The sequence below is a fragment of the Aricia agestis genome, chromosome 7, assembly GCF_905147365.1.
Source record: "Aricia agestis chromosome 7, ilAriAges1.1, whole genome shotgun sequence".
Taxonomy (NCBI): Eukaryota; Metazoa; Arthropoda; class Insecta; order Lepidoptera; family Lycaenidae; genus Aricia; species Aricia agestis.
The window spans coordinates 12,452,190-12,567,326 of NC_056412.1; the positions used below are offsets into that span (position 1 = coordinate 12,452,190).

The 115,137-nt window shown below is 37.4% G+C and overlaps 3 protein-coding genes across 6 annotated transcripts; 1 reads left to right on the forward strand and 2 right to left on the reverse strand.

Annotated features, from left to right (window-relative positions):
• Positions 1-14,274: 14,274 nt before the first annotated feature.
• LOC121729029 (cytoplasmic dynein 2 heavy chain 1) lies at positions 14,275-94,664 on the reverse strand. Of its 2 annotated transcripts, XM_042117412.1 has the most exons (70): positions 94,587-94,664; positions 94,260-94,396; positions 93,871-94,035; positions 93,662-93,761; positions 92,331-92,460; positions 89,706-89,839; positions 89,227-89,471; positions 89,043-89,142; positions 88,833-88,972; positions 88,385-88,594; positions 83,903-84,046; positions 83,156-83,368; positions 80,079-80,264; positions 78,263-78,391; positions 77,897-78,042; positions 77,524-77,667; positions 76,794-77,003; positions 76,382-76,628; positions 75,572-75,715; positions 75,014-75,210; positions 74,773-74,888; positions 74,431-74,576; positions 73,982-74,149; positions 72,195-72,353; positions 71,236-71,354; positions 43,348-43,561; positions 42,928-43,173; positions 42,312-42,682; positions 42,003-42,141; positions 41,233-41,352; positions 40,571-40,735; positions 40,027-40,256; positions 39,542-39,733; positions 39,246-39,369; positions 38,962-39,069; positions 38,483-38,639; positions 37,581-37,785; positions 36,679-36,853; positions 36,277-36,429; positions 34,763-34,929; positions 33,435-33,537; positions 33,190-33,330; positions 32,673-32,812; positions 32,430-32,553; positions 32,224-32,337; positions 29,684-29,891; positions 29,253-29,338; positions 28,886-29,038; positions 28,043-28,253; positions 27,665-27,824; positions 27,126-27,324; positions 25,402-25,616; positions 25,154-25,250; positions 24,721-24,857; positions 22,118-22,327; positions 21,687-21,900; positions 21,307-21,407; positions 21,075-21,231; positions 19,847-20,001; positions 19,158-19,324; positions 18,801-18,910; positions 18,321-18,458; positions 17,647-17,799; positions 17,285-17,434; positions 16,806-16,925; positions 16,288-16,480; positions 15,306-15,442; positions 14,983-15,123; positions 14,646-14,744; positions 14,275-14,335 (listed from the first exon to the last, which is right to left on the reverse strand). In XM_042117412.1, the coding sequence occupies exons 1-70, from the start codon at positions 94,630-94,632 to the stop codon at positions 14,327-14,329; spliced, it is 10,983 nt and encodes a 3,660-aa protein (XP_041973346.1). In that variant the 5' UTR covers positions 94,633-94,664; the 3' UTR covers positions 14,275-14,326. The 2 variants fall into 2 exon arrangements, with proteins under 2 accessions (XP_041973346.1, XP_041973347.1); XM_042117413.1 differs by lacking the exons at positions 14,275-14,335; positions 14,646-14,744; positions 15,306-15,442 and having other exon boundaries at positions 15,034-15,123.
• Positions 48,590-54,086, reverse strand: LOC121729030 (laminin subunit beta-1). Its single transcript, XM_042117414.1, has one exon. It carries the CDS (start codon positions 54,074-54,076, stop codon positions 48,728-48,730), a length of 5,349 nt encoding a protein of 1,782 aa, XP_041973348.1. The 5' UTR covers positions 54,077-54,086; the 3' UTR covers positions 48,590-48,727.
• A 296-nt stretch (positions 94,665-94,960) lies between the features above and the next one.
• On the forward strand, positions 94,961-97,523 carry LOC121728940. Of its 3 annotated transcripts, none has more exons than XM_042117280.1 (3): positions 94,961-95,007; positions 95,172-95,261; positions 95,647-97,523. In XM_042117280.1, exon 3 carries the CDS (start codon positions 95,651-95,653, stop codon positions 97,520-97,522), a length of 1,872 nt encoding a protein of 623 aa, XP_041973214.1. In that variant the 5' UTR covers positions 94,961-95,007; positions 95,172-95,261; positions 95,647-95,650; the 3' UTR covers position 97,523. The 3 variants fall into 3 exon arrangements, with proteins under 3 accessions (XP_041973214.1, XP_041973215.1, XP_041973212.1); XM_042117281.1 differs by lacking the exon at positions 94,961-95,007 and having other exon boundaries at positions 95,160-95,261; positions 95,647-97,051; positions 97,091-97,523; XM_042117278.1 differs by lacking the exon at positions 94,961-95,007 and having other exon boundaries at positions 95,160-95,261.
• The last annotated feature ends 17,614 nt before the right edge of the window (positions 97,524-115,137 follow it).

Sequence of the window (115,137 nt, forward strand, 5' to 3'; positions counted from 1 at the left end):
TTGTTTACTTACTTTTAGGATTGTGAAAATGTATGTTATGTAACCTATATAAAAAATTAAAACAAAAAAATATATAAAAAATATAAGACGGAAAATTTCTTCAGAAGTATTAAAAGGAGGAATTAAAATGAAAGTTGAATTGGCTGTTAACAGAATATCATTGGTGCTACGAAATAATATTTTATAATTCCTAACATAAGTATCTGCATTTTTGTAGAAATACTCTCGTTTTACTACTTATCACCTAAGAATATATTTTAAGTTATACGATGTAGCCTGGGAAAATTAAGGAATTCAGACCGAATAATTCGTGTAGTTCTGAAAGTTGGTACAGTTGTTCATAAAAGTCCAGATGAATATACTAAAAGTCCCCGAGGGTGGGACAAGAGCCGGCGGTGGGGGAGGGAGGGAAAGGTCTCTTTTTCAAGATTTTTGCATGTGACTCGAAAATTATTTATAATATCTCTTTAGTGACTACATTAATTATCTACATTAAATTTCTTATAAATTACGTCCAAACATTTTTACTGTACGATCATTACTTTAGGAAATACAGAGTAAGGGTACGCTCGCACTGTTTTTCCATACAAACGTATTCCCCAATTTTGCCGCAGTGCGAGCGTACCCTTTTAATGCTCTGTATTTCCTAAAGTAATGATCGTACAGTAAAAATGTTTGGACGTAATTTATAGGAAATTTATTGTAGATAATTAATGTAGAAGTCACTAAAGAGATATTATAAATAATTTTCGAGTCACAAGTAAAAACCTTGAAAAAGAGACCTTTCCCCCCCTTGGGCACTTTTAGCATATTCATCTGGACACCTGTACCTGTAGGAACAACTATACCAACTTTCAAAACTACACGTCGATTTTGAAACTAATTTTCTGAGACTAATAGTCTGTAGTTTTATAGCAATATTATTTTAAAAAAATATTAAAACTCGCCTTATTATGTGATTTTAAAATTGTGTATTAATATGAACATATTGTTAATGCTCTATAAAATAGAATGTCAGTGCTCTTAAGAGTCATATACGTTTTTGGAATGAACTACTGACAAAAAGCAACATATTGGCACCATAATATACTACTTATGAAAAGACGTTAAAACAAAAAAAAGTCAAAAACAAAATCTTTATACTATCCTCTATGGACCAGTTTGTGTTGAGTACACAACAAGAGATAATTTTTTAAGTGTTTAAAACTATTTTAATTTTTATAATTAAATCTATTTTACCTATACTTATATTACCCGTACCGTTGAATTTTTTCGTCAGTAGAAGTTCATCCAATTTAAAAGAATATTATTTTTAGTTGGTTTAAATAGTTCAAATATAATACATTTTTCATACACATAATATATAAGAAATTGTGCCTATAAAATGTTATAACACTGTCTTCCTTGATTTTAGAGTATTAATTGTAGAGAGAAAAATGTTTGTGCCTTTTTTATTGTACTCTTAACATAGCCTTACTATTGCTTTTCAGTATACTTTTTAAAGTGACTGTTAAAAATATTTTAAATCGTGCTACATAATAAATTAAAACACAGGTATTTTACCAGTCACAAAGCATAATACTAGTAAGCTAACTTGAAAATGTACACTAATATCCTACATGTTGTTGCTCAAAATTGTAGATTTTTAAGTGTCAGTGATAATATGTAGTCTATTATATTATGGGTATTTTTGTATATTTTTAAAGCAAATAATAATATTAGATTGAAGTACAGCATGTTAAATGTATAAGGCAATCGTGGCTACGAAGGTGCTATAAATGAGACAAAGTTGGCATTATAATAAATTAATAATAATTAATATGTCTATTGTATATAATATGCTCAAATATTTTTTGTAATACTTATTATATAATTTTTAAACTGTTTTATAGAAAATATTTCTAATTTATATATATGCCAAGTAAATCTTTTTAATTATAAGAAAGTTTCGTTAATAAGTGCTAATTAAGCTTCAAATATAATGCTTTAACGAAATTTTCTCTGTAATCCTACTAATTAATTTTTTAAAGTACTTATATAAAAATCTTTTAAAAATCTCTTATGTTGTTTCTCTGATTTGAAAAATTACTTAAAATTAAACATGTTCTAAATTCATTTAATAAGTATTTTGTTACAACTTTTTACCAAGACTAACAGTTCTCATTTTACATTTTACAAAATATTATGTATAGCCAAATCTTAAAATATATTCTAACATAACCATAGAGTATACATTATAGCAAGCTATAGAGTGCTTCTAACAAGGTATGAACTGTAAGCACGAGTGTGAACATATTTTCGTATAAGCGTCAAACGATGGCGCATGGAACATCACTAGACTTGCGTTATACGTTTGACAAGTATCTATAGAACTTCTGCTTACGATCGGCACAACGGGGAACAAGCGATGCGCGCGCTCTATAGCTTGCTAATGTATACTCTAAGTTACATAACTTGTTGAATTTAATTCGTTGTGCAAAGTCTCGAAACGGAATGAATATTCACTATGTCAAATCCCCAATAACTCATGATTACTATTTACTATGTTTGTAACATTTAGGGCTTCACAGAAGTATTGGTTTTTTGCTATACCATGTAGGTATTTGCTATTGAAATAAAATCACTTTTATAATGAACTTGGCTGTGATGCACTTTGTTTTTAATGATATTTAACGATATAAGTTTGTTTTACTCGGAACTGTAACGTTAGGCATAGTGTATTGTGTCTAGTCGCAGCCGTGGCTGCTACTCAAACGCCATTTTTATTATTGATTAAAATATTTTCAAAAATATTTTGCCCTTTTTATTTTACTTTTATGTTATTCGAAACAGTGTTTCGATATATTTTAATAAAATTTTTAGGTAAAAGTTAAACACATGTTCAAGCACAAAATACTATTTATTGATTTAAAATGTTTGAAGCTTAATGAATAAGAAAAAATATCCACATCCGAATATATAACCTCCTCGTTTTTTGGAAGTCGGTTAAAAAGGGAAACGACTAGTATCTATAACAAGTGACTAAACCGTTATGTGCGCGGGCGCGACGTATAACGCCAGGGCGTGCAGCTCGGCGACGTCGGGCGAGAGGGGCGGAGCGAGCGGCGCGCGCACACGCCACAGCGCCGAGCGCAGCGTTGAGTCGCTGTACACCTCCGCCCAGAAACCCGCATGCTCCTGTTTATAAAACAGAATATGATTATCATTTCCTTTTGCTAATAATTTAACGATTGCTCTATTTTTTTGTGGCAGTAACTTTCGGAAAAGTATATTATAATACTATGTATGTATATTTATTAAATCGCAAAGATTTTCAGAAGTTTTCCTAACATTTTATATTTCTCGCTGTTCGATCGTTTGACTTGTATATTGTATAAAGTAATTCAAGTCAAGCGATCATTCGACCTTTCTAATATTTTAAACCTGATGAGATATGAGATGTCCTGCGTACGTACGTTCGAATCGTCAGCAGGCGCGTACCGCAGACGCAGCGGCGGCGCGGGCGAGTGCGGCGCAGCGCGCTCGTCCGCCATCCGCACGCCGCCGCCCGCCCACTGCCCGCCGCTCAGTCGCAGACCCCGGACAACCACTCCCTCTGAGATTTCCGCTGCGATACGACCTTATAGTTAGTTACAATTTCACAATAGACGTCACTACCTCACTGGGGCATTTTACAAACGTTAATTATATGGAACGTGAAGTGTCGTGTCGTGACGCTTTAGTGCGATCTCGCCTTAGACAATTATTCTTGAACGTTAGTAATGTTATTATTTTTTGTAAATTGTCATTACAAAAATAAACACATATCTTCTTAACCGATTCAGTGCGGATGACACGGGAGCCGTGTCATACATGTTTTTAACGTGTGGCGTGTGACACGTGAGCCGTGTCATTTAAAAAACGCTTGTATCTCCCTCAAATTACACTTTAGAAGGTTCTACTCTGAACAAAATCATCTTAATTTTCCACGTAGAACAAGGCTATAGGCTTCGCCTCTGAATATTCTGTGAATTGAAAAAAAGTAGGGGCGTCAACCTTTTTTAAAAGGTGCATTCATTGCGGATTACACGGCAGCCGCGTCTTATGGGTTTTTAACGTGTGGCGTATGACACGTGAGCCGTGTCATTTAGAAAACGATTGTATCTCCCTCAAATTACACTTTAGAAGGTTCTACTCCGAACAAAACCTCTTAAATTTACACGCAATGAAACAAGCCTATAGACTTCGTTTCTGAATATTCTGTGAATTGAAAAAAGTAGGGGCTGTCTTCTTTTTTAACCCAGCCGTACGCCCGCCGGACCCCCGTTGGAACGCACTCTGTTCATACATTTTGTTGTGGACCCCGCATGCTATCAGAATTCTGACGTGTCAAAATATATTTTTCTGATCAGAAATTTGGATAATATTCGGCCGGGCTTTTTAGTAGTAAACTTTTAAGAAAATAAAGAAGTAATATTGGGAGCCCATATTATTCTATATTATTTTAGACTTTCAAGTTCTCGCAATTTTTTTTAAACAATAATGTAGCAAATACTTGCGTTGACATCAAATTATTACAAATCCACTATTTTTGAAAATCGGTTCACAAACAGCGGAGTAATCGTTGAACACACATAAAAAAATGTCCACAGCCGAACGTATAACATCCTTCTTTTTTATCTACGAACGTATAATTTACATTGGAAACACAGATCTATTTAATTTAATATACTCACTTTTCTAACTTTGAAACCTACAAAAGGTTTGCAACACCTAAAAATAAATAGCTTACCTGCCATTTTCAGGTTAAAACTTATTAAAACCACTCGAAATCAACTCCAAAGAACGTAGCCTTTCGTTAACAACAATGGTTTGGGTTCAATTAAATAAATTAAGTTAATAAACACGTAAAAACCAAGAAAAACAATTAACCTTTTTGAACGTGGCGGGTGACACGGTAGCCGTGTCATCTACTTCTATGGCGTATGACACGGCTCACGTGTCACGAGAAAATTGTATGCCGCCACGACTGAAAGTCTTCAAAAACTTCAAAAACATTAACCGATTCAATGCGCCGCATTGAATCGGTTAATATATAAAAACACGAACCGATTTCCACAGTTTTGCATTCGTTGGAAAGGTCTCGGGCTCCGTGAGGTCTATAGAAAAAAAAAATCAGAAAAAACTTCAAGAGAAAAGCAGGAAAACAGGGAAAATCATTTTATGGCAAAACAACGTTTGCCGGAACAGCCAGTATTTTATATAATATTTTTTATTACTATATCTGTTTACCACAAGAATACATTATGATTAGGACAATAGTTTCTTAGTGTGCAAGCTTTCAAAAGTAGTTTCCTATAAGTACGTATGCGTATGCCATTGCTACTCACATGTGGGTGCCCATGTGACGTCGAGAGCCAATAGATGCGGCGCGCGGCGCAGGCGCTCAGCCGCGCTCGCCCGCAGCGCGCTCAGTATGCGGGCGGGGTGCAAGAATGTACGCACGTCTATCTCTGTAACAGTACGTATACAGCTAAGTGGTCTTGCAAAAAATGCAAGACCAAGACCGACTATGCAAGAGTCTTGCCCCATGAAAGACTCTTGCTAAAATGTTTACTTAGTCGCAGTGACTATAATGACAGCATGACTGACTGACTGAATGACAGCATGAAAAATGACATTAATTTGATACAGCCTGAAAACAGACAGACGAAAAGGCAGCGATGTGTAAGTAATTGCAGGGTCCCGTTTTTACCCTTTTGATTATGTAACCATGCATTTGGGAATATATTATAGTATGTCAAAAAAGTGTATTAGCTCCGTGAGCGTGACTGATGAGTTCGTGAGACAAGTTCAATACTCGAGGGCGTTATATTTGGCTATTATATTAGATGAACAAAATATATAAATAATAATATCAATTGATCACTTAGTAAACGTAGCTTACAGTTAAATAATCATTAACCCAACGCATGAACACCGCGCACGGGAGGGGTAGCGCGCGGCGCGGGGCGCACGCAGCCGCGCTGGCAGCATAGTATGCACTATGTCTACTTGCCTAGCCGCATAATTTACTAAGGGCTTATTTCACCACTTCCTGATAAGTGCCGAATAGGCTATCCACCACAACTTGACAGCTAAAGTATGGAGAATCTGTCAAAAAAAGTTGTGAATAGAAAGTAAACTCATAATTTGAAAGCTACAAAGTTATAATAAAAATACTTTTTTTCAACTCTTGTATCTGTGACTCAGCTGATCTCAGACTAGCCGTGTAAACATTGTCTAATATTATCGAAGATTCAATAAGAAAACTATTATCCATTTTTAAAATTTGTCAACTTGTTGTCAATAGACTACAACCATAAGTAAAAGAGTATAATTCGTATGTATAGGCTTGTCACTCAAAAATCTCTCATCTTTCCTAGTGTGTTGTAGTGTGTGTAATGTTTTATTTGTAAAAAAAAATTATGATAAAAGCATAATTTCAAAATAATATTAGCTCGATGCACTCCTTCACCATATAATAAACTATAACTGTGCAAAATTTCATTCACCTACGTTTCCCCATTTTTCGTCAAAAGGGATACAAAGTTTTTCACTGATGTATTAATACCTATATAGATTCAAACATACATTTAGCATCTCCCTAATATTTACAAATTACGTTTATTTGAAACACGCGACAATAGATAGATAATTTCAATAACTACATATTGCCCGTTTAAATTTTTTTTAAATCAATTTTAATCTAAGATAAGTAAAAAAATAGGATTTTTGTGCGATCTCGGCAACGCGTCAAATGTATGGTCAAGGTCGTTTGCTCGGGGGATGGCCTTAAGTGTAAAAGTAAGGTTGTTAGATTTAGGGCTGCAAGGTTAGAAACTTGGTTCTACATGAGATTACTACCTTTTGACACCACGAACTATATGTACTCGTCTTGGCAACAATATAACAATAAGGTCTAGTTTTTTCTTTTTTCAAATAAGATTTGTTTGATAATATTTTCGTTTATGTATGCTTTTCTGCAAGAGACGTGTACGAGTAACTATTCTTTTTCGAGTACCTATAAGCTCTATTAATACGTCGTTTCTTTTTATGCTGCACTTTTTTATGTTTTCCACTCTTTTTTAGGGTTCCGTACCCAAATGGTAAAAACTGTCCGTGTGTCTGTCTCACTCAAGAACTGCTATAGCTAGACTTCTGAAATTTTCACAGAATACTGAATAGGTATGTATGTATATACGCTGTAATTATTACAGCAAATACTAATTTAAGCAAAATATTTAAGGGGGCAAAATATTTAACTGTATTAATTATTATACAAGAAACGTGATTTTTTTGGCTTTTTTGCTCGTAAGATTCAATTATGGCAAAATCCTTAACTATATTAATTATTGTACTTTAAAATTAAAATAAAATAAAAATGTAAGGAATCCCATACAAAAACACTATATGTATTTGCCAACTTTCGCTTCGTGCGCGGTACGACTCGCACTTGGCCGATTTTTGCTTTACTGTCACTTTCTAAGCCATTGAGATTTTTGTTGCACATAATACAACGTTCCATAACGAGCAATAGCCAGACGGTAACGTGTGTTAGTGTCAAACAAACAACCGCAGCGAAAAAAAAATCCTAAATCTATACTAACAACAAAAAGGCAACAGTTTAGTAATTACTAATTAGTATAAAGACTTGATTTCGTCCATATTTGAAGCTAAGAAACAAATTTTAATGTGTAAGAATAGTACCTTTAGGAATGTTTCCAGTTTGTTTACAATCTTGCATCCGTTCGACTGCGGCTCGGGCGCGGAAACAGAACTCCTTTATGTATTCCTCGGGGCTCTCCGGACCCGACCAGAGAAGGTGCCATTCGTCCGGAACCTGCCAACGGAATCATACTTATATAATTTTATTGGTCTGTGATATTAAATATACCTACGAGAAGTTACAACTGACAATATAATTATGACACTATAGTTTGTGCGTTTTATGATGATATGCGTGACACATTATAATTGACAAAAGTAGGTAAGTTACCTAACAAAAATTAATCGATAATTTAAAAATATCGAATCACTTCGTAAAGGAATTGCAATCGAAATTATCGATTTCGTACTGACATTTCAGTGGTGCCGGCGATTTAAGATGGCCGCCCATTTTATCGATTTGATTTCGATTCAACAGCGTCAATCTCTATTGACATAAGTTCCGTTTCATGCATCAGACATTTTTCAAATGTTTTCGTAACAATATTTTTATAATCCTATTTCACAAATTTTATATTAATAAGTTAGCATTTAGCAACTTTTCATTTTTATTCATTTACAATTATAGGAAACATTTGTTTTTGTAGATGGAATATAATTTATTACATTTTGTTTTTTATTGTTTTCTTGTGAAAAAACCCGTAGCAAGGAATATGAAAACTGTCACCCATATCATCTTAAAACGCAAAAACTATATGACTGGGTTGCACCAGAGGTGTGGGTAAAGTTAAAGTTAAATATGGCGTCCAAACACCCCATATTCTCATACGACATCTGTCAACTTTTCCGGTTATAGTTAAGGTTAAAGTTAAAGTTAGTTGGTGCAACCCAGTCTAAAAGTACAACTATATTATGAAAATGAAATAATAATTATGCATGAATAATGTCAATCCAAGCAGTTATAGTGTTTGTCAAGGTCTATCTGCTTTCAGCTATTTATGACTTTCTTAATAAGGCTTTAGGAAATTTCTTATTTTAATTAAATAAGCATAAAGTCAATGTATCATTTCTGTAAAATAGTGGATTATAGGATTTTAATATAATTTACCTTGTGCAGAGCGATGTGTGCGTGTAGGGGCTTGCGTGCGAGGTGCGACAGCGCGGTGTGCAGCGCGCGCGCGGCTGTGAGCGCGTCGCGCGCCTCGCCCGCGCACACGCCTCCCCACCACCCGCCGCCGCACGCCTGACAAATAACAATACCTCCCATTTCTGTTTCGATGACGGTGGTCGGTTTCAATGAAATCAGGCCAACAATATAAGTATATTTTATTTGTAACAACAATAATTTTATAAAGGATAAGTATATGGTTAAATTCAGTAGAATATGATGATATAAGATCAGTAAAAAGTTACATTTTATGATATAAGATTGGTGTTTGGTTACAGACAGAATGACAGACAAACACACTTTCTCATATTTTATAATATTAGTATGGATTGTTAGTGTTAGATAGCTAATTTATCGAGTAACGGCCGTTCCCAATATTTGATCTATCTCTGGTTTTGCCCTACTAGAGATAGTAATAGCTCACAATTGACATAAAATATATGTCTCTAATGTCTAATCTGAGCTATTCCTATCTCTAGTAGGGCCAAACCAGAGATAGATCAAATATTGGGAACCGCCGTAAGACTATAGACTATATATTATCACGCTAAGACTAATACGACCGAAGAAACTCAGGAAAATGTGGGAAAAACGGGGGAAATATTAGAAATTACGAACTACTGGAGCAATTTTTATGGCAATATTTGGCACAGTTATAGAGTAAAACAAGTGAAGGGAGTAGGGACATAAGAGCTATTTTTTATGGGAAAATGTACGGTTTCCGTAAAATTCCTAATTTACGCGGGCGAAGCCGCGCGGGACATCTAGTACATTTATATTTTGATACATCTAAATACATCTCAATACATCTATACTAATATTATAAAGAGGTAAACTTTGTTTGTATAATTGTAAAGAATAGGCTCAAAAACTACTAGACCGATATTTAAAATTTTTTCACCATTCGATAGCTACATTATCCACGAGTAACATAGGATAAATTTTTCGGAGACAAGGTGTAAAAAATCAACCAGAAAAGTTACTTATTTTGCGTACGCTGCATAAACTATAAAAGATAGAACCATAAAATGGTCTAATCAATTGTAGATCTTCAAAATATCTACAAAAAAGTCCGCGACACACTATACCTTTTTTACTACAGTTTTGCCACTTGCCACCTTAGCACAGCACTTCACAGCAGGAACTGCAGGCAGTCTGTTCCCCAGAGCCTACATTTTCAATCAAATATCTTCAAGCCACATCGTTCTGTTTTTGACACAATATGTAACAATGCGCGCATCAAAATTACAATCCGAATCATCCTCTGATGAACTATCTAGTAAATCTAATAGCAAGTAACTGGAAAGGCCATATTATTACAACATTAAAAATAAGAACAGCCTGTATAACACTTTAGCAGCTGAAATGTGCGTCAAGCGGGGCGTTTAGCATTGAAACTTAGGGAAAGATACATCACATTACCTGTTGTGTGTGTGATACATTAATATAATGTAAAGCTGTACATACCGGGATGTAATGTACGTTAATATACATTACCTGCTCTGTCTGTGACACCCCTAATATAAAATAATCAGGGCGAGCGAAGCGAGCCCTAGTATATCCCACAACCTGTGCACTTTTGTGGTAAGTGCACTTTACGGAAAAAACTATCACGCCTATTGGTTTGTTTTAACATAATAATTTTTATTTATATGTGTATTATCATCGGTCAGTTAAGGTTTGGTAACTAATAAAATAAAATAAAAACTGCCTTAAAGATTATTACCACGCAAAAAAAGGGCGGTTACAAAGCTCGGCTTTTAGCTATAGTCCGCGCGGAACTAGTTGGCCGCGCCTTAGGTAGGGACAGGGGTGAGGGTGAAGGGGTTGCTTGCTGCTAGCAACGCACATGAGATAAGACAGTGACGACCAGTCTCGCGATATCGTGAACAATAATATTATATAATTATTGCAAAGAATAAATTAAAGACAATTGATCAGTTTTATATTCTAAACTATTGACATCGGCTTTCCGTTTTTTAAAAAACTTAAAATATTATTTCCTTAGATTGTCTTTTTATCGGCGGACTCATCTGGCTATTGCAATCTCTTGTGCGTTTTGTCTAAACTAGCCAGAACTGTCAAAATCAAGCGCCCCCGCCTCTCCTCACACGCTCACACACACACAGAGCGGTGGGACACCGCTCTGTGTGTGTGTGTGTGTGTGTGCGGTGGGACCTAAGGCGCGGCCAACTAGTTCCACGCGGACTATAGTAATTAATAATTTGTCATACCTTTTCGATGTCAAAATCTCCTTTGATGAGTGGGCTTCCGGACATGTATTTCTTCCACATCCCCAAAATGATATTAATGGGCGTCGACTTATCCGCTTGTGAAGTACTCGTTGTTGTGTCATATTCTGAAAATGAATCCATAAAATTGAATATTACAACTACTTGACAGCGATGCAGTAATTAAACGAGGACGTTAAAGTCAATCCAACTTAGATATAAGACTAATCTGTAAAAACAGAGGGCGATTACATATATTCTCCTTGCCTAATACGTTGGAAAAGTAGGACTAAGAAATAAGTAAAAATCGGCCAAGTGCGAGTCGGACTCGCGCACGATGGGTTCCGTACTATTATAGAGCAAACATAACATACCGAAAATTGTGTTTTTGTATAGGAGCCGTGTATTTGTATTAATTTTTTATTTTATTTTAATATTATTCTTAAATATTGAAGTAAGCATATATATAATTAAGGTATTTGTGAAAATATCAAGTGCCTACCTGTTGCCATTATTGATAATTAATATCGAGCAAAAATGGCCAAAAAAATCACGTTTGTTGTATGGGAGCCCCCTTTAAATATAAATTTTATTTTGTTTTTAGTATATCTTATATCTTTCTCGGAATCGGCTCCAACGATTTTCATGAAATTTAGTATTTAGGGGGTTTCGGGGACGATAAATCGATCTAGCTAGGAATCATTTCTAGAAAATGTAATTTTCATCGGATACCGAGCAAAGCTCGGTCAAACAGCTAGTTTTGTTGTTATAGCGGCAACAGCTATACACAATCTATGAAAATTTCAGAACTCTAGCTATAGCGGTTCTTGAGATACAGCCTGGAGACAGACAGACATCGAAGTCTCATGAATAGGATCCCGTTTTCACCCTTTGGTTACGGAACCCTAAGAACTATTAAATATGTAATGTTTTAAAATTAAGGGCCTGTTTCACCACTTCCTGATAAAGTGCCGGACAGGCTATCCACAACTTTTTTGAGAGATTCTCCATACTCTATCTGGTGGTGGTGGTGGATAGCCTATCCAGCACTTATCAGGAAGTGGTGAAACAAGCCCTTATGTGTAACTTTTTTTATTAGTAAGAGGGTGTGTTCATAAGAAGCCATACCTCGAAGTCCGCTTATCATGTTATCGGCAGCATTCTTCTCCCAGGCGAGCCGATAGTTCGCCGGCAGAAACAGAAGCTCGGGCGGATCTGTCTCGGGCAAGGTGTTGAACGCCTCCAGGTATGTCTGCAATATATTTTTTGCATTATATATTATTTTAGTCATTTAATCATAAGTATCCATAATATTATTAATTATTATAGTTATTGGTCACTTACTTATGTATTTACACTGTACACATGACAACTATAATAATATATTATAATAATTGTACCGTTTTTTTTTTGAGAATGTTCATGACAGGAAGATGCAATTTTATCGGGCGGGTCCAGCCCGTCAAGCATGCGTAGGTACTACGAGATATCTCACTCTCGAGTGTAGTTATATTGTCGATATCGATATAATCTCTTTTTCCCTAACATGCGTACGTCGAGAGATAAATAATTTCCAGGGCCGTCTCTAGCCGATGTGGCGCCCGTGTGCAAACATTACCCTAGCACCCCCTAAAAAGCGCGCGCGCGGTCAAAATGAAATGGGTGCAAAGTAAAAGTACAGTTTGTCCGGCCGCTTAAGCCGACTGTATGTGCGTCGCAGACTCGATCACACAAAAAGTGTGCCATCTGCGATCTCCCTTAGGGTGAGAACTCTAAGCGGTGGCTTCTTTCGTTCCACCAGACGAACTATAACATCACATCAAGTTACCACATAGGTACTATAAATTTTTTCCAATATAAAATAGATAACAAACTCTATTGTTATTTGTTTGTAAATTCAAGTTTTTTCCGGTTTTGACCATAATGTGCTCTTGAGTCTTGACTGACTCTAACAAGCCTAACCCCTAAACGTAAATTTTATATGCTTAAGTTATTTACTTTAAATATTTCATGTTCTATACTTATTAAGCATCACATCATCACAACATCGGTATTAATTCGATTTCATTGAAGAACACTAATTTCTCTACATCCGAAGAGCCAGCATGGCACAGTTTGTTTTCTAATAATACGTTTTTAAACCACTATAATATTAAAATCTGGTAATTTAAAAAAAAAAAAATACGCTGTACGCTGTACACTTATTCAAATTCAAACTCCTTTTTATTCTGTTTTTCTAATAAATGGTAAATTATAAATTACTAGCTGTCCCGGTGAACTTCGTGTCACTTTAAAACCTTCCCTGGACTTCTACGAATATTTTAAGACTAAAATCAGCCCAATCCGTCCAGCCGTTTTCGAGTTTTAGCGCGACTAACATATTTGAAAATCCATTCATAGAGAATGAGAAAAGTATGAATTGTAGTAGGTAAAGTGGTAAAGTCAACTTGCCCCCCCCCCCCCCCCCCCCCCTGCGCCATCGGCTGGCGACGCCCTTGATGATACGCGTCGGCGATACGAATGCGATGATCAGATTTACTTCAATATATCTGGACCCGGCATGAAAGAGTTACCGTGAGGTTCGCAGCGAGCGGCAGCGGCGAGGGCAGCGCGGGCACGGTCCACGTCGGGTGCGGCGCGACGTCGATCAGCGTGCGGCGCAGCGCGCGCACCACACGGCGGTCACGTGACGCGTCCGCGCGACACGCGTACAGCGCGCCGCACAGCTCGCGGGCCGCACGCGTCGCGCCCGCCGACAGCACCGCGCGCCGCGCCGCCACCGCGTCGCCCCACTCCCAGTCGTACCACTTGCTCCAACCTGCGACGGAATATCGTGTAGTAGACTATGAATTATGATTTAAATATTTTTAACCAATTTCAAAAGAGGTGGTTTCTCAATTCCACCGTATATATATGCTTTTATTATGCTTATTCGCGGATAATATTTTTTTTGTCGAAAAGAAAACATTTAGAGGTCGTCCCAACTCCCATGAGAAGGAAATACTGTTTGTAATCGTTTTTTTAATCACAATTCAACGGTTAGACCTCCAGTCCCGCGTTGTTTGACTGCATATTACTTGCCTTGTGGTATGTAGGCGCGTCGCTCCTGCAGTACCGCGTGGAAGAGTGCAAGGCAGGCGAGGTGTCGCAGCACAGGCGGCGGCACGCGCCCTCCCCCCGCTGCGCTCCCCGCCCACGCCTGCAGCGTCCCGCACACGTTGTGCTTCACGCCCTCTGGCGCCTAAACATTCTGCATTTTACTTATTTCGATCTCTTATGTTACTGAAAGTTATTTGTCAGTACATAGTTACATACACATACACAGTGTTTTCAACATAAACGCATAACTACTTTACATATAAGTATTCACTACTCAGTACTCAGTATGTTATGAAAATATGAACCTGTGTTTTACGAATGTTTTAAGTTACATACAGTTAGAATAGCAAAATCCTTTTATGTTAGGCAGTATCCAACTCTTTTCATTATTTTTAACCAACTTACAAAATTATAGGATGTCATTGAGAATTAAATAATATACAGCAAAATTCGATGCACACCTCTAGTACAACGTTGACGCACATGCTGGCTATCATCGAAGGCACCTCACGGTCTTCTGTTATAATCCACAGGCGGAATTCTACATTCAACTCTTCCGCCTAAATAAACAACGAAAAATAAAAAGAAACCTTTTTTTAATATTGCAAGCGGAACAGATATAAAATAATAATCGAAGTTAAAATGTTGTACACTAACAATATTATGTTTATTAAAGAACTAAATTAGTCAATTGGATATTTCCACTAAATTGAACGAAGCTCTTATGTAGATGACACATTAGTTATTTTTAAGATTAAATCGCCAATTACTGAGACTATTAAGTAAAAGGTTACGTACAGATCGGTGGGAAAGCGACGCAATGAACGTTTGCAAGTCGCGCGAGAACGGAGACGCACCGACGACAATAGCAAGCCACGCCCCCTTCTGACTCGCTCTCAAGGCGGTTTCCCAAGCAGATATACCTTCATCTATTCCTACCTGCAAAAATAATTTTTGTCCGTCTAAATAAATGATTGTTGTTCCAAATAATTAGTGTCCGTTTAAATGAACGATTTAATAGGCACTTTCAAACATTGTAATCGTTGTTACTTTGTTCGGACGAAGGAAGGCAAGAATAAAACACATACAACAGGTAACACAACAAAAAGGGTAGAACATACTATATTGAGTGCGTGCGTGTGTGCCCGCGCATGCGCCGCGAGCTGTAATTGTGAGTGCGCGCCGAGCAACAGCACCGGCCGCGCGCGTGCGCCGTACCGCTCCGCGCGCTCCACGCTCGAACCACCCCGGGACAACCCTGTAGGAAAGCATCCATGTCTTAAGTACCGGCCTCTCCCGCATTCAGTGCTTTATCGCTTCCTAACGTTAAAACGTATTAAGAATAATTTGTTTTGTGTATAAAATATGTAGTCAACAATAAAATTAACTATATAATTTGAAATACTCAATAGCAAGTTTTGGAGGCGACTTCTTAGAATATAATGTTTTGTTAAACAAAAATCCCGGAACTCCGGGATTGGAGAAAATTCGGGAATGCAAAATAAGTCGGTGGTAATGGGAAAACATGGTTTATAAAAACGACTAATTTAGTATTTTGTATTTATTTTTTAAAATTTGCAGCAAAAAAATTTAATTTAAATAAAGATAAGGAAGTAGGTAAACAATGGGGACGCTAAAAAATAATTTGTTCTGAAAGTGGGCAGTAGACAAAATATATTTGGGAACCCCTGAGCTAACTGATAAAGATAATATCAAAGTCCGCTATATTATAGTGACTTTCCCAATGTGCTTGAGAATGAGAAACAGCCCTTGTTTATTCGCTCTCCTAATATTATTATTAGTATAGGGGCATATTAGTAAGGGAGCCCTAGAACAATTTTTTTTTTATATAAATAGAACAATCCATATTTTAGGACCATCAAAATATCAAAGTATAAAATCCTTTCTATCTCGGTTAGCTACCACTTTCGCAATATTATTCGCAGATAAAAAAATTGATTGTCTTTTCAAAATAAAGCTACTCACAATAAATCAGCTTGTTAGTAATAAAAAAAATGTTCTAGGCCTCCCTGACTATATTTGTATCAATATTTTACATAAAATCCACATACATAATAGATAGCAACTACATTAATATTTCACCTAGAATTTTATCAACGAACGCGACGACAGCGCGGTACGTGCTCTGCGGTCGGAGCGCCGCCACGGCCAATACTTGTTCGAAGGGATTGAGGTTCAAACGTCTTATTGTGGTTTCGTCCCCTGAAGATTGATAACCCCGCCACAGTTGTGAGTTGTCTAGGGACATTCGATTGTAGAGATCTTCATCTTGCATCTAAACGTGTATAACAGAGATAAATATAATGTAGTTATAAAGATGTAGGCAGAATGTTGCAAAACGCGATAGTTTAACTTAAGTAAAAGAAGAAGAAGAAAAGTTTTATTTTGTTAGTATTACATCCTGTAGAAAGAAAGCTTCAGTTAGGCAATATTTAGCACGAATATTTGCCAACAGGAATAAAGCAACTGTAAAAACTTTTGTCTTACGTCGATTGAAAATCTCGCTATCTATTTTTAAACGCCTTTACTCTTTAGCCTTAGCGGGTTTTGAAAAAGGTGTAAAGGTTGCTACAAAGATTTGAAAATAAGAAAAAAAATACCTTTATTTGGGCTAGTTTACTCAAGTATTCGTCACCAATCCAGTCATGTTGTCGTCTGATTTCTTCAACAATTTTTGCATCATCTTCGACGCTTATGTGGTTAATGAATATCTTCCATAGCTAGAAATATCATGTATTGACGATGTTATGAAGTATTAAATTATTTGCATATTATTAGGAACTACACTTAACGTAGGCATATAGGTAAAGGTTTAATTTACTTTTGAATCATACAGAATACAAAAACTATTATTTCGCAGTTTTGAAGGTAAAATACTGAAATAATTGCTTATCATTTTATTAAGGTTTTAAATGTTTTGGGCCTTATAAATTTTTAAATTACAAAATTTTATTAGTGATCAGAATCAGACAAATCTGCAGAGATTTTATGTCATACTTAGCAAAGTTTCTTAAAAGTTGAAAATGAAGGGAATAAAACGAGCTCATAATTCTTTATCTCTTGGCAATTTAACAGTTACCTTATCAGGCATCATATCGCCGTAAACTTGTTTCAGAAGATACATGAGCACCACGTATTTATCCTTTCTGTGTAGGCTTAGTTGTATGCGGTCGAACATCATCCTCATAAAATACCGCACCGCCTCATCTACGTCAGAATTCTCCATGTCCTAAAGCAAAATACTGGTATTTTTATTAAAAATGCCATTTAATGAAAAATATTATGTTATCTTTGACGATGCATATTATATTTTGCCTCTCTTTTATTCCCGTTAAATACAAAATTCATATCATTAATTAAAATTGCATATTAATTAATTGTCTATTTATAATTTTAATTATGCCTTATTGTAGATCACACTAAAATTTCACAAATATCGACCTGATATCGCTGCACAGTATCAAGGAATAGCGCCTGCACGCAGTCGAAGGGCAGGTGTAGCGTGGGTCGGCGCGGCTGTAGGCGCTTGACGGCGAGCGCGAGCGCGGCCGCGCGCGCCGCCAGCGGGGCGTACGCGGCGCTCGCCCGGGACACCTCCACCGAACAATTTATTTATTTATTTACAGTTAATTAAAACCAGTGACCCCAATTACACTAATTAACCTAGAACTAACATTTTATTAATACACAATTAATTGTGTTTTAATAATGACAATACAATATTGTAATATTGTCACACTAATATTATAAAGGCGACTGTTTGTGAATATTATGTTTGTTGAAAGTTTGTGAATGCGTATGTCTGTTACTTCTTCACGTCTAAACGGCTAGAGCGATTTTAATAGGCATGGAATTAGCTGATACCCTGTAAACACGTGGGTTTCGTTATACTGCGAGAAATATCACAATTTCTGCATTATTGCTAACATGGTAGTTTTTAAGTAAACGTAGCTGGAGACGTAAAATTCGTGACTTTATAAAAACGCCTGCAAAATCAAGCTGTATACATATTTTTACTAAACTATGAAAACATATAAATAGTGTTTATAAATTAATTCGTTTAAACTTTAATTTTTTATATATGAATATTTTTCGAATAATAAAAATAAGCTAACCTCAGCCTCTATTTGATCGCTGGCCGCGAGCGCCGCTGCGATGTGTTCGGCGGTCGCGCGCGTCTGCTGTAGCGTCCGCGACAGAGCATCGTCGTGTAGAATATCGCGCGCCTGCGACAGCTCGCGGAGAAGATTCTCCTGGTTTGTTCATATTTTGATTAGTAATTTTATAATATGCAGTCGAAAAACGACTAGACGATGATGTGAGATTATTATTAGCACTGGTTCGTGTTATTTTATTTCTAAGGGAAACTTACAGCTAGTTAAAGTTAAAGGTTTTCCACAATTATCAATAATCGGTATCTATTTGTATAAGTAATCAAGGTTGATATAGAATCGAAGCCCTGTTACTCAATATTATATATACTCAATAATATATTATATATATACCTCAATATTATATTTAAGTAACGCATTTTCCATGAAGTTTTTTTTTAATAAATCTAAATCTTTATAAACTAAATACTTAATATACGTTACCTGCAGCTCATATTGTTGCTTTTGTAAAGCTACTTTTTGTAACTTGACTTCTTTGTAACGTTCCATCATAGATGGATTCTGCTTCTGTATTGTGAAGTGCGAAAGTTGATCTGGAAAAATACGATACATCTGACAGTCAATAATAAAAAAATAACTTTCCTAGCTGAACTTCGCCGCTAACTGCAGAAAAACACGTTTGAAATATTTACTCAAATCTCGACAAAATGTGCTACTTAAAACAATATTTAGAAATATCTAAATATTGTTTTCATACGTGTTCGTAATAACGAACACGTGCATTAATTATTATTCTAAAGAAATAAATAATATAATTAAAATAGAGGGTAGTCTACTAACCTACAAGCGCATGTAGTCGCGGCGCAAAGTGCAGGACGCTGGTGCGTGCGGCACAGCGCGGGCGAGGCGCGGCGCGGGGCGGGGCGCGCGACAGTTGCAGCGTGCGCGCCGCACCACACCACCACCCGCACCCCTCTGCCTCCGTTATCACTAGGACGCGCGAGTGTCTGACAACAGATATTATACAAGTGATTATTTATACCATTTCGAGACTTTGCAGAATAAATATACTGTCGGATTGAAAGAAACTGGAAATACGGAAAAATATAATGGAATTTAAGTTTTTGGCTTCGCTGTTGTCAGGGACAGTTATGATACAAAACTTTTTTTTTATGAAATAAGGGGGCAAACGAGCAAACGGGTCACCTGATGGAAAGCAACTTCCGTCGCCCATGGACACTCGCAGCATCAGAAGAGTTGTATGTGCGTTGCCGGCCTTTTAAGAGGGAATAGGGTAATAGGGGAAGGTAGGGATGGGAAGGGAAGGGAATAGGGGAGGGTAGGAAAGGGAAGGGAAGGGAATAGGGGAGGGTAGGAAAGGGAATAGGGTAGGGGATTGGGCCTCCGGTAAACTCAGTCACTCGGCGAAACACAGCGCAAGCGCTGTTTCACGCCGGTTTTTTTACAGCCCATTCGTGCCAAAGCATGGCTCTCCCACGTATAAAAAAACGAAACTTTAGCAAAATTACCTGATAGCGTATTGCACAGCCGTCTTTAGTTTGTCGCTGTGCTGCGGTACGAAGTCGACGGGCGCGGCATGTAGGGCGGTACGCAGCCACGCCTCCGCCTCGCCATCCGGGTCTATGATCAGTGGCGAAAATCCACATCTAGCCTCGCTGAGATACTGTCGAAATTATAGGGAATATAATATTATAAATGCATAAGTGCTTATGTCTGTTGCCTCTTCACGCCCAAACCGCTGAACCGATTTTGACGAAAGTTGGTGTGCAGATACTTGCGAGTCAGAAGGACATAGGATAGATTCTATACCAGAAAAATGTACGGCTCTTGCGCGATAAACGATTTTAGGTGCAGCGGAGTCGGGGGCATCATCTATTATAGTAGGGGAGGGGAAGGTGCTATTTGTGTAGTCACTCGAGCGTCATGGAGACCTAGGAGGTTTTTTTACATTAGGTAAAGCTGATAAAGAATAATAAGAGCGTTTTTTATTTTAGCGATCGCGGTGGGTTCAGAAACTGCAGCCATTTTAAAGTTTTGAAAAAGAAAATATATTCAGAAAATTGCTTATTTAAGTAAATTATAAATGTATTTTAGACAAAAGGACTAAATCGTTTAGTTTTTTAATTTTTAAAATCGGTCCAGTAGTTTTTGAGCCTATTCATTACAATTAAACAAACAAACAAACAAAGTTTACCTCTTTATAATATTAGTATAGATTATATGGAAGCTTCTTTGGGGTATACTAAACATCTTCTATCTTAATCTGACAGATCCGATAACATTTCAATGATATTAAAAAAAAACTACCACGTGAGAAATGTGATTTCTATACTATCATAACTAGACACATGTTGGAAGCCTATACAAGCTTAATCTGACACGCTCGAGCTTGTCCCGAAATCCCCTCTTTCCCTCCCCAACTATTAGGGAATATCTCATCATCAATAGGTTAGTTCGACACTAAATAATATTATCTTAATTATGTATTTGTCCAAAACTCCGAATTGTGTAACAGTAACACTGTCTTATCCTTTTCAATAGGTGTATAAAATAAGTATTTATAGTGTTACCTATTATAAGCAAGACGATAATCCTCTTCCTAATAAAAATATGTACGTAGCAGATAACTCGTTCAGATTTTTGATACTGTGTAAACGTTATATGACAGACAATGACAGCATTCAGTAATGCTAAAAACATATCCACTGTGAAAATATTTTTGGGGTAATAGTTTACCTGATCAATCACTATAGCACTCTTCAACGCCGTTTGATCTGAAGGTAGACCATCTGAGATCCACTTGAACTGTTTATCAGGTGCTGACAAGAAATTTGACGGCGAAAAGTCTAAATCTTCGTGTCCCATTAGCGTGGCCCAATTTTTTATTACATCTCTGAAATTGCAAATAAAATTATATCAACAAAAATATAATAATTTTATAATTGATTATAATATTATGACAAATTACCTGGCCTGTTGTTCGGTCAACTCGGGCAGATATACAACGTATGCAGCGGCCAACAGCGAAAGCAAATTCAATTCGGATAATTCTTTGGTGATATCTTCCAACTGTAACATAACATTATTTAATTTTTTAAGCGTTAATTATAATAATAATTAATCTGTCATTATAAAAAATATAATATACTTACGTTAAAACTTGTATATTTAAGTTAACACTGCGTTAAGTGATACTACGCGGCAGCGACTCAACGCGACACGTCACGGCCAAATATTCTTTATATGAAACCGTAGGCGACACAAAACGTCAGTTCTATGAAACGTGAATGCCGCGTAGTGTCGCATTACGGCTGTCTTACCTTTAAGTGGGATATTTTTCGACCATACCTGAGTTTCCCAAGCGTTATACTCGTGCGCGAGATGGTCCAACAGCGCAGCGGCACGAGCGAGCGCCGCAGCCGCGTCGGCCAGCCGTAGCTCGAGCGTCGCGGCGGCGCGTGTGTGTTCACCGAGCGCGCGCGTCAACGCCGCCACACGCTCCTCCACGCTCGCAACGCCGCTAACTAGCGCCGCGAGCTGTGCCTCCGCCGAACGCACCGCACTATTGAGCGTACACACAGCACACAGTACAGTGTATAGTCCTTTACATATTTTAATACAAAACGATACAATAATTATTACTAAATTGTTTTTTTTTTTATATTGAGCAATTTAAGTCATAGACTGTCGATAATTCTAGGTTCTTATTTTTTTTAACTATATCGATTTCTGACCATACATACAAAACCCAACACGCTTAACAAGCACATATCACTAACCTTTCAAGTTCCTGCTGTTTGTCTCTAAGCGGGCGCACGTGTCTGAGCGCGGCGGCGTGCGCGAGCTGCGCGCGCACCCAGGCGGCGAGCGGCGCGCACGCGGCACTCGCGCGCCGCGCCGTAGCGTCCTCGAACGAGGCCGCGCGTCGCTCCACCAGCCGCGACACCGCCGCCACCGCCTCGCTGCTTATGTCAGCCGCGTCCAGCCGACTGTACGCAACCATTACTTATTCATTTTACTTTATTAGGAACTAGCTGTTGCCCGCGACTTCGTCCGCGTGGACTTCAGTTTATAGCGCGCGATGTCAACAAAATTGGTGTCAAAAGCTTTTATAAAAAAACCCTGGTACCCCTTAAATCAATACAGCTGTGCAGTGTGCACATAATAAGTATTTCATTTTTTTATATTAAACTATATTTTATGCCAAATTTTAAAGCTTATTTAGCCCTCCAATTACACAACTTTACCCATAAACTATTTATCATTGATAGATTTAAGGTTACGTCACTGCACAGATAAAGTACTGAGTTATTTAATACCGTAGAATAGATATAACAATCGAAAAAAATCGAAACTTAAATGTAAGATGATACCACGTCTTATAGGAAGACTTTTGAGCAAGCGTCAGCGCGATGTAGAAGACGCACGGCGCCATCTATTATGAATTGTTGGAACTAACTTAATTTGAACAAATTTACGCATTTTCACCCCTTACAACCCTTTTTTCCAGTAAAAAAGTAGCCTATGTCCTTTCTCAGGCTTTAGACTATCTGTATACAAAATTTCATTACAATCGGTTCGGTAGTTTTGGCGTTTGGCGTGAAAGCGAGACTGACAGACAGACAGAGATACTTTCGCATTTATAATATTAGTATAGATTACTTACTTAATATACTGCACAGCTGTTTTTGGGTATTTTGATTAATAAAGGGCCGCGCTACACCGGAATGGCAGCGGCGAGGCGAGCACTTTCAGCGCTGCCATTCCGGTGTAGCGCGGCCCTAAGAGGGGTACCACTCATCAGGGTTTTAAAAAGTTTTTAAATTTGACACAAATTTTGTTGACACCGCGCGCTATAAACTAAAGTCCACGCGGACGAAGTCGCGGGCAACAGCTAGTTATGTATAAAAACAATATTATATAGTAAAGTAGGTATGATTAGTTCTGTTACAATAATAAAGTATAAAATAAAACGCCATCTGTTTTCATATATTAGAATTAAATGTTGATTGCATTGATATATTTTCTGGATGGAATATAGGCCAACACGGTACACTCGAACTCCTTTATTTTAGAGCGCCTTCTGTTGTCAACTTGTCACATATATTAGAAATGCAGTAGGAGTTCTATAAGATAAGATAGATTGATTATTATTATACCAAGTGATTATATTATTAAACATAATATTCTAACGTATTAAAAACTATAAACAAAAACATACTAACTAATAAGTATGATTAGTTCTATGTTACAATAAAGTAAAAAATAAAACGCCATCTGTTGAATCGTATTAGAACTAAAATGTTCATTGCATCGATATATTTCTGGATTTTTTTATAATATTATACATAAATTAATACATTTAAGATTTTTGAAATATTATTTTAATACACATCCAAGACCCAGGAACATTGAAAACTTTTTGTTCCGCCTGCGGGACTCGAACCCAGGACCCCCGGGATGAGCGCTGCCCACGCGCAATGCGAATTAATTTTCATCGATATTTTCATGGAAATAAGATATTTTCCCACATCAAAATGTAGCCTATGTCCTTTCTCAGACTCTAGAATAACTGTGTACAAAATTTCATTGCAATCAGTTCAGTAGTTTTGGCGTGAAAGCGAGACAGACAGACAGACAGAGATACTTTCGCATTTATAATATTAGTATGGATAAATACAGTGTGTTCATGTGTTGTTACAAAATAGAATTATATATAATTTATAATCTTAACACTGTTGATACGTAATTAATAATTATTAATCCAGATTCAGAGACTAAGTAGAAACGAAAGTAATACTATTAGTTTTGAAGTAAGATATTGTATTAATTTAAGGCAAGTAAAATCTAACAACTGCTTGTTACTCACATAAAATAATAATAATTGTTAGCCTTTTTTGGCTTGTTTAAGTCACGCCATATTATTACCACTTTTGAGACTTTACTATATACTATACTATATACTTTACTATATACTTTACTATATACTATAAAACGGCCCATTTTATAAATCGCATGTAACACAAAGGAGATTACAACGACTTGCTGCAACTACATGGCGGAAAACTTTTATGAAATGATAGGATGCGGGTAACTTTCATGCCGATGCGGACCATCCGCACGTGGGCGATGACACGCATGATAGGAAAACCGCCCTACGGGCCTTTTCATACTAGCAGGTTGGGAGCGGTTGCGGAGCGGAGCGAGCGCGCGGCGAATGCGTTGCGAACACGCCGCGGTTGCGCAGAGAATGCGTCGCGGACGCGTGGCAGATTCGCAACGTTTTCATCGCGTAATTGTAGCGGGCTAACGACGTTCAATACAGCCAGTAACTAAATTGATTCCGACGAGGAAACTAGGTCAAGTTGACCTACATACACACCGTATATCCTCCTTGACCCCGCGCTTGGCGAGGAAGTTCTTCATGGAGTGCCAGGAGGTGTCGGCGATGCCCATCAGTCGCAGCACTCCCTCAAGCACGTCGCGCACCGCGTCCGGCGGCGCACGCAACGATCGCACCTATATCCAATAACCTTAATATTATTATATTTTATGCTAGATGACGCTTGCAACTTCGTTAGGCCAAAATTTGTTTATCGTGTGGATACGTTTTGCGACAAAATCCCATGTCCATTGCCGTCTCTCAAAGTACCATCATACCAAATTTCAACCGTACATATTATCGGGATAAAAACTATATATATGTCCTTTCCGGGGACGCAAAGTATCTGCATACGAAGTTCATCTAAATCGATTCGGTGATACACTTACTACATTACTTTAATAGAAACTGTAACGTAATACAAATTACAAACCTCGCTAAGGGCGTCCTGACGTATATCGCCGACGGCGGCGCGCGCGGCCGCTATCACTGGCTCTACCGCGGCCAGCTGATCTTCTATCTCCTTTTTCCTAAGCACATCATATTTTTATTCATATTACAGTTTTGTAATTTAAGTTATAGAATTTAATAAAAAAAACGATATCATTGAACTTTATTGGTATGGAAAACAACATTTTGAAAAGCGACCAAAAACTTCCCCATAAGTAACTAGGTACGTACCGTATCTGCAACTGTTCATTTTCCCTTTCGATATTCTTCTTCAACTCATTCATCTCCTCCTTCTTGTCGGAGTTGGCTCGGACGGTCGCGCTGATCTGTTCGAGCGCCGCGTTCGCTTTAGTCTGCTCCTCGGAGAGAGCCGCCTCCTGTGTCACCGCCTCCTTTTGCAGGGTCGCCACTTCTATTCTCGCACGTTTCAGAGCTTCAACACCCGCCTAGCAATAAACAATACAATACAATTACAATTTTTTATATGTAACTAGCTGTCCCGGTGAACTTCGTGTCACTTTTAAACCTTCCCTGGACTTCTACGAATATTTTAAGACTAAAATCAGCCCAATCCGTTCAGCCGTTTTCGAGTTTTAGCGTTACTATACTTTGTGCAATTTATGATGATATGCGTGACACATTATAATTGACAATAGTAGGGAAGTTACCTAACAAAAATTAATCGATAATTTAAAAATATCGAATCACTTCGTAAAGGAATTGCAATCGAAATTATAAAATAAAATAAATAAAAATTGTTTTATTTTCGAATAGATTTGTAACAAATACTTTCAGAACGTTGATGTTATTGGTGCCTACCACCGGTTCGGGAACTATCCCGGCGAGAAGAACCGGCGTAAGGAACTCGCACGGGGTCCCACTTTTTACCAAAAAAGTGAGAAAAAAATTAATCTTTTTAAAATTAAATTTACAATTGTAACTTAAAATTATACAATGTCAACATCCATACATAATTGTAAGTCATAATATAATAGTGTAGAAGTAGCCTTGCAAGGAGCCATCCTACTCCCAAGATGTGCCATCTTCTATGAAATCATTGACCTTATAATAGGCTTTGGCACACAAACGTTCGTGACTACTTTTTTAAATTTATTAATCGAAAAATTTTGAACGTTTTCTGGGATTTTATTGTACAGGCGTTTACATTGACCTTTAAACGATTTACTAACTTTGCTAAGTCTGATCATCGGCAAATCCAGCTTTTGCTTATTTCTGGTGTTCCTACAATGAATGTCACTTTTAGCTTTAAATTTACTTATATTTTTTCTAACATAATTATATTACATTATCCAAAATATATTGAGAAGCAACAGTTAGAATACCAATTTCTTTAAATTCATCTCTCAGAGATTCAAAAGAAGACATTTTATCAATAGAGCGTATGGCTCGCTTCGATATTCGATCTATATCGATTTCGTACTGACATTTCAGTGGTGCCGGCGATTTGAAATGGCCGCCTTTTTATCGATTTGATTTCGATTCAATAGCGTCAATCTCTATTGACATAAGTTCCGTTTCATGCATCTGACATTTTTCAAATGTTTTCGTAACAATAATTTTATACTCCTATTTCACAGTTAATATTTATAATTTTATATTAATAAGTTAGCATTTAGCAACATTTCATTTTTATTCATTTATAATTATAGGAAACATTTGTTTTTGTAGATGGAATATAATTTATTACATTTTGATTTTTTTGTTTTCTTGTAAAAGAAACCCGTAGCAAGGAATATGAAAACTGTCACGCATATCATCTTATAACGCACAAACTATAACACAATTGAAAATCCATTTTTATATTTATATATAGATAACATAGTAATGATGTTATGAAAAGGGAAATCATGACATTTGTGTAACGTAAATAACTTTTACAACTTTTCTTAAGATTTTAAAGTAAGCAATAACTATACTTATCATGTATTACTTACGGAGAGGACATTTTTTCTCTGGATCAGTGCTTCCTTCTTCTGAGTTAAGATATGGAAGTAGGAGCGTATGAGGTTGACGTATCTACATGGAGCCTGCATGCTCGGGGATTGTAAACTGCTGAAGACATTAACGAATCCTTCTACTGGGATAGAGTCAATATCATCTTTGGTAATTTCTTGGCCACTTTCTTTTATTAACCTAAAACAACATATAATTACAATAATAAAATAAATATGTGAAAGATCGAATAACCACAATTAGGTGCAGGAAAAGGTGTTTTCTAAAAAATACACACAGAAATTGCATAAAATATAAGTATACCTACGCCTTACATAACACAATTACATAGGTACTAGAATTACACAATAACAACCAATGAATATTATAATTACATTTATTTTATAACATTATAATAATTATGAACGTTAAATGATTTATTTCATATTTACAACATACTTAAATACATAACGAAAACGTGCATATTCTCTACCTGAATTAGTGCGTGCGCGTGTGCGTATACGTGTGCATGTGCGTATACCTCTGTATAATCAGTGCGGGCATGCGGCGCAACGTAGCGTCCGACCACCGCCCCGCCCACTGCGGCGCGCGACTCAACCACGGGAAGCGAGAAAATAGCTGCCACAGACTCTCTTCGTTCTTGTCTATGCATATCACGATGCCCACATTTTGTTTTATATCTAAGTTAAAACAATTTAAGAAAGTTTTATATTTTCATATAGGTATTTATAGTTTTTTTTTTATCTTGGAAACTTTCCATAAACTTAACATACATTTTGTGTGTCATAAAACAAAATTTTAAATGTAGTTTCTATAGAGGTTTATCAATACGTGTTACAAAAATACGTCGCAATTACGTTTAACACGTAAAAATAAACTATTACTAAGGTATTTTTACCATAAAGTGTTGTCTCAGTTGTGTTAGGTGCGGCGCGGGCGAGTGCAGCGGGCAAGGCGGACGCAGTACGGGCACGCACCAGCGCCTCTACATGAGATAGACACGCCGCCGCCGAGTCGTCATCATCATCATCATTATCATCGACCTTCTGACTACCTTCTGCATGTAATAAAATACAAATACGCATTCCGTCGCTTGCTGATGTGAGCGCCTGAAACAATAATTTGTATGACTAGGAATACAACGAAGATCTCCCTAATAACTTTATTTGTTGCAAAAAGTCCGAGTTTTTGTCATAGCTTTTGAGTAAAATTTCGTTCTCATACATTTCTCAATACACAACTACAAACAATTAAAAATTACTGCAGTTATAACAATGAGCATAGACTTTTATTCATTATACAGATATAACGATACTAAAATAAGTTTTTAATGAATATTAAAAATAATAAAAGCAAGACGATAATAATTTGCATTTAATTAGAAGTCTAAAAAAATAGGGAAGAAGAAGAAAAGCGAAACAATTATTGCTGAAAAATGTGATGAATCCACTTTGGACAGCAATGATGTATCAGAATTCAGAAGGCGTTGAAAGTTTACAAATCGAGGGGCATAATAATGTACACTCTGAACCAGAAAGTTACTCAGATGCGGTGGAAATAAACCTATTATATTCGATAGGTCGAACTGCTTGAATGTGAACCAACTTAGCCAGTTTTAGACTCACAGGCTGATACAAAACGGCAAACAAAGATAAAGAAAATCCAGAAAGCTGTTGACGACACATGGGTATTTGATAAATCATCTGTGAATACATTCATTCATGTGAAACTTCAAACTTACAGTTTTGAAAGTATTCGTCAGTCGTGCGGCGAGCGGTGCTGGCGCGGCGGGCGGCACGTGGCATGTCGCGGCTAGCGCGGCGCACACGAGCGTCGCGGCCGCAGACACGCCCCCACCCGAGGCACTCACGAACACTGCTACACCGCCGCGCATCTACAATTATTAAAATTTGATGACAAATCTTAGAAGTGAGTATTGCTTATACTTTATTATTGTATTATCATAATAATATTTATATCTGATATATTTATGATATATAATTCTATGTATTATAAATTGAAAACATATTCTTTTTTTTTTGGCAGAACAAGCATTTAAAATATTAAAAAATCTACAAGATGATCGTAAAGAAATTAAAAAAACATACTGCGGTAGTTATGGCTGGAAATAGAGATGCTAGCTCAGTACTGACTTCTACAGCAGAATCTCCAAAGACATTCTCATTGTCTGTCACTGTAATAATCAAACCAAATCTTTTGAACATTTTACCTATAAAATATCATACTGTCACTGTCACTTTCATTTTATCAATATACATTAACATAAACGTTATTTTCTCCTAGTGATTACGAATTCATGGACCTTGAAAACAAACTTGTGGATTAGCACTGACGAAGGCTGTCCTAGCCAGTAGCCAGTATAGGTGGGGATTTAAATGTATATCTTCAGAAATAAGAAGAATGAAGTTTTAGAAACCTCAGGTCTCTAGTGTGGATGCAACGCAAGTGTTTTAATTATCAATTAATATAAGTTTAAAGTTTTAAGCCAAGGAAGAAAGGTTTTGTAAACGATTCTTACGGCACTGGTTTATAAGCTTTCCCGCATTACGACACCATTCGTCGTAGTCCATAGCTTCCAAGTATACTCCATCGCTTCTCAGTTTAGGCATGAAATAAACTTCACTGCCACACTTTAGATATTTCTCAGCGATCGATTTGTACTGAATTTTTTCGTCATCAGTAATAAGTCTCTCCCGGAATATCATGTTTGCTTCTGCATTGAGAGCCTGAAAGTTTTTAAGTTCGACATGGTGACTTGTACTATATTAACGTAAAGAGACAATAGATCAATACTTTATCTTAATAAACGGTTAACCAATGATATTCTACTTATACAGATCTGTTACGTTCATACTATTTTCCGGTTTAAATCTCTTCCGTCCCACATTGACACAGGAGAATGCCCAAGGTCGGTACCATAAATTCTCATGCGTCAATATGAAACTCTTATAGTAATTTTTTTTTTAATTCTTTACGTAATTACACGCCAGGAATCCAATTTTTGAACCCGGAATTTAAATTAAAGAATAAAAGTTACTAAATGACTCCCTCCACATGGGTTTAGTGATGTAGTGCATTATTAGAAACCACAGATTACTCATCAAACAATATATTGTAACAATATCGATTCATTCGACTAAATCAGTTATTGCAATCGTTATTCCAATTTTTATAAATGTTACTTGCTTTAATAACAATTTCCAAATGATAATATTATTTATTGAAATAATTCATTAGCTTTTCTATATTATGTATGTTAAATAACAGTAAAATTAAGCTAATCCATTACACCTAATCGATTCAGTGCTGCTATTAAACGTAAAATCGATTTTTTTCATAGACTTCGATTTATCGATTGCATCCCTAACCGACGCATTTTTTTCTAACATCTGTCATTGTGCCATTTGCGAATACGTCTTATTTTTATGATTAATTTCACAAAATACGGATAACGGTAATAATAAATACTTTAGAACAAGTGTCTACTGCAACGTTTATCTTGGATAACTCCTAGTCCGGTAAGCACACCTTAATTTATATTCTGAATATGTAAAGTAAGTATAATAAATTCGATGTAAAAAGGCACAATATTCTATGTACCTATTTCCTGACAAATTATTTAGTCTTTGAATTCACAATAACCATTTAGACTTTAGAGTATACTTAGGTGTTAATTCTATGAATATATTACAAACACTTTTTAATTCATTGTTTTATTACAGCTGACTTCAGATTCTGGTCAGAGCAAACAGAACCAGCGAAGGCTTTTTACCAGCTTTTGGTCATAGAAGAGTATGTTTTTCTTGTCTTGTTGTTGAGTATGTCTATTATATAGTATAAATTCTATTTTCCACCATGTTGTATGATTTAGATGATTTTATTGCAGGAGTATGGTAAATGATTTAAATAGGTACTTTTCTTTTATGTTAATAAAAATGAATCTTATTTAAATGTTTGTGTGATCATTTTCACATTTAGCAGTAGAATATGTACTGAAAAATATAAATTACTTACTGAATTATGTGTATTAATTATTCGTACACTATATTAGACTTACTTTACATGTAATATTATTATGTTATTGATAAATTGTTATTGTTCTTAGAATAATTAAGCCCTTTGTGTTTGCCCTTTTTTCTTTTATTTATAATACAACTCTGTTCTTCGTTAATGTTATAATGCAGCCGCTGGACGTTTGATGCATATGTATTTGTTATGACAATGTTTGAATAAAATAAAAATACATTGTATGTTTTATTTTCGACTCCAGTCAAAATCATGAGCGTAAGCCCAATAGCGCATTAGATGCAGTGGCGGTGGCCATCGAGATAGATACCTTAGTATGAAACTGCCATAGACCACACGCGCACTTGGCCACCAAGCGGTCTGGATACCATACTTTCGATGGCCGCTAGTGCGCTATTGCCTATTGGGCTATGTGTCCATTGTGAAAAGTATTGTGACTAAGATGTTACTTACATTTTTGCTGCATCATCATCATAATATCAGCCTATAGTAGTCCACTGCTGGACATAGGCCATTTTTGCTTAAATTACCTAAATTGCTTATGAGAATGTATTCAATAATAATAAATACACACGTTTCGGTGATGATTTATTACTAATATCAGCGCCTTACTCTGTTTTTAGAGCAATAACATTCACTCGTGTATGACCTATCAATAAAATATGTGTTTTGACGATTTTGAGGTTATTTTCGATTTTATCAAATTACTCTGAAACCCCGGTTTTGTTTGCAAAGAAATTTTTATAGGAGCTAAAGTGATAATCATAGACTTTAAAAAACCAAGTTTCGTAATGACGCAAAATGGTACGGGATGCCATATATTTTTGGGCATTCTCCTTTGACAGATAAGTGAAACAAAAGAAACGAAATGCTATTTACATAAAAGAAACAGACTAAATAAAAGACGACCCAATTGGGTCGTATTTGAAGCTTCACAACGCGCGCGGTAGTAACATATCTGCTTTGAGTTTTTTATATAATAATATATCATTGCGGTTAACATAATTCTTTCTCTAGTATCTTTTACTTTACCATATGAACATCCTGTAGAGTGGATGGCGAATACCATTTTACATTCTCGCATATAGTATCAAGGTGCGAAGTATCCCATGAATAGTGCGGTTGAGATATAAATGTTTCGGTTATCTGAAAATTAACAAAAATTAGTTATAACAATTTTAGAAAAAAAATATAAATATAAAAAATATGAATAATCACAGCCACATTAGATTGCTTACTTCTTTATACAAAAGCACGATATTTCGAGCTAACTGTAAGACCTCTTCGTCAGACAACTCTTTAGTGCCGTTTTCTTTTAAACGCATTTTTGTGAGCTCCAATAATTCTTCCTCTTCCGTTTCACTAAAAGTGGAGTATCTTATAAATATTTTAATGCAAAAAAAAGTTAAGTGTTGACTTCACACTTTTTTTTTTATTTTAATTGATTTTATTCCAATGATTCTAATTAATAAAAAACTTACTCTACAATTATATGAGTGAGAATGGCGCGCAATCGCGGTGAGATGTCAGCTTGCGAGCGGGCGGTCGCGAGTACACGCACGTGCGCACGCAACCACTCCGGGCCGTCCCCGCCCACCTCCCAAGCACCACCCGCGCATAACTGTAAAAATTTGTTAGCCCCACGATATAGATACACTCAAGAGTACTTAAATTATATGAACTTTTCTTGTTGTGAGGAGAAAACAATACTTTCGTTTCTCTACTAACTGGCGAGAAACCAGGTAACGTGAGACTTATCTATCTTATCAGACAAATGGATTTGACAATGCAGGCTGATCACCTACTTATCATTTGCCTGCCTACCTGCATTTTCTATTACACTTGGAAACACGTCACGTTCAACGTGGAAACCACGCAAATCCCAACACACCTCTAAGTTAAGAATCTCTAAACGGATAATTGCAGGTGAATATCTAAACCACTTATTGCAATAAACAACCGCTTATTTGCAACAAAGGTTATACTGTAACAACATACCTGCATTAGAAAGGCGTGCACGGGTCGCGAGCCACAGCGGTCAGCGCGAGCGCGGTGCAAGCCCCGTACTAGTAGCGTCGCGTCCCCGCCCCCAGCTACCGCCCCGCCCTCGCCCGCCTCGCCCGAACGTAGGACGTTGCTCTGCCAAAGGTAAAAACAAAATATAAATAAAAACGGTAAAATTTAATGACGAATCATGAAATAAATCAATTTATACATAAAATCGATTAAAATATATTACTGACCCTTTTGAGTTCCATCAGTATGTCGGCGGGTTCTAACAGGGGTGTGCACTCGATTGTCACAACAGCGCCATTATAGTCTCTCAAAGCTTGTTCCAGCAACAAACTATACAAAATAACATCCAATCAATCAAATCAGCCTATATTCGTCCACTGCTGGACATAGGCCTCCTTCAATGAACGCCAAGATGGCCGATCTCCTGCTACTCACATCCAACATGGGCCCGTAACTAAACGGAGATTGTCGTCCCACCTAGTTGGAGGTCGACCCACACCCCGTTTACTCGAAAATAATATAAATAATATTAATATAATAAGCGAGTAGAAGCTACCACTGATTTTTTAAAATTCTGTATGTTATGTTTTCTTATAAATCAATAAAATATTTAAAATAAACTACGCTTTAACAAGGGGGAAGACAAATAAGCTGTTATTTATTATTTATTTAATACATATTTCTAGTAGAACTTGGCCTAGGAAACCGTAATTTACCCTTATCATCAAATAAAAGCTTATGATTGATAAATATAGTCGATTTGAAAATATGATTTTATGAAAATAAGATTTGTACTGACGAACGCATATGTATAAATTAATACGACGCTTTTGCGGTACTTCCGAATTGGATTCTATTCGTAATTTAATATCTTTTATTTATCGCGTTCGTTATATGTAAGTTTATTTGTACATAAATAATAAAAATAAGCCTAGAAAGATTTGTAAAATATATTTTCTTGAATAATTCAAATAAAACATCAGTTTTATAAATTATCTCCATTTATTAAAGACGGGAAATGAAATGGCCATAACTTTTCTCCAAAAGTTTTCAACATTACAAATGATTTCTTATTTAATTCTTTTATAATTTTTGGGCACTCTTAGACGCGTACATTTAGCATATAAAAAAATGTTTAATAAAGAGAGCTTAAAATACAAAACGTATGACGTCACACTATGACGGACAGTGTTTTCGGCGCCAGTTATAAGGCATATTTTTCAATTAACATTTTTATGGGTTTCTACTGTGTAAAATATTAAAATATTAGCTTTTTTTGTAATAATGAATGATTATGAAGCGATTAGCATGAAGAAAAAAATGAGGTCAAGTAGCCTATTATATCTTAAGTTAATTTTCTTTATACTGAATTCAAAGTCCAAAGAATAGAATAAAGACGTTATTAAAATAAAATAAAAATACATAACACATCCTTCAAAACAACTAATGCATGTAAAATTTGGACTATGCCACATTATATTAATTTTAAAATATGCAGTAAGTATACAAACAAAAATTCAGACGTACTGCAAATCCTAGAAGTCATTTGAGTTACCTTTTGCCATTCGCATCAGGTCCTGTGAGCAGGACGTTGTGAGTGGTACGCAAAAGTGCACGCAATGTGGCGGCGGCGCGGCGTATACGCGGCGACCACACCAAGCGGCTTGAATCTAGTTCTTCTGTTTCTAACTCCATATTATGTATACGCACACCACCCAATACCTATTTAAGATATTAGTAATACTAGCTATTTGACCGAGCTTTGCTCGGTATTCGATAAAACACGAATAACATTTTCTAAAAATGATTCCTAGCTAGATCGATTTATCGCCCCCGAAACCCCCTATATACTCCATATATATATATATATATATATATATATATATATATATATATATATATATATATATATATATATAGAATCGGCTCCAACGATTTTCATGAAATTTAGTATATAGGGGGTTTCGGGGGCGATAAATCGATCTAGCTAGGAATCATTCTCAGAAAATGTCTTTTTATTCGTGTTTTATCGATAATCGACTGAAAAATATGACTCTTCCTGACATCTATTGGCGAATAATAATACTATTATGTGAGCAACTAATTGTTTTAACGACCAGCAGATGGCGTTATTAAGTAACACGAAGTCAATGAATGTTAGCTATACCGAGCAAGAGCAAGAATTGCTCGTTTAAAGATATAAGATTGGACGAGGGATATAGAAATGTTAGATTAAGAGTACCATTGTAAAACAGGTTAAATTTTTAATATAGACAATGGACGTTGTAGACGGACTTTAACACTTTATTGAAAAAAGGAATATTATGCAAAGGTGCAGAGTACAGGGATGAGAAAATCCGACATGTTGCACACGTGATATCAGAATATTGACAGAAACGTTGTAAAACATGAAACATCTAACAAATCTTTTTGTTTTCTGTCTTTTCTGGAGCTACCGTCTAGCATGAAAACATAGTATAGTTTGTGCGTTTTATGATGATATGCGTGACACATTATAATTGACAATAGTAGGTTAAAAGTTACCTAACAAAAATTAATCGATAATTTAAAAATATCGAATCACTTCGTAAAGGAATTGCAATCGAAATTAACGATTTCGTACTGACATTTCAGTGGTGCCGGCGATTTAAGATGGCCTTTTTATCGATGTGTTGATGTCGATGGATTTTTTATCGATTTGTTTTCGATTCAACAGAGTCAATCTCTATTGACATAAGTTCCGTTTCATGCATCAGACATTTTTCTAATGTTTTCGTAACAATAATTTTATAATCCTATTTCACAAATTTTATATTAATAAGTTAGCATTTAGCAACTTTTCATTTTTATTCATTTACAATTATAGGAAACATTTGTTTTTGTAGATGGAATATCATTTATTACATTTTGTTTTTTATTGTTTTCTTGTAAAAAAAACCCGTAGCAAGGAATATGAAAACTGTCACCCATATCATCATAAAACGCACAAACTATAGTAATATAAAATAATTTACTACTATGTTTTCATGCTATCTAAAAATTAGGAATAAAAAATACAATTGAACGTACTTGTTCGTAGAATTTATCGACAGCGTTATCTTTAACAATCCCAGCGACGGCGCGCTCCACCGACAAGTATACAATGTCCTCCACACTCGTATACGTGTTACTCGACTTTGTGTTATGCACCAGATATTCAAACTGTGCTATAATTTGGTGCACCTAAAATTTTAACAAAAAAATTATAGTTTTCTGTAGTATCTACTTTCATTTTATTTACTTACAATAATGAGAATAAGCTTTAGTTACAGAAATAATTACAATAAGATAAGTTCATATAATTTTAAAAAATTATATGAACTTATGATGCCAGATTCATAAATATCATTCATAATGCAGCACGCCTGTCGGGTAATTTTTATAAAGTTACATTCTAAATCTAATTATAATTTAATCTAATTTAAAACTGACCACTGGTATATGATCCGGTTTGAAGTTGAGATCGTATCTGTTGGTGTTGAACCACTGTAAACACTTCGCGATCGCAGTCTGTAGCTGTGGCAACGCCATCTTAGCGAGCTCATCGTCATAATCTGCGGCGCGCATGAAGCTCTCTAGAACTTGTTGCGCGCAATTGTTATCCTCGCTGAAATTAAGTGCTTTGATATAGATATATACCCTTACTAATAAACGTTGTATAAGCTTTGAATAGTTATACAGTGTTTTGTTCCTGTCACACAAGTGACATTTTTAATTGGATTGAAGAAGACAAAACACTGTACAACTATTCAAAACTTATACAGCGGTTATTAGTAAGAAGGTTATTGTTTAAAACATAAACCATTAACTAATATAAGTATGTATACTGTCAACAGACGTTAAGTATACAATTTCCTGACTTTGTCTGACAAGACTTTCGGTACCTACAAACAAGGACATAACAGACTGTAGTCACAACTCGTATATTTATCAGTGGAAGGGTTACTTTAATATTTCTATTTTTGTTTTTTAAGGCATATTAAATATACTTACAATCATTTTATTTGTAATTTTTCCCCATCGGGGAAGGTGTAGTATAGTAGGTTAGTAATATAAGTAAACTTAATTTCAATAAATAGTCGTTAACGAGTCGTCAATTATTTAATTCCACCTATCAGTTCCAATCCTTATAAATGTGCAAGTGCGTCTGTCTGTTACTTCTTTACGCTTTAACCGCTGAACCGATTTGGAGAATATTTGGTATGCAGATACTTGGTGTCCCGGGACATAGGATAACTTTTGTTGTGGAAAAATGTGTGGTTCCCGGGCGATAAAGGCATTTTGGCGGAATGGAGTGGGCACCATCTAGTATTTTTATCATAATATAAGAATACTTTAGCAGTATGATGGCGAGTCGCGACACAGTAGCGGGAGAGGCGTCGTCTAGATGGTGCGTCTCGAATATAGCGTGCGCGTGTGCGGGCAGCTGTACGCGCGAGCCCGCCAGCGCCAGCAGCCGGTTGTCGTCCAACAGCGAGTTGAGCGCCTCCGCCCACCCCGCCTCCACGTCGCCGTCGAACACCATCCACCCGGATATGTCTGATCCCACATAAAAAAAATAGATAAAAAGAAAAAAAGATTTATAAAGACCAAAAAATACAGCCCTGATCATGTTTCTTTCCTTTTCTTTCTTTCTTCTTTCTTTCATCCCAGAGCCGATTATTATCAGCTATAAGAGGCGAATATGTCTGAACTCTGATAAGAGAGCCGAGTGTAAGCTATGAGAGCCGGATAGTGTGATCAGAGAACCGAGTGTCAGATATGTCTGGTCACAGAGCCGAGAGCTATCAGAGCCGGATATGTCTATTTGAAGAGCCGAGTGTCAACGCGACGTCTCAACATGGTTGACAATTTGTATGGCGTCGTATTAGTTACTATTATTCGCCACTAGGTGCGATCATATACAGTGTGTAACAAAAGTAAGTGATAATACTTTAGGGTGTGTACATGTTCCTTGTAGAGAGTTTACTATGAAAGTAGCTGCGTTAAGTCCTCAGTTCCTCACGTAGAGATGTGACAGTAATTTACATTCTGCCTTCGGAGTAATAAACAGGGAATAAAAGTAGGTAGATGATAATATCAAACCATGCAACTGTTTGTCTTTTTTTGTGTCGGTCCTGTCTGTCAATTGTTCAGATTCGAGAAAAATGTGAGGCGCAGCCGGATCTTATTGAAAGTGAAAATGACGGTTCACTCCTCCACAAAAATAGTCATCTTGGCATTTTGGAATCCTTACCTGCGGGCAGGGCGGCGGCGTGATGCGCGAGCACCGCGACGACGCCGTCGGTCCAGGCGCACGTGTCGCGGTCAGCGCGGCCCAGCAGCCACGCCCGACTCATGGCCTTGGGCATCACCGACCGCTCGCTCACGGTGTGGCCCAGCAACGATAACGCCTGTAATGAGTACATTATTTAAACTTAAAGCAGAGGTTTTGCTTATGTTTCATTGTTTCATAAACCAAGGAAACAATCGCTAAGTTTATTAACATATTATGCCCCCGCTCAGTACACTGGACCCCTGTGTTTTTTGTCATGCCCAACCCATGGGGTTCCGCCTGGAACACTTTGGGAATAACTGGTTTAAAGAAATAGTCAGGACAATGAAGAATTACTGTCTAAAATTAGATGGTGAAGTATGTAGAAATGTGTACCTACGCATATGAATGTAACATAATATTTCGCTTCGTTTGCGTACCACTCCAAAAGAGTTACTTACAGTTTTTAATATTTTTCTTATTGTGCTTTTCCCTGAGCCAGGTGGTCCCACAATGGCGACTCCCATGCGCTGTTGCATTTGCTCGTAGAGTTCTTTACATTTTTGTATCTGTAAATCAATTATTTTAAACATGTATATTGTATACAAGGTCGACTTTAACGCCAGTAGGGAGTTGAGTATGTATACTGTATATAGGTAATATTATGTTCATTTAATTTTTTTTTGTTTTTAAACGACTTTTGTTCTTTTAATAATAACAACAATAATTAATGAAGGAAACAAACCTGAAATTCATTGTGTACTAGTTTTAGTTGTTTCACAGCCGATTCTAAAGCGGACCTTATGCTACTATTCGTTTCTTCTTCTTCCAGTACACCAGCAAATACCATAGATAGAATGCTCTCAAATCTGAAATATTATAGAAGGCTATGGATTATATTATCTAATTTTATTTTAACATTATGAAAACTTAGTACCGAAAAGTCCAATCATAATATTAAATTGACACTTTCGGGGAGGCGTTAGCCTCAAAACCAATTCATGAGTTGGCTTTAAACAGAAGCGAATAGCCAATACAAACCTTTGTGCGTCGTATGCGTTGAGTTTGGAGCTGGTGAGTCGCAGTACGTCTCGCAGCGTGGCGAGCGCCCCGCCCCCGCTCCCATCTAGGGCCCCGCCCCCGCGCCGCTCCAGTGCCGCGCCGCACGCGCCCACCGCAGCCTTCAGCGCGCGCAGGCCCCAGTCGTAGTGACGTGCCCCGCTCAGCAGAGAGCTGCCGCCAGAAAACTCATCAAATAATTAATTTATTATACATTGCATAAGCATAAAGTTATGCTTATATTTTTACGTAGCTAGATTCGTTATGTCGGTAACTTGATTTCTCTATAGTATAGGGTTCTGTATCAAGTTAATCAGCTACATAATAATATACTAGAGCTAATTAATATAGAGTCCATATACTTTATTATCTTTGTGGCCAGAAGCAATGTTTTAATTCAGTTAAATGTATAGTTTTCGACGTATTGTTAGTTTGAATCGAGTAAAAGTTTGTGAAATATTTCGAACCTTGCAAAGGTGAACACGTCGTGTAGCGCAGCGGCGAGCGCACGTGCGTCCTGCGCGGACACGCGGCGGGCGACGAGTAGCCGCGTAGCTAACTCGCGTGCGTCGGGTGGGCGCAGTGCGAGCGGACGCAAGAGCGCACTCAGCGCGCTGGGCAACGCGCGCCGCCCGCCGTACCCGCGCCCGGTCGGGTTCATCGTCACCATCACGCCGCACCATGGTGACACACTCACCTAGTATGAGTTTTTAGCTTTTTTATAAAGGACGGGTAGCCTAATATAAATTATTGTCGCTCACCCATTAACAATAAATAAATTATTTATTACAATATTAGTAGGACTAGAAAAAGCATGTAACTCCGTTTCGCCAACATATGTTCGTCGCGCGGTAACCGTATATTTTTCCAGGATAAAAATTATTCATTCCCGGAACCCAAAGTATCTCTATACCAAATTTAATCAAAATCGGTTCAGCTATTTAAGCGTTAAGAGGTAACAGAGAGACACACACATTTCCGCATTTATAATATGAGTATGGGTGTACGGACCTCTTTACCGTCTATGGTCGGTCGTTGTGCTCGCAGCGCGGCGAGCTGGTGCGCAGCGGCGGCGAGCGCGGCGGCCGACAGTCGGTTGAACTCGTCGAGGCAGCCCCACGCGCCGCTCAGCGCGATGCCGCGGAGCACGCGACCGACGCATGCGCTGTCCATTGCCTATTGACGATTAATAATGCGCATGGAAATCTTCCCTAATTGTCGTAATCAAGAACACACCCGAATGTATGAAACGTAAGAGCCTCAAACAATGCACTTGCATTTTGCACCTTGTTCAAAGGAAATAGAAGGTAAATATCATTTAACTGTCCGCTGTCGCCGGTCGGTAAATAAGTGCTTACTCACCGGGAAGCCATTGCGGCGTTACCATGGTAACGTCCAAGCAACGCCAGGCACCTCTACGTAGCTGGAAAGCGCTGTTTTTCTTAAAGTTAAGTTTAAAACAGCGCTTGCAGCGACATCTTCCGACGCTCGGGATATATGACTGTTGCCGAAAAATTACGAAAATTTCTATGCGTATTATTACTTTGGGAGCACTGTACCTACAGTACTTCATAATCTGATTAACTTTGTAAGTATACAACAGTTACACAATAAACTTAACAATTTTAAGTAGGGGTTTTAAGTATACGATTTAATTGTGTGTGAACAGTGACCTCGTCGCAGTTGAAGACCAACACGAGGCGGCCGAACAAACCACCCAAGGCCTTGACCGACTCGGTCTTGCCCGTGCCGGCCGGACCGAAGGGGTTCCCCACGAGACCCAGGTGCAGAGACTGAAATTAATGAGTACAAATTAACATTGAAAAATTATATAGGAGATACCAAATAAACATCGAAAAGATGGACAAGGAAAAATAGTGTAGGAGATAGCAAATGAAGTCGAAAGCCAGTCTCCTTGTTATGTGACTTTGATGAACAATGAACATGAACTTCATGCTATAGTCATAATTATTTTGACATTTGAACATTTAAAAATTAAAAATTTTAACGAATATTCGTAAAAATATTTACAATACAACTTTTTAAATTCTGTTTTATAAAGCTCAAACGTCCTAATATCGACACTAATATAAATATAAAGTGTATCTGTCTGTCTGTTACCTCTTCACGTCCAAACCGCTACAACGATTTTCTTGGAATTTGGTATGGACATACTTTTGAGTCCCAGGAAAGGACATAGGATACTTTTAATTCCGAAAAAAATTACGGTTCCCGCGCGATGAACGAATTTTGGCGCAACCGAGTAGCGGGCGTCAACTAGTTGACTAGTAGTTAAGCAATGATCAAAGTTACATTATTAGGGGACAGAACCCCAACTGGAGTGAAGAGATAGATTTTCAGAGATAACGTTTAAAACTCATTTTTCGATAATCGGATTATCATCGTTTTTTATGCATATTTCCTGTGACATTTTTCATCTTACCTGAGTAAGAATTAGGAAGCATTCATCAGTTTCGCTGGTCCGGACAAACTGTCCCGTTTGGACGCCCAGGTATTCGTACGAGTACGGAATCGTCGCTAGCGCCATCTTTGCCACTACGTCGTTGTCTTGAAAATAAAATCTGAAATTGATGATTTAATGTGATTATTTTATTTATTACAAAAGCCAAATATTATTTTACAGTATAATTTAACTTTCATATTTAAAATGTTCCTTTAATAATACTTAATTACTTTTTACTTATGTTTCTGAAACTTACTCAATAAAATCAGAAAAATAAATTAGCCTCACCTAAGTTGTTTCTGCCAAAGCCAATCGCTCGTGGCTACGACGTTACCTTCTATCAAGCTCTGTACCGCTAGTATATGGAAGTCGCATTGCAAAATTAAAGCTTGTCTCCTATATTTCTCTCCTTCATCTTCGACCTCAGCTTCTGCATAGTATACGCTTTCTTTCTCCAAATTACTTTTCAATTCGTGCAGTTCTTTAGAATTAATAGCCTTTTCGACTTGCTGCGTGAATCTTATATTTTGAGTTAAGCATATAATTTGTGTCGGCAACGAGAATGGGTCCTGCTCCAAAACGCTACTCGTCTTTAAGCATTTCAAAGTAAGATTCTTCAAGGAGGACCGAATTTCATTTTCAAAGTTTTTCAGCCATACCTGTAAAAGTATTAATTAAACTTTCAAAAGAATATGATAAAATAATAACTTACCAATAATGCCAGGTTTTGTGACTTTTGTTTTTGTTTATCTATATTCATCAGCGCTTTTAATTGGCAAACATAAGCCAATAGCCTACTCTGTTAAACCTCAAAAATCGAGCAAAATGTTATGCGACTATTAATCTAATATTGAATATAAGAGCTAAGTAAACTACTAAAGCAAGCTGGAAATAAATAGCTCACCTCGACAGAGCAGTCAATATCAACAGACTGATCAAGTTGGAAGGTCTCGCCAAAGTGACTGCACAGAGCGGTTATAGACAGTCCACCCGGTCCTAACTTCACACCGGTAATACCAGGGAACAGTTTCTTCAGGTGCGTCTGCATCACGGCCTCCCTACCCTCGGCCCCCGCTCGCGCTTCACCGAGTAGCTCTAGCAAGTCATCATCACTAAGGAAATACAGCCTAGGAAAGATGGTACGTTTATCCTGAAATCATTTATGTTTATTTAGTTATTTTGTATATTCAAACTGTAATAGTTATTATAGATTATGTAAAGTGCATTTTAAATGCGGCGCGTTTCAATGTATAGATTTAAAGGGACAGGTCTCGAAAGCAGTTGTCTACTTACTAATGTCTCATTTCTTTATTTCCATACTTACGTCCATATACTGATTTAGCGCTGATTGGCAACTGTTTAGTTGCTCTGAAATAGAGTCCAGCATGGGTTGGAGCCTCGTGGACTGCATCAGGACCGATAGGCGCGGATCGGCTTCGAAGATCCGAGCGACCTGTTTGAATGCTTGGTCTACTTTGCGGAACTTGGCCCCCAAATCACCCTCATCGGTAGCTAATATGGGCTCCAAGTACAGCCACCTGAAAAAACCGAAATCAGAATTTAAAATGAATACCCGACTATTTCTATATGTTACAGGTACATTATTTCTAAAATCTATGATCATGAGTCATGAACCAGGGGTCATCATCTTAGATTTAAGAAAAAAGATTAGGAAGTGATTGGTTCTCATCAACTTTTCTGTTATAGTCCAGCACGTAAATTCATTAGTTCACAGGGATTATTTTTGTAACATAATTAAGCACTAGTAATATCACAGACATAGATCATGATAGATACCGCATGAAGTGTATGTACTTCGCGTGCCGTATCGCGTTTCCAAACGACGAGCAATGCTCGTCTTTCGAAAGTCTGTTCTTTAGTCTCCTATCGGAATCGGACGCCAATCGGAATTTTTAAAAAATGCCTAAATGCCTAAAAGTGTCGTATTGAGCTATAGAAATTCAAATAGAAACGTTGGCCTAGATAATGGTTTCTTATCATCGGTACGACACAGTAGCTATAAAAAAGTGGCACGCTCGTTTTCATACAAATGGAGCGACATGCAGTATCTATCTTGATATATGTCTGTGAGTAATATGGAGGACAAGGAACGGAATTATAATATGACGTCCGCAACTCCGTTGCGCCAAAATTCGTTTTTTTTTTATTAAATAAGGGGGCAAACGAGCAAACGGGTCACCTGATGGTAAGCAACTACCGTCGCCCATGGATACTCGCAACATTAGAAGAGCTGCAGATGCGTTGCCGGCAACGCATCTGCAGCTCTTCTAATGTTGCGCTTGCCTTTTAAGCTTACGCTCTTTTCTTGAAGGTTTGCAGGTCGTATCGGTCCGGAAATACTGTTGGTGACAGTTCATTCCAGAGTTTTACAGTGCGCGGCAGAAAGTTACGCGAAAACGCAATGTGGAAGACTGCCACTCATCAAGGTGATGAGGATGGTATATTTTTCGCGTGGGACGATAGCGAAAAGTTGCAGGTGGTATGATTCCGAACAATTCCTCAGAGCACTCCCCGTGATACAACCGATAGAGGATGCAGAGTGAAGATACATCTCGGCGTAATTCCAGGGGGTCCAAGCTGTTTGAAACACTATGGCAGTCAACAATTCGAGCAGCCCTTCGTTGGATACGATCCAGAGGGAGCAGTTGGTATTTTGGCGCCCCTGCCCAGAGATGAGAACAATATTCCATATGAGGCCGAACCTGCGCCTTGTAGAGTTGTAGGCGTTGGTCCGGACTGAAGTACTGTCTCGCTCTGTTAAGAACGCCAAGCTTCTTCGAGGCTAATTTGGCCTTACGGCTTACCCTCAAGATGATATCGGAACTGGACTTCGCTCGATATGTTGACGCCAAGTAACTCAATGCTAGGGGAGATGGTTAAAGATGTGCCCTCGAATTATTATGTTTATGGCACGGAACCGTACATTTTTCGGGATGAAAAGTATCTTATGTTCTTTCCCGGGATTCAAAGAATCTCTATACCAAATCCTATTAGCAGTTTTGGTGTGAAGAGGTAACAGACAGACAAGACAGACACACTTTCGATTTATAATATGAGTATGGAAGTATCGATTCTTTACTTGCTTTTAGTCCTTAATATGCTCTCATCTATTATGTCCCCTTGCGCTATTATGGGTTTAACGTTAATTCTCCGTTCTTAGGGTTCCGTACCCAAAGGATAAAAACGGGACCCTATTACTAAGACTTCGTTGTCTGTCCGTCTGTTTGCCCGTTTGTCTGTCTCCAGGCTGCAGGTATCTCAAGAACCGCTATAGCTATTTCTAAAATTTTCACAGATTGTGAACTAATACTAAAAACAAAATAAATTAATTAATTATTTTAATTTTAAGGATATAATCTTTCATGAAATTCCATCTATTAAAAAAGCAAAGCGTAGTTATAATATTAATCGTTTGAAATTTTTGTGTGAAAAATACATCAATGAAAATTATACTGAATTTAGACTTATATTTACTGATGGTTCGAAGCATGGAGACGGTATTGGAGCTGCGTTCTTAGATACCTACTCTGATTATTACAATAAATTTAAAATTAACGCGAATATCTCAATAATGCATACCGAACTCGTAGCTATTGCAAAAGCTTTGTTGTATGTTGCTACATTGGAAAATGTAAAATATTTTATTTTAACAGATTCCAAGAGTGCACTACAGCATCTGGCTCGATGTACCTCGGTGTCACGAGGTCTACCGATTGCCTATGATATTCTGAAAATAGTTTGTCAGTTATTAGGTACAAATAAAATCATTAAAATACAGTGGATTCCATCCCATGTCAGGCTTTCAGGCAACGAGGACGTAGATGCGTTGGCTAAGCAGGGATGCTCAGATGGGATGCCTTTGTCTATCGACCCCTATCACACGGAACATATTTCAGCTATTAAATTAAGATGCTACGAATTATGGCGCGAATATTTCGATAAGAGGTCATTAGACAAGGGTATCTGGTACAAAACCATACAGCCGCACCCGACACCGTCTCCGTGGATTGATTGCTCACTCAGTAGAAACGATATCATCCTGACTTTAAGACTTAGATCAGGTCATATTCCTCTCAACAATTTCGGATACATGATGAAGAAGGTCTCATCGCCTAACTGTCATACGTGTGGGGTTAAAGAGGACGTGTATCACGTCCTATCAGAGTGTGCACGGAACGAAGTTGCAAGAAAACATTATTTTAATTCGCGTCTTAATGATGTGGGCTATTGTAACACAATTCTGGCTTCGCCAAATACAGAAGTAGCTAATTAAATCTTAAAATCTTAAAAGTTGTCAAAATTATTTTGAAGGATCGAGGTCATAATAGTTATTGTTAATTATTATTTCTTTGTTTGTTGTTTTCTGATTTTGTAATTAGTCTTAAGAAATTGTTACTGAGTGGCATGTTCGTTATTGAATAAGCTCATTAAATAAAGATTAAAAAAAAAATGAAAAAAAATTAAATATTTAAGGGGGGCTCTCATACAACAAACATCATTTTTTTTGCTATTTTTTTGCTAGATATCAATAATGGCAATAGGTACGTACGTAAGTACTTGAAATGTTTACAAAATACTCAGTTGCAAATATACTTTAATAATAAAATAAAAATTAAATTAAAAGATGGACAGATGATATAAAACATGTAACAGGTAGCACCTGGACTAGACTGGGAAGGAACAGGGAAAGGTGGAAAGCCCTGGAGGAGGCCTTTTGCCAAAAGGGCAAACAAGCTTAACATAGAAGAGCAACAAAGAAACAAAAGAAAACTGCAGCTTAATAAAAAGGCTAAAATAAATAAATAAAATAAATTTATAATAAAATTTAAATAAAAGAAATAATTAAGGGGCTCCCATACAAAAAACACATTTTTTACCAATTTTTACTCTATATTCCTGCGAGAGGCCGATTATTTAAGGCATCATATTTCAACACATTAACGTTAATTAACACTCACGGAGATTTAATTATTACTGAACTTTAATTTTACAATTTTGACATCCATACTCCAAATTTTTTGTATCAAACTATTCATTAAATTAAAACTAGGTTTTAATTAAACATTTCTCGGTCGTTAATGAATTAAGTTGAGTAAATATTATGTTATATGTATCGTCGTTTCGCCTGCCAAATCCTGTAAGTGTTTTAGTCAAATTTTCAGGGGTAGACAATAAACTATTTTATTGAATGACTGATGGATATATCAATAATTTAAAGGTCTTAGTTCATTATCAATGAGTCCAATAATCATAAATCTATACGTGAGAGCCATGCTTCGGCACGAATGGGCCGGCTCGACCGGATAAATACCACGTTCTCACAGAAAACCGGCGTGTAACAGCGCTTGCGCTGTGTTTCGCCGAGTGAGTGAGTTTACCGGAGGCCCAATCCCCTAACCCCTACCCTATTCCCTTCCCTACCCTCAACTATTCCCTTCCCTTCCCTTCCCTACCCTCCCCTATTACCCTACTCCCTCTTAAAAGGCCGGCAACGCACTTGCAGCTCTTCTGATGCTGCGAGTGTCCATGGGCGACGGAAGTTGCTTTCCATCAGGTGATCCGTTTGCTAGTTTTCCCCCTTATTTCATAAAAAAAAAAATAGTTTATGTTTACCCCTGAATATTTGACTAAAACACATGATACAGGATTTAGCAGGCGCCACGACTGATTTTTTTTAATTATAAGAAGGATAGATAATAAAAGAGCCAATTTAACAAACATATTTATTAAGACGTACATTGTAAGTACAAATAATTATTTAAAGGAACATATAAATGCAACTAGGTATATTCTGCTTGTAGCTTACACAAAATCAAGAAGAAATGGCATTTATATCTTAGACTTTAATCAATACTCTAAAACAGTTAAAAGGAATTCAAGACATAAAGTGCGACAAGGCTCTAAAATTTAAATAAACGTGGGCGGGGGCGCTGCTGGTGAAGGAGAACTGTCAAAAATGACGTTTTTGTATCATGGCAGCGTTAGTTCCTTTTTTCGCCACGTTCATTTAAGCCTTGTCGAGCTATACATTCATATTTTGTTTTCAAAAACGTATCATTTTATTGGTGATATTGTAAAAACAAAACCACTATTACAAAACATGTAAGTATAATCAATAAATCTAAAGTTATGTACAAATCTTTGGGATAGAAACATTGATCGATTGATATAAAATCCTTAAAAATGTTATCCTTAAATGCTAAATATTTTTTAATTATACTTAATGGAAATAAAAATTAAAAATAGTATTTTACTATTTATCGTCTTAGTTATTATTAATGACATACGTAATATAATTCATAAACTAAAAATAAAATGTTCAGGAGGTACATTCATTGATTAAAAGCATGTTGGTACAGTCAAAACTGATTACTTGTTAGATATAGAATAATTATCTAATATATATTCATATAAGACTATTTGTTTACAGCAGGGAGACACACATTCATATAATCTATTGACAATTGACATTACTAGTTATATACATACATATTATAATATTTTAATTTACAAATATTCTTATTTTTTATAAATATATACCTTTTCATAGCCTACAAGTATTTAATTAAAATAACAATGTATATAAAATGTATGGCACCTAGGCATACGTTTTATTATGGCAATAATAATTTAAATTGAAGTATACCATTTGTATCATTTTGTTCACCAACTATGAGTATGCTTTACGTTGTACAAGAGCGATAGTTATCCGACCGTTTGGTTATTTCTGATAAATAGTAATTCATTTGTGTATTAAGTTCTCCTATTTCTTTTTCTAATTCATTCAGTTGCTCACTGTGGCCGTTATACAGTTCTTCCATGCTAGCTAACAGTTTGAGTTGTGTTTGAGTGTCACTTGCCAGTTTGGTTGCTCTGCTCAATAGCAGCTGAGCGCGCTCTCTTGAATTTGAAGTTTGGTTAGCCCTTTCAGCCAGAGATATGTTCGTTTGCTTGAAATCTTGTCTAAGTTGCCTAGCTTTTTGTTCCGCTACTTCAGCTCTATTCACAACATCATTGGCTTCCTGCTTTACTTGTTCAGCATCGCTCTCAATTTTCAAAATATCCTTCTGCAAATTGGATAAGTTCGTTTTAAGACCTTCGACATGATCAAGAGTTTCGTTAGCCTTTTTCTGTGCCTGTTCGGTTTCTAGTGCTATAGGTATTAAATCACCTTTTGCTGCATCGATATCACTATTAGCTTTTTCAATAGCATTTTCTGCTGCATCTTGAGCCGCTTGGGCTTCATCTAATGCATTGGATACTTTGTTGGCAATTTCAAGGGTTAGGTTGGCAGATTTATTTACAACTGTTGCATTTAATTTAAGAGCTTTTGCTCTATCTAAATCTGGAGCTGTTTCGGATATAATATTTTCAATGTCAGTAAGCTGCGAAACTGTTGAATTTATTTTATAGGAAAGTTCTGTTATTTCCTTCGGTTCTATACTTATTGACAAGTTTAATATTTCATTTGCTAATGTACGTATATCAGCAGGTGTATTTGTTGTATTCGACAAAAATTCTTTAAGCTCAGCTGTTAAATCATGGCTGGTGTTAGTTATAACTTCAGCTGCGGTTTTAAAGTCGTTTGCTTTATTAAACAAATCTTTAGCTCGTGACCGCACGGAAACTGTATCTTGTTTAACTTGTGAAACTTGTCGGTAAAGGAACTCTGCACTAAGTTCATGCTCCTTTATTCTGTGTTCTGTTTTATTTGCAAAATCTAATGCTTGCTCAGCTTTTGTAATTGCACCTTGATCACAAGATATACCACCACATTTTCCACAACCTGCGCCTCCACATATGTCACAGTTGTCACTTTCTTGTCCACACATTTTTCCGTTAATACTTGGTAATTGAGCATCTAGATTCGAAAGCTGTTCTCGTAATTCTTCTAATTTTTTGTCATTTTCATTTTGAGTATTATTAAAGTTAGCATATTGCAATTCAATAAGCCGATCAGTATTTTTTATCTGTCTGTCTGTATTAGCTATTATATTTTGCACACTTTCAGCCTCATCAGCAGCCTTAGAAGCCCTTTGTTTGGCCTCTCGCGTAAGGTTTAATGCTCCCTCTAAATTAGCTTCTTGTAGTTTGGTTGCGTTATTACCTAACTCTAATGTTTTTGATTTTAAATTGTTAATACTTGTTCTTAACGCTTCTAATGACACATTTCCAAGATTTATTTTCGATGTTATAGCATTTAAGTTATCATTGCTATCCCTAACTTTAGTCTCTGCTTCATTAAGTTTGTTTTGTAGGGCTGATACATTTGACATAAGTTCAACTACCGTATTCTGACCAAGATTAGCACTTTTGAGTCCAGCTTCAACATCTTGTAATTTTTTTGTCATTTCTTCAAAATCTCTTGTATAAGCACCTGTAGCGCCAACTACTTTTATTTTACTCGCATTTCCGATAGCATATTCTGTTTGTAGTTTAAGATCTCCAATAATTTTATCCCAACTGTCAAAACATTCTCCACATCCATAGCATTGAGGAGCTTTACCAAGATAGCCTCTAGCGCACATGTCACACTTATATCCACCTATGCCAGGTTTACAAACACACGCTCCAGTATCTCGCATACATTGCTGTGATACAGATCCTAGGAAGTCACATTCACAATGGAAACATTCAGTGTTTGGATCACCCCAATAGTTTTCTTGGCATTGGTCACATTGTCTTCCTCCGTGGCCAGGTTTGCAATCACATTTTCCTATATATGGATTGCACTGTGCTGAAATAGATCCAATAGGATCACATTCACACGGGTCACAGCCTTTTCCTAGTGCTATCCTCCAATGATTTTCTGTGCACTGATCGCAATTAATACCCATAACGTTATTGAAACAAGGACACTGTCCTGTGACCCCATCGCAGTTTCCTTTCGTAAAGTTTGTTCCTAATTCTGAACAGTTACATTTGTAACATGATTTTTCAAGTGCATCACCATAATAGCCTTCTTGGCAGACTTCACAGTGGTCTCCGGCTGTATTGTGAAGGCATCTTAAGCATTTTCCAGTATATGGATCGCAGTTACCTGGTTTTGTAATATCAATATTATCACTACAATCGCATTTTTCACAAGTGCCTTTAATCGGGTCTCCGTAATAATTATCGGCGCAAACATCGCAAAGTAATCCAGCGTAACCTTCTTTACAATCACATACTACATCCTTTGTTTCAGGATCTAATTCACACCGATCAGCGTGATTACTCTTGTTTGGATCACCCATTATTCCCGGACATGGGCAAAGTCTGCATGGGATATCAACGCCTAGTCGAGGATCCCCATAATATCCTTCAAGACACCTTTCACATCGATGTCCTTCTGTGTAATCTCTACACTCTCTACAAGCGCCCGTTTTGTCATCGCATTCAATAGCGTGCCCATTACAATCGCATTGTTGACAATTGGGGAAATTAAAATAGCCTGGTTGACATAGATCGCAAGCTCGACCGTAAGTGTTAGCTCTACACTTACATTGACCACTTGCAGCGTCACAGAAATTGTCAAGAGACCCTATACTATTACAGTCACAGCGTTTACAACCAAATTTGCTAAAACCGTATGTACCTGGAGCACAACGGTCACATCTAGAGCCAACGATATTTTCAACACACTGACAGTGGCCAGTGTAAGGATCACATTGATGACTTTTAGAACCTGTTGGATCACATTGACATGATTGAGATCCGTTTCTAATGAAGAAACCTATACTAGCGTGATATTTTTTACAAACATCTGGAATATTATCTCTACCAAGATCAAAATAATAGGGGTCATTGCAATTATTACGTGTATAATCATCTTTTACTATAGGATCATTCGATAAAAATGGTATGCTATCAATGGAGGGAACTAAAACAATTGAATCTATTAATACGGTGGCTCTACTATTTGGTGAACGGCGATCTTGTTTTCCTAAATAAATACGGATTTCTACTTCTTTGTCCTTTTCTAGGCAAACTGCAGGTTGAACAAGAACACTTCGACTATTAGCTGGAAGAGTCGTGTATATGGTATCATCCTCCGGACGTACGTTAGCACATGGTGAATCAGGATCTATTGGATACGGTCTTTTTACTATTATTGTAGCTTCTTCCCAATTTATATTGGATTGCGGCTCGTACCTTATTAGGACGTTGTAATCCATGCTTCTTTTCAAATCATTTATTCTAAATACAAGTGTACTGCTTTCGGGTACTTTCATGAAACCTGGACCCGTCCAAGTTTCTTTCCTACCATCGGGATAATTTTCCCTTATAACAACATGACATATCTGACTTAGGATAGCATTATCATCTATTTGAGAATCACATTGACTCGATTCAGCTTCTATTACAATAGAATCTAATGCACCAACAAAGAAGTTTTGTAGCGGCTGATCACAGCGTCGCCCAGTTACATTAGGACGACATTTACACTGACCCGTAATAACATCACAATCTCTGTCGATAGAACCACCAACATCACAATCACACGCTAAGCAACCATCGACACTATCTGATAATCCATAGAATTCTGGCAAACACTGATCACAGTTTCTTCCTGTCACATGTCGTTTACAAAAGCAATTTCCAGTTAGAGCGTCACATCCTCTTTCGTTGATCGTTCCTAGTTTATTACAGGTGCATGACTCGCACCCATCCGGATTTTGTGGGTCGAAATTCCAGTATCCATCCTTACACTTATCACATCTCGCACCATCAACATACAATTTACATAAGCAACGACCCGCTGTTTTGTTATTAGCTATGTCATCTTCGTCGTCACACAAAACCTCAGTGTCTGTAGTTCCTTCAGGGTCACAATCGCATGGCCTACATATATCGGGGCTCTGAATATCTAAACTCGGGTCCTTGTAGAACGTAGGTTTGCATCGTTCACAGTTAACACCCATAGTATTATGTTGACAATTATCACAAACACCGCCACTTATCTTGCCTGTTTTGTTGTATACGGCAGCATCAAAATGACATGTGGTCGCATGATTATTACACGTGCAGCGCTTGCAAGCGTTGGAAGTTTTACCCACCGCCGGCTGCCAAGGTAAGTCGTTGTAAAAATCTTCACAATATTCACAATTCAATCCTCTCGTATTATGGGTACATTCACAACGTCCATGAACCATATTATTTTTCGATTCCACTCCCGGCATCGGTAAACATCTCGAAGCGTGCCCGTAGCACGAGCAAGAGCCGCGAACGGTCATTTCGTATATGGAATAGTAGTATTTCTCTTGAATTTCTGCTCTATTATCTAGTAAGTCATCGCCCAGCGTATGAAGTTTAGTGAAGTTTATTCTTAAGTTGGTCATCCTCAACAGATTTTGGACCTCCTCCGAATAAGGATTCGTAACGTTTATCGTCGGCGGGAGCACTCTAAATATCACTTCACCCTCAGTGGACGGCGCGACACCCGAGTAGCGAGATTCACAGACGACTTCGGTCAGGCTCCGCTGATTGTGCTTCGGAACGGACGGGAAGGCTTCGTCGCAGTTGTGGGCGAAGTAGCGGTACACGCGCCAGGTTTTTCCGAAGTCGAAGGATCTCTCCACGAGCATAGCGGCCGGTCGGAACGTCTTGAAACGAATAATCAAGTGCGTAAAATGAAATTCGGCCTCCATGTTCAACTGTACGAAAACGTTCTCCTTGCCATTCTCGGACTGCCACCACGACTTGTCCCGCGTTCCCGGCTCGTACCTGTTGATTATCTTGTGTATCTGATGGTTCAGGTGGGCGTTCTTGACGGTGCTGTTGCTGGAGTCACACCAGAAGCACTTCTTTCTCTCCTCGAGATGGGACACGATGCAGTATCGCTCGCGGGTGCGCTCGCCGCAGGTGGAGGAGGCGAAGAGGCGAGCCTCGCGGCCGATGAGCAGGTTGCCGGTGGCGGGGTAGCAGGAGCTGAGCTCACAGGCGCGGTCCAGCAGGCGCGGGTCGGCGCGCTGGCGGTCGCGGTCGCGGTTGTACACGGCGGCGGCGCCCGCGGCCAGCGCGATCACAAGCAGACACGCACGCCAAGCCATGGCGCGATGTGCACTGGGCCCGGCTGCCCCGCGCCGCCCCGCGCCCGCGCTGCTCTCGCGCACGCCCCTCCCGCCCCCGTCCCTACCAGGGACGGACTCCGAGTCTTACGGAGCTTTTGAAAGCTTTAATTAAAGCAACTGTGCAACTTATGAATAACTAATAAACGCACAGCCAGCGTGAACTATGACTTATATCATAACTAGCGACCCGCCCCGGCTTCGCATCGGGTATAAAATATATAGCCACTGAAAAAATTATTAAAATCGATTCAGCAGTTTTGACTTGTATTTATTTAAACTACCCGTGGCCCGCATTGGTCGGTACCGCCGCAAAAGCTACTTCCCGCAATTTTTAAATCTGTATTATCTTCGAAAATATTCATTTAAATCATATACTGTAAAGGGTCATATAGATCTACATTAAATCAACAGTGTATTTAAGTTATTTAATTGGATAAGGATTCATGCTGTATTTATTAAAATTGCTTCGAAAATTAGCCATAGTTTGTCGTAAAAACAAAATGTCAAAAAAATGTTATTGTGGGATATTCATAAGAGATAGACATATACCATTGCGGAGTTTTCTGTAGACCTTTTCATTGTGTACAATACTTGCTGTAGCATTATTTTGATAAATCTCGTAGGGTTCAGCCTGCGTTTGCAATGTAAGCGGAAAAAAATTATATTAGAAACCTTAATATGATTTATGAAGACCTATTCATAGACATACCCCACACGCATAGGTTAGATGAAAAAAAGTTACACAATAAGGGCCCGTTTCACCACTTCCTGATAAGTGCTGGATAGGCTATCCACCACTTAACTTGACAGATAAAGTATGGAGAATCTGTCAAAAAAGTTGTGAATAGCCTGTCCGGCATTTTATCAGGAGAAAAGTGGCTGTGACATACGGACGGACAGACAGACAGACAGACAGACAGACATGACGAATATAGACAATACAAATAAGGGTTCCGGTTTTTGCCATTTGGCTACGGAACCCTAAAAAGCGACTTTGTTTTTTTTTATAGATTATTGTATTGTCAAGTTTCCGTAATCTTGTATTTTCTTCTACAAAAATCATTTAAAAAAAATATTTAAGTACATTGTACAGAATATGACATTCACCAACTTCTTGAAATAGATAAATAAATAATATTATGATTATATTTTATACTTAGTTCAGACTTCAGAATAGCTTTGTAATCGTTATTCAAGTTTTATTTCTACTTTATAACATAAAGCTTTGAACTTTTCTTATCTATAATATAAAAATGTGTCGCTGAATGTGTTACTAAGCACAAAACTCGAGAACGGTTGGACCGATTTCGCTAATTCTTTTTTTTAAATATTCCTTGAGGTACGAGGATGGTTCTTACGGAGAGAAAAATTATAAAAAAAACTGAAAAAGTCTAAAAACAACACTTTTCTATACTCCCATACAAAAGATTTGTGATGATACTTAAAAGTCAATTTGAACTTTAATACCACTAAACCTAAAAAACACAAATTTCTTTATATATATAAAAATGGATTTTCAATTGTGTTAGTAATGCTAAAACTCGAAAACGGCTGAACGGAAAAAGCCCAGGGAAGGTTTTAAAGTGACACGAATAATGAATATAAATCAAAACTGCTGAATCAATTTTAATAATTTTTTCAGTGGCTATATATTTTATACCCGTGCGAAGCCGGGGCGGGTCGCTAGTAAAAGATAAAAATGTACGTCTTGTTCTATACATTTATCAGATCGAAAGGGCCGCTTGTACACAAAGGCATAAAAACAAGTTGTAATCCGGCCCTTCGTGCGGCGTCGACCTCTCCCGCCCTCCCCGCGTGCCGTTCTCAGAAATGGTCAACATCCAACCGAAATAACAGACCATACGAGACGAGCTTTTTGTTCCACATTAGCGAAGGGATAGAAATGCACGATAACTCCAAATTCCACTATTTGCATTTTGAACACAGTAAAATGTTCACATAGAATTTTAAATTGTTACCTAAGCACCAGTTTATTACGCGTTTTACCAGCGAGTGAAGTCGGCACAATAAAATTTAGTGCATTAGTTTATTACCTACTTTTAGTCTATATTTAACGTCATTTCTACTTGCATATTTTGTTAAGCGGAATGTTATACGCCAATTAGGTCAACAGCTTTCTGTCTCCTCATAATAATATTAGACTTGTTGCAGTGGGAAAGCTCGACAAATCATAATTTCAACATTATAAACGCAATCCACAATATAATATAGAGTTAAAGAGGTTTATTAATGTTATTTTATGTTGAGGAGTAATGATTAATGATCTTATGTTTTTAATAAGTTCTCCATATAGAGAAGCCAGTTAGGTTACGTCATGTAGGTCGGTTTTCAATTACGCACGTTTTCTACTTTGCACATTTTTTGTAATGAGCTGCCGAGTTTATTGTTTTGTTTTCGTTCTGGTGTAACATAAATACATAATAAGTCTCTGTGTATTACAACTATTTATTTAAATTTCATTTTTTTGTGTAATATGTGTATGCGTTGTAAGTTGTTACTGAGGACTCTATAGTCTCTACATTATATGGGTTGAATGGCGGCCTTACAAATATAAAAAGAGCCGATGGTACATAGTTATGGGAACCTCGAGCAACTGTCATTTACTATTATTATGAAAAATGTAATGAGTTTTTGAGTAATAGTGTCAATCGTCCATACGGCGTGATACTGACGCCCTTCCGGCCGCGCATCCGCCGCTGATAAAACATTTCTGTCGCCATTATTTTGACTAATTATTATTTACTGCCCGTAGTCCGTACCAATATTTTTTTTTTTATAAGTAAGGGGGCAAACGAGTCACCTGATGGAAAGCTACTACCGTCGTTCATGACATTCGCAACATTAAAAGAGCTGCAGGTGCGTTACCGGCCTTTTAAAAGGGATTAATACGCTCTCTTCTTGAAAGTTTGCAGATCGTACTAGTCCGGAAATATTGCTGGTTCCTTTCAGACAGTTCACCAGAATTTTACATGTGCAGTGCAGACGTACTCGAATAATAATTAGGTATAAAGAATAATAATAATTCATTGGTTGGCAAGTGATTTTATTGGTTTTAATTTTAAATTTTAATGACAAATAAAATGTTAAGATTTATGTTGATTTATTTTATAGTGAATAGTCATTTATAGCTACTATTATATTGTCCCCATCAACAAGCATTTGTAGATAATAGTAGAACATTATTTTTGTTACTTATAGATAACCCGTTATCGCTATTAAAACTACCTATAAACGAGCGTATAAGGATGTATGTTAAATTATAACTACGATACAATTAGACGTTATAGTTTGTCTGCCAAATATGTAATATTTTTTGTGTAAATATTATTTAATAAAAAAATCACTATTGGATTTAGGTCAAATTATGCACTGTATATGCAAGAAGCGCCCTCTGATCCGACCTTTGCATAATTATTCCCTGTTTGCCCTACTTACGGAAGCGTGGCAATTTTTAATTGACTTTATTGATTTTGGTTTGGGATGGGTCCTTAGTTGTATTATGTATACGTCGAATGTATCTGACAAAGATACTCGTATTATCATGTAACAGAGATTTATTTAGCCCACAACGAGCAGAAAAGTTCGAATCGCTAGAGCTTTTTGTAAACTTTACTGGTGATGTAGTATAAATTTTAAAACGCGATAAGTTCGAATAAGGGTGTTTAATGAAGTAGGAAATCGTGTTTACACAGTCCAAGTGCGGGGTGCCGCCTTAGGGGGAGGGTGGCGACGCTGGGCGACCGCCTAGGACGCCAGAGAAAAAGGGACGCTGAAAACAAAGAAAGAAGGGCGCCTGGATCGCACTCTGGGCGCCAAAGAAATCTCGCTCAGGTCGCTGGTAGTGCTAAAACCGGCACTGTCTATAATACTCTATAGGAATACATTTTGGCTTCTAACTTCGCTAGCAAAACTATGACTAAAGCCTCCGGTACTGCGGAAGAGGCATATTTTATGTTCATGCTATAATTCCGCAAATAAATAAATAATTAGTATCTAACCGACAGCAGTGAATGAACGCTTTCGCCCTGATAAGCGTGAATTTTTTAAACGCGATTACAGAGTCAGAGTTCATACGAGATAAGATGAGGGGCCGGGCCATAGTTAAAATTTTTAAATATTTAAATAAGATGAGAAGTCTATGAACCCAATATACAAAGATTTCAAGAACAAGAATAAGATTCAATTGTAGTCATAAGTATAATAATTATCTTTGTTTTTAACCGACTTCAAAAAACATGGAGGTCCGACCGAATATAAGTATGTTTATTATGTTTGCGGATATTACAATCGTTTGTGAACCGAATTTGATGATTCTTTTTTAGGATTCCGTACCAAAAGGGTAAAAACGGGACCCTATTACTAAGACTTCGATGTCTGTCTGTCCAGCTGTCTGTCCGTCAGTCTGTCCGTCTGTCTGTCTCCATGCTGTACCTATCTCAAGAACCGCTATAGCTAGATTTCTGAAATTTTCACATATTGTGTATTATTACATCTGTTGCCGCGCGCTTGCCGCTTTAACAACAAAATATACTAAAAACAAAATAAATTAAATATAAGTATAATAAGGGGGGCTCCCAATTCCCATACAACAAGTGTAATTTTTTGCTATTTTTTGCTCGATATCAATAATGGCAATAGATAGGCACTTGAAAAGTATCAATACTTAATTGTATTGATACTTTAATAATAACTAGAGATCGCCTAATGGTCGAAATTCGACCTTAGTTTCAACGACATTAGGACTACTAAGCTACGTTTAATTTGTAAAAAAATATTAACTTTATCATATTTTTTTCAACTCTTGTCTCTGGGACTCAGCTGATATCAGACTGGCCGTGTAAGCCTTATCTAGTATTTAAGATTCAATAAAAAGAAAAAAACTATAATCCATTTTCAATTTGTCAACTTGTTGTCAACAGACTTTAACCATAAATAAAATAGTATAATTCGTATGTCTTGTCACTCAAAAATCTGTCATTTTTCCTAGTGTGTGTGTTGTAGTGTGTGTAATTTTTTTAACAAATAAATTATTAAAAAAATGTGTGATAAAAGTATAATTTCAAAATAATATTAGCTCGATGCACTCCTTCACCATCACCTACGTTTCCGCATTTTTCGTCAAAAGGGATACAAAGTTTTTCACTTGCGTATTAATAATTTTATAGATTAATCAAATTTAAATAAAATAAATAATTCAGGGGGCTCCCATACAAAAATATTCATTTTTTACCTATTTTTGCTCTATAATGGTACGGAAACCTTCGTGCGCGAGTCCAACTCGCACTTGGCCGATTATTTGTTACAAAGAGGATACTTCGAAGATTCATGTTAGGGAAATACTGTTTAAACTTTAAAGTACTGTTTTTTTTTTGTTAAATTATAAGTGTATCTAGTTGATGTAGAGTTCGTGTTGCCGATAATAACTTTTGAGTGTTATTTTAATTATGTGGAATGCATGTAAGTACCTAAGCATGCCGCGTCTATAATAAATAATAATACATAAACGAGTTTTTAATTATGTCAAGATACCAGCACAAATACTTTAATAAATATCTTTGCACGACGATGCAAGTTGCCACATACAGCATAACATTGACAACACTATGATATACTAACGCACTTCGTAAATTGCGCAAGTCAGCACTCAGCAGATTGATTCGTGCAGAATAACCGATATTAATATTATGTATAACTAGCTGTTGCCCGCGACTTCGTCCGCGTGGACTTTAGTTTATAGTTGTTACTTGCTCCCGTGCATGATGCATCGATTGAATCGTTTACGCGCAAATCAGAAAAGTATATTGTGTGGGAACCGCACATTTTTCCGGGACAAAAAACATTCCTTGTCCCAGATTCAAATTAGTATCTCCAATCTCCATGCCAAATTACATCAAAATAGATAAAATAGTTTAGGCGATAATCATAAAAGTTTATGTGCGGGAACCGTATATTTGTCGGGACAAAATTAGTATTCCTTGTCCTTTCCCGAGACAAACTAGTATATCCATACCAAATTCCATAAAATAGATTAACTAGTTTACGCGCAAATCATAAAAGGATATTGTGCAGTAACCGTACATTTTTCTGGGACAAAATGTATCCTATGTTCTTTTTCGGGACTCAAAGTATCTTTATACCAAACTAGCTGTTGCCCGCGACTTCGTCCGCGTGGACTTTAGTTTATAGCGCGCGGTGTCAACAAAATTTGTGTCAAATTTAAAAACTTTTTAAAACCCTGGTAAGTGGTACCCCTCTTAGGGCCGCGCTACACCGGAATGGCAGCGCTGAAAGTGCTCGCCTCGCCGCTGCCATTCCGGTGTAGCGCGGCCCTTAATTAATCAAAATACCCAAAAACAGCTGTGCAGTGTGCACATAATCTATACTAATATTATAAATGCGAAAGTATCTCTGTCTGTCTGTCTGTCTCGCTTTCACGCCAAACGCCAAAACTACCGAACCGATTGTAATGAAATTTTGTATACAGATAGTCTAAAGCCTGAGAAAGGACATAGGCTACTTTTAAACTGGAAAAAAGGGTTGTAAGGGGGTGAAAATGCGTAAATTTGTTCAAATTAAGTTAGTTCCAACAATTCATAATAGATGGCGCCGTGCGTCTTCTACGTCGCGCTGACGCTTGCTCAAAAGTCTTCCTATAAGACGTGGTATCATCTTTCATTTAAGTTTCGATTTTTTTCGATTGTTATATCTATTCTACGGTATTAAATAACTCAGTACTTTATCTGTGCAGTGACGTAACCTTAAATCTATCAATGATAAATAGTTTATGGGTAAAGTTGTGTAATTGGAGGGCTAAATAAGCTTTAAAATTTGGCATAAAATATAAAGTTTAATATAAAAAAATGAAATACTTATTGTGTGCATACTGCACAGCTCTATTGATTTAAGGGGTACCAGGGTTTTGTTATAAAAGCTTTTGACACCAATTTCGTTGACATCGCGCGCTATAAACTGAAGTCCACGCGGACGAAGTCGCGGGCAACAGCTAGTATTATACATAAAATATGTTTAAGATTTTTGAAATTTTATTTTAATACACATCCAAGACCCAGGAACATTGAAAACTTTTTGTTCCGCCTGCGGGACTCGAACCCAGGACCCCCGGGATGAGCGCTGGCCACGCGCAATGCGAATTCATTTTCATCGATATTTTCATGGAAATAAGATATTTTCCCACATCAAAATGTAGCCTATGTCCTTTCTCAGACTCTAGAATAACTGTATACAAAATTTCATTGCAATCGGTTCAGTAGTTTTGGCGTGAAAGCAAGACAGACAGACAGACAGACAGACAGAGATACTTTCGCATTTATAATATTAGTATGGATTTCAGCAAAATGGGTCCAGCTATTTACGCGTGATGTCGCACAGTGTACAGAGGAGACGAAAAATCGAAAATTTTCTATTTTCTTCATTTTTGAATAGGCATTACTATAATGAATGCGAGAGTAGAGTAGAACAACCGTTTGTCAATTCGAAATAGTTTTGATGCTACGAGCTACCAAAGTTAAGCGATTTTTTGCGGCCCGGAAGCGAATAATCCATATTTCTCCAAAATGTTTAACGTAATAAATAAAATTTTGTATTCCACCTGAAAGCCTATTAAATGAGGTATATTTCAAGCTTTTTTCCTTATGTGTCGATATTTAACCTACAATAAAATAATTTTCATTTTTAGGTTTTTTTTTATCCAAACCTGAACAAAATGCACAATCGGAAATATCAATAAATTAAAGGTATACAAGCATTCTATACACACAAAAAAAATCGCCCGTGTGATCCGTCTACTATTGGAGATATTTGATCGTGAAATCCTAAGCTGCCCTAGCTGCCACCATACGTCTTTCAATGGATGGCTGTCAATAATGCAATAGAAATATTATGTAGTTACATAATACATTAACATTTAAGTATAGTATGAAAGTTATATACGCTTTTATTGAGTATAATTTAAAATTATAAAAAAAGTAAAAAAAACATGTAACCTCCTCTTTTTTTAGAAGTCGGTAAAAAAATATACCTCATTTAATAGGCTTTCAGGTGGGATACAAAATTTTATTTATTATGTAAAAGTTTTGGAGAAATATGGATTTTTCCCTTCCGGGCCGCAAAAAAACGCTAAATATTGGTAGCTCGTAGCATTAAAACTATTGCGAATTGACACGCGGGTGTTCTACTCTCGCATTCATTTTACTAATGCCTATTCAAAATTGAAGACCGATTTTTGGTCTCCTCCGTACACTGTGTGTCGTGAGTCGTGACCGCGCGGCTTCGCCCGCGTAAATTAAATATTTCACAGACAATTAGTCCACAAGAAATAGCCTATGATCCTTCACGTGGTCTACTTCTTATCTGTGCCAAATAACAGAAAAATTGCTCCAGTAGTTCGTGAGATGATCCCTTTCAAATAATTTCCCCCGTTTTTTTCATATCTTCCTCTATTTCTTTGCTCCTATTACTCTTAGCTTGATAAAATATAGCCTATAGCCTTCCTCGATAAACGGGCTATCTGAAATTGAAAGAATTTTTTAAATTGGACCAGTAGTTTCTGAGATTAGCGCGTTCAAATAAGCCCTTTCAAATAATTCCCCCCGTTTTTTCCACATTTTCCTCTATTTCTTAGCCACTATTACTCTTAGCGTGATAAAATATAGCCTATAAGCCTTCCTCGATAAATGGGCTATCTAACACTGAAATAATTTTTCAAATTCAAATAAAATGCTACTTTATGACATAGAATATAAGTGTCATTTTCTACTGACATTTTGGTGGCGACCCACGCTGCCGCCGGCGGCGGCGTAAAAGCTAGTTGGTAGAGTAAAATGAAACCTATCGCCTATGTCATAAAGTGGCATTTCGTTTGAATTTTCGTCGGTCGCGGTCGCTCGCGGCAAAGATCCGAAAGCCACCTTTAGCGTGATAAAATATAGCCTATAGCCTTCCTCGATAGATGGACTATCTAACACTGAAAGATTTTTGCAAATCGGACCAGTAGTTCCTGAGATTAGCGCGTACAAACAAACAAACTAATAAACTCTTCCGCTTTATAATATTAAGAACTAGCTGTTGCCCGCGACTTCGTCCGCGTGGACTTTAGTTTATAGTTGTTCCCGTACATCAAAAGTATATTGTGTGGGAACCGCACATTTTTCCGGGGCAAAAAACATTGCTTGTCCCAGATTCAAATTAGTATCTCCAATCTCCATGCCAAATTTCATCAAAATAGATTAAATAGTTTAGACGAGAATCATAAAAGCCTTATAGCCTTTCTCGATAAATAGGCTATCTAACACTGAAATAATTTTTCAAATCGGACCAGTAGTTCCTGAGATTAACGCGTTCAAATAAGCCCTTTCAAATAATTTCCCCCCGTTTTTTCCACACTTTCCTCTATTTCTTCGCTCCTGTTAGTATTAGCGTGATAAAATATAGCATATAGCCTTCCTCGATAAATGATCTATCTAACACTGAAATAATTTTTCAAATAGAACCAGTAGTTCCTGAGATTAGCGCGTTCAAACAAACAAACTCTTCCCAATTATAATATTAATAATATAATAATATTAAGTATAGATATAGATTTTATGTAGCGTAGATATTATATCTATAGTGAATCTATATATATATATAAAACTCAAAGGTGACTGACTGATTGGCATAGTGATCTATCAACGCACAGCCCAAACCACTGGACGGATCGGGCTGAAATTTGGCATGCAGGTAGATGTTATGACGTAGGCATCCGCTAAAAAAGTATTTTGATAAATTCCTACCCCAAGGGGTTCAAATAGGGGATGAAAGTTTGTATATAATAATACTTTTTAACACGAGCGAAGCCGCGGGCAAAAGCTCGTAGTCTATAAAAGAATCAATATGTATAACTATTTTTTTTTTAATCTTTATTTTTTTAAAGGGATTTTTGTACAGAAAGACGATGTCAATCCCATTGTACCTTATACTAAATATAACAATTTATAAATACTATGCCGAATTATAGCTAAAATTATATAGCATTCTAGCAGTATCAGAAGAAGGCTCTGCTAAAATGCTATGGAATATGCCAATATTACATTTGATTAATTTAAAATCAAGAATCAGTTTTTCCCTTAAGTTTGCGTTCCGGGAACACTCCATCAAGCGGTGGTAGATATCATCCCGCACACCACATTCCTCACAGTTGGGCGACTCCACTTTCTTCATTAAAAATCCAAAACTGTTACAAGGGATGTGCCCGGATCGCAATCTACATGCAGATAACTATGTACTACCTGTTACGCTGGTCTAGACGGTAAACAAAAAGTTTTGTTCTACTTTTGACAACGTTTTTATCAATTTTACCTATTCCAAATTGTTTTTAATAAGATTTTATTAGCTTCAACTGTATGTAACTCTCCTTAGGACTATGTGTGGTATAAGTAGTTTTTTCTTACTCTATTTATTTACGAAATAACTTTAGTAATGTTAAAAATACTTATGCCTCCAAAGAGAAATACCTAGTTGTTGACTTTAGTCGCGCTATCTTTATAGGCTGTTACCTAATTTTAGATGTGGTACAGTAAAAGGTGAGGTCAGTGAACTCGGTTAATCCTGGAAGCTGCGTAAGCTTGTGTAAGATTAGCTAGCAAGCGACACGCTTATCAATGTGTTTGGCTACCGGTTTTACTTTTATGTTCAGAGATAAAACACAGGTTGTCACAAAACTAGATAAAAATTATTCCCGTCGTTTGGATGCTACGATCAACGATGCCACGGGCACACACAAAGAGAGACAGACAGAGAGACACGTCAAACTTATAACACTCTTTTTTAGTGAGGTCGAAAATTTTTTGGAAATAAATAAATTACATTCTATATTGTATTCTATGTTAGATTAATGAATGGTATTCGAATTGGACGTTTCTAATAGTATTTAGGTAATTTCGACGGCAAAGGCGCGCGACCGCAAGCGGACTGAGTGCGCCAGATTGAGCCTGGTGTACGATGACGTCACACCGTAACCGGGTGCCCGCGTCATACAGTTACAACTTGTTTTGCTTATCAATCGGAAACTAATTAACGTATCGAAGTAATTCTTTCACTAGTTTATTTTTTTATTTTTGACAGAGAATATGGATTTTTGACATTGCGAATTGTTTTACACACACTACTATATTGTGTGTTAAGTGGGGAATAGGCATGATGACTATTTTTTTTTCTTATCGGTAATTGAAAGACACTTAAAAAATAGAAACATTGTTGAAAGAATCACTCTGATAGCTTAAAAATTCACCAAGATATGACAATTCAAATATCTCATAAAAAAGACCTGCCCGAAACGCTCCATACAAAGTGCTACGAAAGTATGACGTCAGTCTTTCGTAGTTTGTACGCATCGGGAGACAACTTTGTTCGACAGGTATATTAAATATTGCGTTTATAAAAGTGGTTTCATAACAAAAGTTGCTTTTAATTGCATAAGTTATCGAATAGTATACAAATATTAAGAAATTTAATTGAAAATATTATAAATCTGTAACATCTTTTCACCTACTTATTCTGCAAATAAATGATTTGATTTGAAAAAAAAAAATTGGACTTGAATATCCAACTTTGAAGGCGCATTAACTAAATTTGCTAATCTTTGACCTTGTCATCATCCCTATTCACTACCGGGCTGCCCGCGGGCCGCCCGGTCTGGCACAAGTCTGCCGCTTGCCCCTATTGAACACACACAGACAGAACAGGCAAGTTAGTCGAATAGATAGGGGGCTGCAGAACGGCCGTGAACTCATGGACTCAATCTTCTTTGTAACAAATGATAGATCAGCATCGCCATTGATTTCTTTGGATTTTTCAATAAGTTCGCTGTATTAGCGGCATTACGTAGATCAGTGTTCATGTAATCCTTGCTTTTAACTTTCTACAAACAAGGATACGACCGGTAACTGGAAATAAACGAATGTCAAAATTGTTTTTGTTCCTTCATCCCTAAGTATTATATACTTAGTGTTTGTATTGTTTACAATAAAATGTTTTAAAATATTTTAATATTTTAATATTTTAAGTGCACTCCAGTCGCTCTCCAAGGCGCAAATAACGACGGGCTGCCCGTTGCGACCATTCATGTACAGACTTGCCCGTGCCCGCGCGGGAAAAATTCGATCTCGCGGGCAGGCTGCGGGCACGGGCCAACGGGCATGTCTGTGCCCGTACCTAGGAATTGACGAGCAGACATGCGACAGACCTGCCCGTGACGGGCGGCCCGGTAGTCAATTCCCCGCTTAAAGCTCGGTCAAATAGCTAGTTAGTTATTAAAGCATAACTAAGGCTTTTATGTAAATTTCAAGTGCCTAGTTGTTGTCATTATTGATTACGAGCAAAAAAGGCCAAAACATGACGTTTGTTGCATGGCCCCCTTAAATATTAATTCTTTTTGTTAGTAAGTATTTGTTGTTATAGCGGCAACAGATATACACAATCTGTGAAAATTTCAGAAGTCTAGCTATAGCGATTATTGAGTTACAGCCTGGAGACAGACAGACGGACAGACATCGCAGTCTCAGTAATAGGGTCCCGTTTTTATCCTTTGGATACGGAACCCTAAAAACTAATAAAAATATTAAGAAATAACTTGTAAGTATTTCAGAAATATGTACGTAATACAATATTGACATTTTCTAAAAAAGATATGTATATATATATATATATATATATATATATATATATATATATATATATATATATATATATATATATATATATATATATATATATATATATATATATATATATAGGCGAAATATTGTGGGTACCGCCACATGTTGAATACCGAGTGCCAAAACAAAGTTGAATGTCATAATCCGAACATCTGTGTAGCACATGCTCGAGAACCAAAAGAAACTTATTATTTTTGTGATCATCACTTATTATTTTTGTGATGATGTAAATGGGTGCGCTCGCCTCGTCTCGCCTGTCTCGGACTAGGGCATCGAAACCCGGACCCAATTTTCGAAAACGGGATTAAGATTTTCGGGCCAAGATAAAGTATTACAACAAGCTTCACCTCCAAATTACATAATTATATTTATATTATTAAATGTATTTGTATTTTATGAAATATACAGGGTGTAACAAAACAAAACTCGTGACGCTCGGTCCCTTGCCCATACAAAAGTGAAAAAAATTTTTGGTCTTTCAGAGCTGCTACTTTCACAGTAAACTCTCTACAAGGAACACGTACACACCCTAAAGTATTATCACTTATTTTTGGTACACACTGTATAAAAATCTATCAAGAATTTTTGAAGACAGTAAATGGAAGAATAACCTTAAATATAAAACGTATGCCCACAAATCTTTATTACATTTTTATTGCTTATTGTCACGTTATTAATAATTATTTGGTTCTAATTCATGATATACCTGTAATTAAATTTTTGTGCCTAGTTTTTACTTGAAATTGCCCTTTGTCTGCCTTGCTACGGTATGAAGCCGAATATTCTTTGCAATTTAAGGTAACTTTTCTCCAACGTCCAACAAACTGGAAAATCTTACATTACTGAAAAATCTTACATTACACTACACCTCAAAGATTTTTGTAGTCATTAGTTCTAGTCACAATAGACAAAATTCATGTCAGATTACCATATAATTGATCAGACCAGACCATAATATTATGGCAAATGCGGAACGTTGCTTTTAATGAATTTGGAAGATTAACCATGGTGGCATGCTGTTACACACAAGAAATTGTCTCTGGCGCTGGTGCTGATGAAAACTCTGCTTGTTATATTTCATCTCGATTCACTAAAATCACGTGTTTTAATAATTCCGCAGTGAGTATGACATCCACAGCCGGCTAAAGAAAGCCACCATTCGTCCTATTATGTGTTACCAACATCAGTCTCTCAACCAATAAAAAGCAATCTGCCGCATTTGTCAGACCGCAATACAAAAATATGGATTTAAAATATATTTGATGGAAACTCCTCGGCATGGTTTTGTCAGCTTCTAGGGGCTGGTTGCTCTCCTGGAACCTTTTTACTGATTGCATTGTCTAATATTGACGCTTTTTGTTATGCTGTGAATATCCTACTAATATTAAAAAGGCGAAAGTTCGTTTGGATGTATGGATGTCTGGATGTGTGGATGTGTGGATGTATGGATGTTTGTTACTCTTTCACGCAGAAACTACTGAACGGATTTTAATAAAACTTTACAATAATATAGCTTATACATCAGAATAACGCATAGGCTACAATTTTAACCGACTTTCAAAACGGGGGAGGTGTTATGTTCGCTTTCTTATATTCAACGATTACTCCGCCGTTTGTTAACCGATTTTCAAAATTTTTCTTTTGGTATATAGGGTATCGTCCCAATTTGGTATTATATTCACAAAAGTGGTGATCTGATGAAGGATCCATAAGTAATCGAGGGAACTCCTCAAAACTTATAGGGAAACATGTGGTGACTTCGGTTTCGTGAGAAGTATAATAAGTATATGCTACCAACAAGTAAGATTTTGCACCGAGATATACCTGGTATACCGTGGTTCGGAAGGTGCTGAGAGAACTCCTGATTCTTTATAGATACAAGTTTGGGAGTTTCGGCGTTGTTTTAAGAACAGAAAGCATAATATGCTACTATGCAAATTACATTCATCATCATCATCATCATCATCATCATCATCACTACCATAATATTATACCGTTTCATAGTCTTTTAGATCGAGACTCGAGTTTGTCAAGCGATAATTAAAAAAATCTATACCTACCTAATATTATAAACCTGAAGAGTATGTTTGCTTGAACGCGTCAATCTCAGGATCTACAGGTCCGATTTAAAAACTTAGCTCAGTGTTAGATAGATCATTTATCGAGTAAGACTATAGGCTATATTATTATATCATGCTAAGACTAATACGACCGAAGAAACTCAGGAAAATGTGGGAAAAACGGGGGAAATATTTTTTATGGGAAAATGTACGGTTTCTGTAAAACTCCTAATTTACGCGGGCGAAGCCGCGCGGGACATCTAGTAACAAATAATGACAAGAAGCATAACGACAAACAGAAACTTTTAAGTGTTTTTAGTAAGTTAGACGACTGAAAATAATGGCTTTAAATTGCAAAGAAGACTGGGTGTCATACCGCAGCAGGACACAAATATTTTTTTGTAAAAATACTGTATGCAGCCAAACATCGTTCAGTATAAATTATTACTATTAATTTGACAATCAGCAATAAAAATATCTCATTCGAATAAACTTTTCAGTTTATGAAACGAAATAAAGATTTGTTGACTTATCATTGATTTTTTGTGACTGTAGATACCTGTGATTGCTTTATAAACGATAAAATTCGGAAAAGTGTTTTAAAAATATGTTTTATTAAATATTAAAAAATAAGCTATCATTGTTTCATACACTGTCTTCAGAAATTCCTGACAGGTTTTTAGATATTCCAAAAATAAAAATATCCCGAAGACTTTGTTGATGGGTGTATTTTATCACCAACGGTCCATACAAGTCAACGTTTTGTCACCTAGTGGCTGACTTACCCATCATCAAAAGTCTACGGTACTTTCAGCAGACTTAGAAGTAAGAACCCTTTGAAGCTGTCCACACTTTATTTTGTAAGCCTTTGATCACATAATAAACAAAACTTTAGTCAATCACTGAATGTTGATTGAAAACTATAAAATAAGTTTAACAAGACTTGGCTTCTATGAAATTTGAAAACTTTTTGCGAAGGATAGATTGTTTGAAGAGACTTGACTTTTTTACATTGAATAGTTTTGGTAGGTTTTTTAAAATATGTATTATTAGATATTATTGATAAATATTTTTATGACAATTAGTCTTTAATGCTCCTAAAACGAAACTTTTCCTTAAAAATATTATATTTTGTTTAATTATGACCAATATAAATAATTAAACCTATACAATATGATATAAAAATGAACAATTTGTATGTTAGTTTGTTATAAATACCATTTAATCAGGACTGGCCTTTAATAATTATCAAAAAAACGAAAAACCCGATATGCTCGAAAAACCCGGGCTTCATTTTTGAAACCCGGGTTTTTTCATGACCTCCAAAACCCGGGTTTTCCCGTGTTTTCGGGTTTCGGGAAAACCCGGTCTCGATGCCCTATCTCGGACCCTCTCGGTCCCGTGTCGGTATTTTGCGCCCGAGACAAAGGGTCTCGCGAGGAAAGCGAGCGCACTAAGCTGTACACTCGCGTTTTTCTCTACTAGTCGCGCCGCTAGACAGTGCAGAACAGAAAAATAACAATAATAAACGTCATTATCAGTCATTATCTGTGAGAAATAAAATAGACTACTTGACCTATATTCAATTTCATTGAACAAATACATATTTCTAGTAGAACTTGGCCTAGAAAACCGTATTTCAACCTTATCATCAAATAAAAGCTTATGATTGATAAATAAAGTCGATTTGAAAATATAATTTTATGAAAATAGGATTTGTACTGACGAAAACGCTTTTGCGGTACTTCCGAATTGGATGTGACGTCATCTCATTCCTAATTTAATATCTTTTATTTATCGCGCTCGTTATATGTAAGTTTATTTGTACATAAATAATAAAAATAAGCCTAGAAAGATTTGTAAAATATATTTTCTAGAATAATTTAGGCATAAATTTAACAGTTCCCAATATTGTATAAAAAAATATATTTGTCTAGACGCATTGTCCAGGGAGTAAATTCAATACGTTTGTATGGAATAACAGTGTTACAGCGTACCCTCTTATGCGGCAACGTTTTTTGAGAACCAATAAAAAGAAACTAAGATAATTAATAAAAAGGACATCATGTAAAATTTTAATCAGTTTAGTTAGAAGACTTACAAACGCTTTGTCGGTTTTTGGTGAAACCTCATTGGCTATTTCTAACTAAGCTTTCTTTTGATTAATTTCGTTGCAAATCCCAAAAAAAGCTTAAGCTTGTCCCTTGGGCACCCCAGCACACCCCTTACGCATCACATCAAAGGATTTTCATGGTAGGTTACTGGTGATCCTGGCGACACAGGAGTTGCAGTGATGGGAATGTGCGGTGGGCCGATTGCCTGTCTTATGAATGCGTGCACGTACCTTCGCTGGGCGTGGTGTGCAGCGCGCGCGAGCGTCCCTGCGGCGTGCAGGCGGTCGAGCCAGCCGCGCGCCGCGCCGCCGCCGCCGCCGGCGCTGCCTGCCCACTGCAGCTCCGACACCTAGTTTTAGGTTAGGTTAGGTTAAATGATGATGATAGCATTTTAATCATATATATAAAATTCTCGTGTCACGGGGTGCGTTATTGAACTCCTCTGAAACGGCTGACCGATTTTCGTGAATCTTAGCGAGCATATCGGCTAGGGCTGAGAATCGGACAGCATCTACATTTTATATTGATAAGTGCATTTGTTGAATAAATAATAGTAAATTAATACAACTCGAGACTGATGGTGACCATTGTTTGTGTGACGGGATAGCGATGGACGTTGCCATGGTGACATACTTATTTAGTCACTTCACTTAGTTTGTTAATTAGTTTGTTTGTTTGAACGCGCTAATCTCAGGAACTATGGGTCCGATTTAAAAAAATATTTCAGTGTTAGATAGCCCAGTTATCGAGGAAGACTATAGGCTATATTTTATCACGCTAAGACTAATAAAAGCTAATAAATAGAGGGAAAATACATAATATTATTAAATAAAATTCTTGTATCACAGTCCGTGTTTGTGCGCGAACTCCTCCAAAACGGCTTAACCGATTTTAATAACCGATTCTGTATGATAAAAACTTATTCTCAGGCTTGAGAATAAGTTTTTATCTACTTTTTATATTGATACTAGAAATAATTTATATGGGAAAACAACGCTTGCCAATATGTGAGAACTGAGAAGTATTAGACTTCGGCATACAACATTTGTTATTAAAAAGTGGTAACTATGGCCGGCAACGCACCAGCAGCTCTTCTAATGTTGCGAGTATCCATGGGCGACGATAGTTGCTTTCCATCAGATGACTCGTTTGCTCGTTTGTCCCCTTATATTATAAAAAAAAATTATACCTTAGTGATGATATCCTTGTAATCCTTGACGATAGGTACTGTGCGCTTGGCGGAGTCGGTGTACCGCACGAGCGTGAACCGCGCGCCCGCATACCAAAGTTCTATCTCGTTCAGCGTGCTGCTAATGGCGGCCTCGCTCGACGCCGACCCGCTTATTTTCTGTTAAATATACAATAAGGTGTAACAGAACTAAGTGAGAATACTTTAGGGTGTGTATGAGACCCATAATATACAGCGTTCACCGTAAAAGTATCAGCGCTGAAATTTTATAATTTTATAATAGGTGGTAAATTAAACTCCCTCTGAATTTCATTTCGCGATTTTCCGGATTCAAACACATTCACTATTTTAAGTTTATCACTCAATGACAGTACTTTAATTTTTCGTTTTGACATGATACAGAACAGAACTTTCCTTCGCAATTGGGTAACCATAAACTGAGTAAGTCCGTTCGAAAAGAATGCGATAAAAACAACGTTTTTAAGCTCAACGAAATAGAATGGGTACAATAATGACGAGAAAACAATACAAAAACAATGGTAGGAAGTTTAACGAAAGTTAAGAATGAGTCATAAATTAACAGATGTTAAATTGTAGGAGCTGTTCCATTTGTAATTTTTTTTCTCATTTGTTACTATGTATGTAAATAAAAAATTTATCTCGACTGTCGCTTATAGAGGTATAGAAAAGAAGCAGTCTCGCTCACAGAGGTCCATGAGAGAATAACGACTCTCTCTAACAGAGGTTTCTGTTTCTCGCTAATAGAGGTTTTGGGCGCTTAAAATGACGGGTCCTAGCTATTACTCTCACTTATACAGTTTTCTAACTTATCCAGTTGTCACTTACCCAGGTTTAGCTGTACATATTCTTATTTATATTTTTTTAATATTTAGTCAAGTAAATTTACAGGGTTACAATAATAAATTGTCAATTTCTTAGTCAAACACTGTTTTAGTACATAATATAAATAATTTCAGGTTTATAGAAGTTCATTTATTGAATTTTTTTTTCTTATTTGTATGGGCAAGCGCCCCCGCGTTATGATTTTTTTCCATACAAAAGTTAAAAAAAGTTACTGTTTCAGCTCTGATACTTTCACATTGAACTCTATATAAGGGACACATACACATTACACACCCTAAAATATTATCACATAGTTTTGTTACACATTGTATGGGTATACAACACTAATAAAAATAACTATATGTATTTACACAGCGTTTTAACAATTAATGTCTATAATAATTAGTCTATGCCTGTCATATTATAACATTTAACAATTTATTTATTAGTAAAACTTTTTTTTTACTAAGGGTGATAAAGTTTAAACAGTCGGCTACTTAATACTCAGTGCCGTAAATAGGGCGGTGCCACCGGTGCCCAGGCACATGGCGTAGACTCTTGGACGCAAAAATGGCCAAACCAGGCAGGAGTATTATTTTTTCGGTTTGCTCCAGATAACAGTTCTCGCTGCGCCCCTAGAGCACGATTCCAACAGTAAAATAGACCTATACATTGCTTTGGGTAATATAATATCTAAAAAAGCAAGGGCGCAGTTGTCGAAGCCCGCACAGGGCGCAAAAAAGACTGTTTACGGCACTGTTAATACTTATCCGTAACTTTCCGGTATGAAAAATAATTATAGCGCCTACACAATATTTAATTGTTCCCTACGTTCTTGTCGATTGCTCTTGCTACTGTGCGCTTTTATAATTCTGAGCGTCACGTTATTGTGGAACAAGACAAAAAATACACGGAAACCAAATACTAAAGTCAAAATGACTCACTTGTATATCTTTAACGTGCCGCCTAATGTTAGGGGCGACATCTAGCAAGTCCTTCAGCGTCAAACTATCAGGGTTTTTGGGTTCCATCTCTAGGACGTTGAATATTTCTCGCCAGTGCTTCTCGGTGAAATCCGTTCCTCGGAGGTATTTGAGGGCCGGCGTAAGATCCTGGGAATATAAAATGTGTAGTAAGGATTTTTAAGAATTTCAAAAAGTAGCTTAGTTTGGATTTATGTCACAATAGAGAAATAATATGTTTAATTGTCGCATCAAACGAATCTTCCATGAATCCTCTTTACGTCCACGGGCTGACGTACGTTGAGTCTTGCATTTCAAGATAGGTATAATGCCTGTTATTATTATTCGTTCTTTTATTTAGTGAAACTTTACAATATGGCGGCGTTTTAGCTAGGTACACATCTACCCTGGTAGGACTGTGTCTGACTCACCGTGTATCTGTCGATTTCCCGTTTCAGTAGCAGCGTGACCGGTGTGTAGGGTTCGAGGCGCGCCGCCCAAGATGCCGCAAACTCGTCCAGTGCGTGCAGCTTACGTGCGAACACCACCCACTCCGTACCGCTTAGCGCTTCGTATTCTGTGAGTAGTATATCAAAGATATATCAACCTCGCATGACATAGGCTGACCAAATTATGTCAAACCTTTATCTGCAATATCCCTAAATTTAAAGTCATATTACCCAACCCAAGGTACCAAGACAAGTCAGTATTGTAATTTTAGATTCATTCATAAATTTTATAAGAAAATGTAATTTAGGTAAACGAAATAATACCTTGATTATAGTCTAGTAGAACGCTCCACACTCTGTTGAATTCTTTCACGATTTCCTCGGCATCGTCCCACGTGGAAGAGATATCTAGTTCAATATCGAATTTCTTGCATTCCGTTCTTAAAAATATAAAAATAATTAATTATTAGTGAAAAACTTACGTTAAAGTATGAAAAGCAACTTTTATAGTTAAGTCAGGGTTTTATGTTTTATTGCTTTATAGTAAAAAAATAATAAATCATACATAAGTTGATCTCTCTCGGTCCGCAATTCGTGTAGCAATTGCGTTGCGGCGCTCAGGTCTGCGGCGCGTGCGGTTAACTCGGCGAGCGTGTCCGCACGCACGTCGCTGACGCGCCCACTCCATCGCCCCGCCCACGCCTCCGTGCGCGCTTGTACGCTGTCCCACTCACTCAGCAGACCGGCTTTCACAGTCTCAGCCTAGGACGTCATATAGGTATTTGATTATGATTTATTTATTTCTTGAATTAAAAACATTATTAGTTATAACCATATCAAAATGAATAATAACAGTGTAATTATACAAAACAAACATGTCAAAGTCTATTTAAATGAGACAAGTACGCTCATTTTGGGTAACTTTGAATCGCGGTTTTAACTTTGAACAAATTAACTATACTTATACTCACAATTTATTTCAATTATTATGAGAGATATATTAGGTTTTTCTTGTCTATTTAATATTTTTATATTGTTAATTTATAAAATTATCTTTTTAACAGGAACTCAATAAGGTATAGACTTTATTTCGTAGAATTGTCTTTGTAATAATAGGTATAACCTGATGCTCAAACAACTCCTGCTGACTGTCTAGTTGGTCGCGCACGCGCTGCCACTCTTTGATGGCATCGTCGACGGTGGAGTCCCCGCCCCAGGTACGCAACATGTGACCTTTTTTCTTTAGATCTTCTACCAGTTCTTCCATCTTCAAAAATAAAGAATCGGTTCAAACTAAATTCTTTGTTGTCGTAGTTTTTTGCATTAGTTTCTTACAATGTAAACCTTACTAAAAAAACTAAAATATAAACTTTACAAACATGAACTTTTTATTGGCGATTGCTTTATAATAGGGATGATGACAAGGTCAAAGATTAGTGAATTTTGTTAATAAAATAAAGAAATCACGGTGAAAAATAAGTGTTCCCAAAATTACAGCTCGACAGCATTATTTCTTTTATTTGTTTTGTGCCTTCAAAGTTAAATAATAATCAAGTCGATTTTTTTTTCAATTACATTTCTTAATATTTGTATACCAATCGATAACTTATGCAATTAAAAGCAACTTTTGTTATGAAACCACTTTCATAAACGCAATATTTAATATACCTATCGAACAAAGTTTCCCGATGCGTACAAACTACGAAAGAGTGACGTCAGTCGTAGCACTTTGTATAGAGCGTTTCGGGAAGGTCTATTTATGAGATGTTTGAATTGTCATATCTTGGTGAATTTTTAAGCTATCAGAGTCATTCTTTCAGCGATGTTTCTATTTTTTAAAGGTCTTTCAATTACCAATAAGAAAAAAATAGTCATCAAGCCTATTATTACTTCATTATCAAGATACATTTTTGCAATAAACAACACAACAGACCTCCGGTATCTTACTCCGTACGGCGTGTCTCTCCGCACTCAGCTCCGCTAAGTCGCGGGGCGTGGCGGGCGCGCGAGCGGCGAGTGTCGCGGCCGTGGCCACGAATGCTGCGAGCGTGTCAGCGTGCGCGCGGCAGTTGGCCCGCAGCGCACTCACTAACGCGCCCCATAAACGATGCGCCGCGCTCTCTAGCTCGCGCCGCAGAGCCCACGGGCTGATCGTTATCCAGTACACCTTTTCGTCCTCGCTGTTATATATGAAAAATAAAAAAGTGCAATTCGGGGACATTAAATATGTTGTATGTCACAAATGTTATGGATTTTATGAAGCATTCCTTTTGTCGCGTGACACTGCATACGTTCAACTCACACTTAATGTTCTCAAAATTGAGAAACAAAATAATTGCACTCACAAAGTCATCTTTGCAACAGCCTGTCCGAATGATTTGCACGCTTTGAAGTTGTGTTCGAATTGTGAGTGCGTGATGAGATGTTCGGCACACAGCGCGCCGAGGTCCACAACGCACGCCGCGCTGCGCCGTGCCCAGCGTGCGCGCACGCGCTCAGTCGCTGCCAGCGCCGCTTCCAGCGCGCACACCGCCTTGTTGCCTATCCAACTGTGTCTGTAGTACAATATTATTTGATTAAGTACAAACACTTTAATTATTTAAAAAATATCAGTTTAAGCGTGAAAAGGTAACAGACAGACAGAAACTTTCGCATTAATAATATTAGTAGATATCGATAAATGCGAAAGTTAATCTATCTGTCCGTTACCACTTCACATTAAACCACTTAACCAATTTTGATAAAATTGATATGGAGATACTTAGAGCCCCGGGAAAGGACATAGGTTACTTTTTATCCCTAAAAATGTACGGTTCCCACGTGAAAACGATAAACTGCACAACGGAGTTGCCGGAATCAACTTACTATAATATACTTTACTAGTCCTACTAATATAAATAGGCAAAAGTTTGTGAGCATGGATGTTTGTTACTGCCATGGGAGAGCCATGCTTCGGCACGAATGGGACTTGGTTGCTTTCCACCAGGTGACCCGCTTCCTCGTTTGCCCCCTTATTTCATTAAAAAAAAAAACTACGAATGGATTTTCTAGTTAACTATAAATGAAATAACATACTTTTGAACAATGCCGGTGAAAAGCATGTCATTAGCGGCGGCGAGCGGCGGCATGTGCGACGGCAACGCCACCAATCGCCGTAGCTGAGCGTACAGCGTCGCTCGCAACTCCTCCGCGCGCGGCTGTAGACACACTGTATTGCCACTGTAAGGTGTAAACTCACTTTTATTGTTTAGTCCGTTAGTAGCACTCTCTATTTCATATTCTCTTTTAATATATATTTCTTTTAAGTTAGTTTTATAGATTAAAAAAAAACTTTTCAAATCTAAAAAAAATCACGCTCATTTTGCTAAACTTTATTTAGTTAAACATGATTAGGGTTCATTCACTAAATTCTTTACAGAAAAAGTTAGAAGAAAAGCAACATCCGTACCGCAACACTAGGTCTACTTTGACGGGCGGGAAGTGTGTTTCCAAGGACAGCATCGCCTTTATATACTGGCACTCTATTGCCTTATACAGCTGCATGTCCCAGTGAGAACGCCACATCTCTGTGTTTTTGTATCCATTTGATACAACCTATTGCCATACAAAAAATATGTTGATTTTTAGCACCACACAGTTATATAAAAAAAAATGTTTGTTACCAAACTTCTCCGAAAGGGCTGGATTGCCTTTTTTTTATTTTTTTATTAGTTCTAAATCTGAGAGTCAGCGAACATCTATTTTTCATTTCCGAAGTAACGTTGTAAACGGTATTATACAATGTAATGAAGTTTCAAATTTCAATACTACTTACCTTTTCTATAATATTCCTGATATCTTTGATCTGTTTCTTCCATTGCGTCTGTTGCGCCAGAAGCTCGGTGTCCATAAGCTGTTCCACTATGTTCCGTATAGCAATGTGTTGGCTGGTCAAGTATGTGTTCTAGGACAAACCACAGAAAGTCAAGAACTGAACAATGACGACCATATTCAGTATTCCTTTACATGGTTTGCAGCATGCAGCATGTAGCATAGTATGCTAACAGTTTTTACATTCACAATTATTAAGAGTTCTTCAAAACTTACTTTATACTAGCCTCATTTTATTTTATCTAAGGTGAATTCGATGTTTTGTTGAAATATCGTCCAGCATTTTAGCAAAACATTGAACTATTTTTTGCGGTTATAAAATCACATTTATCTTATATATGTCGCAGGGAAAAGAAGATATCAGGGATATCCCGAAATCCCTAGGGATATCACGAAATCGCGGTAGATACCGAATATTCTTGTTTCTTACGTCTTCTTACTAAACAAATCTAGTGATATGTCATTTCACTAAACTAAATCTAGTGAAATGTCAGAAAAGCGGATACCGCCGAATAAAAATTGAGCTACGCATTTCTCTCGTTCGCTCTAATACTCTATCACTATCTTATGGGGGCGACTAACCCTGAATTGACGATTTTATAATTCATTTTTATACTTGAAAATAAGCACCGAATTGTTTCATTTTGTAGACATAGATACTACATTATATTTCCGAGAATCAGACCTAGCAAAAACACGATATCTTAAAATATTCTCGATCAGAAAGATGCATCTAATTTTCACGAATTTTTAATATATTGCCTTAACCGTGCATTAAACTAAGTTAATATTTTAACACATTGTAATAAAATTCTATCATTGAGGAACTGACCTAGCGGATTTTTTAAATGTTACATATTTATCGAGTTATTAGGAAAAAAATAATTTTCTTTTTATTTAAATGAATCCGCGTCGTCCTTTTTCACCTGGCATATGAAAGACGGGCGTGAGTGTGAAGAGCGAAGGACGATTTTTTGCGTTAGTCGCCCTCTTAACGCGAATAGGGCATTATCAGCGTGAAGGGATCTTATTATCGGTTATTGAGTTATCAATATCCCCATAATATACATTTAACAGGCTATCGAACCATGCAAGAAACATGCGCGTAAGTCTGGAAAATATTAAAAAATGTTGAAACTCGAGAGTCGTAAAAGGTGATATTTAGAAAATCGCATTCAAACTTAACGTACACGTAATAATTTAACGACTAAAATCACACGAGCCGCGCCAGCTCGAGCGACGCATTTGTTTCACTCCCACTAGTGCCCGTGTGGGTATTAGAGCGAGCGAGAGAAATGCGTAGCTCGATTTTTATTCGGCGGTATCCGCTTTTCTGACATTTCACTAGATTTAGTTAAGTGAAATGACATATCACTATATTTGTTTAGTAAGAAGACGTAAGAAACAAGAATATTCGGTATCTACCGCGATTTCGTGATATCCCTAGGGATTTCGGGATATCCCTGATATCTTCTGTTCCCTGCGACGTATATAAAATTACAACTCGAGACCGACGACGACCATTGTTTGTGGCGACGGGATAGCGATTGACGTTGCCATGGTGCCATACTTATTTAGTCACTTCAATAAAATAATACGGGCGAAATACTTTATATGGCAAACAGCCGGCCGGGACAGCTAGTATTTTAATCTTATCTTGTACCTATACATTATTGAATCTCTATTAATAATACAGCTGCTCTGTTATATCATGCATGTGAATCTAGTATGTTTTCTTACTCCTTCTTCACGCTTGTTACCTCGGTCTCCAACTTGAGCACGGCTGTTTTGAGTCTGTCAATGTATTCAGTGAGCTGCTGTTCGTCGTTCCAATACACGGGTTTCTGGTCTTGTACCAGCGCGGACAGGTCTAAAGCTGCCTGCAACATCATAGGCCGAGTGGACGGAATCATGCGCTCGCCTAGCGTATTGTGAAATGATGCGATCTGAAAGCAGATTGTATTTGGAAAGAAGTTCCTTATCGCGCGTTGCGAAAGGAGGCTAGACGGAAAAAGTTGTAACGACACATTTTTCTTAGTTCCTGCGCTGTAGGGGCAGAGGGCGTTGATAGTATTCCTAGGCGTCAACTAGATGGCGTTTTTGAGAATAAACAGCGACATCTACCGGACGTTTGAATAAATTTAATACAATTCCACAAAAGTGTAGTTGTTAGTATTCCTGGGCGTCGATAAATGGCGTTTTTTTATAACTTCGTTCATCTGGGTGTCCCTTGACACCTCTCAAGTTTTATTATACATATTATTTCTCTTATGGTAATATGTAACTATTTATTTAATAATATCTAAGTATTTGTGAATTCTATGTCAAAACACTCCAAATGGCATCAGTAAGAAAGTGAAGAAAAACGTTAATTATATACTATTAATACTAATTAACTACATATATCATATATGTAGTTAATTAGTATTAATAGTATATATCATATATGTAGTTAATTAGTATTAATAGTATATAATAAAGTTGAAAACATAATAATATTTTTTATGATACTGACATCATGGTCGCCTTTCACAGCTACATCTCTGGACCTTCGTCAACGTCAAAAAAAGATAATCCCCATTGGAGAGAAACGCCGGAGAAAAACGTTAAGAGGAGTCCACGCCGCACTTTTTTCCATACAAACGTTGTCCCCTGTTTCCTCCCTGGATAATGCTAGTAGAGTTATAATTTTTTTCCTGATTATCTACGGCTACTAATACAATGTCCCTATGTTTTCTTTTTTTTTCATAATTTAATCTATATCTATACTAATATTATAAATGCGAAAGTATCTCTGTCTGTCTGTCTGTCTGTCTGTCTGTCTGTCTGTCTGTCTCGCTTTCACGCCAAAACTACTGAACCGATTGCAATGAAATTTTGTACACAGTTATTCTAGAGTCTGAGAAAGGACATAGGCTACATTTTGATGTGGGAAAATATCTTATTTCCATGAAAATATCGATGAAAATTACTTCGCATTGCGCGTGGCCAGCGCTCATCCCGGGGGTCCTGGGTTCGAGTCCCGCAGGCGGAACAAAAAGTTTTCAATGTTCCTGGGTCTTGGATGTGTATTAAAATAATATTTCAAAAATCTTAAATATATTTTATGTATAATATTATACAAAATCCAGAAATATATCGACGCGATGCAATGAACATTTTAGTTCTAATACGATTCAACAGATGGCGCTTTTTTTTTTTACTTCGTTGTAACATAGAACTAATCATACTTATTAGTTATTATGTTTTTGTTTATAGTTTTTAATACGTTAGAATATTATGTTTAATAATATTATCACTTGCTATAATAATAATCAATCTATCTTATCTTATAGAACTCCTACTGCATTTCTAAGGAGTTCGAGTGTGTTGTGTTGGCCTATATTCCATCCAGAAAATATATCAATGCAATCAACATTTTAATTCTAATATATGAAAACAGATGGCGCTTTATTTTTTACTTCATTATTATAACAGAACTAATCATACCTACTTTATTATATATTATTGTTTTTATTCATAACTAGCTGTTGCCCGCGACTTCGTCCGCGTGGACTTTAGTTTATAGCGCGCGGTGTCAACAAAATTTGTGTCAAATTTAAAAACTTTTTAAAACCCTGGTAAGTGGTACCCCTCTTAGGGCCGCGCAGCGCGCTACACCGGAATGGCAGCGCTGAAAGTGCTCGCCTCGCCGCTGCCATTCCGGTGTAGCGCGGCCCTTAATTAATCAAAATACCCAAAAACAGCTGTGCAGTGTGCACATAATCTGTACTAATATTATGAATGCGAAAGTATCTCTGTCTGTCTGTCTGTCTGTCAGTCTCGCTTTCACGCCAAACGCCAAAACTACCGAACCGATTGTAATGAAATTTTGTATACTGATAGTCTAAAGCCTGAGAAAGGACATAGGCTACTTTTTTACTGGAAAAAAGGGTTGTAAGGGTCGTAAATTTGTTCAAAAAATTCATAATAGATGGCGCCGTGCGTCTTCTACATCGCGCTGACGCTTGCTCAAAAGTCTTTCTATAAGAGGTGGTATCATCTTACATTTAAGTCTCGATTTTTTTCGATTGTTATATCTATTCTACGGTATTAAATAACTCAGTACTTTATCTGTGCAGGCAGTGACGTAACCTTAAGACCAAATTTCACCGACGACTGTTAAAGTTAATGCTCGAATTAGTATCACGTTAGCTGTTTTGTTTTTCATATGAATGAAAGAGAAGACGGGATATTTTAACAAGCTGTTAACACTAACAGACGTTGGTGAAATTGGGGCTAAACCTATCAATGATAAATAGTTTATGGGTAAAGTTGTGTAATTGGGGGGCTAAATAAGCTTTAAAATTTGGCATAATATATAAAGTTTAACATACAAAAATGAAGTACTTATTGTTTGCACACTGCACAGCTGTATTGATTTAAGGGGTACCAGGGTTTTTTTATAAAAGCTTTTGACACCAATTTTGTTGACATCGCGCGCTATAAACTGAAGTCCACGCGGACGAAGTCGCGGGCAACAGCTAGTTATTAAATAAGATATTATGAACGTTCAAAAACCCAAAAAAATAGCCAGATTTTCTGCTGTGTTCAAACATCCAGAAAATTTGGCTAGATTTTACAAAAAAAAATAAAACATAGGAACACAGCTCAAGTCTTTCTTTAATCTTTAATGAAAAAATTACTTAAATCGGTTAAGTTTTGGAGAAGGAATCAGGGGACAACGAATCGTTGATTTTCTGCAGTTGTCTCTGACAGGGGTCTCAGCTATAGATATTACACGTACTTTTTTTTCATTTCTCTAGCCCCTGGTGTATCCTCTTAAGTGAGTACTGACCTGATCTAGAGCACGCGCGTGCGGCAGCTTGTCTGCCAGCGCAGCCAACTCGCGCGCGGCTGCGGGCGGTAACGGCGCGTACGACGCGAGAGCGTGCGCCTCCCCCACCCACGTCGCCGCGCGCTCGCTCAGCGTCACAGTAAGTAACCCGCTACGGAACTCCAGCACCGGCCGCTCCTGGGACAAGCTTAGGGAACCCGACTTCACTTGTACCTAGAAAAAAAGTTGTATCCATAACTAGATATTACCCGGCGAACTTCGTATCACTTCCCTACTAATATAAACCTTCCCTGGACTTCCTCGAATATTTCAAGAATAAAATTTGGCAAATTACTACAAACATTGGCGAGTTTTAGCGAGACTTAGCAACATTGAAAATTATTACGAAATACGAATGAACTATTTACTTCAATTATAAGAAAATCTTGTCAAATTTAAAGAAAAAGAAGCCTAGATTGAACATTTATCTAATAAATAAATCTCAAGTCACGGGGTGCGTGGTTGAACTCCTCTGAAAGAGTTCGACCGATTTTCATAAATCTTAGCGAGCATATCTTCTAGAGCTGAGAATCGGACAACATCTACTTTTTATATTGATAAGTGCATTTGTTGAATAAATAATAGTAAATGATTACAACTCGAGACTGGCGGCGACCATTGTTTGTGTGACGGGATGGCGTTGGACGTTGCCATACTTATTTAGTCACTTCAATATGGGCGAAAATAGAAAAAGTACCGCTGCCATACCTGCAACTCCCTCGACCAGTCCTCCAAGCACTGGGTGTAAGTACTTTTCAAGTCTTTTAGCAGCGTGGTGCTTAGCGATATAACTTCCGAGCTTTTGTCAAACTCGCTCAAATACTTTTCAGTGCACGTCTTTATTTCATTAACCTGTAAGCACGGAGTTACGTTATATTATTTTTCAAAATGCATTTGCTATAGTTTGTGCGTTTTAAGATGATATGGTGACACTTCTCATATTCCTTGCTACGGGTTTTTTTTACAAGAAAACAAAAAAAAACGAAATGTAACAAATTATATTCCATCTACAAAAACAAATGTATCCTATAATAGGCTACTTGACCTCATTTTTTTCATGCTAATCGCTTCATAATCATTCATTATAACAAAAAAAACTAATATTTTAATATTTTACACAGTAAAAACCCATAAAAATGTTAATTGAAAAATATGCCTTACAAATGGCGCCGAAAACACTGTCCGCCATAGTGTGACGTCATACGTTTTGTATTTTAAGCTTTCTTTATTGAACATTTTTATATGCTAAATGTACGCGTCTAAAAGTGCCCAAAAATTATAAAAGAATTAAATAAGAAATTAGAAATCATTTGTAATGTTGAAAACTTTTGGAGAAAAGTTTTGGCCACTTCATTTCCCGTCTACAATAAATGGAGATAATTTATAAAACTGATGTTTTATTTGAATTATTCAAGAAAATATATTTTGAAAATCTTTCTAGGCTTATTTTTATTATTTATGTACAAATAAACTTACATATAACGAGCGCGATAAATAAAAGATATTAAATTACGAATAGAATGACGTCACATCCAATTCGGAAGTACCGCAAAAGCGTTTTCGTCAGTACAAATCCTGTTTTCATAAAATCATATTTTCAAATCGACTTTTTTATCAATCACTAGCGGCCCGCCCCGGCTTCGCACGGGTGAACATTGATTTTTAAATATTTTTTTTCAATCTTTTAGTCAATCTTTATGTTAAGCAGAACATAAAAATGGCTTACTCTATTTAGCCTGTAACTACTATATTATAATTATTATACACATTTTTATTGTATTTTTTTTATATTTTAAGTGTTATGTTTGATTATTTTATCCTTACCTACAGAAGATACTATTATTTATACTATTTTGCAATTTCTAAATGTATTTTTTTGTTTAAAGTATTTTATGTTTTTTTTTTTGTAGTTTTATGCTTTATTATTTTATGCTTACCTACATGCGTAAATTAATGTCCTCTATAACTTATAAGACTCTAGTACATCACTTTGAGTCTATAATTTATAAAGCTTACAATATATGGAATATTTTGGTAGTTTTTTTACACGATTAATGTTAATACGGTTCTCTTTTTTCTCTCATTAAATAATTATAGGCTAAAGCCTATGTTCAGCAGAAATAGTGTAGATTTTATAATATGCATTAATTATACTTCCATCGGTATCGTGGGTATCGCAGACATCGTGGGTATCGCAGACACAATAGATCTTCAATAATTGTTATGCTGGCAGCCGGCTGCCGCTATTGGAGATTTATAGTTATAGAAATTCATTATAATAGCAATCAAAAATAATAGTCATTCAAAACGTAATGAATTAATGAAGCACTATAATATTATCCCATCAATGAAGCGGCACCCGGCTGTCGCATAACTATTATATTATAAATCTATTGTGTCTGCGATTCCCATGATCGAGGTAATAATGATTAATATTTACGTGGACTCTCCGGGCGAACACACCCGCGCGGCGCGCCTTGACGACGCCCAATTCGCAACGTGCAGCAGAAATCGTAACATTTTAATTTCGCCATAACATTAAAACCAAACGTCCAATTTTAATCATTCAAAGACCAAATATTATCTACATTAAACTGTACTTAGTAATGAAATAATTTATTTTGATAGGAATTAATGCCATGAGTAAAATAAAGGCATTTAAATTTAGTCCAAAAACATTTCAAGATTTTTTAATAAAAAAATGGTTATTGTGCCTCACTCATCATAGATAGGTATAGTGTGTCAGAGTAGACAGAATGATACAGTATACCGACTTAGAACTGATGTTGAAATTTTTAAATTTGACGTATTATGACGAAAATCGTCGCTAGGGTTGTTAACTTGTTACCTACGAATTTAAAACTATGACATATTCGCTGGACGTGTTCCTCTTTGGTCGTATTGTTGTTTGTGTTTTGGCACATGTGATTAAAATTGTCAGAATCCAATTTTGAAATCTTTATTTTAAATATTTAAAAATAAATTATATCAGCCAGCGCGAGGCACATTCCGTTCATAGTCCTAGTGAAACCCGACGAATTTGATAGATATTGAAACATGTCCGTCTCTTTGCAGTCGAACTACTGGTCGTTATGTCTATTGTGAGTGTGTCGCGGTCCGCGGACTTTTTTGTAGATTGTTAGAACATTAGTGTAGATACTTAGAACATTTTATGGTTCTATCTTTTATAGTTTAGGCAGCGTACGCGAAAAAAGTAACATTTCTGGTTGATTTTTTACACCTTGCGTCTGAAAATCCCAAATATCTTACGGAACCCTTTTTTTTTTTCAAAATAATATAAACTTCCGTCGCCCATGGACACTCGCAGCATAAGAAGAGCTGCAAGTGCGTTGCCGGCCTTTTAAGAGGGAATAGGGTAATAGGGGAGGGCAGGGCAGGGAAGGGAAGGGAAAAGTTGAGGGTAGGGAAGGGAATAGGGTAGGGGTTAGGGGATTGGGCCTCCGGTAAACTCATTCACTCGGCGAAACACAGCGCAAGCGCTGTTTCACGCCGGTTTTCTGTGAAAACGTGGTATTTATCCGGTCGAGCCGGCCCATTCGTGCCGAAGCATGGCTCTCCCACGTATTAGGAATATGTATTTGTTCTACTAGAAATATGTATTTGTTCAATGAAATTGAATAAAATGAGCTTTTATTTGATGATTAGGTTGAAATACGGTTTCCTAGCCCAAGTTCTACTAGAAATATGCATTTGTTCAATGAAATTGAATATAGGTCAAGTAGCCTATTGTAAATGAATAAAAATGAAAAGTTGCTAAATGCTAACTTAATAATTGTACCTGGATGAACGAGCTCTGCTCGGTATAGCTAACACTCATTGACTTCGTGTTACTTAATAACGCCATCTGCTGGTCGTTAAAACAATTATTATTAGTTGCTCACATAATAGTTTTTTTTTTTCTATGGACGCTTCACACCACGTCAGTCTTGCCCCGTGCTAAGTACCTAAAGGACTTGTGTTACAGGTACCAGACAAAGGAAATATATTTAATACTTTTATACTATACATATATGTAACATTTTTATTATATCTATATATATATATATATATATATATATATATATATATATATATATATATATATATATATATATATATAGATATATATATATATCTATATATATATAATATATATATATATATATATATATATATATATATATATAATATATATATATATATATATATATAGATATATATATATATATTGAGGCCATTTTAAATCGCCGACGCCACTGAAACGTCAGTACGAAACCGATAATTTCGATTGCAATTCCTTCCCTTTACGAAGTGATTCAATATTTTTAAATTATCGATTAATTTTCTTAAGTTACTTCCCTACTATTGTCAATTATAATGTGTCACCCATATCATCTTAAAACGCACAAACTATAGTATGATAGCGAACTTAGATGTCAAAGGTGTATGGGATTTGACAGAACGTATCGCAAGCGCCATGGCACTTATAATAGCGGTGCGGTATGTCATATCAGTTATCACAATTCACCAATGAATAAGGAAACAGAGTCAATGCAGTTCCAAATACATTTATGTCATCTAACAACAGTTTGACTACAGGTACACGGACGTTGCGTCGACACAGCGCTGCCGTTTGACGCATAGCCGGCCACACGGGCGATAGGTCATCGCAGCGTTATTACGAAGCAGTCTTAGGGCCGCGCTAATAAACTTTATCTTCATTATTGTAATACATAGTATCGCTTTTGAGAAGTCTACGGGCATTCCGGTGTGGCGCGGCCCTTGACGTCAACACCCCCTTCCGCTTCGTCTCGGGGGCTGCTGTCCGTCATGTGAACACCTTGGTCATTTGTATGTAAAACAACGCAACGGCAGCGCTGCGTCGACGCAACGCTGACGCAACGCGCCGTGTGGACTGTGGACAGGCTCTCAGTTACCACTGCAACTTGACGCGTAATTTACGTGGCGTAAAGGCCATGAGATGCATTTCTAATTTATATATGGAATTAACAATTTCAATTTAACTTGCATAACGTCTCACCCAATTGAAGTCTGTCAATTCAATACAAATTCAGAAATGCATTTCACGCCATCTACGCATCACGTTGCAGTGGGAGCTGTCTCTAAGGCCTAAGGGGTCAAAGGAGTTCATCGCCGAGAAGCGATTTAGGGTCGACGCTAAAAGATTACCTTAGCCTCAGCGCGTTTCGCCCACTGCACGCGGCGCACGACGGGCGTCAGGTCTGGCGGGCACGCACGCTCGCCAGCGTCCAACTCTGCGTGCATGCTCGCCAGCCGCGCCGCTAAACCCGCCACTAGACGCTCTAGCTCAGACGACAGAGCGCTCTTGATGACAGCTCTAGACATAAGTGTTCTGTAACGCTGGAACTCGTAGAGCATCTGAAATTTTAACAGGTCAGTCAACGAGCTGTTAAAATAAGTTCAATCTTTAACTCATTTATAATGTACTTAAAAATATTTGTAGGGCTTTTCATAAGCATTCAGTAGATATATAATCTACAGTATTGTAAGATCTAACCACGTCATAAATTACACAATTTAGCACAAGATTTACCTACATATTATATATTGACAGGACAAGAAAGTATTACTATAACTAATCGAGCTTAGATCTTACCTGATGCACAGAGGTATTCTGGAATCGTGGTTTAAGTTTTTCTGCAACATTCATCTCAGCCTGTCTCAGATTAGCGGACAATTTAGAGAGTGCACTCTCCCATTGATGGTTTGGTCCGTTTATTATCCACATGTTAACATCTATATAACAACACAATTAGGGTCATATTATGTTATTATAAATATATAAGTACAATATAATTTTACTTACTTTGAAATGTACTCAATATGTTGTCAATTCCAAATTCCATTTTTTCAGTATTAGTCATTAACTTGTTTAGTTGATTAAATGTGGATCTAATGTCGTTAATCTGAAATTCGGAAATCACGATGTGAACATTAATAAGGTTGAATAGGCTTATCTTTATTTATATATTATTCAATTATGTATGTACCTGTTTTAGTCTTCCTTCAAAGTTGACACAAAACAACGGTACATAGGAATTGCCCTTCCAAGGATGCAGGGCGTAGTTTGGCCAATATGTCTCTGTTAAAGATTTGCAAGCACTGGTCCATGTTTGAATAGCATTCAGCCCGTGCGATAGCTCTGCTAAAATTTTATCATCTTCTGCGTTATGATGAATCGACCAAATGTTGAGATCCGATACACATTTCTGAATAATAGAGCATGTGGCATGACCTGAAAATAGAAAAAACAAAGAAGAAAATGTTGCCCGCAATTTCATTTAACACGAAATCATAAATCGCGTACGAGGCATACACCCCCAAGTCTCTTCACAACGCCGCGCCCCCATTTTTTTTGTGTCCCACATCGCCCACCTTCAGACCTTCACCGCACACAAGGGGGCGCTATCGTCCACTTTGGGAAAGACTGATAGAGACGTAGTACCTAAATATTTTAGTAAAAGCTCACCAACAACATCAAAAACATGCACCATCCTGTCCTGGGAGTACGTGGCGCCGACACACCGCCACACGTCGTCCAGTATACCCGCCACATTCTCCACACAGTCCTTCACCTCCTGCAGCGTACTAGATCGCATCAACCTGCAACAGCCTTCATACAGACGTCGGGTAGTATACAGAATGTAACAAAAAAATAAAGTGATAAACCTTTAAGGGAGTGTATGTGTTTTCTTTAGGTATATAGAGTAAAATGCACGATAAAAGAGTTACTTTTCATACTAGACTTCCACAAGAAACGTCTGAACGTCATGAATTTTGCCCATGCAAATTGCCGATTTTTAGCGCTGCTGCAGTAATTAAATTACTATTTAGCAGAAATAACAAATGCAACTAAAAGTGTTGTCACTTTGTCTTGTTCCACTGTGTATTTGGTACACAAGTAGAAAAGCTGTTACATAAAATATATTTGTCCTACGAAACAATGTAATAGAGACACCGGAGGCCCAAGTGAGAGTTTTTGTTTCACATTCGATCGTGAACGCGTTTGGCGTTTACTATTTTGTATGGGATTTGTACAGCGCCACCTAGCGATGCTCACGGGAGTGAGCCCAGCTCGCATCATGGCTCGCATACAAAATCTTATTAAATGCCAAACGAATTCACGATTGAATGTCAAACAAAAAACTCACACTCGGCACACGGACCTACCTATGGGTAGGGCTTGTCTAACTGAAAATGACGCGACCCTCCCTCGTATTCACAGTACAACATTTTTTATTTACTTATTTATTTTTATTTAGACATATTATTTTGTAAGTATGTTAATTATTAGTGTCTGACCGAAACTGGTTTTTCAGCCGAAACTGAAACCGAACTTTCGGCCTAGCTCTCAGTTTCCGCCGAAACCGAAACTTGATAAAACATTTAAAGTTACGATGATTTACTGAAGTTTTTAGCATGTATTAACACGTAATAAAAATGCATAATTGGATTTTTTCCCTTTTTTTAGATATTTCATTCATTTATTAAGATAAATATCATCAATATTAGACTCGAGCTCCCTAAAAACTTTTTAGTACCATATTCCGTTTTTTTAACCGATTCCAAGTTTTTTATGTATTACAACGAAGGTTTGCTCTAAAACATGAGCAAAAGTTATTTCCAGACATTTTATTTACATATTAAAGACGTACTACTTAAAACACAATCAATTGCAGTCATCTTCATTCTCATTCTTTGTATAGGAAAAATAGACATAGAATCTCAGGAAGTACTGGTCTGATTAGAAAAATTATTTCAGTGTTAGATAGCTTTGTTATTGAGAAAGGCTATAGGCTATATTTTATCATGCTAAGACTAATAGGAACGAAGAAATAGAGGAAAATGTGGATAAAACGGGGAAAATTATTTTAAAGGGCTTATTTGAACGCGCTAATCTCAGGAACTGCTGGTCCGATTTGAAAATTTCTTTCAATGTTAGATAGCCCAGTTACTGAGAAAGGCTGTAGGCTATATTTTATCAAGCTTAGACTAATAGGAGCGAAGAAGTAGAGGAAAATGTGGAAAAACGGCGGAAATTATTTGAAAGGGCTTATTTGAACGCGCTAATCTCACAGACTACAGCTGGTCCGATTTAAAAATATTTCAGTATTAGATAGCCCAGTTATCGAGGAAGGTTATAGGCTATATTTTATGACGCTCAGACTAATAGGAGCGAAGAAATAGAGGAAAATGTAAAAAAGGGGGGAAATTATTTGAAAGGGTTTATCTCACGAACTACTAGAGCATTTTTTCTGTTATTTGGATCAAATAAGAAGCAGACCACGTGGAGGATCATAGGCTTTTTGTATGGACAATTTTTTCAGTGAAATATCTTATTTACGCGGGCGAAGCCGCGCGGAACGTCTAGTAGTTACATATTACATCAAATAGGCGTGCGTTTGTCGTTTACAAAAATAAAATTCAACAATATACCTCTAATGTTTGATAAGAACAAGTTTAGACAATTTGATGAAAATAAAGGGAAGTACTAATAAAAACAAAATAAATACTTAGTAATTTGCCACTAATTTATAAAACATCACCTCAAAACACGATTAAATGGACGGTGGCAAATTGAGCCAGGACTTTTTGGTCTAAACTGGTAGAAATCGAAACTGAAACCGAAATTTCGGTCAGTCACTATTTTTTTTTATTACTATTTAATAAAGTATTTAAATACAATTAAGTATTTTGTGAACATTCCAGGTGCCTACCTGTTGCCATTATTGATATTGAGCAAAAAATGGCAAAAAAATCATGTTTGTTCAAGTATGGGAGCCCCCCTTAAATATTTATTGTTTTTAGTACTTATTTGTTGTTATAGCGGCAACAGAAATACATAATGTGTGAAAATTTCAACTCTCTAGCTATTACCATTATCGAGTTAGAGCCTGGAGACAGACAGATGGACAGACAGACATCAAAGTGCTAGTAATAGGGTACCGTTTTTACCCTTTGGGTATGGAACCCTAAAAACAGATGTAAAACATTTTCTCATTGGAACTTTTTCATTTATAGACATAACATTATGGGCTTAATTGACAAAAGAAAAAAATATAAGATCACAAAAATACTAAAAATATAAACATACTTGATTTCTTCTGAAATATCATCAAATAGTACACTGAACGAGGAAGCTGCCTCCCTTTCGGCTTTGTTGGTATCCGTCCTTTCTGCTATGGATTTCCAATATTCAGCTTCATCCTCAACACTCAATACAACTGGAAAAGGTAAATTGTGCCAACAATATAGTCTAATACAGTGGTTCCTTACCGGTGGTCCCTGGAAGCATTCCAAGTGGTTCGCGAAGTTATCCTAATAATATGTGAGAATTATTCAGAAGTTTGTAGAGTAACAGTCACATAAATCACACAAAATTAAAATCTGTTACTTTTAGATTTTTGGCAAATAAAAAATAAATGAGTGCTAAATGCTAATTATAAAGTTGTCCTTGTTTTTTATCAAACAACCCTTAATTTAGGTAAACCAACTGGGTGGTCCCCGGCAAGACAAACATTTGGTAAAAACTCAACTTTTTTAGTCATGAGGGACCATTTTACCAAATGTTAAGAACCACTGGTCTAATAGATGTAGCCCTTGATTTCATCCATTTACAAACTTATTTATTTATTAAACAAATAAATAAGTTTTTCACATATAAAAATTAGTTAATTTACCTATACATTATGTTTTTTTTTTTTTTTTTTTATGAAATAAGGGGGCAAACGAGCAAACGGGTCACCTGATGGCAAGCAACTTCCGTCGCCCATGGACACTCGCAGTATCAGAAGAGCCGCAAGTGCGTTGCCGACCTTTTAAGAGGGAATAGGGGGGAATAGGGAGGGAATAGGGGAGGGTAGGGAAGGGAAGGGAATAGTTGAGGGTAGGGAAGGGAATAGGGTAGGAGTTAGGGGATTGGGCCTCCGGTAAACTCACTCACTCGGCGAAACACAGCGCAAGCGCTGTTTCACGCCGGTTTTCTGTGAGAACGTGGTATTTATCCGGTCGAGCCGGCCCATTCGTGCCGAAGCATGGCTCTCCCACGTATAATGTTAGTCCACATTATAGAATATATCAAGCACATGAAATTTTAATAATAAAATAATATCACTTATATTTTTAAACAAGCAATTCTTGTATATATATATATAATAGTCTAAAATACAATAGAACAATCAGAGAAATAATTTCTAGGCAGATGGCAGACCTAAGTTATTTGGTCGCGTTTAAAGTTAGTTTCATTGAATACCGAGCAAAGCTTGGTCAAATAGCTAGTCTAGTTATTATATAAAAGAATAACAAAATAATAATTTCACCTTTATATTTTAACAATAGTAATCCCTCTCTTTAAATTTAGATGAAAAAATGATGTAAAGGGTATTTAGAACTATTAAACAATATTAGTAGTCAAATTAAACTTACAGTTGTTATGAATATCTTCTTTCCCATGAGCTATTACTCGTAAATTTGACTCTAAATCTGCTAGATTTTTCTGCAATTTCTTCGAATATAAATCATCCCCCTACAACATAAATTACTTTTTAATTTGATTTTGACATTGCAAGAACATAATATTACTAAGAATTTAGAAATGCATTGAAAATTTGAAATATAATTCAGATGATTCTCACATTGGTAAGAAGAGGGCTGTATATTTGCTTTAATATTTGGTACAGAGATAGAGCTGCATTGGTTGATAGCGTCAGCATATTCACATTGTTGAGTGAGCTATTTTCTTCCAAAGTACATGGCAAAGTTTTATAGAATATGATTGACTTATTCAGGTTGCATTGTAGCTGAAAGCAGAAGTAATTTAGAATAAAATAAAATAAAACTTAATTGTTAGCTATTTGTTACTAACACATCTCTATTTTAATTCATCAAGCCCCATACGGTCACCAGTGACTGAGACAAAATAGAAATTCTATTGTGTCTCGTTTCTCCACAATCAACGGGTTAAACCTATTTGCAGTAAATGATTATGTTGTTTGTAGCAGAAATGAAAAAAATCGGAACTTACATGTATTTGAAATTTTAAATTACTGTCTTGGTCTAAGAAGGCTTGTAGCAAAAGAGTTTGAGGACTGTGCAAAAAATCATGCAATAATTCTTCATTGATATCATTAACGTTTAAGTCCGATGTTTGAAGCAGTAATCCTGTAACAAGTTATAAGACCTATAATTTTACATGAGTAGCCAGTAGGATAACATGGTATGGGTAGATAGGTGTATACAATAGTTATTATCGTGGTTATTATCGACAAAATAAGGCCTAAGCATAAGTTATAACTTATACGGTATACCGTATTTATAGAAGTTTAAACAGCTTTTTTACCGTAGTACTTACCCAAAGCGTTTGTAATGAAATCACGGACACTAGAAATGCTTTTCATTTTTTTAGAAATAAGTTATGTAAGTAACTTAAATATTGAGTTCTATCTTAAGTAACTCAATTTGCTACAAAGAGAACGTCATGTTTGCTAAATTAAATTTTGTTATTAAAACAGTAACTATGGTTACGAGTGTGTTCCTTTATTGTACCAGTGTAAGTTGCAATTTGCCCGTACGATTTGATGAGATTTGAGGGGCTTGCGCGACGTCAGATAGTATTGACCAGGGTACTGAGAATCGTAATGAAACAAGCAAGCTGTCAACTGACAGTTGTAACGACATTAGCAAATCACAAATGACATTTGAAGCAGTCGCCATTTTAAGCTATCTAGGCTGTTTTCCAAGAGCTGTAATATTTTGTTGTTGTGTGTAATAGGGTAAAATATGAGTCATTAGAATTTTTAGTAACGGGACATTTTACACTTTAATTGTAATAAAAAATAAGATTAAAGAATTATAATAAAAATCAATATGTAATAATACCAATAACAATTATTTTATGGGACATTCGCTCGTCAAAGTACTTATAATATTTTGTTAGGTGGCGCTGTAACGATAACAAAAACAAAAGTATTTTGGCGCTATAGTCATAGCTCCCGTTCTTCATTCGAAAGTTTTAACAAAAATTAAGGTACGTACTAAAGTTTTAATTCTTTATTTGTGATTTAAACTAATTTAAATACGTTGCTATTAAAATACTAATGTATCAATAATATTTTTACAATTTGGAAACATTATATTATTTAAAATATTATGTTTTCGACCTGGCTGTCCCATTTCCCAAGTAATCACTAATCTGTAGGCTGTCCTCTTACTGATTAGTAAATGTGTGTAAATTACAGTAAGTTTTGTCCAATAACTTTTTTTGAATGCCAAGATCACAGATTAGCCAAGATGGTTCATCACCGTCGGCTAAGTCACTTGTAGATTCAAGGGACAATGGTTACTTATAATTTGGTTTTTGTTAACATATAACTTTATTAAATTTATAAATTATTAAGTATATGTATTTTCAGAGATATGGCTCCGACCAAGAAAAGAAAGTCACTCGTTACAGAAAACCTGAAATTAGCTGTAGAAGAAGCAAAAAAAACTCGCAAAATAAGGGAGGTGGCGCGCAAATATGGGATTCCTAAATCCACATTATATTTTAAATTAAAAAATCCTGGTCATAAAACGTCTCGTGGACCACCTCCCATTTTAACCAATGAGGAAGAAGAGACATTAGAGAAATGGATTTTAGAAACATCACGAAAAGGATTTCCTTTAAAAAAAGGTGATATTCAACGAAGTGTACAAATGTTTTTAAGAGATAACCCAAGGCCCAATTGTTTTAAAAATAACTATCCTGGTGATGGATGGTTTCGTAACTTTTCTAAAAGACATCCTGCAATTTCTCAGAGAACTAGCGAAGGTGTCAACTCATCAAGTGCTTGTGTTGCCGAAGCTGATATCCAAAAATGGTTTTCTGAAATTACTAAATATTTCCTAGAAAAAGATTTGTTAAAAGTTTTTAAGGAACCTAGTAGAATTTTTTATGGAGACGAAACTGGTTTCCAACTATGTCCTAAAACTGGAAAAGTCTTAGCAGCCAAAGGTTCTAAAAGTGTATATAAAATTCAGCCGCATAACTCCAATGAATGTATTACTGTGATGTTTTCATTTGCTGCTGATGGTCAATATTGTCCTCCAATGGTTATTTATAATTACCAAAAGATTCCACAGAAGGTGATGAATAAAATACCGGAAGGTTGGGGTGTTGGAAGAAGTGATGGTGGTTTGATGACCAGTGAACTTTTTTTTGAATATGTTGCTAACGTTTTTTATCCATACTTAATAGAAAAAAATATCAAATTTCCTGTCATATTTTTTGTTGACGGTCATAAGACACATTTAACATATGAAATTAGTAAGCTTTGCAAGGCATTAAATATCGAGCTTATTGCGCTTTATCCTAATGCCACTTGTATATTACAGCCCACTGATATTGCTGTATTTCGCCCTATTAAGTTGGCTTGGGAAGAGGCATGTCACTTTTGGCTTACGGAAAATTTAAATGAAACTATTACAAAAATTAACTTTGCTGAGGTGCTAGATACAGCTCTACGAAAGTCTCTAAAACCTCAAACTTTGATAAATGGTTTTGAGGCTTGCGGCTTAGTACCTTTCGATCCGAACGCTGTAGACTACAACAAATGTGTAAGAGTCAGTACAATAAATGGTAAAAAAAAGCCCGCCAACATCAACGACGAAAATATCACAAATATCATAACATATTCAAATTTCATCCACTTGATTGGTCCATCAAAAATAGAAGAAATGAAAAATTGCAACAATGTAGACGAACGCGACGAACATTTCCAGCTCCTTTACAAATTATATAAAGCATTCGGTTCACCTCGGCATTGCGATGAAGCTTTCGATGCTTTTGTTAATCAGGAATTGGGATGGCAACCTAATCAAACTGCAGAAGAAACTGAAAGCATCGAGTGGCTTGATTCACCACGAATTAGCCCGTTGGACACAGAGCTTGATGACATAATTATTATTGATGTGGACAGCTTTGATAATGACATTGTTGAAACATCAACATCAAAAGCTTATCAAGAGATGACCCCTGAAAATAGTATGCTATTACAAACAAACGATGATAAAAGTATAGCGTTTAAAACAATTTCAGACTCTCTGCTTGGAACTTATCTAACACTACCTAAAACACAAGAAAGAAAAGGGAAGCGAAATACTGTAAAAATGCCTTTCGCAATAACATCAGATAGTTACAGACCTGAGAAAAAAAGAAAGACAAAAAATTACATGGAGCTAAAAAAAAAGGAACATAGAAGAATGGCAAGGGAACTATATAATATAAATAAAAATAGCAAAAAAAAGTAAGAAATAAATTTTTATTCCACCCATATTGGAGTAGCTGACGATCAAAACTCTTATGTATTAATAGAATAGTAATTAGTATTACTGTCACGATTTTCGCTCGGAATGAAATGACTTTTTAAAATGAGCGCGACCTCCCCTACTAATAGTAATCGTGCGCACATCGTGCGACGGCCGACCCGCCTCAACGTAACCGCGAGTGGCCGCGCTGGGCACACGCTCAACGCAGCGAACGCCCTTAGTGTCTAAACACACTACGCCCGCAATGTCAAACGCATACTACCATTCCATGCATACTACAATACGAACGGAACGCGATGGAATAGTGTGTCATTGGCATGAAGGTACAGATTCATTGAGGTACTATAAACTGGAGAGAGCCTTATATCGGTGTATAAGCGTCAAAAGCGTGTAATGTTATGTCCTACTTACTAGGACATAACAAAGGAGTCGGTTGGCATATTTCATGTAATAAAAGTGTTAATAAAGGTTTTTAGTGAACATTTAATGCTAGATAGTGTTGAGTTTTGTGATTCCGCTAAATAATAAACCATAAGAATAGTCAAAGAATGCCTCAAACACATGGATTTAACATTAAATACGTAAGTTTTGAATAACGTTTTTTGGGCTTTTCAATCGGTATTTTTGTAAGGCATTAGTGCTAAAAATGTCACATCAATTAATAATTTGGCTATAAAAATTGCATAGCTTTTTACGTGTGTTTACGGATTTGACTTTCTTTCTTGTATCATAAAGTGCTTCGAAATAATCGACAAATAGAAATATTCAAGAAAATAAACGCACACTACTTGTATGAAAATAAGCACAAAATGGCCACGTGATGACGGGCTAAGACTACATCTACACTATAATACTTAATCTATGTATAGATCATTGGTAATTTAAAATACATTGCGAGCGTAATCATGCGGGATTTCCGCCGCGTAACTTCGGCCTAGTGTGTTTGAACACGTTTCAATAGAGCTTTGTTTGTCCAATTACTGGTTTTGGGTGTCCCATAAATGAAATTCTGTCCAACAAGTGTTATTTTCTTACCAATCGGTTTTTACCAAATAATCAAAATATCAATTGAAAAACAATCCCATTTGTATGTTTGCTCATCTAAAGCAGAGACCAGTATATATTTAATTCCTCTATGTCTAAAGTAAGATAATATTTTATAAACACAAATAAAATATCCATTTCTATTATATTTCATGCGAAGTATTATTTTCACCTCCGATTTCGTTGAACTTCCGTCGATTTTCATGAAAATTGGTGAGAAGTGGGGGATACCCTAAGAAACAAAAGTGACATAGTGCCAACTTGCGCTTTTGCCCTGGATTCTCAGGATTGAAATGAATAAGGGAACGTATAATACGCAATTTGGGGGCTTTGTAAAATGCTACGGTGCGTTGCACAAGGGTTGATACGAAGGACGCACGCGAACGCGTTCATTTATTTTTTTTCGTTTTTATAGAGGAATTAGAATTTTCAAAATCAGCTTTGTCTTTTTGTTTTTTGCTTATGTTTTATTAGGAAATCCCTGGATTGTGTAGTACGTTCCTATTATTTTTGTCGCCGAAATAGACAAAAGGCAAGCCTTTAGTTTATATTTCATGAAATCCCTCGACTTTGTGTATAATGATTTAAATTAAACAAACGCCATACAATATTTGCTACCCATCAGTATAATCCAGACTCAAGAACATGTGCAACCTGTGGGATCTATTTCACATACTAAAAGATAATATTGCTAGCGCACGTGCATGGCATGACAAGCCAAACTCCTCCTAAAAGTAGAGTGCTCTGCATTGTGCTGCATATTGAAATATTGTCTGAGTATGCCGATTGGCTCGATGAGGACAGTCTGAAATCTCTAAATATTTGAGTTACGTTTTACCTGCATATGGTAATTATTATACAGACATACAGATAAAGAAACAGACGGACATCCTTTCACATCTATAATATTAATAGATAACGGTCGTAAGTCCATTGCGTCAAAGTCCGTTTACCGAGTGCATGCCGTACATTTTCCCGGGATAAAAAGTACTATTTTTTCTTTAGCAGGTCTCAAAGTGTCTCCATATCAATTTTTTGCAAAATCCGTTCAGTGGTTAGGGCGTGAAAAAGTAATTGACAGACAGACAGACGAACACTTATAAAGTTATTATATTAGTATGGATATTTATACAATAATACTATGTAATATTGGTAAGAATTTTAATTTTTTCAAATCATTTTTTCTTAAATATTTAATTAAAATACCTTAATTTGCAATAAATAATAAAAATATAGAGTCTTGTGGGTCAAGTGTGCGCATTTAAACTTTGATGCTTTAAAAAACTTAAATGTTATTAGTACAATGAAACAAAACTGCGTTAATTTGTAAGCATGTTTATTTGTGACCAACTTAAACACAACAATTGTATTTTTCAGTAGCTTATATTTTAAGAAACTTTAGAAGACAATAACCCTTCCAATTGCGCACTTTTACCCCAGTGTCGGGGTATGTGTACGCAGCACTTTGGGTAAGTGTACGCAACAACAAAATATCGCACCTTTAAAGTAATACCGTTACTAAACGAAATTTTTCATAAATTGAGGTATCAATGCCATCTATCTAAAATAAACGTAAACTACAAGTTATATATATTTTAGAACATAAAGAATATTCTTTTATAATTTTTATTTGTAACTACTCATAGATACTTAAAGTAATCAACAAAATCGTGTTAATTCAAAATATTATGACAACAATTTTCACTTAGAAATATTTTGTTACTTCGTCATGCAGTATTTAATACAAAAGCTTTCTTTTGTATTAAATACCTACAGTATTTAATACAAAAGAAAGTCGTGTGCGGAGCTGGTGGACTGTTTTTGCCACCAGACTCCACAAAAGCTTCATTCAATCCAATCTTCAGTCGGTGGTTCAGAATACTGTTCGACACAGTATTGAGCGTGTAATGTGTCGAGCTATCAAACGGTCGTTCTCCACGTTACACACGCTGCAAATATTAATTAATTAATATTTCGTGAATCGCGCGGCACATTGTCGCTGCACGTGACCATGGCGCTCGTGGCCAACGAGTTGCTGGCGTTTATCCAGCACGCCATCGACACCATGGATGAGGTCAGCATCATGCAGATCTGCAAGTCTTCCTTCACCAGCGAGGAGATTTGCCAAGGGAAGCAGCTGCTGTATGAGACGCTCGGCCAGAGCGCGAACATGCCGTCGCGACGAAGAGACGGAACCGAAAGGAGGTTTTTGTGGCTAAACAGCTGCATAAGCTGCCGCCTGTCACGCTGGACCACGTTGACGTCGTCAGCCTACTGAAGGACATCAGGTTCCTGAAGGAAGAGCTGGCCGGAGTTCGGGGTAGATTGCAGGCGTCGGAATCTATCATCAGTGACCTACGTAGTGAATTATCACAATTGAAAAGTAATAATTCATTATGTGGGTCACCTGACGCTGCATACGTAACCCGACGCCGAGGCGCACAGGCGATCACGTTTAGCCCGTCAGCATATTTATCAGACGGGTCAACGAACACCGCCGCTGCCGCCCCCGCCCGCGTTCCCCTCCCGGTTGCGCCGACGCTAAGTCCACAGGCGACTCAGCAAAACTACGCGACTGTTGCTGGTCGCCCCGCACCTTCCCCGCGGGCGAACAAAAATGGGGAGAATGAGAGCCTTCGGAGAGAGAGAGGCTTCGGAGAGCCGTAAGTCCACGGAGAGCCGTAAGTCTACGGATAGCCGCATCGCTACGAAGAGCCGCAAGGCCAAGTCTTCTCGAACTGGCAAGGACGAGAGCAGGGGGTGCGATGAGGAGGGCTTTATACTGGTGGAGAGGAGGAAGAAGAAGCCCGCCGCCCGCAACCATCGCGGCACCGCGCCCTATGTACCTGAGCTGCGTCTGCGGAGCGAGGTCCCCGCGATGCCCCTGTCGCCTGCACTGGTCCATGGAGGTCGAGGACGTCGTCAACTACATCAGTAAGAAGACATCCCTCCACTTGAGGGTCGAACGTGTGCAGTGTCGCCACAAGGTCAACTTCAGTTCCTTTGTGGTGAGAGTACCGACGCATCTTCTGTCGACCTTTGAAGCGGAGGAATTCTGGCCGACTGATGTGGTCTACCGAAGGTTCCGGGGAAGACTCCGGAATGAAGCGCGCGTCACGTCGCCGATAACTCGTGATAAAGTGTAGTTATTAAGTGTATATAATTTATATGTATGTTAGTCATTAAGGTATATATTGTATGGGCCTATGTAGCCTGCTATAAATAAATAAAATATAAATAAATAAATAAGGGACAAGGCTTCTGCGCACACTTAACCCAAAGCATAGGAACAGGTTTATACGAATATCGTTCTTACACATCATCCTTAATACTTGCAAATAACAAACTTGATATTATGTTGCACTCGATAGCAAAAAGCTTATTTAGAAAAAAAATACATGACTTCAAAATATTACGCATTAAAAATTACAAACGTAAATATTTGAGCAAAAATCTTCATTTATCTGTTAATCCAAAACGGCGCGCGCACAGCCGTTGGGACACGAGCGCTTCGTAGGGCGTCCTGTGGGTTATTGTCTTCAATAACCCATAGGACGCCCTACGAAGGGGGGTTGTCGTTCCTTAGCGTCGTATATTTTTCGACATATTTACAATGCGCACACTTACACGCTGCGCACACTTGACCCACATGACCATAAGATGTGAAAATGATAATTATTTATAATGTTTCCTACTTACAATTGTTTGTCCAACTACCGGTTTTGGGTGATCAACTACTGTAATTCTGTCCTATGACTGTTTTACCTACCATTCAGTTTTTACCATAAACCTATAATGCGACAGTATATATTAAGTCTATGGTTTTTACCAAAAAAGTGAGGTGTTGCCGGCCGGAAACACCGAGTGTGAACCAATCAGTGAGGCCCATTCACTGCAGGACTGCCGTGCACGGTGCAGTCCTACCCAAAGAGAATGTCATATACTACGTAACAAGAGGTCGGACTTAGAAGAAAAAAAATTAACATTTTTTTTTTAATTGAAACTAAAGTTAAAAATTTTAAGTGCAAAACCTTCCACTCTAAACATACCAAAAATTTAAAAAAAATGAGCTCAATAAATGTTTTATTTCAATAAAAATTATTGTACATAGCTAAATAAACACAAGCCAATAAAACAGATTTAATCCACAAGGTTTAGGCAACAAATCCGTCCGCTGCGTACGCTCCGATTCCGATCCAGTGGACGCGCATCTTTATGCATACACACATAAGTATTATTACTTTGTTTTGTCACACCCTATACATACGACAGCTGAAATCTATCGCGTGGGCTCAGGCCAGCTGTATACCACCTCACTTGATCAGAGGATTTTCCCTTAGTGGCCGCACCTCTCATAATTCCATACCTTCGTTCTCCTCCTCCTTAAATCTCCTTAACAACCATTGCCTGCAGACTAAAATGTTGCAAACTAGTACAGGGACCTAAAAATCTGAAATTAGTGAAAAGTTTTTCATTTACTATATTTCCATACGTAAATTATTATAGTTAATAACCTTAACGTGCAAATAATTACTACAATAAATCAATAGACACATTTCAACATTTTCGAAATTAACTGCATACATACTGATACATTATAATATTTTCCATGAAATAATTATCTATCTTTTTCATATTATTATAGTTTAAGTTGGAAATTATTATACAAATAATATGCAAATAATCACTATGACATACTTTGTATTAGAACACTGTATGACATAGTTATGTTTTGCTTTAATTTTTTAATTTACGGTTATATTTACATTTTACAATGGCTTGCCTCTTGTTTTTCAATAATTAATCCACTAATTTACAATTTTTGAAAGAGTTGCTATAAAATAATTTTCACTAACTGAAAATCGAACTTTGAGTTTTAAACTTCTACTTCGTCTTTTTTTATTAACCAATCACAGTCGATCTTGCTTAAAAATTGTACAGATTATCCAACTTGGTTTAGGTGCTACGTTTGGAACCCAATTTTTTTTTGTTCGAAAGTTTCACCCACCTGGTCCTGCCGTGAATGGGCCCTTTAAGGAGAATGATATCAACAAATTTATAAAGTTGCGGGTTTTTTACTGGGGATACCGAGTTTGCCATAAAAAACATTAAAACTTATCCTAAGATTTTTTCCTGTTGCCCCCTTCAATTCTATTCACCCCGGTTTACCGATACGTTATATGCAATGGCCAATGTTAGAGAATAATAAAAGTCTTGAATTATGCATTGAGCGATATTTATTCGAGCAGAGTTTCACCTTACATGTCTCAAAGTTAATTAGAGAATGAATCAATCAATGCAATATGGCTGGCTTTTATACCATTTTACACAAAAGAAACGAACTTCCGTTGACAATTCAGATATAGCAAAATCATAAAGAAATACATTAAAATTAAGAGTGGCTAAGAATAAGTTAAGTAGGTACATAATTCTAAATATTAATTAATGTGGTTCTCATATTTTAGGAAGTTATAACGGAAGCAAATAATCCTCCCGCCCATATGTAACTAACTAATTGTCAAAATCAAGTACCTTACTTATTAATATTTAAAATATTGATAATCACTTATTAAAATTATAAATAGTGACTAACATAATATACTGATTTAAATAAATAAATATAATATCATGTAGCTTGTCCATTGACATCCGCTAACACCAAAGATATTTTACTTATACAGATCTGTTACGTTCATATATGTACTATTTTCCGGCTTAAATCTCTTCCGAACAATTTTCAAATTCAAAATTGCACGAATTGACAAATTTGACAGATAGATAAGTGAAACAAAAGATACAACTGCCATTTACATAAAAGAGACAGCTCTATTTTTAAACGTTGAACTGCAAAGTTTCTTGTGCGTGGAGAGTAACCTAAATAACCGTAGAGTGGACACTTGATACAAAAGTATTAGTAGGTAAGAAATGAAATAACTTATGTAAGAGTTAATTTTATTTATTGAAATTTTAACATTGAAATAATTAATAATGGAATATACTACATAAAATACATAATATTTTATGTATACCTTCAAAAATATTTAATTTGTTTCTTTTCTTTCTCTTTGAAATTTTGTGTATATTTTCTTACCTAACCTAAAAAAACAGTATTTCTAACCTAAAAAAGATGCGTATTAAATAGAATACAAATAAACTGCAATTGTAGGCATTTAACTTTAAGTCACGGTCTAACAGACATGTGGCGAGTCTGCACTAACTACTCTTAGATATCTGCAGCGCAACCATCCTTATCGTTCTTGCGTCAAAACAAATGTAAATAATCGAGGTATTTATTGCATACAAGACATGCGGTAAGAAATTCCATGTCTTTTGTTTACTTTCGAGTCATAATTGGTACATTTTCGAAACACACACGACGGCATTTTTAATTATTATTTAGGTAAGACAAGACGCGGCAACACGCGGCACGTTCGTGACTGCCACAGATTACTAGTATATATTTGGTGACTGCGCTCGATGCAGACAAACAACAGACGGCCGCCGTACCTATTTCAATCTTCACAACGCGCGCGGTAGTACTAACTACTAACATATTACATAATATCTGCTTTGAGTTTTTCATATCAAATCATTGCTTTTATATCAATGATGTGGCGCTAATGTTTTTTCGTGTTTATTTTTGTACGAAAGTGCGCCATGTCATTTGCTAAAGATAAAGAAGTTTTAAGTCAAAAAGCATTATAAACTACGTTTAAGTAACATAATTGAACTTTATAAAGATAATGCCGTACCTTTGGAGTAAAAATGGCAGAAATTATCATCATCATAATATTAATACCCTTTTTACGAAAAATGGGGAAACGTAGGTGCATGAAAATAAAACTATAACTGTGCAAAAGCACAGTTATAGTTTATATGGTGAAGGAGTGCATCGATGATCGAACTAATTATGCTTTTATCATACATTTTTTAACAAATAAAACATAACACACACTACAACACACACACATGAGAAATGACAGATTTTTGAGTGACAAGCATATACATACGAATTATACACTTTTATTTATGGTTGAAGTGTGAAAATATTGGTGAAAATGGATTATAGTTTTTTTAATTGAATCTAGGATACTATTAGACAATGCTTACACGGTCAGTCTGAGATCAGCTGAGGCCTGAGTCCCAGAGACAAGAGTTGAAAAAAAAACTGATAAAATCAATATCTTTTACAAAATATAGGTAGTAGTCCTAATGCCCTTGAACTTCGACCATTGGGCAAACTCTAGTTACAATATGAATACATGATAAATACAAAGACTTCTATTTAAACTGAGGTAGACATGCCATACTCTACGAAATGACATTTGAAAAGCAATCCTAAAACAATACACTCAAAACATTACACACACAAACAAAAATGTATCTTCGTAGTCAGGGGCGAGATGCCAATATTATTTTGTAACAAGAGTGACAAGGATGGTCTATGGTGTTCTGTTATAATACCGAACGCAAGCGTAAGGGAACATACCCATACTACGTGACCCATTTAGGGACGGGTCTTCAAAATACTACGCTCAGTCACAAGGGGTCTAGAGTTTTGTCATGTAGTCAATTCGACGAAAGAAACGTCATACGAATTTTTTTATCTCGCAATTTAATACTTGACACTGGCATTTATTATAGTTATTTATATGCTATTGCCAACAGCCACTAAAAAAACAGGCACTTCTGTCACTTGTCAGGCATTTTGAAATTTGGTGAAGCTGTAAAGCTTGGTGATAATTTATAATATTTGATGTTCGATTACAATTTGAACTACAGTCGTGACTAAAATAGCTAGTATGTGCCATCGAGGAAATTGAATCCTAAATCCTAGGTAGTTGACAGAACAACGTCATGTAGTCGGATCACGTCAATTCCATGTTAATTGTGATCTGTCGGTTGGGTTTAACTTTAAACGCGAACAAATAACTAGGTCCGCTATCTGCCTAGAAATTAATTTCTCTAATATATTTTCGACTATTATATATATATACACACCCGGTATATATATACAGTGTGTAACAAAAATAAGTGATAATACTTTAGGGTGTATACGTGTTCCTTGTAGAGAGTTCACTGTGAAAGTAGCAGCGCTGAAAGACGAAAATTTTTTTTTCACTTTTGTATGGACAAGGGCCCGAGCGTCACGAGTTTCCCCATACAAAAGTGTAAAAAATTTTTGGTCTTTCAGCGCTGCTACTTTCACAGTGAACTCTCTACAAAGAACACGTACCCATCCTAAAGTATTATCACTTATTTTTGTTACTACATTCTGTATATACAGGGTGTAATAAGACCACTTCCGATAACTTTGGGGTATGATTATACTACATTTTCTGATTACGAATATGTATTTTTTTTTAATTTTTTTTTATTTATTTTTTATTTTTTATTCTTTATTTTTTTATAATTAAAACCCTTTAAACATGATAATAAACCACATAGAAAAATATTTTAAAATATTTTTTTTTAATTTTATTATTTTTATCCCAATAAGCATTTGCAAGCACGCGGTCAACGTTCTCGTGTTCCGAGTACAAACCCGAGAACGTTGACCGCGTTAATCAGCTGTTAGCTCCGGCCTACGCACGCTAAGTCGAAAGGTCGTATGCGACGAATGACGATACACCACGAGTTACGACAGAACACACAGAAACCCTAATGTATGTGGTGTCTTTTCAATTTCAAACCCATGAAGGTCACCATGACGTGGAACTTAGAACTCTGACCTCTGACCTCTCATCTAAGCTACTTGCAGTGTTAAGAGTTTAATGGTAGCTCATGTAGAAAACTGTAAGTAACTGTCTGTGCATGTGTCACAACTTACGACAGTATGGCAAACTTCTAAGATAATTAGACTAGTTAAAAAGTAACGAAACCTATGCGGATGAACTGTTTATCCGCAATCGTCACTTATCAATCGAAATAACAGATGATACACGAAAAAGCCTCAAACATAAAACTGGCAATTAACTTACGTGAAAAATGTTAAGTTCAAGTGTTCTTACTTCTTTATGCATTTTGAAAATAGTCCTTAACACCAAGCAATAAGACCAGTCACCACCAAGAATGTCAAAAACACTTCTCGTTAACAAAATGTATCACACCACAAAGTATTTTATTACAGTTGTAATAATAATCAATTATTAACACTTTACACAATACTACCACGTTTTGATACTTGAAGTAATTGTTAAAAAATCAAACTTATCTCCTAACAACTCTAACAACCTATTACCTCAATGCTCAAATGGCTACTAAATTAAAAAATCTATTTTAATTTTTGAAATAATGTTCGTCGTGTATCGACTTTCGGAAGTAGTCAAAAGACACCGAACGGCGGCTTGCTTTGATCGCGGCGCCGACAAAGCGCGCCGCTCTGCAGGTGCACGACGCACGTGTCGCTAATCCATTTCAAGGACAATCTAAGTGTTGTACCCTTTAAATTCAATACTATTTAGTCGATATTTAAATTACCATTAAATAATAAAAATTATAACTATTATTTAGTAGATCTCATCTCATTTTTTAAATTCGATACCTATATTACCGTGATAAAGTGATTGTTATACCGTGGTACGCGTTATGCGCGTCTACGTATGCGCGTATAAGCGTCTACGTACCAATGAAAGTACTTTAATAATACTTACCTAATTAATTAAATAACTTTTTTAACGCTTCTGTACTGAAAATCGTTTATTCATTAACCAAGATTAGCACATTTACGTTAACAATTAAAAATAAGCAATCACAAGAGGCCAGCGGGAACATAAACATCGCTGGTATGACCGTTTGAGTGAGGCGCGGAGGATCGCGTGATCGAAGAGGCGCGAATTTCACAGCGCGCCGCTTGATTGTCAAAATCGCACTGACTGGCCAGCGGACCCCGCGCGGGCGCCGGAGCGGTCCGCGGCGTTCGAGGCGTGGGAGGGGAGGTGTTATAGGGATGGATCCTGGTGATGCAATAGGGATGTACCCGATTTTTAAAACCCCGCGTTATATCCTCCCCCTCTAGCCTAACTAGGCGCCTCGCCGTTGGGCTAGTTATCTAAGTATCTACGTGGCCTTCCACGTTTACGTTTCTCCCGGACGGGAGGTTCTACCTGGCCTGAGAAGGGCGTGAGATGCGAAACGTGATATTTACCCACGTCCCCCCCGGTCTGAACGTTCTTCAACATATAAGTTGTTGGGCTGGCAATACTACCGATTTGATATGGGCCGTCACGGCGTGGTATGAACTTTGCGGATTGTCCGCGCCCTGCATCGTTTGGCCCCTGAGTCTTCAGAAGGACAAGATCCCCTACCTGATAGTCTGGAGGCGTCCTGCGCTTCTTGTCAGCATTATCCTTCTGGACGGCCTGAGCCCTCTCGTGAGTGTCTCTGGCGTCATCCAGGGTCGCGGCCATTTTCTTTAAGTAGGGAGTGATACCTGGGACGAAGTTATCCACCTCCAAGATAGCCCTCATGTCCGTGGCGGAGTCATAAGGAGCTCGCAGCTCTCTTCCAAAAGTTAATTGCGCCGGCGAGTACCCTGTACTGCTGGTAACGGCGGAATTCATCGCGAACCTTACCGCAGCGAGGTGTAAATCCCAGGTGTCATGATCCTGGCCCACAAGAATAGCAAGTTGAGCCTTGAGGTCCCTGTTCTTGCGCTCGATCGGGTTGGCCTCCGGATGGTAGAATGGCGTGAGCGACTGGCTGATCCCTAAAACATGACATACCTGCTGCATGACTTCGCTCACAAATTGCACGCCGTTGTCACTGATGAGGCGGCGTGGCACACCATACCTGAGGAAAACCTCGTTGGCTAACGTCTGCGCACACTCGACGCTGGTGGCATTCTCGAGTGGAAACAATTCCACCCAGCGCGAGCAGACGTCCTCCACGATCAGGATCCACCTGTTTCTTCTTGGGGTCTCAACCAATGGGCCGAATAGGTCCACCGAGACAACTTCGAATCTTCTCGATACGGCAGGGGTTTGCAGCAGCCCCGCTGGTTTCCGATTGTCGGCCTTATACCTCTGGCAGGGCACACATTCTTTAATATAATTAGTCACGAACGTGCGCATGCCAGGCCAATAGTAGCGAGACCGAACGCGGCTCAAGGTGCGTTCCACTCCGAAGTGACCTGCTGTAGGTGCATCATGGAGGTCAGCCATCACTTGCCTGCGTTCGTGCTCGGGCACAACCAAACATGCGTCTTCTCCGTCGTCGGACTCCAAACTGTACCTATAAAGGATTCCGTCGGAAAGTGTATATCCGCGGTCGGACCATGGTCTCCCCCTAGAGGGTTCGTCGGACTCCAAGTCCTCAATAATCTTGCGAACCTCTGGGTCCATCAGTTGATTGTCACGGACGTCACCACTGCTCCGTTTCGGCAGATCAACAACGGTGAGACATATGTCGCATACCGGGTCCTGCGAACAAACGGGCCGCGAAAGCGTGTCTGCGACCACATTTGAACGTCCGGGTGTGTATTCAATACTTAGGTCGAACTCTTGCAGAGTTAGGGCCCACCTGGCCAGTCGGCCGCTAGGTGACCTCTGACTCATCAGCCAACGCAAGGGCTGATGATCCGTTCTAACAATAACCTTCGCGGTTTCCACATAACCGCGGAACTTACACAAAGCCCACACGACAGCGAGAGCCTCCCGCTCAGTCGTCGAGTAATTCCTCTCGGCACTGGTGAGAAGTCGGCTTGCGTACTCGATCGGCCTCTCATCGGAGCCCTCCCCCTGCATGAGAACGGCCCCGAGGCAATATCCACTACTGTCAGTGCAGAGAATGAATGGCCTTGCCTCATCTGCCTGACGCAATATGGGAGCGGATACGAGGAGAGATTTAATGCGCTCGAACGCTTTCTGTTGCTCGGCGTCCCATCGCCAAACGTTCGTCTTCTTCAGGAGGTTAGTGAGGGGCCGTGCAATCTCTGCGTAATTCGGTATAAAACGTCGGAACCAACTCGACGTTTGCAGAAAACATTTGAGGTGTTTCACATTTGTGGGCACTAGCATGTTATCTACCGCCGCGGTTTTGTCCGGATCCACCTGGATTCCGCCTGGTGCGATAACATGGCCCAGGAACTTGACCGACTCTCGGGCGAAATGACTCTTGTCTCTATTGACTCGTAGCTTAAATAAGGCCAGCCGGTCGAAGACGGCCTTCAAGTCCGCCAGGTGCCTCTCGAAGGGACCTGGTGACAGGAGGACCAGGTCATCCAAGTAGGACAGCAGTTCTACTCCCTTCAGGTTTGAACGGAACCTGTCCATCAACCTTTGAAAAGTGGCCCCGGAATTCCGTAGGCCCATCGGCATCCGTTTGAATCTGAAGGTTCCGAGCGGTGTTGTGAACGCCGACTTGTCCTGATCCTCAGGGCAAAGGCTGACCTGATGGTACCCTGACCTCAGGTCAAGGGTTGTCATGTATTCACTGGATTTGGCCGCGTGCAGGATGTCCTCAATGCGCGGGAGTGGATAACGGTCTGGCTCGGTTACCGCGTTGAGCCTCCGGTAATCCACACACATCCTCAAGCTTCCATCTTTCTTGGCCACGAGGACGACATTCGAGGCCCAAGGAGACTCGCATTCCTCGATTACGTCGTCACGTAACAACTTGTCTAGTTCCCTCTGCAACGCCTCCTTCCGTTTCTGGGACATCCTGTACGGCGGGTTAGCAATGGGCTCCTGGTCTGGACTCACCTTTATACGGTGGGTGGCGAACTCCGTGGCAGGACCGTGGCGCGCAAATTGGGCCGTTCTGTCACTGATGAATTCGTTGAGAGTGCGCCTTTCCTCCTCTGACAACTTCGTTCCTTCATCTTCGCGCAACGAGAGCTGCGCGGTGTCGGCGCGCAACAGCTCCGTGTCAGCTGGGCTAAGGGAGTAGGTATATACAAAGTCATGCGAAAGTTCGGGATCATCCGCGAACATCCACTTACCTCGAGCAACATCCAGTACCATACCGGCCCGGGATAAGAACTCGACACCCAATAGTGTTCTAGTCTCGTCCCCGGGCAGTACCAGGAACTCACTCGTTACCTCATGACCTTCAATCGTGACTGTGACCTCAGCTGACAACAAGTCCCGCAACATCTGAGACCCGTCAGCCAAACGTACAGCGCGGCGGGATTCGATAAATTGTACTCCCGCGTCGACTAAAATTCGGTGCAACATAGGACTCGCGATGCAGTGTGTAGCACCCGTGTCGACTATTGCCACACCGTTACGACCCATAACACGAATATTCACCATAGGGTGCGATGAATTTTCGCACACGACTGTACTACCTAAATGTACATGTGTGTCACTACCTTTATCGGAACAATAACAAAAATCGCGACTCGACGTAACATCCCTATTCGAGTCGGTATAATTAAATGTCGCACTATTGAGCCCCGTCCCCTCTTTTTTTCGCCGGCATCGAAGTCGACGTTCCCGGGTTACAAACATCACATTTCGCCCTCACGACACCAGTCTTACCGCAACCATAACATCGGACAACTTTAGGTGAACTATAACTGGGGTCGTTACCCTTATTACCTATTTGGGAAGTTTTCTCGCGATTACGGCACTCATCACTAATATGACCGAAAGCTCTACAATAGCTGCAACGCGGCCTGTTTTTATTACGCGTAGCGACAGTACTCGTGCAAGGCGAATTGGATCGCGCGGGGTGCTGGCCAGTAGAAGTAGGTATAGTTTGCGACTTACGTGTTTTAATAATATCGGGACTTACTTGATATTCCTTCATGTTATCCTCCGCGATCCTCGTGTTACACAGTAACTCATCTAAACTACTTACAGACTCGCGGGGCACTCTTTTCTTAAGTCTATTACATAACAAACCGTAACACATATCTACTTGCATAACTTCGTCTACTTTATAGGGCAACTTAGCGAATAGAGCGCGCACTTTACACAACATAACTTCGGCGCGTTCGTTATCTTGTTGTTCGGACGCGAAAATCTGTCTAAATATTTTGTATGCCGGTTGAGCGACGCCGTAGATTGCGCGGAGTCGTGCGAGCGCGTCGTGCCACGTCGCGACCGACGACTTGACGCCTCTCCACCATATCGCTGCGTCGCCTTCCAGGAGCATTGGTAATCCACGGAGAGCATGCTCGTCGCTGACGGCTGCGCAGTCCTTGAATATCTCGACGGCGTCGAGGAATGCCTCCAATACTTCGCCGTCATGGGATGACCCGTCGAATCTGGCGGTGCACTTCGTGAAGTTGCCGCCGGGCGCACATGCTGATGACGTCGACGCCACCGGGGTAGAAGCCCTGAAGTCTCCGGCGGATGTCATCAGTGAGCTGATAAGGGTTCTGTTCGCTTCAGCTTGAGCGCGTGTGATGCTATCTACCAGCGTAGATAGAAATTGCTCGGGGAGTTGGTATGCTGGTGCCTGCGGTTGTCTCGTTCCTACCACAGGTTGCTCAGCGCGACCGAACTCGCCGGTAGTGTCTTCGTCGCCGGTCTCGGTTGGCGTGCCGTCGCCATCTTGTTGACGATGCCGGAGCGCGTCCTGCCGTGTTCTCGTCATCGTACGCGAACCAAACGCGAACGGATAATCACGTAGGAGGTCCGTGCTTCTGCCACACAAGCGGGTTAGGTATTTACCTACACGATTTTACGTAATTATGTACGTAAAAATGTCCGAGCCGCGGGATTCGGGCCCCACGTTGGGCGCCAGTTTAACGCTTCTGTACTGAAAATCGTTTATTCATTAACCAAGATTAGCACATTTACGTTAACAATTAAAAATAAGCAATCACAAGAGGCCAGCGGGAACATAAACATCGCTGGTATGACCGTTTGAGTGAGGCGCGGAGGATCGCGTGATCGAAGAGGCGCGAATTTCACAGCGCGCCGCTTGATTGTCAAAATCGCACTGACTGGCCAGCGGACCCCGCGCGGGCGCCGGAGCGGTCCGCGGCGTTCGAGGCGTGGGAGGGGAGGTGTTATAGGGATGGATCCTGGTGATGCAATAGGGATGTACCCGATTTTTAAAACCCCGCGTTATACTTTTAATTATTGTCGCTTTTCTTAATATTGAGTAGGTATTTGTTTATTTTTAGTTTGACAGTAATCAATACGTACTCGTATGTAAAACAATTAATACGATTTATCGATAATACTGTGTATTTTTACAGATGTGTAAATCGGATGATGATCGGATGTGAATTATGATTTATTTTCCTTTTTGGCCGGAAGTAAAAACTGAGTACTTATTTTTGAGTAAAAAGCTGAGAAACGGTAATTAATAAATTGTAACATTTTGTTAAATCGTGAAAACTATTGTAATTTAATAATCATTACAATATTGATGGCTTATTCACTACCTACGTGCTAGGGTATAGGGCACACCACGATCAGCTGTTTTGCCTTAACTCATGACTGGCGCAGAGCCGCGCGCGCGGTATGCGTAATATATATATATATATATATATATATATATATATATATATATATATATATATATATATATATATATATATATATATATATATATATATATATATATATATATATATATATATAATATGTAGAATGCGGAATATGTTAATGTTCAAATTAACTAGGTAATCTGCAGATTTCCTGATGCCATCCGGTAAAGTGTGAAATTTAAACCTAAAAGTTATTTTTTGTACTTTTCCAGTTACTTTGCATAGTAACGAATGGTACCATCGAGGAAATTGATTCCTAGGCAGTTGACGGACCTACGTAATATGGTCGGCTTATGTCAATTCAATGTTAGCTGTCATCGGTCGGATGGGTTTGATAAAACGCGACCAAATTACTTAGGTCCGCGATCTGCCTAGGAATCAACTACACTGATAGTACATCGTTGAATTGCGGAAGACAGTGAACTAAACACTTTTGTTACGCTCCTTCGCTGGGACTGCACCCCTCTGTGTTTGACGATTTGGTCTGTTATAAACCAAAAATTTTTGAATTTTGAATTCTGACAAACGGTTGTGATAATGCAAATGATCAAGAACAAAGGATTTATACTGGAAAATTAATGCCTTTTATGTTCCTGTATTCAGGTTTCTAGGAATGCATTATAATGTTCTTGAAGTGCTTTTTAAGTGTTTATTAATTTTCAGATAGTTTTTACGGATTATTTTCTGGGATAATGTACGTTTATCGATTTGTACTCACAACTTACACAAAACAAAGTACCTGGATGACCGAGCTTTGCTCGGTATAGCAAACACTCATTGACTTCGTGTTACTTAACAACGCCATAGCTGTTGTGGTGAAAAAGTCCATACACTTTGACAACTACAAGGTGAAAGCTATTATAGCGCCACTTTGACAGTTGCCAACCCCATTCACCCCATGCATATTTTTCAGGATTATTCCTATGATTTACACTGCAATCGCTCACAGAACAAGTTATTATTGTTATATATTATAATAGTATTTGTTGAAAATAACAAACGCAAATAACCAAAGGGCATAAAAACGGGTGCCGAGTTTTTATGACCTGTCAAATAAAAGTGGTCACAGTTCATATTACACTACCACTCTCTTTTCATCTTGTTA

What these genes read in the sequence shown, in the direction of transcription:
- LOC121729030 (XM_042117414.1), bottom strand. Translation starts at nt 54,076, where the DNA reads ATGGCTTGGCGTGCGTGTCTGCTTGTGATCGCGCTGGCCGCGGGCGCC.
- LOC121729029 (XM_042117412.1), bottom strand. Translation starts at nt 94,632, where the DNA reads ATGAAAAGCATTTCTAGTGTCCGTGATTTCATTACAAACGCTTTGG. An exon ending in CGCTAAATCAGTATATGGAC is followed by an intron (nt 43,174 to 43,347) that starts GTAAGTATGGAA and finishes AAATGATTTCAG; the next exon opens with GATAAACGTACCATCTTTCC. An exon ending in GTGCTATAGTGATTGATCAG is followed by an intron (nt 20,002 to 21,074) that starts GTAAACTATTAC and finishes TAATTTCGACAG; the next exon opens with TATCTCAGCGAGGCTAGATG.
- LOC121728940 (XM_042117280.1), top strand. Translation starts at nt 95,651, where the DNA reads ATGGCTCCGACCAAGAAAAGAAAGTCACTCGTTACAGAAAACCTGAAA.